This window comes from Anser anser (assembly GCF_964211835.1).
Source record: "Anser anser genome assembly, chromosome: 1".
NCBI classification, from domain to species: Eukaryota; Metazoa; Chordata; class Aves; order Anseriformes; family Anatidae; genus Anser; species Anser anser.
Genome location: NC_139720.1, coordinates 214,630,261 through 214,769,558, shown reverse-complemented (window position 1 = coordinate 214,769,558; position 139,298 = coordinate 214,630,261). Strand labels below are relative to the sequence as shown.

Sequence of the window (139,298 nt, the reverse complement as noted above, 5' to 3'; positions counted from 1 at the left end):
GCGCCTCGTCCGTCCCCCCCCCCGTCCTGCCCACGGCCTGTCCCGTGCCTGGCCCCGCTGCATGCGTTTCCCCCCCGCCCCGGGGTGCATGAGCCTGGCTCGGACCCTCGGATGCTGCCCGGGGCTGAGCCTGGCGCAGGGCTAGGAGCAGTAGGAGCACCCCCCCCCCCGCTCCTACCCCAAATCCTCCTGCAGCATCCAGCCCCGGGGATTTGGCTCTTAACATGCTGATGGAGCCGTGCCGGGGCTGGGGAAGGGACCTGCAGCCCCCGTGGGTCGGTGCCCTCGGCTTCCCCCCTGGGCTTCCACCAGGGATGCTTTGCCCCAACCCCGTCCCCAAATCGATGCTTCTCCCCCCTCTCTGTGCCTGCATGGGCTAAAGCACCTCTTCGGGGCTGGGGGGGGGGCGGAGAAGGGGAGCACAGCATTCGCTGCCCTAACCCGTGTTTCACCAGATGCTTGTGCCTCCCGGGTTGGGGGGTGCCGGTCCCGGGACCCCCCCCCCCCCCCCCCCCCCTTACCCCCTTGCAGGACCCTATTGGGTCCCCAGGACGGATTGTGCCCGGGGACCCGGCCCGTGCCATGGTCCCCCCAACCCATGCTGGGGGCTCGGGTCTCCCGCAGTGCCCGCGAGACCCTCACCACCGTTTGTCGTGCCGTTGCGGTCGGCGTTGTCATCGGAGAGCTCCGTCCCCCTGCCCGGGGAGGGGGGGGCGGGGGGGGGGGGGGGCGGCGCAGAGCCAAGCCCCCTTGTTTTTGGGTAGAGCTGGCGGGCAGCGTGGTACTTCTTTTTGTAAAGTGGTTTCTTTGTACTGTTCATGGATACCTGCTTCTTTGGTTTCTCCACCGTTATCTGTGATGTTTCTGTGTTCTGTCAAATAAATTATTCTAGTTTATTAAACTCAGAAAAAAAAAAACAACAAAAAAAAACAAAAACAAAAACGAAACCTGAAAAAACGCAGTCCCAGCGCCTGGACACTTCTGTTGGCTCAGGGCAGGGGACCCGGCCCAGCCCTGGGGCACCCGCTGGTGGTGCTGGGGGGGGTGGGATGGGGGGGTTCCCTGCGTGCGCCCTGCCCCGTCCCACCCCAGCAGTGATTCTCCGTGCGTTAACGCAGACGTAAACCTCCACCCTCCCACAGTCAGCCCCGGAGTTTCCAGCTCCCTGCCTGTACGCCGGCGCTGCGACGCGCTGCCTGGCCCCCGGCACTCGGCGTCTGCCTCGGCTGCCCCCCCCCCCCCCAGCCCCTCATTTTTTGGCTGTGGGGCACGTTGGCCATCACCTCCCCAGCGTGCCCTGGCTTCCAAGCCCTCGCAGACGCCGCGGGTAAATACGGGCTTGGCGCCTGCCCTCGGCTTCCACCAGCTGTCCACGTGCGTGCGCCCAGCGCAGCGCTTGGGGCTGCAGCAGGAGCCGCAGATCGATGCCACCGCGCCCAAGGACGCACGCCCGGCCGCCGCTCACGCAGGGGAGCCCTGGCACAGCTCCTGGTGGCCCCCCCCCTCCCGCCCCAGCAGCCTCGCTGCTCTCGGCTAACGCTGAATTTTCGGTTGCTTGGGTGAGAAACGGTGAAAAGGACGGCGGCTCGCCCTGCCCGGGCTCCCTGCCCGCGCAGACGAGGCATCGAACCCGTGCGCGTCGCCAGCAGCGGGCTGCGCCCTGCTGCACGAAGGCTCGCGGCTCTCTCCGGCGGCTGGGACACGTCCAACACGACCAGCACGGAGGGACACGGCCCCCAGCCATCCCCGTGGGTGCTGCTCCAGCCCCTCTATGCCTTCACGCCCCCACGGCACCGCCCACGACCTTCCCACAGGCGTGGAAGCACGGGGATGCTTCGGCAGGGCCTGCGCCAAAGGGCCGGAGGTTTGGGAGCCAGCAGCAGGGACCAGAACGAAGTTTGGAAGCAAAGTGCGAGGCCAGGCGGTGCCTTTGGAGCGCGGTGGGCTGACGGGCTGCTGGTTAAACAAGCCGTGTCCGGCCTGCACCCTGCTGACGGTCCTCGGGGCTGCTGGTTTAAGAGGCTGCATCCTAAAGCTGGTGCCGCAGGGCTCGATAAAGGAGCTGGTGCCCGTGGGCTTGCTCCAGAGCCGCTGCTGCTGCACGTTTGTACCCTGGGTAACACGTGAGGAGCAACGCCCAGGGATGCTGGGCACAGATCTGTGTGGCGGCGGGCTAGGAGTAGTGACCTGGATCACCTGTGGCGCAGGAGGAGCTGTCCCGGCATCTCCAGGAGCAGGAGGTGAGGAAGGAGCTGTCCCAGCATCTCCCGGAGCAGGGGACGTTTCCCAGTCACGCCACAACCTCCAGCTGCTGGGGGGAGCAGGAAAACCCAAGCCCCGGCTGTCAAACCCAGCCGAGGACAGCCCCCTGCCCGTCTTTTCCCCGCAAACACAGCCCGGCAGCGTTAGGGAGCAGCGCAGAGACCCTCAAACCGCCGAGCAAGCGCTCCCTAAAACCGCCCAGGCGCCCTCCGAAAGCACTGCCAGCAGCAGTGCTGCAAGCGTCAGCGTTTCAGCCGCGGGAACAGCCCCGGCGTTGCACAAGACCGCATCCGCACGTCCCGGCACGTGGCAAGCCCGTGCGTGGCGCTTGGCAGGCGTCCTGATGGGGGGCAGGAGGAACCAGGACGGGGAGAGAAGCCCGGTAACCCCCCCGGTTCTGGGCTTGAGCTGGGGGACAGCCCCCAGGGGAAGGGCTGGGGGTCGTCCCCTACTCACATCTGTTCCCCCAGGGTGACACCAAAGGAAGGGGCAGGGACCCCGAGCGCGGCTTGCTCTGGTCAGCACCCACAGCACCGTTCCGGATCCACCTCCAGCCCTGCGTGCAGGGACGGCTTGCCCAGGGAGGTGGTGGCGTCCCCGTCCCCGGGGGTGTTCAAGGCGAGGTTGGACGTGGTGCTTGGGGACATGGTTTGGTGGGTGACAGTGGTGGTGGTGGGACCAGCTGATCCTAGAGGCCTTTTCCAACCCTAATTAATTCTATGCCAGCCGCTGACCGTCCCCAGCTGCAGTAACGCGCCTGGGGTTAGGTGCAGAGGGTCCTGGAGGACCTTCCCGTGGCCACATGTTGCACGTGAGCCGCCCTTTGCCACGTTGGTGACGTGGGGAAGAGGTGGGGGGGGACTGCCCTCGAGCTGTGCCATCTCAGGGGGCTCTGCAGCAGGCACCCCAGACGTCGGGCATTGCCGGAAGGGCTGCGTGGCGTGGTTACGTGAGAAATGCCCTCAGCAGCCCCGTGTGAGTTGTCCAGCACCGTGTCCACGGGGAGAACCCTCCCCTGCACAACCCCAGCTGTTAGTACTTAACATTTTGGACATCTCCAGGCCTCTGTCAGATCTGGTTCAAGCTGGACATGAAGGCTTCAGTTATTTTGGGGTGAAAAAAATAAAAAAAAAAGGAGAGGAAGTTTAGATGACTAAACCGTGCTCTTGCTTAAGCACCGTTTCCCTAGAAAGCCAAGCAAATTTGCTTCCCTCTCTCCGCGCTACCAAGCAGCACCGTGACGCGAAGCAGGCTCGGCTCTGCCGCTCGCCGGCTCCTCCGCCACGTCCCTGCGGAGGAGCCGGGGAGGAAGAGGAGGCCGGGGACGGCGGCGCTCCCCTGGGGCTCAGCACCCACCCGTGGGGTGATCCCCCTCCGACGGCTGCCTGCTGCAGGGGAGCTGGGGGGAACCGCAGCGGCTGAGCTGCGTAACCCGGGGTTGCCAAACCTCCCGCTCCCAAGGGTGCTTGAGAAAGATCCCCTGGGCCGCGGGATGCCGCCGCCGCTCCGCGCCCCAAGCCCCTCAGCCGGGGCACGCGAGCCTGCGGGGGCTCGGGGCAGGGGAAGGGCACAGCGCGCTGCCCCACAGCGGGAAGGACAAGCGGATGGAGAGGGACTGGAAAGCCAAGAGCCCACTCCCAGCCGCCCCTCACGGGGGCAGAAATGCGCCTGAGCACCCGCCCGGACCCTCCTCACACCGCTCTGATGTCCGCGTGGCTGGCCCGGTTCCCTTCGGGACCCTCCAGGGGTGGAAAGGAGGACCAGGAATTCCCGCAGGAGCGCTCAGCTCCACCTGGGCCCTGCTGCTGGTGATGACACGGCCTTGGAGCTTGAGCAGATAACAAGGCATCCACCCCTCGCGGCCTCAGGCGGGGCGCGCTGCCTCTCCCACGCGCTGCCACGTAAGCGGGGGCTATTTCGGGTGTCACCTGCCGGGAAGAAGACCTGGAGCCTCTCCGTTTTATCACGTTAACACAGGAACGGGTTTCGAGCGTTAGCACCCGCAGGCGAACAGCTGTTGCCATGGCACAGCACAGGTCAGGGAACATCGCATTCCCGACACTTCCTACGCCCCTCGAAGCGCCGCACGGCCCGAGCGCAACCTTGGCCCCAGCTCGCCCCGCTGTCCCCACCTGCCTCGCCTGTCCTCAACCTTCCTCTTGCCGCTGCGTGAACGCGGCGAAGCAGGGAGCGGAGCAGCAGTTCCCGGAGAAGTAACCGTGCGGGGGTGCTTACAGGCAAGAGGGGACAGCCATCGCCGGATGCTGCCATCAGGAGCAGAGGCAGACCCGGTGCGTGCATTTGCGCTGCGAGATCCACGCTGCCCGCTCCGTCGTGAGCATCCCACAGCGCTGGGGTCTCCGTTTTCCAGGCGAGCACCCCCAGCCCGCTCAGGCTGTGTCACAGCGCCTGCCTCCCTCCTCAGCGAAACATCCTGCCCTTCGGGTTGGGGACAAGGGGCAGCCAGCTCCCACCTGCCCCCAGGCACTGCCTTGTAACACGGGGGGCCCTTAGGAGTCACCGCCCAGCCTCCTCAGGCCCAAAAAAGCCACACGAGCTAATCCAAATTTAAACTTTTCGTTGAAAGGAAAAGGCCCGCAAGATACCAAGGCCTTTTCTTAGGCCGGGCGCTCTCCAGTCACACAGGGGCAGGGCAGAGCTCGCAGCAGGCCGGGGCGGAAAGGCCGTTCCTGCGCCGGCTGCGCCGCTGTCACCAGCGGGCTGCCTCCGCGCTGCGGCTTCCTGTAGCGGAGGCCACCGCTCCCGACAGGCGCACGTGATGAAATGCCAACACCCCGCGGGGTGTGCAGCCATCCGAGTGGTGCCTGGGGACGGAAACCGGGAGGTTAACTGTGCCACAGAGCAGCCTATTTCCTCAGATTGTACTCCTGCTTTTTTTTTTTTTTAGCCTTTTTCGTCTGAAGGGCACGGCGCAAACACGACACGGGCGGGTGACCAAACGACAGCAGGATGTTCTCTGCTAGCGGACGTGGCGAGAACTGCAAGGCTACCGTGCAGCCGCTGCTGGATTTGGAGGCTGGTAAACATGACAATAAGTAACACAAGCAGAATTCTTGCTATATTAAAAAAAAAAACAGTTCTTTATAGTCGCGTCTGTTAGCTACAGCTGTCTCAAAACAGTAACTTCAAGCAAACGGATAACCTCACGGCCCACGCAAGCCAGGGCGCGGGCAGGAAGCAACAGCACCTCTCACCGAAAGCGCGACCTACCCACAGCTCCCACAAGGCTGAACCCAGTCCCAAATGTGCAGGGAGCCGTCGCTGGCTGCTGACAGCAAAGCTCGGGGTTTCTGCGGGTGCCACGTGTGCGCCGTGACCAGGGGAGGGCCCGCGCTGCCGCCCGGCCCGCCGAACGCGTGGCCTTTGTGGACGAAGAGCGGCTCCGCTTCCCTGCCGGAGCGGTCCCAGCCCTGCGTGTCGTACACCTGCACGGTCCCGTCAAAGCCTGGAATAAAAACGAGAGACTGAGGGAGTTACCAATTCCCACCGGGCTCATGGCTGCCTCCCTGCAGGGCTGCGAGAGCCCAGAGCGACGACAGAGCACCCAAGAGCCCAGGAGTTTGCCCGAAGCTAGGAGCTGCCAGGGAAAACACGAGCTAGATCCACGAAGCCTGCACCACATTCCCGAGCCCGGATTTGGCCGGGAGGCAGCCTTGCTGCCCAAGCGGCCTGACGGACGCGCACCCCCGTGGCTTTGTTTAGAGAAGGGAAGCTGCGAGCCCCCCCGAGACCTTCTCTAGGCTTCAGGCTCCTGCAGGAGCTAAAGGTGAGCTGCGGGGGATGACCAGCTCGCCTCTCCGACGTCTCTGAACAACCGCTCCCTAACTGGGGTGTTAAAGGAAAGCTGGTCTTGATGCAAAGACCAAAACAGCTTCCAGAAAAGGATGTCTCGTCCCAGAGCACCTACCTGAAACAGCAAGGCAGCCTTCCAGGGCGGGAGCCCAGGAGACGCACAGGAACTCCGCCCCTGAGCCGGGAGAGGGAACTCTGCACTTGGCCGCGGCCAAGGGCTCGGAGGTTTTCCTCACGTCTGCGAGGACGAGGCGCCCTCCGCTCGAGAGGCAAGCTACGGGCCGGGAGCTTAAATCGGAGCCCGGAGGTGCGGGCCCGACCCCCATGCACCACCGCTCGCCACGCGGCGCCGAGAGGACGGCCGCAGCCTCCACGGGGCTCTGGGGCTGCCGGACGTCGGCCAGCCCCAGGCGCCCCTTGGCGCAGCACAGGAGGAAGGTGTTGCAGTCCAGGAACGCCACGCCGCTGAGCTCCTCGCTGCTTCTGGAAGCTGGAAAAGACGAGAAGATTACAGACGTCGTGAGAGCGTTTGCACGACAGGGCTCTGCTGCCGATTTGCCTGAGAAAGGGGGTTTCTAGCCTCATCCTCCCGCCTTGTGAGCGGATCACGCAGCTGGGACACGGAGCTAGCTCGGAGCCAAACTGCTGCGGCCATCAACCTCCCTCACCTGGGACAGGACACACTGTGGCCTGCTGCTAACCCGATTCTTCGCACTGAAACCACCTACGGAGCTCTCGGGACACGGATCTGAGGCAGAAGCCTGAGAACTCGCTGCCGAGGGCAGCAGTGAGACGCTGGAGACGGACAAGAGCATTTCAACCCGCCCTCAATATTTACGTGAGTATCTTTGCGCCCTTCGGCACCCCACCTAACGAAACGTTCGCCGCTCGAGCAGTTAGCCTCGCCTCACCCAAAGCCCAGCTCCCCAAAGCCAGGCACGCTCAGGCTTCGTTTGGGTACCTGCCACGTAGACGTTTTTCTGGGATTCGACCTCCGTGATCTGGACGCTGTCGACTCTTGAGCCGTGAAGGACCCACGGGGCTTTCGTCGAAATCGTTGCCATTTTAGCCCAAGCCTGCCCAGTGCTATTTTCTGCAGGTATGGCACTTACAGGTTTGATAACATCTGTTTCAAAGAGAGATAAGCAGCTGTGAAACACATCAGGAAGCAGAGTAATCCGCAAGACTGAGTTGCTTCACAGAGACACCTTGCAACCCACTACACCAACGAGAAATCGAATTACAGCTTTGCCTCCAGAATAAAACCGCTTTTTCCGACCCACCCAGCAAGGACCGACAACAAACCCTTGAAAATCTGGGAAAACCCACGTAAGGTTGTGAATCAAGGCGTTTATTTTCAGTAGAAAAGGATAAGAAAACTCCAGTAGCACTCTGTACTTCCTTTCTGGGGGTGTTTCACAAGAGACAAAGCGACGTCAGCCCTCTTCTAGAAGCAGGCAGACGCGGGCCTGCAGAACCGAGGCGGCTCACGGTACCTCCCAAAAGGTGAGGTGTGGAGCAATTTGTTTCTTACCCCCCCTGAGTTATTAAGGGAACCTCGCACTAACCACACGAGTAGGATTTTTGTTCACGTAAGAGCTCACAGATAAGAGAAGGTGGAAAGCCGCAGCGACGGGCCGAAACCTCCTAACTCCCTTACGAGGTTTGGGCTGTGGGGCGAATGCCTTTCCCAGCCACCGTGCCCGGCCCCTGCCACGCAAGGACGCTCGCTCAGCGGGTGGGACTGGGATTTTTCTCCCCATTTCACACCCCAGAAGCAGGGGAAGCAAGGGAGGTGCCTGACGCACGGTCCACGCTGAGAAACTACTCACGGTCAGAAGCGCGTTCCCTTACCCGAGTCCTCTCCTGACACCTGCCAGACGTGGAGGGAGGCGTCGGGTGGGCCGCTCGTCACCAGCAAGCTAAGGAAACACAAAAAAAAAACCCCACACAGCTCGTCGGGAGCAGAGAACAGCCTTCCCCCCCTGCCCCGAACAAACTGGTGAGGACGAGCGTGGCTGCGCAGGAGCCGCCAGGGCTGCAGGCCCAGAACTCCTCATGCCAGGGTGCTCTGCATTTCATTAGCACGTTTTCCGAAAGCGCCAGACTAGGAATGGCGCAGAGAGCCCCAGGGCAGCGCCGGGGGCTGGTGCGGGAGGCAAGAGCTGAGCAACCGAAAGGAATCAGCCAGAGGGAAGCGCGTTTGCTACAACCGACGCTGGTTAAAGCCTTCCGAACCCGCGTTCGCAGGTGCTGGGCACCTCCACGCAGCGCCAGATGCGGAAGGGAAGGATGGGAAAAGGCGGTGCAGGGGAGCCACACAGCCCTCCCCTGCTCAGAAGTGAGGTCGGGAGGGATCCCCGGTGAACCGCCACGATGCCAGCAGCCCCCGCTGCCTGCTTCTCGTAACCCAGCTCAAATATTCCAGCAGCCTGTGCCAACGGCTTCGGCTTCCCTGCTACAGGGAGCGCTCTAAAAGCACCCATGAATGAGGAGGTGCAAATATTCCCCCAATATTCCTTCCGGCAGAAGTCACCAGGCTCCTCTCCATCGCTGTTTTTTCTCAGCTAGTCCTCCTGCTACGACCCCGTGGCCGTACCTGGTGTCCGGCACGTGCTTCAGGCCGTACACCGGGCGGTTTGAAAACCCGCCACATTCCACCTTGAAGTCTCTCTCTGGACACAGGCCCTGGAAATCAAAGGAAAAGCCATTTCTTCACATTTAGTGCTGCATAAAGTGGTACGGCCAGTTAACACCCAAAGAGACAGAGGCATGAGGGACATTCTGGCACGGCAGAGCTCTTGCCTGTCCACTAAATGCTTCTCTCGACAGGAGCTATGAGGTTGAAGGACCCTTGATGATAGGGGAAAAAATACAGATAAAGCTTGTGCCAAGCACTCTGCCTGGGTTTGCTGCTGGCTGTGCATGCCTGGCCAAACACCACCTCTTACTTTAGCTCGGACACCACCTACTCAAGAGCCAATATCACTGTTCAGCAGCACGGTTCCCCAGGCTCAGGCATCTCAGCCAGTCCCTTCTTCATTTGCCTGGGTCTCCTCACCTCTCCTATTTCCCCGGGAAACGCTTTCATTCACGCGTCTGGAGACAGAGCTTCCACGGTACACACTGTCCGCAGGGCGGCAGGATTACACGACCGGACTGCCAACCTGCACCACCTCAGCAGGACAGCAGCCGGGCGGCCTACGTGCTTCAGCTTCTGGTCAGAAACCGCTCCGAAGCTGGCCAGGCTGCTGTCAGAACACGCCGGCTCCGGCGTCACCCCAGCCGCAGCACCCACCTGGGTCTCCTTCGCCTGCAGCGTCGGCGGGGGGAGCAGCTGCAGGATCTCGTTCCTGTCGGAGCACCCGTACCCGGCCACACAGACACCTGTGGGGTGAGGAACCGGGGACACAGTGAGCGATCCCCCACCCCGCTCACCTTGGGCCAGACCCCCGCATTGCAGCACGGCCCCAGGCTGAACCCCAGCATGCCCCCAGCCCCTTGGCTCCCCCTCCTTCCCCCCAGGACCCCAGTGCAGCCCTTCTCCCACTTCCCCAGCCTCCCAGCCTGGTGATACAGCCCCCATTCTCCCCTCAGGACCCCAGCACAGCCCGGCCAGGCCTCCCTCAACCCCCAGCCCCCCTGCCCGGCCCCTCACGACCCCGGCCCGGCCCCCCCCAGCCTCCCCTGCCCCCCCCCCCACTCACGGTTCTCCAGGGCCCATTCGATGACGCGGGTGGGAGCCTGGAGCTCGAAGGTGTGGAGAGCCTCGTACCTGCGGGGACAGGGGGGAGGCTGAGAGGGGGGGGGGGGCTGAGGCAGAGAGGGGAGGCTGAGGCGGGGGGGCGGTGGGGGTAGGCCTGGGGGGGGGAAGAGGCTTGCGGGGGAGGAGGCTGAGGGGGCAGGGGAAGGCTGGGGGGAACGGGGAGGCTGGGGAGAGGATGCCGAGGGCCCAGGGCCCGTCTCACAGGCGCAAGGAGCTCAGCAGCCATTCGTCTTCCTCCCACTCCTCCTCCTCCTCCTCCTCCTCCTCGCCCACGGGCCCCGCCGCCTCCATGGCAACGCCCGCCCGTCGCGCCCGTGTGACGTCACGCCGCGGCGCGCGGTGGTGACGTCACCGCCCCGGGGGGCGGGGCGGGGGTGGGAGGTGGGCGCGGTTCCCCCCTCCCTCCCCCGGGACCGGTCGCGGGCGGTTGGCGCCGGCCGGGGATGGGAGGGGCGGCGGCCGACGGGGGCATGGCCGCGCCCATAGCGCTGTGTCCTGTACACAAACACTTCAGTTTCCGCAGCTGTGTGTTCGTTCAGGCGGACTGCAGTGCCCCCTGCTATATGTCTCTTCGCAAACACCTCAGTATTCCCCTTAACAGACGCTGCAGTGCCCACAGCTATATGTTCCTTCACAGTGAAGGAACTTCCTGCAGTGCCCACTGCTATATGTCCCTTCACAAACACCTCAATATTCCCTTCTTACAAACACCACAATGCCCACAGCTATGTGTCCCTTCACACAGAATACCCACAGCTACGTGTCCCTTCACAAACACCGCAGTGCCCACAGCTCTTACGTTCCTTCACAGACACTGCAGTGCCCACCACAATATGTCCCTTCACAAACACCTCAATATTCCCCTCTTACAAACGCCACAATGCCCACAGCTATGTGTCCCTTCACAAACAATACCCACAGCTATGTGTCCCTTCACAAACACCGCAATGCCCACAGCTATGCGTCCCTTCACAGATGCCCCAGTGCCCACAGCTCTATGTCCTGTTCACGGACGCTGCAGTACCCATGGCTATATGTCCCTTCACAAACACCTCAATATCCACAGCTATATGTCTGTCCCCTCTTATAAACACAATACTCACAGCTGTGTCCCTTCACGAACTCCACAATACCCACAGCTTTGTGTCCCTTCACAGACACAATACCCACAGCTATGTGTCCCTTCACAAACACCACAATACCCACAACTACGTTTCCCTTCATAAACACCGCCGTGCCCACAGCTATATGTCCCGTTCACACACACCAAAGTACCCACGGCTATATGTCCCTTCACAAACACCTCAATATCCACAGCTATATTATATGTCTGTCCCCTCTTATAAACACAATACTCCCAGCTGTGTCCCTTCACAAACACCGCAGTGCCCACAGCTGTATGTCCCCTCTTCACAAACACCGCAGTATCCGTAGCTCTATGTCCTCTTCACAAACACCGCAGTGCCCACAGCTGTGTGTCCCTTCACAAACACCATGGTATCCACAGAATCCCCGAATGGCCGAGGTTGGCAGGGACCTCTGAAGATCATCTAGTCCAACCCCACTGCCGAGCAGAATCACCCGGAGCACGTTGTGCAGGATGGCACCCAGGTGGGTTTTGAATATCTCCGGAGAAGGAGACTGCACAGCCTCTCTGGGCAACCTGCTCCAATGCTCTGCCACCCTCCCAGTAAAGAAGTGCCCCCTCATATTCAGCCGGAACCTCCTGTGCTTCAGTTTGTTCCTGTTGCCTCTCGTCCTGTCGCTGGGCACAACTGAAAGGAGACTGGCTCCATCCTCTCAACACCCTCCCTCAGATATTTATACACGTTGATGAGATCTCCTCTCAGTCTTCTCTTTTCCAAGCTAAGTAGGCCCAGCTCTCTCAGCCTGTCCTCATACTGGTGCTCCAATCCTCTCATCACCTAAGTAGCCCTCCTCTGAACTCACTCCAGTAGTTCTGTGCCCCTCTGGTACTGCGGAGCCCAGAACTGGGCACAATACTCCGCGTGTGGCCTCACCAGGGCTGAGTAGAGGGGGACGATCACCTCCCTTGACCTGGTGGCACCACTCTTTGGAATGCACCCCAGGATCCCGTTGGCCTTCTTGGCCACAAAGGCACATGGTCAGCCTGCTGTCCGCCAGAATAATCCCCAGTCCTTTTCTGCAGAGCTGCTTTCCCAGCCTGTACTGGTGCTTGGGGTTATTCCTCCATAGGTGCAGGACCTTACACTTGCCCTTGTTGAACTTCATGAGGTTCCTCTCGTCCCAACCCTCCAGCCTGTTGAGGTCCCTCTGAATGGCAGCACAGCCCTCAGGGGTATCAGCCACTCCTCCCAGCTTTGTGTCGTCAAAGCTATATCCACAGCTAAGTGGCCTCTTTTCACAAACACCTCAGTACCCACAGTTTACGTGTCCCCTCCTCACAAACACCTCAGTAGCCACAGCTATATGTCCTCCACAAATACCTCCACGTCCACACGCAGGTGTGGGGATAATTTCAGAAGCCTGCCAAGTCCTTATGAGTTGCAAACCCAGCCTAACCTCTGCCCTTTACACCAGTTCCTCTGTGTGTAATGTGAGGGTTATGTACTGGTTTCCAGCCAGCACTTCCTTACTGGTGTTGCTTTTTTTGTTTTTGACAAATACGTCAGTCACCGTTAAGTACTTCGCTATTTTCCTGCCAGAAGTGCTGCGTATTACCACAGATTTTGGTGCCCGTGCCAAGAGGATGCTGTCCGAACGGAGACTGCGGAGCTGGGCCTCACTGTGAGCTGGCTGTGTCAGAAGATGGTCGATTTCTCCCCGATAAATTCATTTACTTCAAGCACAAGTTCCGATCAGATGCCGGGGGTTTGGAGCTTGCTTCCAGCTGTGGGCTCACTGTCTGTAACAGCAATGCTTCAGGATCACTCGTGATAGTTTGAAGCTCGAGTATACAGATTATTGTGCTTTTTCTGTCTTCTGGCCAGGGTTTAGCTGGCACGCGTGGTGCTGTGAGGCAAGCAGCGCCTATTTTCTGTAACACTGCAAGGTGGCAGCCTACGGCTTCTGAGGTGGCTGTGGAGTAATCAGAAAAACAACCGCTTCTACACAAATACATCTGAATGTGAATCTTTTAATCTGTACAGTGTCTCCTGTATTATCTGGTGTTCCGTGTCATTTATTTTCCCCTCGCTTTTCAGCACGCCGTCAATGCCAGTCCTGCAGAAGTTGTCAGAGGAATGAGGATGCTTTGGGCAGTTTCCTGGGACCTTGGCGTGCTCGGAGAGGTGGCAGGACACCCCGGGTGACACGATCCCTTCAGGCTGCTGCAGTCCGAGTGAGCTGTGCCGTCGTTAGAGGATTGAGCTGTCAGTAGAGAACTGAGCGAGAAAGAAGCAACGAGAGAGGTAGAAAGGCAGAAAAGCTGTGAAAACAAGGACAGAAAGCCAGACCCCTGCCTTCAGCCGAAAGGCCGTGCTCTGCTCTGCAAGCAGTGACTGGATCTGCTCGACACTTCTCACCTGTGGTTACATTCCTGACATCTCCACTTTGTCACTTTGAGATATGCTGGTGTTATAACTGTTTGGAGAAAGAGTGGCAAGAATTCTCGTGTACAGAGGAAAAGGTTTTTCATTCACATTATTTTTGTAAAATAGCTAAACAGTCTCAAATTCCCTAAGAACTTTGTCTTACCTAATCTTTCTACGTGCTATAATTCAAGAATAAAGTTTTGATGTAGCATCCTGTGAAGAATCTGAAACAGAGTGCTCTGATTTTTTGTTAATTTTATTTTTTTATATGAACCTGTTTAGGTTAAATTTCAATTAAAGCTGTAATACTATCAGCTGCATTTGAGAATACAAGAGATGTGGCAGTCAGTGGGTTCAGAGCTCATCCCTTCATCACCTTGTCCCATCAACTCTCTTCTCGTCTGTGCGTATTAGCTGCAGGACAGGAGCTTAGCCTGAGATGGACAACTGCCCAAGTCGGCGCACGGTGCTCTTCCAGCAGGACGTGAGAGCAGAGAGGAGGAGAAATGGCAAAGGAATGGGTGAGGGAGAGCAGAGAGCCCGGCAAAGTGAGGGAGACTCAGAGTACACAACAGCCTCAGCTGCTTCTCCCTGCCCACAGACTTAGCGCTGTTTCAGGGTTTGGGCAGCCTCGGAGACACGTAGGTTGGGGAAGAAAGCTGTGAAAGACCCAGGAATGGAAATACTGAGTGTGAGACCTGACATACTCTTTAAATAAGACGAGATGGTGTTTGCCTACTGGATGTCGAAGCCGTCTTCAGTCTGAATGTTACACAGTAGTTATTCACAAGGATAAAAATACTATTTCCAGTTGCTATTCCGATAGATAAGCCACCCTCGGAAGCCCGAAAAGAGGCACAGAACATTATTTGGACTTAATTCCCTGTAGCTTTTCTACGCAAACTGGAATCTTTCCCCACATGGAGTGCACACGTGTGTGTGCAGCCCCACACAGACTGCTGCTGTTGCTGTACCCCAGAAGTTGCTTAAATTGGAAGGAATTGTGAAGGAACAGCTCTGCAGGGTGAGTTACCTTTTTTGTTAATGAAGTGTTGCCCGCTTGTGTTCCAGTTTTGGCGCTGCCGAAGCAAGGACCCGGTGGATCGGAAGAGGCTGGCAGTGCCACCCGAAGAGTTCGAGTCTGCTGTGCAGATCCACCTATCGGCCCTTCCTCAGAAGTGGAACAGCACGGGGTGAAATCTTCAGCTTTCACGGCCAGGAAGAAACACTAACAAAGCAAAACGAGCAGCTCTTGAGGTCTGGGTATTTATGGGAAAACTCTTCCAGAGCTCGAGAGAGCCTGAGTCTGCAGGCACTGTGTGTGGCTGTGGGATTATCTGACGTGAGCATTGCCCCAGACGGCGATGCAGAAAACGATACGCCTTTGCATATGTGGAAAAAACCCTCCCCTCAGTTAAACAAGGCTTTCCTGAGAATCGGTACTGTCATGCACAAGTGATATCTGTGGGCAGATACTCGTTTTTATCACACTTCGAGTGCGGGGGGAAGAAGTTTGGCAATCTGTGATCCACGTGCAGGACGCCAGCTGCCCTCGAGGGCCAAGGTGCAGCAGCTCCGCTGCTGGGGGCTGAGCCTGGCTGCTGAGCCCCACAAAAAAGCTCAGCGAACCCCTCCTGACGAGGCAAGTCCTTGGTTTTGTGAAATCTGGAGCCGCTGCTTTCAGCTCTGTTCTCTGAACTCGCGAGAGAAACAACCTCCTCTCTGATCCTTAATCTTCACGTGGGGAGGCGTGAGATCTGGCAGAGCCCTTTGGCTGCTGTGACAGCTTCTCTTCAGTTAATTGAGGTATGGGCACGCTGCAGTCCTCGGGGGAGAGCGACTATCCCTGCCGAAAGCTTGCTGAAAACCGGGAGCTGATGAAAGGCTGGAGGAAAGGCTTGGTATTCATCAAAGAGATTTCACTAGGTGGGTTTTCGGAGACTTGTTGTGTGAAGGGTGTGCTTATCCGTGAAAACGTACTGCTCAGCCTTGAAGTCTGAGGATGAAGTTAGTGAAGGCTGAGGTTATCGTTCCTGATTTATGGCTGAAGCCACCCATCTGTTCAGTCAGCCCGCAGCGTGGAAGCAATCCGTTCGCTCTGCATAAAGATGGCATTTGTGCTGCTCCAGACACAGAACTGGGTCTGGTTTATTCTGTTCTGATTTGTCACCCCAGACTCCCTGCAGGCAGGTGGAGAAGGAGAATGGGAGCTGAGAAGGCTTTGGGACACCCTGGGGTGCCTCACCGAGGTTGTTTCTAAGACAAAATCCTCCGAGAAGCTGCTACTGATGCTTCTGGGATGGGATGTGTGTGACTCCTCTGAAGGTACACAGGGGTACCTACTATTTGCGTTTTTGAAGGCACTGTTGCTGCTGTTTTACTTGCTCCAACGTTCTTCTAGTAGGCGAGAACTGATTTTTGTATGCTTTTTTTTGTATTTATCCAACAGTTAAAGATTTTTTTTTTCCTGTTTAGTACCCCAGGGATCTTAAGAACATCCATTATTTCATGAAGAAGTTCCTCAATGCGCTGTTGTCTTGGGGACAGTAGATGTGATGGCCAGAGCTGCTTCTCTGAGGGGTACGATGAGGTACCTGCTGAAGCGAGCTGTTCCTCAAGCTGCAGGTACTCAGCACCCTTCTTCCCATGGGCTGCACACCAAGAGCCATCACCCCTCCTAGTCTTTAAGCAGCCTTCGAAGACGCGTAGAGGAATTCCTGGGAAGTTTGGTAGGCCTGCCTTCTTGCAGGCTGGTTTTGGAACGAGGGTTTAGGAGTGAGGGCTCCTTCCTCGAAAAGGAACGGTACCTGAAGGATTCGGGAGAAAAAAAAAAAAAAAGGCTGGAAATATAAAGAATGAGTATGTGCGTGTTTGTACGCTTTGCTCAGGAACACGGCCTGCAGGGTGGCTGCCTTTATGGCCAGGCAAGCTCATCGGGCTGCAGGACTGCAGTTTGTCAGATCTCCCATTGCCTTTGGGAGACGATCGGCTGGAAGTCGGAACAGGAATTGCTGCCACCAGTTTGTGTCAGATCGCTCGTGGCAAACCCGCTGCCCGTGTGGGTGAAGTGCAGACACAATATTGTTTCCAGTTCTTTGTCCTCGTTCAGCTTTTGAACGCAGGAGACCTCGCGGACATTTCTATGGCCACAGCCCGCTGCAAGGCAGACCCACGCAAGGCAGCTGCGTGGCTCCGTGTGTTCAGGGATGAGCATTTCAAAGAGAAACGCAGCATTTTTTGTCTTCTTTTTATGTCTATGGGGTCAAATAAATGGTGTGGCTGTTGTTCCTTTCACCTTCTCCAGGTCACTGCTGACTACATCTGCAAGCAGGGAGCAGGGAGGTGGCCTCTCCATCAGGCAGCCCACCAGGAGAGGATGAGGAGTCCCCAGGAGCCCCGGATCCATCTCTCCTGGCCGTCCGTGCTTCCTTCCAGGCACGCACGGCCACGGGCAGGGGGAGGTCTGCATCATCAGGGCCGTGTGTCTGCAGCCAGCTGCTCTGGGCTGACAAATCTCAACACAGCCTATAAAATTCAAAACCGCTGCGACGCAGCCTGCCGCGTGCCTGCCTGCAGTCTGCAGGGCCCGTAAAGCGACGACCGGACCGCTGCCCCAGCAGACACGCGCTGCGTAGGAAGCAGAGATGGAAACCTCTGAGGTGCCTGGAGCCCAGCCTCCTAGCAGATGAGGGATTTACCATAAACAGAAATAGGAAGAAAAACTGTTTATTTCAGTGAAGGTAATGTTATTTAAAGCGGAACAAAACCAAAACTAATGTGACAGGTTTGGGAAGCACAGCCAGTTCCCACAAAGCCAGCGGGACGTGGGGCTGCTTTCAGAGCCCCGTGCAGGCTGTTTCCATCCTTCGGGGTCTTGTGTCCTGCAAAGAGCCACTGCCCTGGCTTAATCTGTAGGACTTTCGTCTGCCTCTGCTAGACTCCCCTGAAAAATAAAATGTGAATGTCAGTGCAAGTTATTCTACTTATTTGGGGGTTATTTTGTTAGCAAGCTGATGATACAGAGGCCAGTGCTTACAGTTTTAAGAAATATATAATGGAACGGTTGTATTGTTTGGAAAGATGCACTTCAGAGAGCGAGTGAAGACCTTTTTTTTGTGAATTTCACAGCCCTGGGATCCACGGGAGGAGGAGCAGGTTCAGAGTGGACACATTTATGGAGGGTGGATCCAAAAAGACCTCTAAATGCAGCGGTCTGGATGCAAGCGGTGGCCATCGGCAGAGCTTCTTGGGACAAGGACGGCAATGTGTCCTGGCAGCGAGGCTTTCCCCAGGCTGTTACTGCATGCTGGAGAGAAGGTGCTGCTTTGATGGGCCTCGATCTGAGCCAGTTCGTTGCTGTGCTGGGTGTATAACTCTTTACACGAGAGGACATTTCTTGGGATATTGCGTTCCTCAGAATATTACCTGCCAGGCACCTCCTGTCTTTGCTTCTGTTCCCTGGGCTGCAGTTTCCAACCTCTTCCCTGGCATCTCAGTGTTTCCCTGGTATTCTCCTGTGTTTAATGGCTTTTCTTATTCATAGAGTGTGCAAAACTGTAGCGCAATTCTTAAGCTGCATGTCCTCAACAGAATTTATATACATGCATTTTATCAAATCTGTCACTTCTAGGTTCCTGTGACATGTTTAGAGTCCACCTGTGATGGATTAGCAACAAAGACGGCAGGCAGCATACCTTCCCTAGCCTCCCTTTTCTGCTCTCCTCTTGTCTGTTTTGTAGGTCATGCTCATACTCTGCTAAAATGTTGGGTAATCATGTTTTCTATCCAGTCTCCTTTGCATTATGTTCAGTGCTGGATTTCGTCAGCATCTCGAGATTATGACTGCCATACTTTAATTAACTATCGACAGGAAAAAGTAATGTTTCCCATCTATGTGTCAAAGTTTGCTTGTTCTATAAGATGTAGTAGATTCTTCAGTGCAATTTAAAAAGAAATTCAGCATTTTTTCACCTTTTCCTACCCGAAATCTCACGTGGCAGTTTAGTCATTATCACTTCTTGTTCTGCCCACAATAAACCTGGTCTGAATTGTGGTTGCCTTGGATGTACGTGGGGGTTATTACCCAATATAACCCCCCTCAGTCACCTCTTCACATGATAGAACCAGCATCTTCCAGTTTTTTCCTGAAGACCACGAGTTTCTGACCCCAGGGCTCTTCTCAGCCTCCTGCGCACGTGGCTTGAGTCGAGGCCATCATTTTTTTTTCCTTCTTCCTTCCGTTTTCTCTTCTCCGGCTCCTTCCATTTTCCTTCTGCATTCGTAACAAGGCGAGGCAGGGTTTATTCATTTATTTAGCCAGGGCGCTTTCCCTTGGAAAAGCTGATCTGATGAAGCTGCAGCAGCTTTGACTTGGTTCAGACGAGCCGCGTCGCTGCACAGCAGCCTCGCCGAGCAGCCGTGGGCGCTGCGGGAAAACCCCACGGGCACAACCAGAGCAGAGGTTTGCACCTGGCTCTCCTGCCTGGCAGCTCCTTGCCCGCCCACTGCGATGTCTTATTTTTGTCGTTTCGGCAGAGATCTTGCATTTGTTCCGAGGTAGACATAATTCTTGTTTTCCGACAAGTCCTAGTATTTTGTTTGGGCTTTCTGCAGCTGCGTTGTGATGCTGATGTCAGCTCTTGAAGCAATCGGCCTGAATACGTTCCTATTTGTAGGAACTTGGTATTTTTACATTAAACTGCCTTTTGACCTAAACCAAAACAATTTTCTGCAGTTACACGGCTGAGTATTTGTACTCTTTTTTTGTCCTCCCTGGCACCTTTCAGCTTGCACTGAGAGAAGAGGGGGAGCAACACTTATTGAGAAAGGAGAAAGATGTGAGGAGAGTACGGAGAAGTTGCAGTGCTCCAAACCCCTTCACGAGTGTTGTTTTTAACTGGGGACGGGAGGCCCACTTACCTCTTTTGAAGGAGGAGGAGTGGTATCACATTTTTTTTCCTGTCTTCTGAGTTGCCACCTATAAGGGAAAGTCAAAGTTCTCAGTGAACATGAGCTTTGGGCAGGGATTTCATGCAGAAGAAGGTGCAGGTGCCTTACGAGAAACGCTGTTTATCTGAAATCACGTTCTGTGGCATGGATACGCAAAACGACAAGAGAGCAGAACTGTGAAGTTAAATCCCGTCTCCTACCTGAGATCCAGAGACACCACAGATCACCGGGGCAAGGGGGAAGAATTTCTTATAGCTGCTCTGGGGACTCCAGCATGGGGTGGAGATACCCAAACTGGTTGCACAGGAGGTGGCTTGGTGCTAGGCAGTCCCGCTGCCAAGAGCAGAACGAACTTCTGCTCATCCCGCTTCTTGGCGCAATAAATTAGCCCAGCAAATCTGAAGCATGTGGATGTGCAGAGACCATCGAGGGGAACGCCAGCTTTCATTTTCTGGTGTGGGATTTGGAACGTTCTCCCTGCCTGTAGTCATATTCCCATATTCTTTCAGTTAAGCTTATAAAGCCATTTGGCCTGGGAAAAATGTGCAAAACAGTAAGAGGATAAGACAGCATTTATCCTCTGCACACTATTTTAAAATCTTTCTCTTTTTCAACTTTTGTTTGCCTTTTTTTTTTTTTCCCCCAAACCTCAAAGGAAAAAGTAAATGAATTGAACTATAAATTTCAAAAGAGAAAAAGGGAAGAGACACTTAGAAAAAAAAACCACAGAACTATATGAAAAATTACCCTGAAGGTAGACAACAATTTTCATTTCAAAATTTCTATGGAAACCTTTTAGAGAATGCCAGAATGGATTAAAAAGTGTTAAGCTCTTGCTGCCATTTCTGGACACGAGGCAGCTGTGACAAGGCTTTGTTCCCAGCTCGGAGCACTCCTGCTTGCATTCCTCTGCGCGTTGTCTTTGAACCAAAAGAAACCTGGTTCGCAAGAGAGGTGGCCCGTATTGTGCAGTGAACAAAGAAACGCTGAGAACCTCGGTTAGAAGTTGTTAGTTGTTGGAGTGTCACCTACCTTTGGATGTACTTGGCAATTTCAGCCCTCTTGTACACCAAAATGCCCAAAACCAAGAAGATTAAAACCAGCGTCCCAACCGCTTTTCCCATATTCTTTACAGCTCCCCCTGATTGGAAAGGAAGACAGAAAGAGAGAACGTTACACTCTGCGCACACCAGATGTTTCTGGCACCAAAAGTGAAGAAATGAAGAAGAAATGGCAGCTTGTCAGATATGCACAGGAATTCCTGGGTGCACGCACTCGGCTCCAGACGACCTGGTGCTCTCGTGCATAATCCATCCCTGCTGCTCGCGTCTCCGAGGCACCTCCACCACTGCCTGCTTGGGAGCCACCAACGTTAGCATCGTTATCAGAAACAATCAAAAGCCTTGAGGTGCTCAGCACAGCGGGTAAAGTAACGCTACATAGGCCTGGAAGCAGGGATTCTCTTCGGGACGGCAAGGTAAGGAGCTCGAGGACAACCAGTGAGGTTGGAAAAAAACAGGAAAGCTTCCTAGGTTGTTCCCTGATAAGGGCACACAGATGAAGAAATACCCAGATATAGCAGATAAGCAATTCGAGCTGAACATCTGCTAATGGCTGCGGCTCCAGCGTGTAGTTAGTGGCTGGATAAGAATGGGAGGTTGTTCTTAGGGGAAGTAGAAAAGGGTTCGCTCCTCCCAGCACACCTGGGCAGCCCCCAGGAAGACGAGCAAAATCCTAGAACTTGGTGTTTGCCTTTCTCCAAGAATTGGGAGGAGCACAACATTGCCGCTTGGGTATCTTCACCGCCACGCCAGCAGGTGAAATATCGCGATGGGTTGATATTTCAGGAACAGCTGATTCAGCATACAAGATGTTAACTGCCCAGAAGAGCTTGATTTCTCTAGTGCCATTGGGCCTATTACCGCTCGAGCAACTTGCCATTTGCCTGGTCAAATAAGCAGCAGAAAGATCTCATCATTCTTCATCAGCAGCAGAACTGATGAGAAAAGGGGGTCAGGGAAGAGCCTGAAAGCTGCCAGCAGTCGGGTGCTGGTGGGTTTGGGAGTGCTGCTGAGTGACCGTGGCGTTCTGCTCATCAGCAAGTTATTGCACGTAATATATAGGAAAGCAGAAGTGCATCTCTCAGGGGTACGTGCCAGGAAAATATTTATTTATGCCCTGTTCTCCTAGGAGTGAAACTCTGCTGGAGATCTCTGTTAAGAGGAAAGGAAGATTCTCCTAAGAGGGTTTTGATGAGCTCAAAAGACACTCCTCATCAGCTGTCTTAATGAACCGTGTGCTGGCTCGTTGGCCCCGGTGCTTAATGGAATCGATCTGCAGTTCCTCTGGGTGCCCTGAGAGTAGTCAGAGAGAGGCAGGCAAGGCAAGCACAACTGGAGGGGTAAAAAGAAGTGAGATAAGAGAAAAAAATAGAATAAATTAGAATAGAACAAATTAGAACAGAACAGAACAGAACAGTTCAGTTGGAAGGGACCTACAAAGACCAGCAAGCCCGAATCTGATGTATTTAAATAGGAAGGGAGAAAGAGATGCCACTGAACCAAGTCCGAAATGATTTGGAAGTACAGGAGGGGAACTGCTGAGCTTGTTCACGAGAAAATAATGCTGAGAGAGGCCGTGCGACGCGCAGAGTGGTCCCACCCCACCGCGCTTACAGTAGTACGAAGGAGGTGGGCCGCTGTCAACGCTGCCTCCAAATCCTTCCAGCTTGCAGTCTGGAGGGGCCCACCCAAAATTGCAGTGGCAGTTTTTCTTGTTGTTGCACACCTAAAAGAAAATAAGTAAATATTTTATGGCGTGAAAGGTACAGAAGCCACGTGGCGGCACTGCGTTTTCCCAGGGAGTCAGCCGCTAGCGCAGCGTCTCGGCAGGACCAGCAGCGAAGGGCAGGATGAGATCCACAGCCTGGGATAAATTTGCTCCTCTCCTTTAGCTGCCAGCATGGAAACGCTCAGCCTGCTTTGTGTGCAGCTGACAGACAGGCGCTCCTGGCCACGGGCTGTCAGGGGCTTCGTGGCTTGTACCTATCGTTAGGTGCCTGCTGCATCGGCGACGTGGGGGCAGTGGGAGCCCCCGACCCATCACCGCGGCAATGGTCCTGCTGAGACAGGCCGCAGGCACAGCAGGGAGGAGATGACAGCACGCAGAAGGTGAAAGATGGTTACGTTTGCCTTTTTGCCAGCTTGGTGGGAGTGCTTTTTGCATTGCTCAAGCTGTTTTCATTGCAGAATTGGAAAGCACTTCTGTAGTCCTTATTGACTGCAGATTTACCCTGCTCTTGCGTACATTGTCCCTATTTCTGTGATGACAACAGGAAATGTCACAAACACGGCCAAAATGAATTTGTCACCTTCACGTGACTCAAAAATCATGGCTTTTGCTACCACATAGGGCCCCGACTCCGTTGGCTACACATTCATGTTGTGCAGGCTGGACTGGAACCTCACCCTGATGCTGGGTCGTGCTGCAGGGCCAGCCGGTGCGAGGTGAGCTGTTTTACCTCTCTTTAGTTGCTAGCTGGCTGATTTTGTATGGTTTGTTGTTAGCCCGGGGTCGTGATACTGCTTGGCAGTACGGACCCAGAGCTCTGCTGCCCCACGTCCCAGATTTGCTCGCTTTCCCAGGTAAAGGCACAAACACAGCGGCTGGGCTTCGAGTGACGTTTCTCTCCCCTTCCCTGGGGCGGCAGGGTGGAGGCTTGCTGTCTTCACTTTGCCTGAGCCATACAGAGCAATAATTATTACATTTCAAGGATGCTTAGTTTGGAGAACTGATTCCCAAGGAAATGTGTGTTTTGGGGTCATAACCCTTCTCTCTCCGGAGACAGCAAAAAGACGTGGTTATTCCAACTGCATTGTTACCAAGAACATAACTGCGGGTGGACCCAGCTAGCTGCAGCTGGTGGCGGAGCAGAAGAAAAGGGGACAGCAGATCCCTCCAGCTGCGGGTTGCCAAGTTTCCAGTGTGACTTTTCTTACAGATTCCCACTGATATTACAGCCAAAGGCCCCGCAACAGCAAATCTTCCCCGGACTCTCCCTTAGCACCCACAGTAACGCCCAGTCACATCTCCTGCTCACCTATAAATGTCTATCTGGAAAGAGGGACGGGTACCCTGAAAGTGACATCATAGAAAAACTGACGTGTGAGATTGTTCTGCCAGTATTAGTGTCTGAAAAATAGGTTTTATATAAGATCCAGTGCAGCCCATGTCATACAAAATCTGCCATTTCTGTGCTGCTTGCGAGGAAAACAGCATTATATAACTGAGCATGCATCTTTTAGAAGCTCTCTCCAACCCCAGCTAATTTAAATTCAGTAGCACTGACAGGTGCAATGAAGGATGAAGCGTTACGATGTAGAAGTCAGCTTTTACAATAGCTGAGTGAACAGAGACGACAAACGGTAGAAGTAACCGATGAGCACTGCTATGAAGAGCTGTGGACTGTCAGAGCACAATCTGGGAGGAAACCATGGGTGAAAACCGAAATATTTTTTGTGCTGCTGAGCTGGAAACCATTATGGACTTCTACCGTTGTTTTTGAGAGACAAATTCACATTTCGTATATGCTACTCTTCAAAGGATACTTAGAGGTTTTCTACCTACCCCTTTGCCATTGCACCGTTTCTCCGTACAGTCGCTGTTGAGAAAAGCTGCACTGACACACGTCCTGTTTATACATATCTGCAGAACGAGACAGACCCGCATTGGTGAAAAGGTACGATGACAGATGCCAGGAAAGGGCATTGACTGCCGAATTGGGATAAAATTACTGAGAAACAGCCTGGCAAGTCTTCTCACTCATTTCATTTCATCCGAGGCTTTTCATCCCCTCTCTCCAAACAAGCATCAGGGGAACATAAAATGAAGGTCTTTGGTTCCAGGGTCAAGACAAACCAAAGAGATGGAACAAAAGACAAAGAAAAGGGAGATGGAACAAACCCACTGAGGGCTACAAAATGCACAGAAACCACTTCTACCTCAGGAGTAATTCAGGACTGAAAAAAAAATGAGAGTTATGCCAGTCATAGTAGGAAGTACCCCATGTGCCTGCTCTGTTCATACCCGTCCTTTGGTACCTGCCCGAGGCTGGAGGGGGATCCTGGGCTGGACGGGCTTTGGGACTGACCCCGTGCAACCATCCGGATCTTCGCACACACACACAACCCTATTTTCTCAGCGTGCTCTGCAGAGCCCAGCAGTTGGTGGCTTGGGAAATCCTGTCTCAGCCTGTCCAGTCCATATAACATGAACAAGGCCTTGGAACTACAGAAGGTGTTTTGTTTGCTCCGTGAGTAACCTGGAGCATCCTCATATCCCCAGGAGGCACACAAGTATCTCCTCGGGGCAGGAGGAGACTGGAGGAGTTACACTTTCGGCGTTTTGCCTTGCAAATTAGTTAGTTTTGGAAAGACTATTTGCATTTGGTGGGTGGTATGAGACCCATCTCTCCTGAAAGGGGAACTCTACTGAAGCCAGCACCGATGGGCTCCTTCCCTTTTGGTGGAACTCAGCACCTGCGCTTTTCTTAGAGGTATTTTTGCTGCCACATGGTAGCAGGAAACCGATCCTTTAGTCTGCCACCAGCTTGACAGGACTTCAGCTCTCTGTGTGGGTCAAAGGGAAGGAGTGAGCCCTGTTCTTGGAAGAACATTTGAAATTCTTTTTTATGTGCAACAGATAAGCTTTGACTTCGGTTAGTAGCTTCAAAAGAAGAGGAGAGTCTTTTATGCCTGAGAGGAAGAAGAAAAAAGCCAACAACAAAAGCCAAAGTGATGCGCTGCGATTTTTCCGCCTCTAAAGGAGGCTTTAACACTTCGGGGCTTATCGTGGAGGTCATGAACATTTTCTTCAGGAACAAAATCCTTCCACTTAGCCTCCATCCTATTCTATCCCTGTATCTCCCTGGCCCTCCACGGGTACCTTGTTCCTTCCGCACGACGTGCCGTCTTTCACCGATCCGTGGTCAGGCGTGTCCAGGGGCAGGTGGAATTCGAGCCCCCAGCAGAGCTCGTTGTTCACGGTGGTCTGAACCACGGTCTCGCCGTCTTGCCGGGCTGGCACTTTTTTGATGTTAGCACACTGCACTCTTCCGCAGAGGATGTTCCTGCGACAGGCAGACGGACAGACTGCTGCAAGGTTTGTAGGGACGTCGGAGGATGTGCTGACCCGTGGCGCTGGTGGACAACTGCGCTGCCGACTGTTTGAACGCCCTGCTATGAATTTCGCCTCTCCCAGCTCACACCCTTGGAGCAACCCGGGCACGGTCAGAGGTTACGGCCGTCCAGGGCCGATCCCTGCAGGCAGTTCCCATCCAACCAGCCCTTTTTGGAGGTGTTTGACTAGCACTGACACATTTGACTATGCTGCCAGGTGGCATCGGTGCCATGGGACATATAGGCACAGCCCTTGGCTGTATCTCTCCAGAAGCAGCAGAGACACATCTGTTTGTCTTTTTGACCCTCAAATTTCATGTTTTGCCATTTTTTTTTTTTAATACTGTATGAGAAATACTGATATTTATGCCAGGAAGAATTAGGTAGAGTTCTTCAGAAGCTCGTCTCTGTGCTCAGAGACGGCAACAGTGAAGCTCAAGTTCTGCCTGTGCAATGTTCAGCGGGAAAATAGGAAATAAGCTCAAATTCTGAATTTGCACTCTAGCGTCTGCTCTGGTGACAGCAATGCCCCAGTCCTTGGTGAACTGCCAAGTGCAAGCATAAGGAAAGGTCAGGTACTAGTGCCTGCGTATTTTTGAGTGACTATTAATGTGCACATGGACAGCAAATCTCCAAGGTGACCAAAACTCCATCCTTTTGGACCATTATCCATACCCACATTCAAATCCTAGAAAAAGGATTTGCAGAAAGACGGGGCTTTGGAAAAGATGTGCTGACTGATGGCCGCTGCACATGGCAGCAACATGACAAGAATTAATGCTAAAGGAAAAAAAAAAAAGGGGTTAGAGACCCAGTTATCAACCGGAACAGGAAAACCCAGCCCCGACCCGCTGCTGGGATGACCCCTTAGAGAGGGGAAGCTGGGAACGCATTGTGCCTAAACCCAACGCCGTTGAAATCAGGCTGAAGATTTCTTGGAAAGGGTGCTGGGGCTGCACGCCCCTTACGCAGGGCAATGTCCCGCTCCCGCTGAGCAGCCAGGTGCTGGTGGCACTCACTCTTCCCGGCACTTGGTGTAGTAGGTCCCGTTCCAGCCGCAGTTCCCGCAGCGGTCGCCTCGGACGTTCACTTCCCTGAAGCAGCTCAGTGGGGCGCGGTGGGCAGCTGCAGGGGGAGAGAAGGAAGGAGGTGTTCGTGGCGAGGTGCATACCTGCACCCTCTCGCCCCTCCTGCTGCTCCGTGTGATCGCCCTGAAAGGGCCTGCCGTGTTCTGTGGATTTTTTAATTTATTTTTTTCCCAGTTCTTTTTTGAACCAGAACGATCAAGGTGAGAATGAAGAGGCTACATGAAGAGATCTGCCACCGAGAGATCAACCAACGGTCAGGGAACGGACCGTGGTCATTTATCCAGAACAACCTGGAGCAGAAGATGAGAATACAGACTGCAAATCTTTCCCAAGCCTATTTTTTTCCCCCTTTAATTCTAACTTGCTGTATAACACAGGTCTTGCATTCATCCTAAAACCAGAATCACCACCGTTACGTTCAGTACCAGCAGCACTGACCCCGTCAGACACCAGACACAGCTCACAGCACGGTGTTCCAGCAAGGCAGAGCCGTTTCTAACCCAGGGAACTCGCGATGTTTTCAGAATATCTTCGTATTTACCAGTGTTGTATACAGGTGACAGAGCACTAAGGGGGAAGACGGAGAGCCTGCGGTCAATGCAGGGCTCCCACCAGGCTTTCTTAAAATTTTGAAGGATCCAGAACCTTCTCAGTGTAAAACCAAGTGCTGAACTTCCCAGTGGTCCTGCAGAGATGGCCGAGGTTGCTCTGGTGGCCATATCAGCCCTTCACGTGACAGTTCCCTCAGTGTCCCATGCCAAGATGATGACAGAAACATTCTGCCTCATTGATATCCTTGCCTTCTCCAGCAGTGCCCTTCACGAGAAGCGCTACCACCTTCATGTGCAAGGGTTACGGCTTCCCAGAGACTCCAAACTTCTCAGAAACGTGGCAGAACACAGAGGAACCTGGCTTTGTTTACAGAGGACCTGCACACGTTCATCACGAGATCTACAGCTCACAGCCTGACGACTGCTGTTGTTGCCGATGGGGAAGTGCAGAACGTGCTCACCCTGCCACAGCCCAGGGCACGCTCTGGGGAAGTTGGGCACTTCCTACAGAACTGAAATAATCTCGGAGAGGATGTGGGCAAGTATTCAAAAATCGCTTGTAGGCTTCAAGTTTGAACCGGGGGAAGTTTGGATGCACAAACTGGGGGTGCTGTTGCTTTCAACAGCATAAGGGTGGTCTCACCGACTCTTGCCAGCACACTTCTGGGTCTCTCTACGGGCAAATGTCAGCCATTCCCATGGCACGCAGAGCATGGAGTGGTCCTAAACAGCACTGCAACCACTACTGCCTGAGAAAACCTCTTTTCTGATACCCCAACTATTGAAAAAGGATATATTATACTATATTTATATACATATTGTTTCATCTATACAGTTATGATGCAAAATCATGGGGTATTTCAAAAGTATTCTGTAATATTTCCCCTGCCAGGGGAGGTTTAGGTTGGATATTAGGAAGAACTTCTTTACCGAAAGGGTTGTCAGGCATTGGGATGGGCTGTCCAGGGAAGTGGTTGAGTCACCATCCCTGGGGGTCTTTAAAGGACGTTCAGATGTAGAGCTCAGTGATATGGTTTAGTGGAGGACTTGTTAGTGTTAGGGCAGAGGTTGGACTGGGTGATCTTGGAGGTCTCTTCCAGCCTAGATGATTCTGTGTGATTCTGTGATTTTTCTATGCAAGTGCTTACATTCTTAGGTAACTCCTCCAGATACCTGCGCCTGCCTGCCTTACAAAGGGCAGACGATGAATTTTCAGGGACCGCGGAAAAAAAAATGGACTTTTTCAAAGCAGAGGGCAGGGAGAAGGGAGGATGCAGGAGTTACAAGGCAGGAGCTAATTCTGGGCCGGGCGATGTGCTGCCATCACAAACGTGGCTCACCTTTGCCGAACAAAGCCTTGCACTGTGCCTCGTGGCTGTGGCACTGCCCCTCGTAGCAGCGGTCGTTGTCGCCGCAGGGCGTCCCGTCCTGCTTGAACACGTCCACGGGGCAGGTGGCCGAGGAGCCGTTGCAGTACTCCGGCAGGTCACACGTGCTCCTATGTTCTCTGCAGACTTTTCCCGCGGGCTGAAACTATTAAAAAAAAAAAAATAGAAAAAAAAGCACACGAAACAAGTTTGGAATGGAATTTTTTTTTCCAGAATGGCTGGTCCAAATTATTCAAATCGACGTGGCAAAATCTTAGGGAATGCCCCGAAAGTGTAAGATGAAGAATAACTTAAATTTGCAAAACTTAAATTTTGCAAAATCAGGCAGAGCAAGGAGTGGAGGAGGGCATGAGGGGCTCAGGTCCTTGCTGTCCTGCTGGGAGAGTGCAAGGGGCGATTGTTGGCATCCCAGCAGAGAAACGTGTTTTTTTATTCATGCCTTTCAGGCTGAACAAGTCAGAAATGCCTCTAGAGGTACCCTGCTGCTAGATCTTCCCTGAAAGCTTTCCTTTTGGCCACACTTGTGGCTGTGGGATGTCTGGTCCAGGACTGCCAATGCCTGTGGCTGGCTGGTGGGTGCGGTGCTGTCCCTGCACCCTCGTTTGCTGCTCCTGCTGGTGGTTTTCCCCTGACATAATTTCACTGTTTCAGAGCTATTTGTTCTCTGTGGAAGCACGAGCAGATTCCAACCCTGTTTATGCATATTTTCAGACCAAATATACTGAGAAATACAGGAAATAGACATGATAGCACCAAACGAACAGCTCTGACAAACAGCTCAGGCATTAGTTACCCTATTTTTCAAGTAGCAGCAGGTCCTGCTGTAACGCACCTGACACTTGTGACAGCATTCGCCTCTGTAACAAGAAGCCCCCGGTGCGAGCAAGCAGCTGGAGGAGAAGCAGCATCCCGACTCGAGGCATGCCTGGGAGTGAAACAGCAGAACATCCCGCTGTTACAGACAGGTTCTCACTCAGGTGATCCTCTCTAGCTTAAGAGACGTGAAATTGCAGGGAATTCAGGGGGAAGCTCTGCTCTTTTCTGCTGCTCCTCAGTTGTGGAGCTGTGTGTCACAGGGAACTCTGCTTTTGAAACCGTGCCCGTTGTTCTCTCGGGACCAAAGCTTCCGTCTCATCCCCTCTGCTCATCAGCCAACCTGCCTGCTTCACAGGGTTGCTCCAAGAACAGGCTCGTTAATGTTTCCAGAGTGCTTGGAAACCTCTCTGAGTCCAACAAGAGAGATTGTTCTCCTTTTCTGTCATTTTTCCCCTTCTTTTGTACTTTCCTTCCCTTTTTCAGCGCTCCTAGCAATAATCTACCAATTCCTTAAAAGTTCAAATTCCCTGCCCCAAACCAGTCAAGGTGCAGACGGACTCTGAACTTTGTCCCATAAACAAAATAAATTACTGAGATTTCATGGGTACCTGGAATGTAGGGGTATCTGCTTTGTAAGAAGAGCTGATCAATAGCTTTTTAGCATAATAACAATGAAAGGAAACAGGAGCAGCAATGAATTATCACACCGGTACACAAACCCTAAGGAAGAGGAGATAACCGACAGAAAACAAGATTTTCTTTGGGCCTCCTGGAGAGACCAGACTTGTAAAGTGGTATTTGAGAGGGAAGGGAGGACGTTGTAAAACTTATTGTGGGGTGTTTTAAGGGGATTGTGAGGATGTGCACAATGGGATGGCTGGGAGAAGGACCAGAGTGGGGGGAAAGGGAGAGCCTAAGGTGGACTGGGGAGGAACAAATGTGGGAAATGGAGAGGTGAGAGGTTAAAGGGGGTGACAAGAGGGGCTTCTGCTCAGCGCACTTGTATGGCTTAACCAGGCTGCAGAAGCTCTGTACAAAGAACAACTTCACACGTTGCAAACGAGAGTTCTTGCTGGAAAACATAACCTTCCTGGCGAGCCACGACTGCACGTCCCAACGTTACAGCAGCGGAGATACCAACATGCAAGCGCTCTTAAAAGCACTTTTAGAAAACTCTTCCACTGACCTCAGGGTAAATTTATTAGAATAAAGAAGAGAAAAACTCTGGTTTTATAGACAAGAAGAGGGCAAGTGGCAATAATTTGCCTATAGAGCTTCTTGGAGGCAAGGACATGCCCCTTCTGTGGACTTTGAATTCTGACTCGGTTTTCCTGTCTGCAGACCCCTCATTTCTAGGAATATCAGCGCAGCCAGAAGGCAAAAACCTTTCCAAGTGGACAAGGTGTGGAGCCATCTCATCTCCCTCCCAGCAGCTCCTGGCCAGCCCCTCGCAGCCAGAGCCCCGCTGCAGCACGAACTCGCCCTTAGCTCTGCACTGTCTGCTGAGAAAGGTCCCTCCACAGCTAGGGAACAACAGTTAAGCTATCTCTAAATTTTACACAAATCGTGTGTATTCTGCACACAAATAAAGCCATGTTTGGGTAAAACCCCACTTGACGGATGCCCATGGAAGTGGAAGCCAACGGGCTCGTTTGGACGTGTAACCCTTCAGTGTTACTCCTTCCCAGGAACTGGTGAGCATTTATAGTTGCAAAAAACTCTACAGTTTTATTAACACCATTCTATCCTGTAGATTGCAGTGAAATATTTAATTGCTAACCTCGTCAGTGCCGCAGTCGCATTCTTCGCCTTTTTCCAAGACACCATTGCCACAGAGTTCAAAAAGAAATGGTTTTAAAGATGGTATGTTGAACAGACAAGGCTTATTTTTTCTTATTACTTCATCATAGTATTCTCTCATAGTACAGTTACTGAATGCCAAGCAAGATCTGCAAGAAAAATATTGATTTTATATATATATATATAAAACCATACCATATACATAAAGTAATTGGTGGAGTCAAAGAATAACAGATAGATTAACTAACAAAGAGGAATATGGGAAATTTTAGGGGAAACAAGGCTTTTTTTTTCTTTTTTTTTTAAATTTTCTTTTTTTAAAAAAAAATTTCTTTTTTTTTTCTCTCCTTTTTTCTTGTATAAAGACAGGGGAGACAGCAATAGCTGACTGGAAGGAGAAAGGAAGAGGCCACAAAGTGGCTTTGAAAGTGCTTTGGCCTTGGAAAGGTGGAGGTGGAGGGCAGGAGGCACGAGATGCAGTGTGATTTGTTACAAACTGCAGTGTGCAAAGCAGATCGCGGGGGTGAAAGGGATCTGCTTGCTTTCCTGTGACCGCTACAAACCAGCCTGGAACATGCAAAGTAACCAGGGTAGAAATAGGGTGACTTCATGCCTGGCTGCTCGAGTAAATGACATCTACTGGTGAGCAATGCAGGAGTGTGGGCGTGAGGCTTTCCAAAAGTGAAGCTAAGTCATCTCGTGCAGAGGATTTTACAGAGAAGTTAAATAGAGTTTGTAATTATATGAATTAGGAGGAAAGCTGAAGTAAGGTGGCAAGGTTGTGAGCATGATGCCAGTATCAAAGAAAATGTTGATGTGGCCCGAAACAAAATGAGAGCTTGCGGTAAGTGTGATATCAGGCAGCACTGCTGGGACATCGGAGCGACTTGAGCAAGGAGCAAGGCTCTGCAGCCATCCCCTAAGTGCTTGCATGCCTTTAGGGTGACAGATGGCTGGACGGGACTGGTGAGGAGCAGCGGGTGACACCATGGCACAGCTCAGCAGCACAGCGGATGGCAGGTCGAATGAGTCAGAGAGAGAAGTGCTGGTGATGTGCACATGGAAACGTGAGTATGGGCATGGGAATCGCTGCAGGAGTTCTGGAAGAACTATTGCCTAAAGTCAGAGGTTGGAGACAAATAAGTTTAATTGGTCCCTCGGGATAACGAGGTTATTATCCAAGAGCTGACAGCAGAAGCTGAAGGAGCAGGGAGCCACGAGATGCAGTGCTCTGACTTGCCGAGGTTTTTCACCCCAGCCCTTGTGTGCTGGGTCCTCGATCCCCTTTGGGTGGCTCCCAGGTGGAGCGGAGGAGAGGCACCGCCACGGGCAGAAGCAGGACCGCTGCTCACCCACCAAAGTGCCTGCTTCCATGCTGATCTTACTGAAAGCACAGACACGTCTGGTAGGAGACTGTTTTCTCAAACCCTTAATGTCTTTAGGGAGGCTCGGTGGGTCTTTGTAATGAGAGGGTCTGATATTGTTCGTCAGCATTAAGCCAGGAGCCTGTGTCCTTCTGGTCGATGCAGCTTGTGCATTTAAGAAAGTGAATCAGAGATTTCTTCACCCTGAGAACAGGATCTTGGGATTTGGAAGCAGAAGAATCTGCAACGAAGCAGCCTTCCCTGCCTGCTGATGTTCACTGTACGTTGGGAGGGCCTCCAGAGCGAAGAGGAACGAGGCATTTTAACAGCAGTGTTATTGGAGTGCTGGGAGCTGACCACAGGGATGCTCTTGGAATATGGTATGGTTTCTTTGATGCTGAAAGAACGGGGGCTGACACCTGCCAAATATCCTTCACAGGTTTCAGCAAATATTAGTTAATTAGTGCAATTATTTTTTCTTCATTGTGGTTATATAATGAGGGAGCAGGTATGAGGAGCAGCTCCTGCCCCACGCAAGGCAACGTTTCTGGAAGATTTATTTTCAAAGGTAGCAACCCTACACAGGCAGTGCAAGAGGAGGGGTGCAGTAACCCCTAGGTCTGCAGGAGGCATTCAACCCAGCCGTGAAGAAGCCAACAGCAAGCAGCACTTGGAGAAAGCAGATGGAAAATGAATAAAAAATTATTCTGTCACCAGTGGGACCAAGGAAGCCGAGTTTGCTGTGAATTTGTGTCTCAAGGAGAGCTGGAGTCTCTTGTCTTATCTAAAAACCTACTCTCACAACCTTGTTAAGAACTTGATAAAGAATGGCAGAGCAATTTAAACTGGAAGGGACTTAAATTGGCAGTCCCTGGTTCTACCACCAGGGCCACCTTAGATGCCAAGTAGCTGCTGGAACAGAGGAATTAAAAGATGTTGTGGAGGAACGGGCAGACGCACGCCCCTACAGCGACCCAGCAGCTGCTCAGAGCGGGGCAGCAGGAGGCAATGACCCGATTTTCACCCAAAATGACGTTGGGAGAACCGAGCTTTACTCACCCCGGGGATGACCGCATGATGCATCCTCTGTCGGTGCAGTTGCAGTTGCAGAATTGGTCGTGGAATTGTTTCGCGTCGTCGTGGTCGAAGCCCAGGCTGTGGCCGATCTCGTGCGCCAGGGTCATCACATCGCTGATGGTGTCCTGGCCAGGGAACTGCAGCCGGGGAGAAAAAACACAGGTCCACGCTTTCCTAAGCAGGGGATGTTGATGTGGGCAAGTTCAGGTCCAGAATTCCTGCATTTTGCTCAGCAATCATACAATTTGTGCTAGCTGGGGACTTGCACAGCAAACAACCAGTTAGGGAAACCAAAACCCCTGAAGAGAATTGTACCGGGGAAGCACTGGGGAATTGTTCCTTCACCACCTCTTCTTCAAGCAACAACAAAAACAAGACCAACATCACCTCCTTTAGATGCCCAGTTTAGATGTTATCTTCTGAAAAACCTGAACCCAGGAGTTACACGGAATTAAATCACAGGGTTCACCGTGAATATGACAAGTTTATTTTTTATGATTTTTTTTTTTTCTGGAACTGTGTCTTTCTGTAATAACACTGAGCAGTGATCGCCTTTGCTGTGTAAGTTATCTTGAGCCTTACACTGCATTTGTGTACACTGATAGACATTAAAACAACCCAGGAAAATCCATGTCCCAGCAGCTGGCTGGAAGTCGCCGAGCACCTTGAATGCCTGAACGTCTTCTTTGCATCTTAGGAGAGGTGTCTGCAATCTGCCCAGGTGTCCAGAGAGATCTACTTCCTCTGCTACAGCAAAATCTGGGCATAACTCAGGTTAATGCTGATTTCAAGAGGAAATTTGTGAATGGAAGGTGCTCTCCTTTGGCCAAGCAGCTGGAGGCTGCGAACACCGCTCGGTGTTGGGCTCAGGCTGCAGGATCCCGAGCTGGGGGATGGCATCCAAAGCACCCTGGCATCTGCCGTCACTCACATCTCCAAAAGCTGCCGGGACGTGGTGCTGGGCCCCTGCTCTGGGTGTCCCTGCTGGAGCAGGGCTGGCACCGGATGGACCCAGAGGTGCCTCCAACCTCAGCCCTTCTGGGATTCTGGGGTTCTGTGGCATTACAGGTGTGATGGGGGAGGATGAGTTATGGGGGCAACGTTACAGCCTGCGAGGTCTCCCCTTACCGAGACGACGCCGACCGAGTTGGGCTGGCACATCATCCCCTTCCAGGCAAAGCCCCGCTCCGCGTAGTGCTGGCCGCTGCAGCAGAGAGGTTTGGGTGTTAAAGGAAAGCGACAACTTCATCATAATAACAGGATACCCTGCAGGAATTACAGCTGGAAAATAATGGCTTCAGGCAGCAAGGAACTCCTTCCTTGAAGATCTGTATCAGTGGGGATCTCCTTCCTTGAAGGAATCAATGGGGATCCCTTCGGCTTCCCTCTGAGCTCTGGGGCTGATTGCAGGCACTGCTCAGCAAGCTTTCCCTGTGTGCAGTGACTGTCTTATAGAGTAAATGCATATTTATACACACACATCATAGATTTTAGTGTGCAGAGGATTTGTTTCTTGTCAAAGGAAAGTAAAAGGAGCAGTCAAAACAGAAGCAATGTACTAGGTGTTAAAAAGCGAATGAATGAATGGAGCACTTAAGTGAGTGCATCAACAGTGTGAGATCTAACTTCCCCCTCCTAGCAAAACAATTTAATTCAAATATTGTGCTGTAAACCACACGCCAATGAGTTAAGACATCTAAAAATGAATGGTTAATCTATATAAAATGGTTAACATTAAAAATGAGATTATAGAAATTCAGTTACAGACAACGGTATGAGAACTGGAAATATGATATACACTCTGCGTGTGTGGGAAAATACAAAAGAGGACAAGGAAAGGGAAGGGCAACGTACTTAAAATCCTCCTTGTACCAATTTACATGACAAATGGGCGCTGATTAGTACGCGGACTGATTAAGCCGAAACATTTTCTTCCGTGAGATGTCCCCAGGACAGAAAGCGCATCAGCGTATGAGCGCAAGAAGTGGAAGGGGAAGGGGATGGAGGTGCCCCCGCTCCTGCTCATCCCTCTCGCGGGCTCTTACAGCAGCAGCTCCACGTGGTCGTACTCGAAGCGCCCCGCGGCATCCCTCTGGCACCAGGCGGTGAAGAACTGCAGCGTCTGGGCCAGGCTGTGGGTGGCCGTCACCTGGTCCCCCCTGGTCCACATCTCCACCGCGCTGACGACGACTTGCAGCTTCATGCGCCTGTACACCTGGGGGTGGCGAGCCGTGGGATGCGAGGAGGTGGCCTCGAGTGGCAGCAGGGGAGGTTTGGATTGGGGATGAGGGAGAATTTCTGCCTGGAGAGGGTGGCCAGGCACGGGGCGGGCTGCCCAGGGAGGCGGTGGGGGTCCCTGTCCCTGGGGGTGTTTGGGAGACGTGTGGATGTGGCACTGAGGGACGTGGTTTGGTGATGGGACTCGGTAGGTGGCTTGGTGACCCTGAAGGTCTTTTTCCACCTAAATTACTCTATGATCTATGACCCCGGGCTCCGCACTTCTTTTTATGTGATTTGTGCAAGATCCAGGTTCTCGCTCACACTGGAACAGCTGAGCATTTTCTTTATTTCCATGAGATATATTAATTTAGTAGGTCTTTCTGCGCAGCTCATTTTGGAGTGGCTGAGCTTGGGCTGATGCCCCAGCACCCTGTCTGTGTATCCACACAGAGGAATCAGCAGAGGAACGCCCAGTGCTCCTTCCTAGCTCTCAGAGCAGGGCGATGATGAAGTGGAGATCGTAATGAGATACCAGGAAGCACTCAGCACCAATAATGCATATTCCATCAGACAGCTTAAAGGGATAATTTCGTAATAATTTTTACACCGGCTTCACTCACACGTGAAGGGACTTTTTTAAGGGTGGGAGTTACATCACTCGGGAGCCCATCACTTCCCCAAGAATGGCTGCAGTCAGAGGATGAGCGCCCGTCCCTTCCCAGGACAACCACCATCGTCACGACCGCGTGCGTGCTCACCGTGTTCAGGAGGTTGCTAATGGAAATGAAGAGGTGCAGCATGAGGGTTTCGTTGTAGCTGTTAGCTTTGAACTGAAAGGGGAGAGGGGATGCGTCACAGCCTCGCGATGCCAGCGTGGGGAGCAGCGGTCGCTCCCCTTGCACCTTACACAGCCCAGCCGTGTGTCTGCACCAGCCCTTCCCCAGCTGAAATCCTAATTAACCACATCAGATGGACCCGCGGTGGGATTTCTCACCCCACTGGGGCTCTGCTATTCCGAGAGGATGGCTCTTGGCACCGACAGGAGCCCCCTGTCCCTGCTCATTCAATAGGATGATGCAGGGAGAGGCGTGCTCGTTATCTGCTCCCATTAAACAAAAGCCCGGTCCCACAGAGCAGAGCTGGTGCGCTGGGGTGGTGGGGAGGCTGAATCACCACCTCTCGCGGGGTTGGAGAGGGGGGCACGGCTCCGGGGCTTTGCTGCCTTCCCAGGACGTGTGTTCCCATGGGACCATTCCGCACCATTTCGTTCTGTTCAAATAAATACCGGAGTAGTTTTCAAAATGCTCCAATTATCCTGGAAACTGCTGCTTAGGTCTGTCCCTGAGCGTGTTACAGCAGTCAGACCTCATCACTTGTTTTAAAACCATTTTTTCTCTCAGCATCAACTCACAGCAGTGCCCACACACGGGCTGAGCACCAGCGGCCCCTTCCCGTGGCGAGAGGCACGCTGCCCAGCAACGTGCTGTGATTCCCTCGGGTGCCGAGAACCAGTGGCGGGTGCCCCCCTTCTCCTCTCAGCACGGGCATTAGAGCCCCCTGATTGCATAAATGGGGCTCGGAGCAAAGAAGAGCCTCCAGTACAGTGCAGCAGCTGTAGCAAAGCACCACGGCGCTGAGTTCTGGCACTTACCAGCTCCAGGTTGGCGACAAGAGCCAATTCCAGGTACCTGGTGGGCACGGGCAGGCTGTGGAGCCCGGGGACCTCCTGCAAGTGAGCAAATGGCACAGGTCACACACTGCGGGGTGCTGTTTTTTCACCACATTGCAAAAAAATGAGGTGCTGTTACTCAACATGGTCCAGAATTTCCCTGGTACAAGAACATGGCAAGTATCTTGGAGCAGGAAAAGCGTTAATGAGTGCCGCAGGTAATCAGGGACAGAGCAGAGAGATTCAGAGACAGGACACGGCTATAGGCTGGGGCTTCCTGGTAGCAGGGGTTAACCTGGCATTGCTCACATTAAATTGCCTATACGCTGCAAATTTTGCACGATTGTCCTGTGGCTCGGACCATTTTTAACCATAATTTTTGGTGCCACACAAACACTGCTCTGCATCACAGGGAGGATAGAGTGGGGCCAGCGCTGTTCCAGCATCCAGCATGAATGGCAAGAAAAGGGACATCAGCAGCTGGGCTTTGCTGGGGCAAAGTGGTCCTGGACCGAAGTTGCTCAAGCCACAGGAAAGCCACATAAATAACTCTTGCTTGGCTTGGTTTCATTTTCCCCAGCACACCGACGTAACGCAGCTCAGGGAGCCCAAGCAGTGAAAGCCCCACGTGCGGTGCCTGGGCTCCAGCAGGTTCTGGAAATGTGGTTGTGGGCATTTCTTGCCTCTGCCTCTACGTTTTGTACACTCAGCAAGGTAACTGGTGGTTTCAGTCAGTTGCGTCAGTATAGAGTCATGGAATCACAATCATCCGGGTCTGGAAGGACCTTCAGGGTCATCGGCAGCCTTAGTGGCAGCACTGTCCCATGTTTTATAGTATCAGCATGCAGCCGGATTTCACTGCAGCGTGGGGACTTCCCAACCCCAGAACGCCGTCTCTGGGTTCAAAGTTTTGTTTTTAAGAGATGGAATTTACTCGTTGGCGTGCCAGAATGCTGCAGCGTAGTCCGCAGAGCTGGGCTGCAAGCCAGTGGCAAGCAAAAGCCTCTCTCACTGCACTGGGCTCTGGGGACAATTCCTGGCATTAGTAATTCCCTGAGAGCAAGGGCAGCCCTTCTCACCTGGGAGAGGAGGAGAAGCAGGAGGAGGAGGAAGAAGAGGAGGAGGAGATCTTTGCTCTCAGAAACACAACAACCGTCTTGGCTGCTGCAGAGCTATGCATGGCTACAAAACTGCTCTTGCTTAAGACCCATTTAAGCGTGGGGACTCGTCTCTCTTCTCTGATGAACAGATACCACTTTATTATTATTATAAATTATCCCCTCTCTGGCAGATTCTCAGTAAATTCAGTGAAATTGTAGCAATTTAAAAAACTATATTTCCGCCATGGGAGCTGATAAGTAATTCTTTCATCTGAGTGTTTTGTATTACTATCAGAAGGCAGCATCTCTGAATGTCACTCTTTATTTCTTTCACCGAATGCAATCACAGCACGCTGGCATCGGCCAGGCTGTGGCTATAAATAATCCACACTTGTAGGTACAGAAATAACACTTTATCTCGGCTCTTTTGACAGCAGGGACAGCAATGACAGAAGTCCCCACAAGCTCTGGAAGCGTTGGCAAATCAAATAATTTTTTTTGACCAAGGTGTTTCCGAAAATGAGCACATCAGCAAGGTCCCGTAACAAATGAAGCCAGAACAAACTCATTTCCTCTGATAACATGGAAACAGTGTTCCTGAACAGAAGAGGAGCAGCAGATGTGTGTGTTTTGACATCATTAAAGCTTTTCCCACGTAATTTAAGCCAAGCAGGTCGGTACAGCCCAGCTGTGCTTGTTGTGAGGTGAAAACTGGGGACACGGAGAGCTGCTGCTGTGCATTGCCCGGATGCAAAGGTGCATTAAATGCAGTGCCAAGGGAGTCAGACCCGGATCAGAAACTTCAATGTCGACTTGAGCAAAAATTCCTGCTGGGTGGGAGGCACCTGGCTTGTAGGCATGATGCCGAAATCCTCTCTTTCCAGACCTGTGGTCGCATCACGCCCAGCGTTTGCCCTGCCCCACACCTTTACAACACCCTAAACCAGCGGACGGGGGGCCCTTACCTCGATAACCAGGATTTTCCTGCTCCCGTTTGTGATTTCTCCCTCTGCGGGCAGGTGGTCCTGGCGCTCCCTGGGCACCTGGCAGAGCGGGGGCGAGCCTCCTGCCGGCGCCTTTCGGAAAATGAGGTGCTGAAAGGTCGAGGAGTTCTCCACCGGCTGGATCTCGTACCTCAGGTCTCCGATTTGCAGGACTCCGCTGAGGATGTTCCAGCAGAGAGGGAGGTAAGAGGCACGAAGGAGATGGCTTCTTAAATTATTTAGGAAGTGCAAAAAGACCCAAAGTGCTGGAGGTGCGGGGCAGCCCTCAGGAGCTTGTGCCGTCAGCTGGGAGCCCCAGGAGCATCTTCGGGGGTTCAGGGCTCTTGGGACGAGCCAGCATTTTATGTGGTTTTGGAAATAGGGGATAGGAAAGGTTCATTTTAGCTCTTTCATACCACTGGTCCTGTGGGCAGGGATGCAGTGAGATGACACAGGGAGCTCACCTAAAACACCTTCTGTAGGAAAAAGTGTCGTGCCCAAGGTTTAGTGTACATAAGACAGCCTTGAAAGAGCAACCAAACGCCCCTACAGAGGCGGCTTTCTGTACGTTTGGAGCTGGCACTGTCAGACACGAAAATATCCCAGAAAATACCCCAGACATGGGGTGCACCTGCAGAGGAAGGTGTCCCCAGCAGCGCTTGCTCACTATGAGCTTTTTGAGTGCAAGTCTCCGAAGCGTTTTGGCATGCAAAACCTGCTACCTGCCTACAGCCTGCCGGAGGTATGTAAAACTCATTTCTTGGCCAAATGTTTCATTAAAGTCTGATTTTCTATCAGTTTTTTTTACCTCTGCGCCTAATTTTCATTTACCTATGCACCATTTAGATCCCTATGGTAAAAATTGCTCCCGTATTTTCTCAGCTGTGTCGGAGGATTTGGGTGCCAGCCACAGGATGGAGCAGAAAGCAGGCAGAAGGGGGATCACCTGCTCTGCAGAGGGACACAAAACCCTGGCACAGCGAACGTGGCACCAAAACCCCACAGCACCCTACCTGATCCCAAAGCACGTGCTGACGGAGGCGACAGAGCCCGGGGAGCCCTCCACGAACCCCTGGTAGAAGCAGTCGTCCTGCAAGGGGCAAGCAGGGCCTCAGCCTCGGGAAAAGCTCCTGCACCAGGGCTCAGAAAATGCATCCGTAAAGGGAATCACGAGAAAACAGCCCGCAAAAAAATCTGTCCTTCCATTTGGGGCAGGAGCTTCGTGTGTGAAAATAAAAGGTGGGGGAGGTAAGCAGGGAAAAAGCAGGAGGATGAGTGGGATGGAGGAGGCTGCAGCAGGCTGAGGGAGTGTGGCAGGGTCAGTGCTACCTCCAGTGCTAATAGAAAAGGGAATATTTGGATAATAATGAATTTTGGGGGGATATTTTTCAGATTCCTCAGTTTTTCTTTTGATGGAGTTAAATTGTTTAAAAAAAAACATTAAAAGTTGGAAAGGGAAACCGAGTGTTCTGATCAATCTCAATTTGTTTTCCCAGGTTTTAGCAAGCCTTTGTACAATTTGCTTCCTTTTGTAAACAAATAGTATAAAAAAAAAAAAAAAAAGATGTTTTCAAAAACAGCATCCCCTTGCTGTTTTTGATGCATTTGAGTGGCCCTGTGAAGGGGGGGGCACCTGCTTCTGTCCCCCGGGGCACCCCAGGCAGACCCCAGCCCTCACCTGAATGTACGGAAACTCGGTTATCAGCTCCCCCTCTGCACCGTAAGTGAAAACCGGGAGGTCCTTGGCTACCAGATTTCTGGAAGGCAAAGCAGAATTTCTCAGGGCGGGCTGAGCTCCGCCACGGGCCTGTGCAGGAGGAGGGAGAACTGAAGAGCCTTACTTTGCCTGCGTCAGGTGGACGACGTGGTAATTTCCTTCTGCCTTGATTAAATAAGCCTTGTCCTCCTGTAACGCAATGCATGTTAATATTCGGGGTATTTATTTATTTTCCATGGTCCCTGCCTTCCCTGCAGAAGCCTTGTCTGCAGGCTGGTTTAGGGGGCCGGAGCCGCCCCCCTCCCATCTCCCCGTCCCCCCTGCAGCATCTCCCTGGGCAGAGACAGGGTTGGGTCTGGCATCTGGGGGCTAAAAAGTGTTTCCAAAATCATTTCCAAACCAGCGCCTGACCTCTGTGGCAGCCCCGTGCCTTGGCTCCAGCTGCCTCGGCACCGTCACTTCGGAGTAGACGATGCTCGATGCTTCAGTAAACCCTGGAAAGGTTCTGAGGTTAGGGAGCAGGGACGTGGCTCACACCAGGCTGGGAGGATTTCCCACCTCCGCAGTGCAGAGGGAGGGTTTTAAGTGGGAAATTTTAAAAATCTGGCATATGTAAAACTGCAGATTCTTCAAGGATATAAAAGGCATAAAAGGGGATTGAGCAGTTCTCTTCACTGCTAATACCAACTTCTAATGAAGTTTAGGTACAAGAAACTCCGGAGAACTTTTGAAAAGGGGAGAAATTAGATGATTTCCAGAATTTCAAGATGCTGAGCCTAGCGCACATTCTCCTGCTCATGCCCCCAGCCCATGCCCCCCAGCCTATGTCCCCTCATCCCCGTTGCCCATCCCCATTGCCCATTCCCAACCTTACCCCCATCCCATCCCCATCCCATCCCATCCCCATCCCATCCCATCCCATCCCATCCCATCCCATCCCATCCCATCCCATCCCATCCCATCCCATCCCATCCCCATCCCCATCCCATCCCATCCCATCCCATCCCATCCCCATCCCCATCCCCATCCCCATCCCCATCCCCATCCCCATCCCCATCCCATCCCCATCCCCATCCCCATCCCATCCCATCCCCATCCCCATCCCCATCCCCATCCCCATCTCATCCCATCCCATCCCCATCCCATCCCACCCCATCCCCATCCCCATCCCCATCCCATCCCCATCCCCATCCCCATCCCCATCCCCATCCCCATCCCCATCCCCATCCCCATCCCCATCCCATCCCATCCCATCCCATCCCATCCCATCCCATCCCCATCCCATCCCCATCCCCATCCCCATCCCATCCCATCCCCATCCCCATCCCCATCCCCATCCCCATCCCCATCCCACCCCATCCCCATCCCCATCCCATCCCCATCCCCATCCCCATCCCCATCCCATCCCATCCCATCCCATCCCATCCCCATCCCATCCCACCCCATCCCATCCCCATCCCCATCCCATCCCCATCCCCATCCCCATCCCCATCCCATCCCCATCCCATCCCCATCCCATCCCATCCCATCCCCATCCCCATCCCCATCCCATCCCATCCCATCCCATCCCATCCCCATCCCATCCCATCCCCATCCCCATCCCATCCCATCCCCATCCCATCCCCATCCCATCCCATCCCATCCCCATCCCCATCCGCATCCCCATCCCATCCCACCCCATCCCCATCCCATCCCCATCCCCATCCCCATCCCCATCCCCATCCCCATCCCATCCCATCCCATCCCATCCCATCCCATCCCCATCCCATCCCCATCCCCATCCCATCCCATCCCATCCCCATCCCCATCCCCATCCCCATCCCCATCCCCATCCCCATCCCCATCCCCATCCCATCCCATCCCATCCCATCCCCATCCCATCCCCATCCCCATCCCCATCCCTATCCCCATCCCCATCCCCATCCCCATCCCCATCCCCATCCCCATCCCATCCCCATCCCCATCCCCATCCCCATCCCCATCCCCATCCCCATCCCATCCCATCCCATCCCCATCCCCATCCCCATCCCATCCCATCCCATCCCCATCTCATCCCATCCCATCCCCATCCCCATCCCCATCCCATCCCATCCCATCCCATCCCCATCCCATCCCATCCCCATCCCCATCCCCATCCCATCCCATCCCATCCCCATCCCATCCCATCCCATCCCCATCCCCATCCCCATCCCATCCCACCCCATCCCCATCCCATCCCCATCCCCATCCCCATCCCCATCCCATCCCATCCCATCCCATCCCATCCCCATCCCATCCCATCCCCATCCCCATCCCCATCCCCATCCCCATCCCCATCCCATCCCATCCCATTCCCATCCCCATCCCATCCCCATCCCCATCCCCATCCCCATCCCCATCCCCATCCCATCCCATCCCATCCCATCCCCATCCCATCCCCATCCCCATCCCCATCCCCATCCCCATCCCCATCCCCATCCCATCCCATCCCATCCCATCCCCATCCCATCCCATCCCCATCCCCATCCCCATCCCCATCCCATCCCACCCCATCCCACCCCATCCCATCCCATCCCATCCCCATCCCACCCCTCTCCCTGCCCCATCCCCCTGCCCCTGCCCCCCGTCTCCCTACCCCTCACCTGGGCAGAGGAGCAGGATCAGTCCCGTGACCCCCGTGCCCCTCAGGGGTGGGCACAGCCCCATCCCCATCCCCGTGCCCCTCGTGGCCTGCAGGGACACAGTGTCAGCCAGGCCCCCTCCCCAGCTCCCCCAGCCCCTTGCTGGGCTCCCCCAGTTGCCACCAGAGCCCCAAGCCCCCCAGCTGCCCCCAAGGCCCCGTTCCCAGCCTCTCCCACCACCAGCCCTCAGTGGGGCCTCTCCATGTCCCACCCCACAGGGACCCGTCCTGCCCCCACCCCGCTGCCACCCAGCCCTGCCTCCAACTGCCGCCTGGGCTCCAGCTGCCACCTCCCACTACCTGGAGCCCCTCCACCTGCCACCCCATCACGTCTCATCCCACCTTATACCATCCCATCCCTATCCTTATCCCATCCCATCCCATATTGTCCCATCCCCCTCATCGCCACGGCCATGCCTTCTCCAACTGCCACCTGGGCCTGTTCCGCCACCTCCCACCACTCTGCTCTCACCTCCAACTGTCACTATCCCTCCTCCACCTGCCACCTATCCGCATCCCATCCCATTCCCCCCCATCCCGTCCTCTCCTCTTTCCCCTGCCCCTCCCCATTCCCCTCTCCTTCCCCCCATCTCTTCCCCTTCCCTCCTCCTGCTTCTCCCCATCCCATTCCCTCTCATCCCATCCCAACCCATCCCCTTCCCCCCTCTCCAACTCCCCATCCCATTCCCCTCCATCCCCATCCCCATCCGATCCCATCCCATCCCCTCTACTCCCCTCACATCCCCATCCCCATCCCCATCCCATCCCCATCCCATCCCATCCCATCCCATCCCATCCCCATCCCATTAATGGCCATTTGGCCATTAATACCCAAACTGTGATTGTTTGAACAGAAACTTTGCAATGCACGTGTCCACCCCCCTGCTCTCATCCCTCCATCCTCCCAGGGGCACAGCAGAGGGCTGGAGGGCCCTGGCCAGGTTTGGCACAGCCCATGGCAAGGATGTATTTTCAGCAAATTTCCCCTTTTTATCATCTTCAGTGTGAGAAATGAGCAGATTCACCCTGAAAACCCATGAGCGGCCCCCGGACAGCAGCTGCCAGAGCACGACTCGTGGCTGGCACCAGCGAGCTGCCATCCATGCCTGGTGCTGATCCGAGAGCAGACTTGGAGCCGCCTCTGAGCTGCTTGCACCTTCCGGGCTGTTTCTGCTGACTCCTTTCCTTTCTGCAGCCCCAATTCAGAGCCTCTGCGCCAGCACTTGCCCCATCGAACTGTGCCAAGGAAGAGGAGGCGTACAGAGAGTAATTGCAGCTGTGTGCAGAACACTGAAATGCAAGGAGATGTTTGCAAACAGAGCCGAGAAAGCTTTGTCAGCAGTGGGAGAAGATGCTTAAATCCCCCCAGCACGTCCTCTTTGCTCTGCTGCCTCATTCCCCAGGCAGCAATCCCTGCTTGCTGCCTGTATTGCAGGCACCATCAGGAGCTGCGCTGCTGGTCCCAAGCCCCAGAAATGTCCCAAGCCCCACAAACGCCCAACCTCGTCGTCCTTTCCCTGCAATGTGAGTTCCCCCAGGTCCCAGCCCATCCACGACGCTCCTCGCTGGGTCTGGTAGCTCCTTATCGAAGTACTGCGGAGCCCAGCAAGGTGCTGGGCCAACGAGGTTCTCAGTTTCCCTGTGCTTGGTGCAGAATGTGGCCAACTGGGGATGATTTAGGCATGCTACCTGAATGCCCAGCTATGGACTCAGGGTTTGCACTGCATCCTGCTCAGAGCAGCATCTCCCTGTGCTCCCTCCAGCTGCCCCTTCCCTTGCTTTGTGCCCTTTCTCGGGTGATAACACCTAATTTTGACCTCGTTAGTGCATGTCCTTGGTTTGGCTGTTCACCAGCGCGGACGTGCAAGGGCTGCCCCATTGCATGGGGATGCAGGATCGGGGCATTTGCAAATTATGTGGGACTCAAGGGCAATGCCTGGCTCTCTTCCCTCTGATTTCCATCCCTGATTTATAGGAGAAAATTTCTTGTAATCCATGCTAGCTTTGTTATATATATATATATTATTTTTTGGGGGGATTTGGGGGATATTAAAAGACAGAGAGCAATGACTGTTCAAGCATGAAGAAGGAGGAACAATACGCAGAGACCGCTGGCAGACATCTGTTGGTCTGTGAAGTAGAAACACTGGCTGACTTGCAAACAGCCAAAGGAAGGTAAGCTTAAAATAAGCAAAACCAAGATGTCAGGGGAAGAACCAAAGGATACGGCTGATGCGAGAAGCTGCAGCAGCAGGGAGGTCACACTAGTGTAGAAAGCCAGAAGGTGAGAAATAGGCTGAAAGTTAGGCCTCATCCACCAGTGGAAGGGTGATTCGGGTATGATAATCACACAGGTTTCTAGATGTGATGAGGAAAGGAAGCGTCTGTGCCCCAAGGCACTGAGCTCATGCCGAGCTTCCCAGGTGTGGGCAGAAACCCTCGGCTTTCCTACAAGATAAAGCCTTGTGCAAGGGGCTGCTCATCAACGAGTGTTCCTTAACATCTGAAAAGTTAAAAAACAGCCAGAAATCAGGAAAAACGTGCAGCCACGTGCTGCTCCTGCCTTGCTCCAGCTGTGCAGCGGGACTGCAAGAGGAAGGAGGGTCCGGTTCCTGCATTGCTCACGCTGCCAAAAACACAGTGAGGTTTGCTCACTGCTTTTCTTCATCCCTCCAGCTGCACAGACCAGGAGGACAGGGCTGGATGAGAAGGGAAGGGGAAGGGCTGGAGGGCCAGGAGAAGGGATGGGGAGCAGGAGAAGGGAAGGGGAAGGAGAAGGGCTGGAGGGCCAGGAGAAGGGATGGGGTGCAGGAGAAGGGATGGGGAGGTGGCAAGGATGGGAGAAGCTGCTTGTAGGGCTAGTGCCTAGGCTCAGTTCCTTGAATGCCTCCCAGGTACAAACGTCCATGGATTTCTATTTGAGCTGGAAGATGGATGCATGCACCGTGGAGTTTCCTTAGCTTGTCCCGGTGTTCAAAATGAACCACAGTTCCCAGTTTGTTCAAAACGAACCACAGTCAGCAAGTCTGACGTTTGCATGCTGAGGACTCCTGCGCTTTTCCTAGGTCTTGTTTTAAATTCACCTTCATCCTCCTGCCTTAGCAATGAATTTGATAAACGCTAGCTGGTATAATTTTCACCCGACTGAGACAGTTACTCCTAGAGCCTCAAACGACGCTATGAATAAGAAACCTGCGTCACCAACAAACGTGTCTCTGCATTTCCATCCCTCCGGCCTGTGGCTGAAGGGAACATCGCATTTTAATTGCAAAGCCAAGCCAGCACAAGCACATCTATCAAGCAGAGGGCTGACACTACCAACACATCTTAAATACACCCAAACACAAAGTGCCGCAGACACTTAACCTGGTTACAGATTGAGGCTTGACCAGAAAACCCTTCCTGCAATTACCTGCAAAATGCGCTCACCCGCTGGGAAGAACAAAAGCTTCCCGGGGGAGAAGAGATGCAGTGGACCATCGGGGACAATAAACCTGAGGGCTGAGAAGCGGCACAAAGACAGGGTGAGCTCATCTTGCTCACAAAGCTCGGAAGCCCCAAGAAATTGGGATCTGGGTGGGTTTGCAGAGCAGTAATCCCCTGGGATGGACACCGTGCCGCAGGATTGCACCAAGCGACTCACAGAGCAGCTACAGAAGGATGCTGCTACATTTTTTTTGTCTTGATGGTTTGTTTCAAGATGCCCCAAGCCCCATCCTTTCCAATAGCAGACGTCAGAGGATCTGGTTCGTGATGAGACTCCTTCCTTGGCAGGAACAAGGAGCAAGCCCTGGGCACGGGGCGTCCCTGCTCCCACCAGCCTGGAAGGAATAATTTGCCAAGGCAAAGTGAAAACTATGAAAACTAAACTATGAAAAACAGCTTTAAACCATCAAGGAGATGAGTTCATTCTTGCTTACAGTGCTCATGTTTCTTTGGAGGCTTTTGGGTGTCCCGGGGGAAGGAGGAGTTGGTGGCCACCCTTGGGTGCCTTCTCCATGGAGCACCATGGTGAGCATGGAGAGGTTTCACTTGGTGCCATGTAAAAATAAATAAGCCAAAACAAATGTACAAAAACAAATCTGTTTTGAAGTTTTTGTGTTCGATGACGAGTATAAAGGAAATGGTGAGAAACCATGGAAAAAAGACATCTACTTGTATAGGAACTTTAAGTAGAAGAATTCTGATTCTCAGATAGATTACATAAACTCTTATGTCCTTTGCAGTTATTACTTGAAACAACCTGGCCTTTGCTTTGCTTCCATGTGTGCAGAATTTCCATGAGAGACAAGCTTTTGGCTTGGGAGGACACCTTGGGCAGGAGGAGGCAGCAGGTGAAGGGGGAGAGGGCTCTCACGAGGGAGAGGAGACCAGGAAATAAAAAGTGGGCTCTGGTAAGTTCCTTGGGGTGCCTATATTTTTTATGGATGCAAAACCTGGGATATTTTGATTGATTTGGTTCCACTTCCTGTCTATTTTCTGGTTTTCTTTCATTTTGAAATGAAAAAATGAAAATGAAAATGAAAATGAAAATGAAAATGAAAATGAAAATGAAAATGAAAATGAAAATGAAAATGAAAAGAAATAAAGTAAAATAAATAAAAAATAAAAATAAAATAAAATAAAATAAAATAAAATAAAATAAAATAAAATAAAATAAAACAAAACAAAACAAAACAAAACAAAACAAAATAATGGTTTTCCTGCAAGTCTGTAGTAGAGGAAGGAGAGCAATCCAACCCCTGGAGGGGCTGCAGAAGGGGGCTGCCCTCCCCACGGCGAGGTGGGGAGACCTGGAGCCGTTTAATGGCAGTAACGGGCACTGGGTAAGAGAAGCTGGATGAGGAGTGAAGTGCTGTGCAGTGCTGCTCTGGCTGACACACAAATTGGGCGCATGGTCTGGGGAGGATTTGGGGTACATTTTCATTTGCGGATCTATTCCCATGGCTCAGCAATACTTAGCTCCTCCTGGAAAAGCGATGCCCAGAGCCTGCGGTTTTTTATGCTCGACGTAATTCTTATTTATTTTTTGTTTCTTAAAAAAACAGTGGAAGGTTTGGAGCAGAAAATGTATTATGTGAATACAATGTCTTGTAAAAGGCAGCTGCATAGCCCTCTAGATACTATTATAATGCTATTGCTGCAGATAACAAATAATATTAGCTGGAAATGGTTTCTAGCTGTTAGGCAAAATGATTATATTGTCAAATGTGATGAACGAGGGAAGTGCAGAAGGCTTTAGCATCCTATCTTTGCAGTTATTTTCCATAATGATATTCCGAACGCTGCTTGCAAGCCTCTCTGCCCTGCCTGCTGCAATCCTTCCCCTGAATGCAGGTGCCCGGGTGACTGCAAGGAGCCTTTGGAGCTGACCCAGGTCTCTGCTTCCCCTTGAGCATCCTCCGGCACTGGGCACTGCTCAGGAAAAACCTTTCTGGGTTCCACAAAGTGCTGGCTGCTCAGCGATAGCCCTTTGAGGATGAGCCCCAGCAGCTCTGCAGCGTGCAGGGGGGGGACCGAAGGCCAGGCAATGCCTTTATCTTGGCTATTTCCCCAGCTAAAGGCATGCGCTGGGTGCAGCTCCTGCAGATGGACCCTGAGAAGGACACAAGGGGGACACATGGGAGGTTTATTCTGATAAAACAAACTTCTGAGAAGTGAGAGGTGGTATTTATTTTATTTTATTTTATTTTATTTTATTTTATTTTATTTTATTTTATTTTATTTTATTTTATTTTATTTTAATTTTATTTTATTTTATTTTATTTTATTATTTTATTTTATTTTACTTTACTTTTATTTTATTTTATTTTATTCTATTCTATTCTATTCTATTTTATTTTAATTTTATTTTATTTTATTTTATTTTTTCACCCCAGTTGTGGTCTCAGAGGAGGAGCGGTGCTGCTGGTGGGTCTCAGCGGCTCACCCCTCCAGCTGTAGTGTTTTTTTTTCTCCAGCACCAGGCCGGTTTCCCACTGTGCTTTGTGACAATGAGCCATCACCCAAGACCCCCACAGAATTATTATGGCAGCTGGCAGCATCCTACCCAGTGGCAATGGGGGAAACCAAGTGCACCGTTTCTCCAGGGCTTAATTTTTCTTTTCCCATTGACCAGCCAAGGAGAGAGCGCAGCACTCCCCATTACCTCGCAGACCGTGCTCGGTCATCCTTTGGATTTCAATGGGTTTTGGACCCTTTTCTAGCACCCCAATCCCCAGCAGCACCTGACAGAAGGTGCCGGGAGGTTGTGGGAGATGTGGGACTGGCTTCTGGGTATATCGGCAGGGGAATGCTGGCAGCATTACGCAGAGATAAGCTCTGTGTCTGATGACGGAGCAGCCAATACGGGGTGATTATATCAATTTTTTAATGATCATCCTTGAAGAATTTTAAAACACGGAGAGCGGGCTGGGAGAAGAGTCGTGGGAATGGTTACAAGTTTGGAAAATATAGATTACAGGGAGAGCCTCCAGGCACTTATTTCACAAGGAAGAGTTTGATCATCTCGTACGTGAATTTACGTGGCCAACAGGGAGCTGGTGCCAGACAAAAAAAAAAAAAAAAAAAAAAAAAAAGAAATATATCTTATGACTGGAAATGAGTAACGTCGAAGTAAGGCTTAGGCTTTTAACATTAAGAGTAATGAAAACAAAGAGAGCGTTTAACCGGGTGCTGCGAAGGGTTCCTCGCCGCCGTGCACTTTGTTAGGAGGGGATTTCAACAAAACTCTGCTGCAGGCAGGCAGAAGTGATGGAGCTCTGTGCTGCGAGGAAACGTCAGCCATCCCAGCCCTGGGGCCACAGACTGCGCACGCTGGGACCACGGAAAACTTGTTTTTACAATTCATGGAGCCCACGGTAACGCAGTCTAATCCTGGAAGTCTTAAAAATGGATTTGGGACCTCCTGGTCCCAGGAAAGCTCTTCAGGCACCTGAGCTTCTGCTCCACAAGATCCCCGGTGGAGACAAAGAATTCCCCACCTCTTTTTTAATACGTGCACGGATCTCTCCTATCTCATGAGCAGGGCACCAAGGCTCAGCCCCCCCGTTTCCCTCGGGGAACATCCCTGCTCCATCTCCTGCTGCTGCACGTTAGGGACTCAGTTCAGAGGGAACAATAAAAAACACCTTAAAAAAAAAAAACATCTTCTGCCTAACCCAACTGTTGTGCTTAGATGAATTATTTCTTAACTTTCTTCTGATTAAGCCCCAGGCTACGTGTATGTTTTGGTGGTGGGCAGCACCAGCGGCTGAGCTGCTCCGCATGCACCAAACACAGCGGCCGCATCCTGCACCTGGCAGGGTCTTCTCCTCTCCAGCCCTCTTCTCGGGGCAGGGCAGGAGTGTCACGGGGAGAAGACCTTTGAAAAGACCCCTCTAGTCTTGCCTGGGCAACCAAAGCAATGGGTTGAGCCTGGGTCAAATCAGTCTTGAGCTCAACATCTTAATGGAAGAGTGAGTGAGGAGACAGCCCAAGTCTCCCCCAAACCTCTGTTGGAGACCCCAATATATCTGCGAGCTTTGAAAGGGTCTGTTAAACAGACGCCGTAGGAAAGACATGTATTTCAGCGTGTTAATCTTGGAAAAAGTCAGGCATGGCTCGGAAGGTCAGAGGCTCATTTGTACCAGACTGTCTGCCTGCTCTGGAGAAAAAAAAAAAGAAAACATGAACTAAATTCCAGATAAACATACACACTCACTGATACTTAATAACATCTCTGCCTTAAATCTGAGGTCCATCGTGCTATATTGGCTGTTGCTCCACATTAGCTTTCATAGCACAGGAACCTGTGAATCAGGCTGCTTGATAAAAGAGGCAGTCGATAGCGCTGGGCTGCGTGCAGACACCGCTTCCTTGAGCTGTGTTTGAAATTTCTCTTTAACTTTTCCCCCAGTTCTGCAGTCCCGTAATTTTCCAGTTTTCTCACCTAGGAATAACATCCCAGGGTCACCTCTGCCATGTGTTGGGAAAATAACAGCTACCACCTCTGGAACTCGTAAATGGAGGAATTTAATTAATGAATTCTCCACGGTGCAATGCGGAGGGGGAAGTGTAAAGAAATGCGGTGCCACTCCAGTTCAGCTTTATTTAGCGCATCAGTGATTTAGTCACTGAAGGATATAAACCAAACAGAAATTGCAAATATTGCATGCAAGTGTATTAAAAACTTCACATAAATAGGCTGAAATACATTAACATAGGATATACCACAGTTCAGGGGACCCAAACAAACTCTAAAGGCGATGATATATTAATTAACCAGTGGAATGAAACAGAAACTAGCATGAGGCTTCTGCAGAGCTGTAAATTTTATGCAAATAATTTAATTTTTTTTAGACAGGGAAGACGTTTTCGGAAAGATACGCTTTCTAACCGCAGATTTTACTTCCTTGTTCCGCAAAGTGTAGATGATGGGGTTTAGCAAGGGGGTCAAAATGCAGAAGACAACATTGCTCATGACATGGACGTCAACGGGGATGTCTGCCCTGTAGGAGACGTACGCCACGGCGATGGAGGAGTAGTAAGTGCCCACCACGAGCAGGTGGGAGGTGCACGTTGAAAAAGCCTTTGCTCGTCCTTCTTTGGAGCTGATTTTTAGTACGGAGAGGATGATATGGATGTAGGAGAGGGCGACGAGAAACAGAGGGACGACTGACACCGTCATAGCGATGGAGAACCCCAAGAAATTCTGGAAATCAGCCCTGAAGTCGGGGCACGCGGCTTGAACGACTGCCAGGTGGTCACAGAAGCAGTGTTGAACCTTGGCAGCCTCCCTGAAGGCCAGCCGAGAGGTCTGCGCGATGACGGGCACGGGTATCAGCAGCGCGGTTATCCAGGCGCCCGCCGCCAGCGCGGCGTTTGCTCTCCTCGTCATCCTGGCCACGTAGCGCAGCGGGTTGCAGATGGCTTCGTAGCGGTCGTAAGCCATAACGACCAGGATCAGCGCCTCCGTCACCGCCAGCCCATGGAAGCTGTACATCTGCAGAAAGCAGCCCCGAAACGAGATGGTTTTAGCGTTGGCCAGGAACATGGCCAGCATCTTGGGAATGGTGGTGGTTGTGAAGAGCACGTCGAGCACGGAGAGGTTAACCAGGAAAAAGTACATGGGTTTGTGGAGCGTGCGGTCGACCACCACCACGGTGATGATTATGGCATTGCCGACCAGGATCAGCAGGTAGAAGAGCAAGAAGACAAAGAAAAGGGGGGTCTGGAAATCCTGGAGAGCTGGGAAACCCACCAGGAAAAAGTCTTTAGTGGAAGCGTTGCTGCTGCAGCTCTCCATGGCGGGGCTGGTCAAAGCATCTGCAAGGACGAAGAGGATGCAGGGAAACGGGGATTGGTAACGCATCACATTTCTCTGAGGATCTTCGAGAGGTTCTGCAAGGAGAACACACACTGGGGAAATCACACAGAGCTGAGCACGTCGCGGCACACAGCTCAGCCCCTCTGGTCTCTCGCCAGCAATTAAGGTGATTTGAATTATACGTTGATGATGATGATCACGTCCGAGTCAGTAGAAGACATGCTCTCCAGCTCAGGACACGAAGGGCAGGACTCGTCTCACCCAGCTGTGGGTGGTCTCCATCTGCACTGCTCCTCTGGGGTCCCTTTCTGGTCCATGGGGGACGTTTTGGGGACGTGGCTCCTCCGCCCCATTCTGTGCTGAGGAGGAGATGAGCCCCGTTACAAAAAAGCCCATTTTTCTCCCCTAAGGGAATTCAGGGACTTATTTATGGAGCAGTAAAGCATCTGCCTCTCTTTTGCTAGGATGCTACAAGGTTTGCTACTGGAAGTCATCCTCATCACCGCTCTTCATGCCTCTGATACCCCTGGTTGTCTACTTGCAGCTCATCACGTTCCTCACAGTCATTGCAGCACGCAGTTCCTTTCTGCTGCTGTTGCTGAAATTCACATAAAAACGCAGAATTTCTTTTGACTTCCAATTTGTTTTGCTGGGACATAAAAACAAGGGCATTTTCAAAACTTTTTTTTTTTTTTTTGCCTGATCTAGGTCAGCATCATGTCTTTTACTATAGTAAGAAATGCTTTAGAGATTCAATAAGTTCAAAGACACTCGTAAATAACTAGGAACAAGTATCAGTCAGTGCCTTCATCTCAGATAGCCTGGCCCACGCTATGTGACAGCTTTCAGCCCTTACATATCTTTATTTTACATAGTATAGCCCTGCAATTGCGTTATTTAAATAAGCTTGTGACACTTCCTGGGTTTTTCCAGGAAAGGCCAGAAGGTGCGTGCCACAGTTTTCCATTTATTTCACAGGTCTCTCTTGTGGGCTTGTAAGGTTTCTGAGTTACAAGGACATTTTTCCTCTCAACTGAAATACTTCCTTGGTTGCTCATAAAGATTTAATGCAGATTAAAAAGGACTATCCTGCCCTATGAAATATGTTTGTTTGCTGTGGCAAAATAAAACACCATTTTGGAAACTTCTATCATCTTCTGCTCGAGCCACAAAACTGCTCCTTCACTTCATAGGCACAAATTCCTGTAGAATGTATCTATTTTATCTAATACCAGGAAAATCAAACCCAAAATAATGTTCAGAAAAAAAAAAAAACAACCCCCACACATTAAAAAACACCCTTGTTTTCATTAGGTCTATACTAAAAAAAAAAGAAAAAGAAGGACAAATGAAGCTTAATTAAGTTTTTGTGCCTTTTTTTGGTTTCTTTATCCCAATTTAAGAGAAGGAAAATTGGAAATGTTTGTTGCTTAGCCTCAAGTAGTTGAGAGTGATGGCTGGTCTCATGCAATTTCCTAACATTATTAAATCTCTGGTAATTTTCAGATAGTTTTACCTTTCACCCAGAAAGTCATCTCCATAACCATATAGAAGAGATCCATTTAATATTACAAATAAATAGATTTTCTACCCCATTGAGATTTAAATACAATTGATATTTTGCTTACTCTTTCCTCTCATCTAATCTACCCTTCTCCATTTCTCCTTCTCATTATTTTTTTCCAAACTGGTAAGCTCTGAGGATATAATTTGTACAAACAATGCTGTGCTATAAAAAAAAGCTACATAATATATTGCATTGAATTAAAATTGCCAGCATGTAATGTCCTTAAAATTAGCATTGATTTGAAGTTGTTTTCAGACACTGTAGATCAAATTCCCATTCTTCCGAGCCTGTTGACATATATTACAATCATATTTTTCCATCCTGGGCTCCACGAGAAAAAAGTAAATCAACACGAAACACTTCATTAGGCTGAAAAAAAAAATATTATCGCGTTAACAGAATAACATCAGCGATAACTCACTTGCAGTTTGAAGCTATAACAAGGTCTGCCCCTTCCTTAATGTCATCCTCAGTGACAAGTGACAAACCCCACAATAAATCCGCTGGCACCGGGCGCGCTGCCCTGCTCCCAGCCCTCTCCCCAGCGATGCTCTGGGGGCTGTTTTCTTGCCTTTATTCTCCTGGTGGCCTCGATTCTCCACGTTTCTTCTCCTAACAGACCTGGCTCTCCATGCTTATTCTGCTGATAGCCCCCTGAACAGATCTGAATCCCCCTGCTGCTCGCCATGCTTTGCAGCGGTCGGGAATTACGCACGACAGATTGGTGTAATTTGGTGTAATCCGGAGGAACGGCGGATCTGTGCAATTTTGTGTAATCCGGAGCAGCAAGGCAGGAGGTTTTGCCACCCAAAGTTCATGGCGTGGCGAAGGTGGGCTGTTGGGCTGTTGGGCTTGGGGCATGACCCACTGAGGGAAACAGCCTTTCCTGACCAGCTCTGGTTCAGCGCCAGCCCTTTCGATGGCATCTTCATGCTATGGAAGGCATGGAACTGGGACATCTCCCTCTCCCCCCTGCACAACCCCGGTGCCACCACTGCAGGTCGGCCCCTGGTTCCTAATTCCCCTTGGCAGGAGCCCAATTTGTTGCAGATGGGTCTGTTGGCCACCTCCTGGCCTTTTTCTCTGCACTGACCGTGCAGGGAGCCTACAGACACCACCTGCCTACACAAGGGTCCCTAACCATCCCTAAGGGAAAGCTGTTGGGTGGCAATCTGAAAGGGGTAAATCCTTCCCGTCCTGTGTAAATAGGCTCTGAGGCTCTAAGGTGCCTGCAGTGCAGGATTCATCCTTGGGTGACATGCAGAAAAATAAAGATTTGATTTCGTTTTTATCTTGAATAATGCACCCACCTGCACCCCAGGAGCATATCGAGACACTCCACAAAAAAACAAACCATGCCCATCTGCATGCCTCAGGCCCATCTGTTCATCCCAATTGCGGTCATGTCTTTAATACAAAAGAAGAGCTGGAGGGGTCTGCTGGTGGAGGGGTCTGGTGGGGTTTCCTCCAGGCCATTTTGCCCAGGATGCTCCCTGGGAGGAGAAGACAAGCCAGAATGCAGGTTTGGGACCGATTCCTTGGGTCCAGCACCCTGGATCTGATCCCTTGGAGGGGGGCAGATTGGGGCAGCAGAGCATCCCTGGGGGCTTGGCAAGTGCCTGACCCTGCTGGGAGCCTGCTGGCGCAAGGAGGACCCCCAGTTGGGTTTGGTTTGTGCAGCCGAGGTGGGACTGGTGCCAGGCTGAGCCAGCTGGCCTCAAACAGAACCTCTGAAATAAGCTTTTTCTGTAACGGGTGGGTTGCATGCGTCTTTGTATCGTAGGTGTGTTTTCAGGATTATCTCGCCCCGTGCCATTCTCCACTTGTGTCATGGATAGAAACGGGGACGTGCGCACTACAGGTGTCACACCTTCTCCACCCCATTTCTGGTGGTGTCACGCCTTCTCCATCCCATTTCTGGGGCTGTTATCCTGCCGCCCACCTCCTGCTCCAGGGCCCGGCCACATTTCCAAGCAGGCAAACCCACAGAACTGTGGCTGCCTGAGTTTAGACTACGGATAAGAAAAGTCTCCCTTCCATTTAGTCATCTGGGAGTTTAGTCCCAATACTCCTCTAGGAAAACAGGTAACCAGATGCCTCTTGCAGGGCACAGGGAGGAACTCAGTGCTGGTTATAAATCATTCAAGCTGTGATCTTGTCTTGTCAGCTATGATTTAAGTTTTGATTACAAATAGCTTCAGATATACCCACAATATAAGATCCTGGGGCTATCTAAGCTCTGTTCTTTCTCAACAAATCAGTGAAAAAGCGTGTTACAGGACAACGATCCCTTCTCCAGGCTGGCAGTTTTACTGAACTGCCCAATTCTGGGAAGCACCCACGCAGTCAGGGCTAAAAGCTGCTGCAGATTTGGATGCTGTATGGTCTTGAGCATGCCAATATCTGGTGGTATCAGACTTCTGCTCCCAGGACCATGGTGCTGTCACCGCCGTGGAGTGGTTGTCCCAGGTGGGGTTGCCATGGCAGGGGGAGGACAAGGAGCTTGCATCCTCCATCCCAAATGCTTATACCTTCAGCAGAGCTTGATCACACCTGGCCAGCTGTGGGGTGGGCACGCACCCTATGCTGGGGCATCAGGAGCCAACCAGGCTTCCCAAATGAGACCACGGATCCCCTTGAGGGCCAGGTCCTTCCACCTGAGAGCTTCCACCCTTCCTGGCTGGGACCCCGTGCTGGGATGGTGGAAGAGCCAAACCCCACACTGGTTCAGCTCAGTTCATTGCTTACAGCCCTTAAGACTTTTCTTTTCATCGACTTTTCTCCTCCTTCCTTCCCCTTGCCCTCAGAGGTGCCCACGCTACCACCACCCATGGCCATGCTCTGCTCCTCCAGCTCCTGCACTGCTTCTCCTCCAGGCTCTGTGAGTCCCACTGGGTTCCTGTGGGTTCCTGCAAACAGGACAGGTAGCCACTCTGCTCATTTCCACACATTTCCTAAATTACATCTTCTGGAGCAATTTCCCACTTGAATCTCTGATCCCATCTGAACAGATGCGGGGCCTCTGATAGCAGAGCTCCTGAGCGCCCTTGTTAAAAATACTCCCATAAGCATTCAGGGAAAGTTGCACTTCCAAACATGTTTGTTTTGAAGCTCTAATTCTTACGCTTGGGTGGCAATGCCAATGAAAACAGCACAAATTGGTCTCTCGGCGGTAGCAGCTCCTGGGGGCTTTATTGATGTTTTCCATCATAATTAATACCCAGGGCTGGTGTAATCAGGGCTTGCATGACCCGCGCTGGGGTGCACTGAAGCCTCAGGGTACCCAAGCCTCAGACTGCAGGGGGGCTGGTGAGCCACAGGGTGCCTGGGGATGCTCTGGGGGTCACAAGCGGCTTAAAGGCTGAAATTTGGTGGCTTTGCAGCCCTGCCGTGCTAAGAAGCTCGGGGCAACTAGGTCTATGGAGACAGGTTGTACTTTGGGCTACACTTCAAGCGCAGCATGGAGACAAGAGGTCTCAGCTCTGGGTTTGAGCCTAGAGCTGTGGGAACGTGGTTTTTCCATAGGTTGGCTGTCACCCAAACCCACATAATGCACATTTTGGCAAATGGCTGAATTTCACATGCAAAACAACCCACAGGTGTATAGAATCGTCATAGAGTCATGGAATGGCTTGGGTTGGAAGGGGCCTGAAAGACCATTGTAGTGGGTCCAACCACCTAATTCCAACTCCATGCCATGGGCGGGGATGCCACCCACTAGATCAGGTTGGTCAATGCCCCATCCAACCTGGCCTTGAACACCTCCAGGGATGGGGCATCCACAGCTTCTCTGGGCAACCTGTGCCAGGGCCTCACCACCCTCTGAGTGAAGGATTTCCTCCTAATGTCTAGTCTAAATCTATCTTCTTTTAGTTTAAGACCATTTCCCCTTGTTTTATCATTATCTACCCAAGTAAAGAGTCCCTCTCCATTCTTCTTATAAGACCACTTTAAGTACTGAAAGGCCAAGATGAGGTCTCCCCTGAGCCTTCTTTTCTCCAGGTCGAACACCCTCAGCTCTCTCAGTCTTCACAGGAGAGGTGCTCCAGCCCCTTGATCAACCACATGGCCTCCTCTGGACCCACTCTCACAGCCCCACACCCTTCTTGTGCTGGGGGCCTCAGGCCTGGACGCAGGACTCCAAGTGGGGCCTCAGGAGGGCAGAGCAGAGGGGCACAATCCCCTCCCTCCCCTGCTGCCACCCCTCTGGTGATGCAGCCCAGGAAGCAGTTGCCCTTCTGGGCTGCAGGCGCACACTGCCGGCTCACGTCGAGCTTTTTGTCCCCCAGAATCCCCAAGTCCTTCTCTGCAGGGCTGCTCTCAGTGAGTTCTTCGCCCAGTCTGTGCTCGTGTCTGGGATTGCCCTGGCTCAAGTGTAGCACCTTGCACTTGGCCTTGTTGAACCTCATGAGGTTCACGTGGGCCCACTTCTCCAGCCTGTCCAGGTCCCTCTGGATGGCATCCCTTCCTTCTGGTGTATCGACTGCACTGCTCAGCTTGGTGTCATCTGCAAACTTCTGAGGGTGCACTCGATCCCGTCATCTATGTCAACAATAAAGGTATTAAACAGTACCGGTCACAAGACAGACCCCTGAGGTACACCTCTTGTCACTGGCCTCCACCTGGACATGGAGCCATCGACCACCACTCTCTGGGTGAGACCTTCAAGCCAACTCCTTATCCACTGAATGGTCCACCCACCAAATCCAAATCTCTCCAATTTGAAGACCAGGATGTCATGTGGAACCGTGTCAAAGGCCTTACAGAAGTCCAAGTAGATGACATCGGTCAGTCTTCCCTTGTTAACTGATGCAGTCACTCCATCACAGAAGGCCACCATGTCAGTCAGGCATGATTTACCCTGGGTGAAGCCATGCTGGCTGTCCTGGATCATCTGTTTGTCTTGCATGTGCCTTGACATTGCTTCCAGAAGGACCTGTTCCATGACGTTCCCAGGCACAGAGGTGAGGCTCACCAGTCTGTAGTTCCCTGGCTCCTCCTTTCTATCCTTTTTAAAAATGGGAGTGATGTTTCCCTTCTTCCAGTCACTGGGGACTTCACCTGACTGCCAGGACTTTTCAAATATGATGGAGATCAGCTTGGCAACTCCATCAGCCAGTTCCCTCAGGACCCTGGGATGCATGGTGTCAGGCCCCATAGCCCTGTAGTTGTTAATTCGCATCAGGAGGTCCCAAACTTGCTCTTCACTTACAGTGGGAGGGACTCTGCTCCCCCAGCCCTCGCCTAGAGTTTCGGGGACTCAAGAGACATGGGAAGCCTGACCACCAGTGAAGACCAAGGCAAAGAAGTTGTTAAGTACCTCTGCCTTCTCCACATCTATTGTTACCAGTTCTCCATCTTCATTTGTCAGAGGCAATACACTCTCCTTAGTCTTTCTTTTGTGGCCAATGTACCTGGAGAAAACCTTCTTGTTGTTCTTTGCATCCCTCGCCAAGTTTAGCTCTGTCAGTACCTTGGCTTTCCTGATCCCTTCCCTGCACATCAGGGCAGCATTTCTGTACTTTTGCCAGGGCACATGGCCCTGTTTCCACCGTCTGTGCATTTCCTTCTTTTGCCTAAGTTTGACCAGCAGGTCCTTGTTCAGTCGTGCCGGTTTCCTACCTTCCCTGCTTGATTTATTTCACATGGGAATAGAGAGCTCCTGCACTCTGAGAAAAATATCCCTAAAGAGTTGCCAGCTCCGATCAGACCCTCTGTCCCTAAGGACTGTGTCCCATGGGATCGCGTACACTCTTTCTTTGAAGTTGGCTCTTCTGAATTTCAGAGTGCTTGAAATCCCCCAGGAGGATGAGAGCCCGTGAGCACGATGCTTCTTGTAGCTGGAGCAAGAAGGCCTCATCTGCAGGCTCCCTTTTTTGTTGGGTGCCTGTAGTAGACCCCAACCACAAAATGTCCTTTGTTGGTCTTTAATTTTTACCCACAGGCTCTCATCCTGCTCGTGGCTGTTTCTCAGAGGGAATTCTTCACAACCTATCCATTTCTTAATGTAGAGGGCAACATCTCCACCCTTCCCTCCCTGCCTGCCTCTCCTGTAAAGCTTGCAGCCCTCTGTTCCAGTGCTCCGGCTGTGTGATTTGTCCCACCATGTTTCCGTGATAGTCATTAGATCATAGTTTTCTAATTGCTTCCAACTCCTCTTGCTTGTTTCCCATGCTGCGTGCGTCGGTATAGAGGCCTTTCACCTTTTTAGAGGAGTCCTTCCTAATTCCTATGGGACAATTCACAGGTGTTTCCCTGCTGTTTCCTCAAGTATTGGCATTCAGTGGTTCTTTTGAGTCACTTAGAGGCACAACCCCTTCCCCTGCTGCATCTAGTTTAAAGCTCTGCTAATTAGTCCGGCCAGCTTGCTGTCCCAAACCCTCTTGCCCCACTTGTTCATGTGCTTCCCACCCCGTGTCAGCATGCCTGGAGTCTCAAAAGCCTGCCCGAGATCACAGAACCCAAAACCCCGAGCATGGCACCGGCTGCACAACCAGGCATTCACGCATGCCACCTCCTCCTCAGGTCCCAGTCTCCAACTGGGAGGCTTGAGGAGAACACTGGTCGTGCTCCTGATCCCTTCAGCATCTTTCCAGGGGACATACGGTCCCCTTGGTTTTTCCAAGTCTCCTTGTCATGGCCTCAGCTGTCCCTACATGAAAGAGCAGGAACAGGTGATAGTCCTTTGGCTTGACCAAGCTCGGCAGCCTCTTCGAGATGTCACGAGCAGGAGATTTGCACTTCAGCAAAGTGGCCACAGGTGGATGGAAAAGATCAGCTCTGCAGACTTGGGAAGCCATCCCAGAGCCACTTCTTGTTTTCCTGTGTCAGAGAGACTGCTGTGCCCTGCGGGTGCCCCAGGCTAGCACAATGAGTACATTTAATTCTACTTCTGACTTGCTGGAGACACCTTCCTTTTCACATATAGGCCAGGTTTAGAGAGAAGAGATGGGGTTTGAGTGCCAGCTCTGCATCCACCTCGGCTTCATCCCTGCTCAGGCTGGGAGGGATCTTATATGGGAGCGAGCAGTGCTTTTGGAATAACAAACTCAACCTGCCCCATTTTATTAAGAGTCCCCTGACCACACCACAGGCTTCAAACATCAGAATTTCTGGGCAGGGAAAATGCTCGTTTCTCTTTGTGCACATGAAATGTCGGTCAGCTACTCAATTCCCCCCCCAAGCATGCACAATCGATTCCTAATAAAGCAGCTAAATAAGGGGAGATTAATAAAAGGATATGCTGTGAACAAGGTGACTGACACGGCTAATAAGCTGCAGACCTAAACAGTGTTTGGATGCCACCTGAATGTCTTTCCCTAAAGCACATGGATTCTGTGTAAATCTCTCATCTCAAGTTATTACAGGCAGAAGGGCAGAGGGGTGTCAGGGCAGGATGAGGACAAAGCCGTCCTCCCCACTGCAGGGCTGAGGCCAACAGAAAGCCGGGATGTGCCTGGGGCCAGCAGTGGGTCTGTGCCACGAGTGAGGGTGTAGTTCAGGTCCTGGAGCCCCCAGCCAGTGATAATGCTGTGGTTAGGTGGGCTTAAATCAATGAAAAGTGCTATATGACATCTGCATATGGAAGCAGGCTGTTACGGGGGGTGACGTGGGGTGCTCTGAGGGGTCCCACAGATGCTGGGCCCTCTGCTATGCCCGGAGGGGCCCCATGGCCAGCCTGCACGGAGAACAGCCTTCAGCCACCCACCTGCATTGCCACGACACCAAAACCCAGAGCAGAGCCAGCACAGTGCAGCTCTGTAGGCTGCAGACCTACTTGGGACCTTGTTAAACTGGGCGCTTGTGGGGTGGGACACGGTGGGGACCCCGCTCAAGGTGCAGCGCTCACTTGGTGCCAAGCTCTGCCCAGCTGTTGGGTCGCTCTTTTTGCCTAGCTCAGGTTTTCAGGTGAATTCTTTTTTTTTTTTTTTTAATTATTATTATTTCCTTCCTTTGCCCAGGGGTGGGCACAGAGACGAAATTAGTCCGGGGGTGCTCCGGAGAGCTGCGGCCGGAGGATGCTCGGGCTCAGGGCCCTGGGACTTGGCCGGCTGCTCGCAGTGCAAGGAGCTTCCCCCTTCCCTGCTCTAACACTGCCACCTCGCTGCGCAGCCGGACACGGCTCCCAGCGTCCCCAGCACCGCTCCTCTTTGCTCGCAGTGGAGGAGGTTCTCTGTCCATCCATCCTTCCATCCATCTGTCCATCCATCCGTCCTGAGCTGCAGTGGTAGCCCCCAGCTGACTGCTCCATCACCGCTCCTTGCGTTCCCACCGGCTTTCCAGCAGGCGAACAGCCCCCAGCGACTTATTTCTGGGGGGATGCACGGCCCAAGGGACTGGCAAATCCCTCACCTCAGGTGATTTACGTTGGGCTGCGACTCCATTTTATACCCTCTTAATGCTCCCTGGTGCAGTGCTAGGAGACAAGAAAGGACGTGGGAAGGAGCTGGGGACGAAGTCATCACAGCCATGCCTGGGGAATGCACCTGGAGGTGGAAAACTCCACGTGGCTGGGTGAATCCCAGCCCTACCATGAAATGAGGGTAGGTCAGGGCTCTGCAAACCCCATGTTTAATGCCTACGTTCATACCGTGACTCTGGGGACACCCAAAAAGGTGCCAGGAGATGCTGCAAAGCGAAAAGAGGAGGTGGCGCTTCATGTGGCATCCCTTCCCTCCACGAAACTCCCTCCTGTGGGGTGCTGCGAGTGCAGAAAAGCTGGCATACGTTCAAGGAAGGAGAGAAATTCAAGGGAGAGAAATTCTGGAGGGTTTCTAAACATCTGAAGCCGCTCCTAACCCCGGGGAGCACTGAGATGTGTCCTGGGTTGTCCTCCCAGGGCTGCTGTGGGGCCACCTCATGGGCAAGGCAGGCTGCTGGCCCAGCAGCATGGGATGGGGGTGCCCCTTCTTCAATTCCTCCTGAAGCCTTTGAGAAATCCTGTCAAAAAGGTCAAATTCCCTACTTTGAGGCTGTCCCCTGTCTTGCTGCTGAGGCAGGAGCATTCGGGGGACACTCGGCGGCTGGCTGAGCATCGCAGTGACACCATCCCCTCTCATCCCAGTGACACTGCTCCTTCTCAGCTTGCCCTGGCAGGGCTCCCTCCAAAACGAGCCTCAGCCAATTTTACAATATTGAGGTTATCTAGGCACCCCCTAACCTCCTCCTACACCGCTTTAAGGCTCTGCGCACCCCCCTTCATCGCGGGTGTATGCCTTGCTCGCAGCTGCGGCGACCTTTCGCTGAGCAGTGATGTGCACAAACTTTTGTCAGCCCAGGCTGGCAGTGCCACCACGGAGCAGCCGAGATGTCCCTGCTGTGCCTCCGGCCTCCTATGCACCGCTCCAGTGCCCATCCTCACTGGCTGCATCTCCCCCAGGTGCTCACACTGCCCTTCGGTAGCCCCTCTGCTCTGTGTTTCCTTCCTTCCTTGAGACCAAGGAGCCACAGCACCCTCATAGTGCTTCCCTCCCATCCCTTCAGCTGAAAATCCCCTGTTTCTGTAAGCTCCAGCTTCCCATAAAAGCTTCCTCCACCTGGTCCCACACGACAGCATTCATTTTCCTCTCCCGTCTCCTCCAGGCTTGCAGCCAAACTCCCCCCCGTGGTCTGAATCTCCAAACGAACCCACACCCCCGTGGTGGTAGAGAAAGCATCACGCTCCTCTCTCGCTCCAGTCCTTCCCAGAAAAGTTATTCCTTCTTTAAAATTAATATTCTACTTACGCAGGCAGCTGTGTGCCTCTGGTGGGGCTGCGCTCAGGCTTCCGGCTCATCCTATTTCTCAGCACCCTTCTTGCATGATCATGCAGGTGGGCTCAGTGGCCCAGCACCACCTGCAGTCCACTTTTCTACCCCTCTAGGGCTAAACCTGCCCCTGCGTGGCCCTGGGCCCTTGTCTGGTCCCTCCCTGCCTGCTGCCTCTGCTCCTCGCTCGGAGCTGGTGGTGGAAGCCAGCGAGCCTCCCTGCAGGGACCTGCTCCTCACGTCGCCACCAGCCACCTCCCTGCCCACACCTCTGCCAGGACAGAGCACATCCAGGACCATTTTTGTTCTTGTTGGGTTCTGCAGGTGGTGAAATGGTAAAAAAAAAAAGAAAAAAACACCTTTAACCTGCAGCATCCAGCTTTGGGGAAACCCTGCTTGGGGTCCTGGAGAGGCTCCGCCTTCCCGTGTCCTTGCAGCATCGCTCTCCCATTTCAGCCACCTCTGTGGCATCACGGAGAGCAAAATCCCTGAGCTCTTTTTGTCACCTGAGGGTTTTCGTATCTCATTTACTTCTAGGGCTGCTTGGTCGCACAGAGTTTCAGCCGAAATTCTCCCAAATGGACTTTTCTGTTGTAATGTCAAAGTTATTTTTAAATCACCTTGCCCAAGCAGCGCGCCTCTCCTTGCTGGCCCCCACAGCCTCGCTGTCCTTCCCAGTGACTTTTCCTCTACAGAAACCAACCAAAATTATTTCTCACCCCTTTAGGTTTGGCTGCGTCTGGGCTCTGTGGGATTACATTTCAATTGTGAGGTGATAGCAAGCATCTTCAAAAAGAAAATAGGGTGGAAAAGTGTGAGGATAGTGGTGCAAATGGGAAAAATGCAGTGGTTTATCAGAGCCATCATAACATTTGGGTGCACAGCAATTTATTTAGCCTGCTCTAGTAAAGACAAAATGTATTATTATTCAGATAACTCTGAGGGCTGATAAAGGAACAGCCTGGAGGGTTTCTGTATAAATCCCTGTGAAGTCTCACTTCAATAACAGCTGCAAATTACAAACGCTTCCAAGAAGCAGGAAGCCTTTCAATTATTAAGCACCCAGCAGTGCCCACATTGGGCTCGGCTGCGCAGTCTGGCTCGGTGACTAATTACTTTTCAGTAATATCCTCCTTCTTAGGAGAAACTCCCCCCCCTCCGCAAAGTGTTGCTGTTGGCGTTCAGGTCATTAGAAGCAATTAAGACTAATTCTGAGCCCGCAGGGACGGGAAGGGTTTAGGGAATGGCATGCAAGGGCAGGACCTCTCCCCATGAGGTCTGGAGAAAGCTGCCCCTGGCCGGCATGGGCAGGGAGCTGTTCCCATAGATCACTGCCCTGCTCCCACTGCTGCTGGCGAGCATCTCCTTGCAGCCTCCGTGGAAAATCTAGAGCCTGCGTGGACAATGAGGGGGACCTATGGGCATTGCCAAGCACCTTCTGCACCTGGGAGCTATGCTGAAAGGGTGGAGAGCGAAAGTGCTCACCCAGCTGACATCCTCCATGAAGAAAGACCTTGTTTTCCACCACGCTCAGGCTTGCGTGGTGCATTTCGTAAAAGAAAAGAAAATAGAAAAGCAGATGTTTCTCAGCACTCTGTGCGTATTTGGGCTTTAGCTCCTTGCCTCTACATCTTGACCTCAGGTCTCCTAATTAACGCCTCGCACTCAGACGTGGCGAGGGGTGGAAATCTGGACCGGATGGTGGAGCACCATGACTTGCAACCTGTTTTCCTAGCTGAATTACAAGGGTGCTCAGTGCTGTGGCCTCTGCCCATAAATCACAGCCTCTCTGGCGCTGCGTCCCCGAGGAGTGAGACGCATAATAGACTTGAAACTCTTGGAGGAGCAAACCTTGTGCAATTATGCAGCAACACAAATGCTCTCGGCTCAGGCAGCCACTGAGCGCCGCGTTAATCCCCAGCTGGATTATTCCTTCTGTGTTATTCATAAAAACATTCTTGTATTTTGAAAGACTTTCCAAGACCAAAGGCATGTCACACATTGCAGGCAGAGCTGCTCCAAAGCAGTGACAAAGCAGAGGTTACACCCAGTGGATGGTTCTCAAAAACAGCATGGGGGAAAGTTTCACTTTTCCCTTTCTCTTGCTTTCCTCTTTTCCCAGTGCAGGATTTCTCTCTGCCCCTTCACAGCTATTCCTGTGGATGTTGAAACCTCCTCTGTCACAATTTGTTCCCTTGTGTGTCTCTGTAGCACCGATCATTCATGAGAGTCCAAATTTCAGTTGAATATAAGCCTTGAGATTTCCCTCCTCTGCTCCCATGGAAGAATTTCAGGATGAATGCAATCGGCAGGATAATGAGGATATTCCTCCTCGCACTTGCACAGCCCACAAGATTCCTCTTTAGGACAGAAAGGAAAGTCCCTTGGTCGAGGGACAGGAACCACGAGTTCAGCCTCTGTTTTTCCTTTAGGTCCTTGCCTTGCTGAGCTCGGAGGGTGCTGCAGGGGCAGGGCGGGGACGGGGAGCTGCCCTTGGGAGGATGCTGGCCACGCAGGCTGGATCCCAGCCCTGCAAACAGTTCCTGCAGCATTCAAAATAGTTCTTTGGGAGTTTGGCTGGCTCTCTAAGAGATGTCAGCAAAGCCCAGAGGTAAAGTCCCAGCCCTAAAATCCAGATGGTTTTTTCCTAACCCCAAGTGTGGAAAAGGACCAGCCTCCTCCCCACCAGAAGAAATGAATCCCATTGCCAGTGTGGGAAATCTTGCTCCTTTGTATCTTGGGCCCAGAGCAGAGTCAGAGCAACCGGCAGAGCCAGGCAGCTGCAGGCGTACCCTTGTGGCTGCTTCCAGGCTGTGAGCCCTTTGGAAAAGCCCAATTTCTTCATCTGTGGGCATTTGTAATCTCAGAGGCATGACATTTTACAGCCTCTTTGCACAAGATAAGTACTGCTATCGCTTGCTGCTCACCGGTTTAGTTGTTCCAAGGAATCACCCCTCCACCACATCCTCCAGAGAGTTTAACACCATTGAACTGAGCCTAATGAGACCTTTTATTTCCTTTTCTTCAAACATTTCACGTAGCCTATACCGGTCTTATTCGACATGGATTTCCTAGCGCTTGGCTTTCGGGAGGATTTATCCTTTTCGCTTCCATGCCGTGCACTCACGGCCTGCAAAGCGACGTGTGCCCGGCTTTCTGGAGGCAGAAGGCATGAAGCTGAGCGAGCTGCAGGAAGGCTCCCGGTCGGAGAGCGGCAGCAGCGGGCAGGAGATGGCCCCGTGCTGCAGCCGCAGGGCTGGCGCACCTGCAGGGATGCTCCAGCTTCGAGGCGCCCAGGGGCTTTTTTTTTTTTTTCCTGCATCCACCCCCTGCACAGCACCATGTGAATTTGCAGCCCGAGGTGTGAGAAGTGATCTGCAGCCAAGAGCACAGGCTCAGAGGAGCATCTCAGTGAAGCTGCATTTTAATTTGTGATTGCAAAGGTGGGCGTCCTGCAAGCAGGAGCGCGCAGAAGTGTACCATAACCTTACCTCCCCTGTTGCTCGATTCCTCCCCTCCTTTCTCACACAGGGGACCATGCAACATGCAGAGGGGTGCAGGATCAGACCCTGAGGGTTTGCAGCTAGCGGTGTTTATTCCCTTAGAGCCAAAAGCCCCTTTGGCTCCCCAGAGCTCAGCGCTCTGCCGGGGGCTGCTTGCGCCCCGTAAGGGCACCATGCTGGGGACACGATGCGCGTCTCCCGCCGGGGGTGTCCCAGCAAATGGCCATACTCTGGGGCGCAGAGCAAAACTTGCTGAGGCTCACGCCAGCTAAAGCGAGGTGCTGAGCAAGAGGAATCAATAGATGGTGCTCTTCTTTTGTGCAAAGCCGCAGCGCGGGGCTGCAGGCAGGGGTATCCAGCTCCGGGCATGGGGCTGAGACCCCCGTGCTGATTTGGGTGCCTGCCCCTCGCTGCTTCACAGCTGAGCCTCCTCTCCCCTCCCATCCAGGAGCTCCGGCCCCAAATTAACCATATTTTGTGGGTCCTGGGGGGGCTGCCTGTGCCCTCTGCAAAGCTTCTCTGGAAAGATAGGACTTAGGCAGCTGTGAAATATTAATACTTTTTTTTTTTTTTTAAGATCTAATAACTCCTTCCTGAGAGATCGCAGAGCCCATGAGAGCTGATAAAGTTTATTTTCTCTGCAGTGCATTATCTGCCTGATGCAGCCCTGCCTGGGAGGACAGCTCAGGGTCACTTGGGCGAGGAGCATTTCTGAACGCACCAGTTCGGCTGTCTCCTACTGAGCAAAATGTATCTCTGCTGATAGGGCTAATGAGGCGGGCGTTTAATTATTATTTAATGAGCTTGTGCCCGGACAGCAGATAATCTCTGCTTTGGAAACATCAAGTCACTGTGCCCGTTGCACCCCGTTTCCAGTCTGTGAGACCCCAGCAGGAACTGCCAGGGGGAAAATGTGTTTGTGGATCTCCTGGCTGCTGCTAAACCACGGCCCTGGGTAGGGAAAAATCCCCGTTGGAGTTTCCACCTCTTGTCTCTGGGACCTTGCTGAAGGGGCCATGGGCACCCGGCATAGCCAGGGAGGGCAGCTGGTGCAGCATTTTGGGCAAGCAGCAGGAGAAGGGCCGGGCTCAGACATCCAGGGCTGTGAAATCATCTGAAACACAGGTTTTTGGGGGTCTGAGATAACTTGTCTGGTGTAAAGCTCCGCCACCTGTGCAGTGCCTGATGCAGCAATTCAATCTCAAGGTGCACGCAAATGACTTTTATGAGGACTGTAAGGTGAACATGAAAAAGTGCGTGCAGGATTAAGGCGTGCAATCCACTGAGAGCAGAAGCTCGTGGTGTTTTATGGCATTTAATCCTGAAAACATCATCTCTGGAGACCATGGGTTATCAAGCAAAGCAGTACGACACCTTCGAAATTAATAGCCCAGACCCAGCATCTCTCAGCAGCCTTGCTTTGCTTTCTTCACCCCATCTGAAGCTCCAAGAAGCCAAAAGCTGCATCGGGGCTGCCAAACCAGGGCTCCCCTGGACCAACGCATCTCCAATCCTCGGAGGATTTGCCATCGTGTCTCTGCGCCAGGGCCAGCTCCATCCCCAGCCCAGAGCGATGGCCGAGGTGCTGCAGAGGGAGCAAACCCCGCAGTCACACCAAGGAGAGGGGATCCCCAATGCCGCCTCGCAGCCGTCCCCATCCCAGAACCCAAAACATGCAGAGCCACCAGGACAAATCCCCTTTTCCTCTTGGTACATTGAACTAGGGCTGCCTGTGCATTAATTCCTCGGTTCCTTTTCTGAAAATGCAGATTAGTGCAAAAAACAGTGCTGAAAAGTAAATAGCACGGGGTTATACAAACTCCCGATCGCAAACCCCAGGACAGCACCACAGCTTCAAAGGCAGAAACTGGAATAAGAAAATGGACGTAACAAAAAAGCCTGCTAAGGATGGGACCCTTGAGAAAAGGGGAAAAAAATAATAATAAAAAAAAAGCAAACCCAGCTTGTGCCGGGACCATGCACAGAGTCTGCAAAGCCCTGCATCAGCAAACCACATCGGCGGCTCTGTAATCACTCGGATTGCAGCCTATGGGACGAAAGAAAAATAAAATCCTACCGAAAGAGACGATTGCAAAAGTTTGGGTTAAAATGTGCTCCGGCTTTTGACACGGAGCCCAAGCCCCACCTCCGCACACCCATCCCCACCTCCGGGCTGGGAAGTAAAAGCACCGAATGGCCGGGGCAGCTGCTGCCAGAGGAAAACTTTTGCTCCCAGCCCAGCAGGACGGGACGGGGACGGGGACGGGGCGAATCCTACAACTGTGAGTACGGCAGCAGTGGCCGGGCTCTCGCGTCTGCCCCGTGCTTCGCAGGTCGGTGGCGGCGAAGTTCCTCATGCTGCTTTCTTCGCTGCCTTCTTTTGCACGGCTCCTTGAACCTGCTTGGTTCCTGGGCTGGATTTCTCTAGTGGCATAAAAAAAAAAAAAAAAAAGCTAAAGGGAAGAAAAGAAAAAAAAAGAGAGAGAAAAAAGGGAGGAAAAAAAGGAGTGATTGTAAATGTTTTGCACTGCCAGTTCTGCAAGGGCTTTCTGCACGTTTTTGTTGCTGCCTCTCTGCTCCCACTTACTTAAACCCCTTTTTCCAGTGAAGCAGCTCCACTTATTGCTCACTTTGCAGTTTCCTTACCCCTAAGGCTTCCACTTATTTCTCACTTTCCAGCAACTTTCCCTGTCCCCAAGGCTGCCAGGGCTCCTTTCTCTTGCAGCTTTGCTCCGGTGTTTATGGGAACATCTCTTCCAGCTCTGCCAGGTAGCCCCGGATCCCTGGGAGCTGGTGACAGTGGTGGTGGCACCTGGGGACCTTGCCCAGCCTGGAGTTTTTTGGGCTGGGCATTGCCTGGGAGAGGAGCCGCTCTGCACCAGTTCAAGGAGGATGGATCGCTGTCCTGCTTGCAGAAAGCTGATGGGACCTCCAGAGGGAAGGGGTGGCAGGCAGCGGGGAAGGTGCAGGGCAGGTTGGAAGCGTTGGTGCAGCTCTGCAGGGCTGGGTGAAGATGCAGTGCCTGCAGACGGGGCACTGGCTGCATCCTTGCTGCTCGTGACGGGCGTTTGTGGCTCGTGAGAGGTGCCTGGGGGAAGCCCTGTGGGCACTGGGTAGCACGGGCCAGATCCTTGCTGAACTGCTCTGGGGTAAAACACGCTTCTGGGGTGAAACATGCTTCTTTGTGGGCTTGCAAACGGTGGAGGTGGTTTGTGCGGTCCCTTAAATCCCCAGAGCATCCTGGTTTCCAGCTGTAGCACCAGCCCGTCCTCCCTGGAGACCCAAAACGCCGGGAGAAGGCGCGGTGCTTCCTGCGGCCCTGCTGTTTGTGCCTGCGTTTGCTCCTCCTGCCAGCTTTCAGCTGGAATTTTCCCCCTGGGCACAGGGACAATGGGGATGGCTGTGCTGGCTGGAGGGGGAACGTCACCCCCCTGGGGACGAGTCCCCCCCAGACCTGCCCCTTTCCAGGAGCAGATTCTTTCAGCCCTTATCTCTGTCCAGCCATGGAAGCTGTAAAACCTGTTACCCCTCCCGTGCTGAGCTGGTTTCTTTTTGCTCAAGAGGCACGTGATACACCTCGAGGATGAACCCTGGAATCCCTCTGGTGCTTTTGGGGAAGTGCTGCTCTCCAAAAGGGCATACGGCTCCTCTCGTCACACCTGGTGTGTCCGAGGCAGCTCTCACAGCGAGCACCGCTTTGCAGCAGCACCGCGGGCTTTCTCCAGCAAGCAAATCACAAATAAAACCCTGCTTCTCCCCATCTTCTTCACGGTGGAGGAGCTGGAGCAGAACCTGCAGCTAGGAAATGGGTGGTATTTCCGTACCGTGATATTTTCAGGTCCTGCTGCTTCGTGTCCAACCCAGGCAGGCTCCAAACCATGCACTGCTGCTCTTAGTGCTCCAGGTCCACGGTGAGAAGCAAAATGCCAGTCAAGGGCGTTGGAGTAAATCAAAGGACAAGGGCAAATAAGACAAAGAGAGATGCTCAGGGCTGGTTGTGAGCAGCTGGGCAGCACCAAGGCTACCCAGCAATACAAAGAGGCCAGGGCTGAGCTGCTTCAGGAGCTTATCAGAATCCACGTCTATATTTCATCCCACCGGCCGTGTGTGATAACCCCCTGGAGCATCCATCTGAGGCAGCTCGCCCCGTGGTCGCTGGTACAGCTCCAGCGGGCGATGGAGCATCCTTTATCTGAGCTCCCATCAGGATATGATTTCTCACCACTGGTCCAAGCCATATTGATCTGTTCTCAAGGGCTTTTTATCAGCTGTCTGCAGAAATTTCATGACCACGTGTTGTGTTTTTTTTTTTTTTTTTTTCACTCTCTGCCCTGCACTGATCTATGGTGTCCTGTGCTCAGATGGAAGACGTCAGAAAGGTGAAAAGCAGGAGAAGAAACATCTTCCCTTGCTGTGCCCATGTGTCGGGCCTACTTGTGGCATCCTTCTGCTTTGCAATTCCCTGAAACACAGCCATGCTGAAAGGCCGTGCAGCCTTGTTTGCAGAGGCCCCCCCCCGCCCCAAACCGTGCTGTGCTTTGGACAGTTTGCTCCAAAAGCCGGTGAAGGGCTGTAAGGGAAACCGCTGGCACTAAGCTGGTTGTGAGAGCCCTGCTGGTTCCCATCCTCCTGGCTGTATTGGGTGTGATTTAGTTGTTTCGCAACGTGCTCTAATTCCTCTTCAGCTCCCCATTTTCTCCTATTCTTCCATTTTTCTCGCTTTTGGTTCCCTGGCTCTGAAACACCGCGTCCTGGCTCCCCTTAGCACTCCCAACCCAGCCGTGTTGGGATGCGGGGCGTGCTGCCTCTTCTGTGACATCCAGGGATCTCTGGGACCCTGCTTGGGCCAAAACAGGAGCCCAAATTCCCCTCTGCAGCTCCTGGCTCCCGGTTTGGTCCTGGTGCCTCCGTGGTGCTGGTCCATCCGCTCTTGCTGCAGTTTGGCAGCACGTCCTGGCTTCATCCTGCACCTGCTGCATGTGCCACGTCCTGAGCCACCCACGGATCAAATACTTGGTGTCTTGAGCCTTTACCTCACTAAACGTGGACTTGAGGAGTGGCTGGGGAGCCTCATGACTCACCTTGGGACACGTCATTAACCTCCAGGCTTTGGAAAATGCTAATTTTGAAACTGAAATCATAAAATCACAGAACGTTAAGCAGCACCGGTCCCAACACCGACCCCTGAGGAACACGACTCATTGCTGATCTCCACCTGGACATTGAGCTGCTGACCACAGCTTTTCGAGAGCACCCATCCAGCTGATGGAGCCGTGGTGTTACAATGCTGCAGAGCAGCATCAATGCAGGGAATTTCTGGCTTGAATCGTGATTCAAACAATGCAGTCCTACCTGTGATGGTGCTTGGCTCCTGACCAGCCACGAATGACCCACGGAGGAGATGAATTTGAGCTGAAAACCTGTGCCCTGGAGGCAGCCAAGCTGAGACGTGGCCGCATGCTGCTGTCGAGGCTGCTCTGGTGTGATGAGCCCTCTCGGACCCTTTGGGCACATCCAGGCACTCAACCCCAGGCTGAGCTTTTTTTCTCTTGGGCAAATGCTCCCAGCACTTATGGAATCATGGAATCAGGTTCGGAAAGACCTTCAAGGTCACCAAGCCCAACCACCAAGCTGACCTACCGAGTCCCATCACCAAACCGTGCCCCTCAGTGCCACGTCCTCGTGTCTCTGAAATGCCCCCAGGGATGGGGACTCCACCACCTCCCTGGCCCAGTGCTCCACCACCCTCTCCTTGAAGAAGTTCTCCCAAATGCTCAGTCCAAACCTCGCCTGGCACCACCTGGAACCAGAGGAGCTCTGCTTCTTGAGTTTGCCCAAAATATTATTTTTTTTCCCCTTCCCTGGCTGGTTCTAGCACTCAGTTGCTGCACCGGGCTGGGGCTGCCCTCGCCACCAGCCCTGCCTTGCTCCAACCCTTGCTCCTCGTCCCATCATTGCCCCATGATATCACCCACAGCGTTTCCTCCTGGGTATTTATAAGCAGCTCCTCTCAGCCTGTCTTTTGCTGGCTAAGGACATTTCTCACTTCTCCTAAGCTCCACTCTCACTTCCCTGTTCTTGTCGTAGCAGCATTTCCCTGCTGATGAATCCCTCTGGCATGTGGGTGGCCGGTGCCATTCCCCCTAAGCCACTCTTACTGCAATCTCCCCAGAAGCTGGGTTTGCTCTGGTGGTTAATCCATGAGGAATGGGACCAGCTGGAAGGAGAAAGGAGCTTCTCATGAACGGGCTAAGTCAGGGGGTAGGGAGCAAGTGAGCTGGCGTGTAGGTGCTCCTCGTGCAGCTCAGCATTGGGCTTCAAATCCACAACCAGTGATGGACACTTTGGGGTCACTTTTAGGAGTTATAGATAATACACAGCAGACGATATCTGGATTGCTCATAGAAGACTGCTCCAGGGAACCCTTGCTCATGCTCATGCATATATGAGGTGTGAGGTTTTGCAGCATCTCCAGCTTTTTCTTCTGCAATAGCTTCCCCTTTGAAAAGCCGAGTTTTCTCATCGGAACTTGTCTGCATCTGGCAGATCCAGAGCCCCTCTGGATGCTGGCTTTTTCTCGCTTTCACGCATTTCCTCCAGATGCTCCTTGCAAATAGAAATAAATACTCAGCTCTTTAGAAGTAAATACTCAGCAAAACTCCAGCCTTTTTCTCGGTCTTTCCTTCTGCCCAAGCCTCAGAGAAGTCCAGGGCTTCAATCAGAAATATATAAATGGTTTAAAAAACCCAAATTAGGAAAACTCTGGCTTGGGATCACCTTCCTCCAGCCTGCTGTTGGCAGGTGTTTCTCTGCAGACTCGGGCACTGTGTTTGCAGAAGGAAAGGCAGCTCCCTGGTGGGAAAGGCTTTTCACACCTCACTCCTTGTCTTTCCTCCTACCCTTGGGTCTCCAGCTGCTTGGAGGAGGGTGTGTTTCCTTGCTAAGCACACAGGAGGTGGTGTTAAAATAGAAAATCCCCAGCCAGGACACAAGACATCACCGTGCTGTGGCACACACCACATCTGTTTGTCTCCCTGTAAGGGACTGCAAAGCATCTTTGCTGTCTGGCACGATCCAGATGAGAGGATCGATTATTCAACATGCTGCCTAAAACCTTCCAGGGAACAAGTTAAACATGAAAAGCCTTGTGTGGTGGTTGCCTTGCGTGTCCTTGAGCTGATCTGCACTCACCCCGGTAAAACTGCCAGCACAAACAAATGCAGAGTTCACGTGGCTGGCGGTTGCAAGAAGCAAGGGCAGGAGCTGCGGCGAGGCTCAACGAGGCTTCGGTTTTTGCACGGAGCAGGAGAGCTTGGGAAGCAGCAGGAGCGTGGTGGCAGCGGGGGGGCTGCAGGGTCCTGACCCAGATGCTCCAGAGCCCTTGACAATGAAACCCTGCGAGGGGCGGCTCTGATTGCACATGGCCTCGTCGCTGATGTAATTTGCTGAGGTTGGAGATCTCAGCTGCAAGGCCTCCCCTCCCCTGCTGCAGCCTCTGCATTCCCTTCCCTCTGCTCTGCGGTGCCTTCCCCTCTCGCAGGTGATGGTTCCACCTCAGCCCACGCAATGGAAACTCTCTCGGTCCTGAGGTTGTGACGGTGGTGCTCACAACCACAAAAGTCTCGTGGGGACAGTCCCTGCCGTGCACAGAGGTGATGTGCTGCCTCTGGCAAGCTGGGGGAATATCTGCATCCTCTCTGAGAAGCAGCCACCCATAACAGGCAGACCCCCCCCGCAGCTTTTGGGGTGGCATGGAGGGTGCAGTCAGGACTTTTCTCCCTGGAGGTGGTGTGAGCACTCCCGTCTCCGTTTCGGTACGGCCAGGCGAGCTCCAAGCCCTTCCCCACGCCTTGCAGTGCTGGGGCAGGTGAGGAGCCTCCAAAAAGGCTCCAGCATCCCCTTGTCACAAACCTGGGGACCTGGGTGTCACCCTGTTCAGGTCAGAGGGGGATGGGGATGGGTCCTGGAACCCGCCTGGTCCCTCAGCACCCCTGGTCAGGTCTCAGCTTTCAGCACAGATTTTCTGTTTGTTCTTCTAAATTCTGTACTTCTTAGTAACACGTTTCCTTTTATCTTTGATTCTGGGGTGCTCTCTGCCATGTGTCACCCCTGACACATCCCATTACAAGAATCACTGGGCTGGGCTGATCTCATTTTCACTTTCTTTTAGCTCGGTGGTGCAAGATGGATGCAGCTTTGGGGCTCAGCCACACATCCGTTTCCTCCCTCGGTCTTGTTCCAAGGAGGGGATGATGTGTACACAATGCCTTTTCCTCATACTGTGTTATAAAACGTCTTCCCACCCACATTTTCTGAACCAGCTTCCCGTCTAACACAGGCACACTCACAAGCACACTGACACTGTTCCTGTTTTACCACTGCTGAGTGTAAATTGTCTAGAAATTCAGCAGAAAGAAGACAAATAAAGGGATATTTGCTGGCATTTGGTCTCCCCGCTGGGCTTTAATTTGCTGTGTTGCATTCGCCGTTATTTACTGAAGCTCTGCCGAGCCCAGTGCATGCTGTCCCTCGTTCAGCTAACAAGAGCTGTGCCGCTATGAATAAAGGCATTAGGACAGGGTCATGTCCCCAGGAGCAGGACGTGACTGGGGTGTCACTGACCTTGTCCCCTGCTGTCACAGCCAGGATCATTGTGCAACTCCTAGAGAAATCAGTCGTGTTTGGGAGGTTTGGGGGTACATCTGCTGCCCTGGTGTCAAAAAATGGTTGGTTTGGGGATAGAGAGAACATCTTAAGCTGGTGCTGCAGAGTTCTGTGAGATAATCTAAGGAAGCTCAGTACAGGTGGGGCTTAATCCCCAGACCACAGCCCCCTGCATCACAATGCTTGAGGTTGGAGGCACCTCTGGCCCCTTCTGGTCCAATACCCTGCTCGAGGAGGGACACCCAGAGCCACGTTGGCTTTTGAAGATCTCCAAGGGGGAGACCCCAGCACGTCTCTGGGCAGGCTCCACAACCACTCTGCAGGTCTCTGGGGCTGGTGATGAGGTGTTGGGCAAGCAAGGCTGTAATTAATGGCAATTTTGTGGGTTCTGAGGACAAACCCTTCATTCAAAGCTGGAAGACTATCAGCTGATGGATCTGCCCATCAGACCTGCTCACACTTGCACCTCGCTGGGCTCCTGAACCCTGCTGCTGAGCATGGAAAGTCCCTGCATGCTTCATGGAAGGAGCAAATTTTTTGCGAGTCTACTTGCAGGCACATGAGGAAGCAATTTTCTGCTTCGTCAAGGCACAGCGCTGGTTTGAAGGTCTTCGTGTGAGGGCCAGCAACATCATCTGTGGTGATAGATCCTGCCACCTCTGCTGTCACCCTGGGTCCTTGCAGTGGTTTAATCTCCCTGGAAAATGAGTTTCACACTCCCGTGATTTGGGGGAGAAAAGGGGAAATGTGCCACTGAGAGCTCCAACGGAGAAGCCCTTGGTACAATAAATATCTCATGGGGCTGAGATAGCAGCTCTGCAGTGTGCTGGGGGTGCAAACGTGTGCAGGGGCTGTGCATGGGAGCAGCTGCAGGCACAGGCACGGCTCCTTCAGACAGCCTCCAGACAGCATCCCCTGCTCGCAAACAGCATTACGTGACACTCATTAAGCTCACCATATAAACATAGCTTGTTGTGCAAACACAGCCCAGGATAACTAATTGAGATAGGTGGGATGGCTGTGTTTGTAAACGGTGCTGGTGTTCTGCATGCACAGCATCTGCCAGAGCCTCCTCCAGCAGACTCGGGGCTGTTTCTTTCATTGCAATGCTGCGGACATGGCACGGGTGCTTGCAAAAAGGCCTTGCAAAATGCTTTTCTGGAAAGGCTCTTACTCACCCCCAGCAGCTGCAAGAGGCACCGGAGCCGTCCCTGCTCCCATCACCATGAAAACCAAGCACAGTGGCTGCAGGCAGGCTGGGGGCCCAAGGCACTGTATAGAGGGAGGTGGTATCTGTTCCCTGGCTTGTTCTTGGGGAAACTGAGGCTTACAGATTGGAGCAGCTTGCTGGGAGCTGGTCCCGGTCCTGTGCCATGGCTGCTCTGGGAGAGCCTTTGAGTCAGCCCCTGCAAAATCACGGGGTGGCACTCTGGGGTTTGCTATTTCTCACCATTTCCCATCATGTTACCCATGCATGCTCCTGTGCAGAAGCCCATGGTTACATGTGTAGGGCTACCTGGAGCAGGGCTGCAATAACAATTCCTGGCTGTGCATCTTCTTCCTGGCCCCTGGAGGGTGGTCAGGCTGGCTGAAGACCAGATAGAAGCGAGTCCCCACCACCCAAACCCTGCTAGGTTTTGCCCTTTTTGCTTTCCCCTCTCCTCACTCTGACGTGGGTTTGTCTTCCGGTGTTTGCTGTCCCTTCCCTGCTCCCTTCCCTGCCACCCCCACCTGCAGGATCGTAGCATGCTGCTATCAGCAGTTTGGGTTTTTCAGTTGTCTTATCTGCCTTCATCTTTGGACTGGTTGTTGCCCTTTGTAGATAAAAAGGTTTTTTTCTGTTTCATTTTATTCTTAAAGAGTCGTTATTGGTAAACAGTTTCTAAATGCAATAGCTTTCTCTCATTTTGAACTGCTGGAAAACTTTGCAGCATTTCAGGCCTCCTTCCCCTTGGGGGTCTCAGTGGCTCACCGTGTTTAATAGGCAGCACACACTGCAAGGGAATAGGGAAATGCAAGTAGGACACCTTGCTGAAGGTGAGATGAAGGTGTGTATGGTGGGACAGAGTCAGACTTGGCTGTGCATCTGCCAAAATACTTCTACAGACCACAGGATCCCCTCTTTGCACGTAGATCTGAGTGTATCTTTGGTGATGTGGACTTGCAAAGACATTGAGGTAGCCAGGGAAAGAAGGGCATTAAGCCTATGGTGGTTAACAGCTCCATGACTGTGCCCATTGCCGGAAATCTGGGCTCATCTTTGCCACCCTGGCACCCTGTTTCATCCTGCTGTGTCGCCCTTGATCTTTCGGGAGGTTCCAGCAGCAAACTCAGAGGCTGTAAATAATTCATCACGGTGCTGCTCCGTGAGACAGGCAATACCGGACGCCGAGGTCCAGAGACAGGCGGGTGCTTTTGCTCCTGCACTGCTTAATTCTCCAGGGGTTCGGGGGAGCTTTTCACGGATGCTTTAATTTATGATCAGATTTACTTTATTGATCCCATCCTGTATTTCGCTGTAGCAATATCTTGTCTCTTGAGATGGGGCTGAGGGCAGAGATTGCTTTTTGCAGAGGATGCCAAGAAGCTTGTAAGTCAGTGGCATGCAGGTCCCGCTCTTGAATTTACCTCTCCTGTGCAGTGCATTTGAGGGCTGTATAAGCACTACAATTAAGACAGCTTCTTCTTGCTCAAATTTACATCGACCAGTACATTTGTTAATTTGTTTGAGGTTATGATACCTGCTCCTTTGCTTCTCATGTCAGGGAAAATAGAATTATACAAAAGTAATAATGTGAAGCCTTTCACCCCGTTTGCTGCAGAGCTTGCAGATGCCACTCTCACTGAGATGGAAACATCTATTAGGTTGTACTGAACAACAAGCCCAAGCCTAATGGGTTTAACATGCCTGCAAACAATGCAGCTTCCTGAGCAGGAAGTCTGGGTACTAAAAACCCCACAAAGACATCGTCCTGCAGCACATCACTCACTCCAATGAGTGGGGAGGGTGGTGCTGGGTGTAGGAACTGGTCCGAAAGGAGGGAGGTCAGCGGCGTAGGGAGTGGGCGATGGATTCCTATGGATTTGTGTTGCTTTGTGCAGTTAGATTTAGGTGGTTGTGCAGCCAGAAAGCGAGCGTGGGAAGGATGCTTCCAGGTGTGATGCAAAAACACCGGGTGAAAATGAGAGGGAGGAGAGGAGAGGTTTAATCCAACTGAGCCACCATATGGAGGGATGGCCTGCCTGTGCCTCCTGCCTCTAAGCCCATAGGGGGGCCCCCAAACCCACCGTTTTTAGGCAGAAAAACGACTGTCTGTAGCTTGCTGTTGGGAAGGCAGTTCTGCAAAGCAGCGACTCCAAAGCTGCCTGGACTCTCGCACACCCCTCGGTGCACATCACCTGGTGCAGGCAGCCGGAGATGAAACCAGTTTGAGGCCAGGAGGACACCTGGCAGCATATCAGTGCTGTGCTGCAACTGGTGAGCCTGGTCTTGCCTTGCTGCGATAGTCGTGTCCAGGCAGGTCCCTCATGCTTGGCCAAGCTCTGCTCCGGCACCATTCGGGAGCTGAGACAAGGCTCACCCATGTTCTTCCTCTCCTTCCCATCTCTTCAGTGATGTGGGTGGTGTTTTTTTTTTGCTTTACAGCACTGATCTTCAAATACGGTGTCACTGTGTAATGCATATTGCAAACACATCTAGAAAACTGACAGGATCAAGAGCACTACGGAATGAGGAGGAGATGCAATGGAGTTTGTGCAGCTGCACTACCATGGGAAGGAGCATAAGGCTTGGGGGGATTTACACGAGCATGATGGGGACCAGAGCATGCCCCAGGCACTGTATGAAGGCCCTAGGACACTCCTTGTGGCTGGTGTTCACGGTGGGATTGGTGCTCCAGGGGAGGTCTGGAGATTCAGTTACTAATTGGGATCGTTGATCAGAGTGTGTGGGGATGCCAGAAGAAAAGCGAGGATGTCCTGCCGCGTTCAAAGATATGAGGGGGGCAATCAGAGCAAGCAGAGCCCCATTGCTTGGCACAGTAAAATTTTCCCTCCTCCTCTGGAGGAGCCTCCTCCTCCTCTCCGGGCCGAGCAGCCCCAGCTCTCGCAGCCTCTCCTCACGGCAGAGGTGCTCCAGGCCCTCCCGCACCTCGGGGCCCCGCGCTGGGCTCTCGCCACCAGCCCCAGGCCTCTCTGGCCCCGGGAGCACCCCAGGGGCGGCCTCCCCAGCGCGGAGCAGAGGGGCAGGATCCCCTCCCTGCCCCTGCGGGCGCTGCTTTGCCCCGAGCAGCCCAGGCCCCCGCAGCCCTCTGTGCCCGAGGGCCCCCGGCTGGCTCCCGGCAGCTCGGTGCCCACCAGGCCCCCAGGGCCTTTCCTGCCCGGCTGCTGCCCCCCCTGGGTGCCCCCAGCACCGCTTGGGATGGGGATGAGCCCCCCCAGGCTCCTGCAGCCCCTTCCCCAGCCCAGCCACATCCCTCGGGGGGCCAGCACGTCAACAGGCTGTTTCAACTGCTCCCCAAAGCTCCGTGTCACTTGTAAACACGCGGAGGACTTGCTCTGCCCCTTCACCCAGGTCACTGATAATGATGTTAATCAGTACTGGCCTAGATAATGGTTAAACAGCATTGGCCCCAGTTGTCCTCTGGTACCACTGGGATTCAGGAATACCAGGATCCTGGCCCAGCTCTCGTTACTCAAGCTGTTTGTGCTTTGTTGCTTTGAAGTGAAACAATTGATAATTCTGAACCTCCAGTGTGCCCTTGGGATTCGCGTGCTTGTGTTTTGCATGCTGCTTTGCTGCTTTGCAGAAGTGAAGCGCTAAAAGGAATGAAAAACAGGAATAATTAATAACTGCTTCCGATGACCATGTGCCTGTTCTGTGGGTGTTTGCAAAGCACGACAGGATTTTGCTGTGCTGAGCAAGGCGAATTCAGACGGAGCACTTAGCATTGTGCCGCATGATTTATTTTGGCAGGCCGATAAAGCAGACCTGACAGAATGACGAGTACCGCTACAAAGAGCAGCTACCCGGATCGGTCCAGGAAAACACTCTGCAGGAACCCGTTTCTCAGTATCAAGGTAAATACCTCCTGCTTTCTGTAATCCCCTTTGTGTTGCTGGCTGGGAGAAGAGGAGGTTAGGTTCCTGCAGAAGGCATTGAGAGGATTTCCGCTTATAAAACGCCTGTGAAAAGCACTGGGGGGTGCTCCCTGCGGCGGACGTGCTGTTGGAGGAGCAGCCCTCTCTGCCCTAAAGCTCGTGGTGGGACGGCGGTGCTGCGATGCACGTTTAGCTCTGAGGTCCTGCAGTGTTTTTGTCCCAGCAGTGGAACTCCCCCTGCACACTGCAGGCCTTCAGGAGAAACAACTCCCACAGCTACGAGCCTCAGTCTTCATGGAAATAACTTTTTTTTGTGATATCCATGCTAAATGCATACACGCAACAAGGGGCAGCAGAGGTGGAGAGGGAGAATCGGTGCTTGCTCTTGAGGCTCAGCACATAGCAGCCTGCAGAGCTTGGGCTCCCATTAGCTCCCATTGAGGCACCTACAGAAGGGTGAGGAATGGCATCTAGCTGGCTTAAGCCCTGCTGTTGTCTGCATTTATTCCTAAGGAAGGAAGAGATGGCCCAAAGCCAGCTGTGTGGCATTTCCTAAACCCTTTGGAGAAGCTCCAAAATTTAGGTGTCTGGTAGCGAGGTGTCCTCTGTCCCAGAGCACCCAAAGGGCCGAGCCACAGGGAAACCTGGTGGAAGGTGCCTTCCTCTTCCCTTCTCGAAGCTGGTACGAGGTGTGAGGTTGGAGAAGCTGAAATCTTCTGGCAATGGGGCCTGTCCCAGGCTTGCCTCTTGCCTCCTTCCCATGGCTGTGTCAGCACTGCGGGAGCTACTCGGTTCCTATTTGTGAAGTTGCTTGCAGTTGTTTGCACAAGGAGGAGCTGCGATCCATGGCTCATGGAGGTGGTGGGGAATCCTCTGCTTTGTGTAGAGCTAATGGCATGTTTAAAAAATCCCACGTAACGCTGATGGTGTTATCGTACCACTAGTGCAACTGGTGGTATGCTACAAGGCACTGTCAGAGAAGATCCTGTTGGAGAAGACAGTGCAAAGACACTCAAAAGAGAAAAAGGCATAAACGTTTAGAGAAGACAAGCATCTGCAAAGTGGAAGCAATAACCATCACAGACCACTGTGGTGCAGGAAAAAGTGAGTGCTCACCTTGCACCAGTTCATATCTCTATCTCCTTTTCTGCAAAAAGGACATGCTGGAAGTTTTGTGCTCTTTTCTCATGTCAAAAGAGGCAGGCAACTAAAACCAAGATAGCTTTTTGCCCAGCTGGATGGCAATTTCTGTGTTCAGTGGAGTGTATCGTTGGGCTTGTGAAGATCAACTTTCAAGACGCTCTTGTTCAAACAAATGGAGATGACAGGTACAGAGACTTTTGCTAGGGGAATAGACGGCTGCAAAATGGACGCTTGAGACACAGAGGCCTGGGGGAGCTGAAGTTGGTGCAGCATGGCAGCAGATGGAAATTTGTCTGCTGCAGGAATAAACTGAGAACAAAATGGAAGATGCTGTTAATCCCACAGGTTTTGGGATTTTCTTTGACACATGCTGTACGTACATATATCATTTAACATGAGCTTTTCTTAGCAAGTCATTGCAAGCATGTGCAGGAATCAGTGGTTTCACTGAAAGAAGTCGGTAGTGACTTGGTCAGGTGGGATACCAAATTTGCACTGTTTTCTTATTTAATTTTAATGAAAATAAGAGCCAGCTTTGCTTCTTTGAAGCCTTCTGGAAACGAAATGTTGTGCTGGACTCAGTGCCTCCTCAGGTCCTCATGCTGAGGACCTCTTTGCAGAACCATGGTCTGCACCCTGGTGAGATGCCAAGTGTAACTCTCTCTGGACTCAGCACCTGCTTCACGCTCCTCTGGCTGAATAATTGCACCTTATAGTGATGGTGTTATTGCCAAATTAAGGCTACACACAGTGTAGCTGGAAGTCAATTACCATTAGAATCTCATCAGGCTGTAGAGCAAAAGGCAGCAGCCAGTGTTAAAGGCTTAAGATCTCTCTGTCATTTTTGTGGGGAAGATTTGTTTAGTTTTGTGGGTTTCTTTTTTTTTTTTCTTTTTTTAAATAAATGTGGGTGAATTTAACCCCCCTCCTCCCTTGTGGCAGAGGCAAAATGAGCTCAGAGTCCCCAAGGTAGTGGGTTACCAGAAATGCATGGGCTGGAGGCACGGAAGAGGGGAGCGCTGCTTGCTCGGTGCCACACAGTCCTGAGGTTTCTCCCCCATCCTCTTTTGACTCCCTGCAGTTTTATTTCTTGTATGCCAGCAAGAACATCTTTAAAAATAAAATCACATTGATTTTTTTCCCTGCGAAGATATTTTAAAGTGGTTAGAAACGGCAAAGATTAAAGGCACTGAGGTGCAATGTCAGCACGGGTCTATGAGCAGTGTCCACATCTATTTTGCTGAGTGAGACGTCTGTGAAGGCAGATGGACAGGAGGCTTTTGGCGGGGATCACTGCAAGTTAAACCTGGGCAGTTCTCAAACTGGCAATGTTTGCTAAAATATTCCTGAAGGGTGCCTGGAGCCCACCCGGAGAAGGGCAGAAAGTGAGGGATTTGGGTGGAAATGGGTGGAGAAGACTACTTCTGCTCCTCATGGGCACCGTTCAGCTGGTTTTCTGCTTGGAAAGCTCGGCAGGGAAACCCTGACGGACCCCTCAGGTATGAGCAGCACCTCAGAAGGCTGCAGGGACAAACACAGCCGCAATCACTGCAACAACCTCGACAAAACCACAGCCAGGCACTGCCCTGTCTGCAGCCCATGGCCAAGGGTAGCAAAGCCTCTTCCACTTTTATGCTCTGCACTGAACTGCTGAAGGACTTCTAGCCCCTCTGGCAGAGCTGACCTGACCACGCATGTCACCAAGTACACAATTGTACTTAGCACAGGATGTTTTCCTCAGATCTCTCTCTGTATTTTTTTTTTTTTGGCTTTCAAGAAGTTAGGTCACCCTGTCCGGTTTCTAAATGAATAGATGACTTCCTTAGAACAGATAACTTCAAGACCAGGGTTTGAATGGTTCTTGCAGAAACACAAAACAATTGCGCAATGTGGTTTATGCATTTGAAGTGGCTGAGGAATGCCTTTTCTACATGTATATAGATACCGGGGCATGAAAACTAATTGCCATGTGTCAAAATGCAACTGAGAGGCATTAACTCAAACTGTCCTCCTGGGGAATGCGCTCTGGGCTGATGAGCTACGAGCCTTTAAAGCTATCTGACACTAATTCCTGCAGTCCGTCAGAACAAATAACGTCAGGTCTGCTGCTGCTTCCATCGAAGTCCAACATCTTGCCTTGGCTCCGAGCAGCGTTTTGCACCTAATGCCAAATGCTCGAGTCTGGGAAGAGCCACTCGGCCGAAAAGCTGCTTCCCTGCAGGGCAGCACAAAACGTAGAGAAGCACGCTGGGATCCTCTGAAAGGCTTTTTGGAAAGGCTGCTGGGACATTTGAAAGGCTACTCGGACAACTGAAAGGCTACTTGGACGTTTGGAGGCTGGGGCTGTTGATGCGGTCCCTGCTCGATGGTTTCACCCCGCCCAGGAGGTGCACGTGTCCGCAGGCATTGTGCCCGTGGTGGTGCCGAGGAAACCCCAGGGAAGGTGAGCAGCCCCTCAGGGACGACACGGTCCCACAGCCACGTGTTTTCCCACCACCACACCTTGCTCGTGGCCATCCTGCACCATGAGGATGTGCCCAGGGACCTTCACGTCCCAGAGGTGGCCTCCGGGCTCATTTGCGGACACAGCTGCCGATCCAACAAACCTCCTCGGGGGACGGCGTGCACGTGCCCACCTCCTGCAGCTATCAAGAACCTTCCTGAGGACACTCTCCCTCGGTAGGAGCCGCACCATCCCAGCTACCAGCCCACCAGCTGGCTCCTTGCCCACCTGGCAATGACCTGCCATGCACCAGTCCTCAGGGAGTGCCTGTCCTTCAGTCGTGCAGCTGACCCTGGCTTCAGCCCTTGGTGTCTTCTGCTCTGTGCCTTAGTTTAAAAGCAAGCCAGAGCTGCTCCTGCCCCGTGTTACAAGTCGTTCTCTGCAGTAGCGGAGCCTTACACCCAGTTACATGCCACTGGTTGTGATTAAACTGGAATGAGCCGATTCCTCCCAGACCCGTTTCCTCCTCTCTGCAAGCGCAGCCCCGCGCATGGGATTTTATCACGTGCTAAGGCACAAAAACTATGCTTAAAATACCAGCAAAAGGCTCCCAAAGAAATGGAAGCAGCATGACAGGGACTTCCCTGCGACATCTGGGGAAGACCTTGCGTGTGGCTCTCAGAGACTTTACATGGAGGATTTGCTGTCAAACGGCGTGATCAACACTAAAAACACAATAGAAGCCTTCTAAGAAGATTTTTGCAGACCGTCGAAAGGGAAGATGCTGGTGCTCGATCCCCAGTTCTACAATTTACACAAGCATTCGTTTGGATTCTCCAAATTGTTTTCATGCAGCCAATTTAAGGGAGAGGTTGGATGGGAGCGGGGCTTGGCCCTTAATGGAAGAGTTGCCAAACAGCTGGCTTTGGGGTTGCTTCTGGGAGCGTAGATCTCTGGGGCTGCCCCTGCCTTTCTGTGGCTCTGTCCTGCTGACATGGTGCCTGCAGCTCAATTTCTGATGGTCTGCAGCTCCCCGACACTGCTGTGGCTGGGGCAGACGCTCAGTGCAGGAGGAGCTGTGGTTAGGGCCACTTCTGAGGATGGCTTTAAGCAGCAGGAGTGTCATCTCGGCTGAGTTTCATATAAATCGAAATAACGGGGCTTCCTGAGCTCCTGAAATAATAAATCTAGAGAAATCAAAGTCCTGCTGCCCATCTGACCCATGTCAGATTATCCCACCAGTTCCCCATGGAGGGACCCAAGCCTCGAAGAAGTCCTTGAGAAAAGTAACTAGATGGCACAGAAGGATGGTGCGGAGAAAAGCTGAGAAAGCTGTAGGGTGTTATCAGGGTCCTCACTTGTCCAACCCTGATGGGCTTTTGCACCAAAAAACATGAGAGATCCCAGAGGAGTGGGCAGCACAGCCCACCAGCATCACCACAGCTGCAAGGGAGCAAACCGGGAATCAGACACTGGCAATTACCAGCTCTGTTTATCATTCACTAAAATTTTCCCCAGCCTAGAAGTGCCCCACGGTCAGGGTGGGTGCCCACAAAGACTCCCTGAGGAGCAAGAAGGAGACTTGGCTTTGCGGAGCTTTATTTGCACGACCTCCCACTTTGCTACCAAAGAAAAGTAAATCCCCATGGCGGAGAAACGGGAAACACAGAAATTCTTGCTGATTATGCAAAAAGCCAAGTTTTTCTGGAGCTTTTTTTCTTTTCTTTTTTCTTTTTTTTTCCCCAGAACAATTTGACTTAAAACTGCTGCAAAAGTTGGAGAAATTGCAGGCCATGGTCCTCACATTCCTGCTTGATTTTTCCTTTTCAACCATTTCCGCCTTGATTTTGACTTTCTGAATGTTTTGGGCAGCATCTAGAGCAGTTACAGTCGGGTATCCAGGTTTGCGTAAACCTCTTTACTTCAGCACACAGGAGCAGTGCGGAAATGTTAGACGTGAGCACCTCTCATGTCTTTGTTAGCAATCATGTTAAAATAGGCAGGCGTTGAAGAAAAGAGGTTGAAATGTTTAATTAAAGACCAAAGGAGCCCTTCTGCTATCGATTCCTCCATCTCAGGAAGCTCTGCCAGGCAGCCTGCAGGGATTTCCTTCCCTTGGCTTCATCCTGCTGGCTCATGCTGGGGGGGGGGGGGGTCATCTTCATAGCTCTTCTATGGCTCCTGCTCCCTCCGAAGGGCCTGGGGCTTGCTTTGGCCTTTCCAGCAGCTCCCACTGGGTCCCTTAAGCTGCTGCAATCCCCTCAGGATGTTCATACCCTTGCACGGAGCCAGGACCTGCAGTACTGCATTTCTCTTGCAGAAAACGTAAGGAGAAGCCTAGAAAAATGCTCCGTGGATTGCAGGGAGGGAGCTCTGTGCACTCCAAATCTGGCTCTTTGTCCCCCTCGGAGCATGTCCCCAAGCCTGAGCAGACCACGGGGACACACGTAGGTTTGGTCTGTGGGCTGCAGAAAGAGCAGGATCCTTCTTCCAGCTCTGAGTTTTGGCCTGGATGAGCGGAGCTGCAAGCAGCAGCAAAACACTGCTGTTTGAATGATGCTCTCAAGTGCCACAAGCCCACGTGCTAACTGAAAGCTGGTGTTTTCCCATTCTAAAGGCTGCCTTCATTCTCAGATGCTACCACGAATATATGTGTCTCTCTGTCAGTAAGAAGCCCCAATATCTCCAAATATGAACCTTGATTATATTGCATCTACTGTTTATGATGATTTGCACACTCCAGGACCAAAAGGAAGATAGAAATGCAAACACCACGGTGGTGTCGAACTCCAAGAGCTCTGAAAACCCCTGGCCGGGGGCACAGCCTGGTATGCTGCCCCTGCTCCTCAGGTTAGCTCCTGCAAGAGGATGTTTTGCACCCTGAGACCCCGGGCAGTATCAGGGCACCTCCTTGGCACATGTCCTCTGGATTGCTTGTCCCAGGGCCAGCTGCTGCTTTCCAAAAATGGGAAGCTGAGGATTGGGGGCCATTCCCATCAAGAGTTTTGGACGAAACCACCTTTTCTGTAGGCTTAGGTTGTTTGGAAGGACGGATGCAGGTTATTCTGCTTGCAATGATGTTGGCAGCAGAGAATGGCCCCCAGCCTGTTTTGTTTGCAAGTACAGACTTCGCCTTTGGGACGGAACCAAACCCAAGCCTGCAGCCGTGAGCTGGATTGGAGGAGACACAAGGGCTGGGCGTCACACCCCTCATTCCAGCCTGTGTTAGGCTGGTAATGAGTTCAGGAATCACACCTGTGTTCTGAGAGGTGTGAAGGGATGGGCTAGGATGGGCTGTTTGTTTTCTGGGAGCTGGTAAACAGGAAAAGTTTAATTTAATGCCGTTGTCTTCCTTCGTAAGAGCACTGCTGCCTGCAGCTTCTTGCTGCTTCTGCTGGGAGTATGAAGACTCAGGCTCTGCTGGCAGGGGAGGATTTAGTTGCAAGCAGGCTTTGTCTGCAGGGTTATCCCTGCTGAGATCTCCTGTGACAGGAGAAGTGCATGTCAGCGTGCCTGTGCAGATGGCCCCTGGAAACTGGAGCTGCTGCAGGCATTGATGCTCTGGCCCTGGAGCTGAGCTGATGCTCTGCAGCTGGTAGTGCTCGGGGACATCTCTCCCTTACAAGGGTTATGCTGCAGTCTCCTTCCAGGCGTGAAGAGCATCTTTCCAGACCATACAATTTGGAGAGCCAGATGTCTTCATCAGATACAGAAATGTAAACAAGTGGCTATTGCTGCAGGACACAACGCAACGCCGTGCATGCAGCTGAATAGCAGGGACGTGTCCCTCCAGCAGATCTGATGTCCACGAGGCCATTCCTTGTCATTCTGGCAGTTCACCAGCTGTGCTGTGATCTGGTGGCTAACAGCAAATGGCCCCAGGGCCAGAAGCACTGGGGTCCGTGCCCAGTGCTGTCACCAAACCACTGCGAGTCCTGTGCAGGTCTCTTTTTTTTTTTTCCCCTCTTTTCCATGCTTTACTCTGCCCATCTTCAGATAGGGAATAATAAAATACCAGGTTCCCAGCCACTTTGCCCTCCTGGATTGAAGATGTGGGGCAGTGCTGGGGGGCTGCTGAGCAGGGAGCTGATGTCAGCCGTGCTGTGAAGATCCTGGATTCGGACACCCCGCTGGGCTGTGCGCTGGAAACAAAGAATTTGGCCTCAACATTCTCAGCTGAGCTCATGAATGCAGAAAACAGTGCCTGGACATAGCCAGCAAGATTTGTAGGAGTTTTAGTGAAGCTGTCTCTGGGAAGGTTTTCCTTTGGCTGGGTGACATCTTCTGAGCCCCAGCACGGTGCGCCCCTTGGTGAGTTTGGAAGGGGGAGGTCGTGGTTTGCACCCTGCTTGCAGGATGCAAACATTGCTGAAGGTGGTGGTACACATACCCTGCTGCTCTGGTTCCCAGGGAGCCAACGGGGCCGGACCATCCTCCTTTTCCCTTTTTGCACTGCAGATGTTCCCTTGGTTCACAGAGCAGTCCAAATTGGCAGAGGCCTCGCTTCAGCCCTGGATCGGATCGAGACACAGCAGAAGCCCAGGCCAGGCTGAGCAGCTCCTCTGGTGAAAATCCTGCCTGGTGGGAGCTGGCTGCACAGCCAGCAGAGCCAGAGCAATGCACAACAACTGGGAAAACGTTTGCCAAAAGCAGTACCCTGTGGCATTGCAGAGTGTCCAAGGCCAGGGCAGCAGGTCTGTAAGGATCAGGGACACTCAGGCTGTCCTGCAGGGGGGTGAGCAATCCGTCTCCTTAGGGCATTGCGACAATTTGGGTTGGTGAGCTTATTTTAACTCGTTTGGAGGATGGGGAAGGATGCCTGTGGTGAGCCATGTGGCAGCGGGGAAGGAGAATGCTTGTCATCTCCCTTCCCTTGCTGAGAACTTTGCAGAGATGTGGATGAAGGGCAAGGGGTCTCCATACCTCCTGGGCCAGCTCATTCAGTGCTTGAGAAATGCTTCTGCACGAGGAGCAGGATGATGGATGATGCCCTCAGGCTGTGTGGCTCGAGCCACACGTTAACTTAAGCGTGCACAAATATGTCGCTAACAATGGAGGAGATAAGGTCAGTTTTTTTTTGTTTTTGTTTTTGTTTTTTTTTTCTGGGAGCTGACAGTCTTTGATAAGTTTTCCTTCTGGAAGTGAAGAACTCTCACATTTTCCAGTACAAGATAACATCTTTGCTTCCAGATCTTTGCAAGAGCTAAAGTAAAAAAAAAAAAAAAAAAAGGAAACAGAAATCAGAATTTTCCTCCCTGACCTTCTCCTAACTTTCTCTAGAGGTGCTGTTTGTTGCTGTGTTTGGAAGGGCTTGTTCCTGTCCCAGCAGATCTGCCAATACAGGGCGGCTGCCGAGGTCGGGCTGGACGGGAGCGGGGAGGTTGTGCAACCTTCCACTGCTGCTGCTGGATCTCAGATCAAGGTCAACACAAACTAGCAGCAGCCTAAGTGAAATGATTTGTTTATCCAAAGCCGTTTTCTGCTGAAGAAACTACACTCTCCTTACAAGCACTAACCCTGATGTCACTTTTGGCAGAAAGCTACTTAATGGTGTGACCTAATTTCAGATGACCACCACTGGCAGGAGCGCGGCTAGTATTCAAAAAGTTTGTATTCCATAACCATGCTTTTGTGTAAGCGATCATAGAATCACAGAATCATTAGGGCTGGAAAAGCCCTCCAGGATCACCTGGTCCAACCACCCCCCTACCACCACTGTCCCCCACCAAACCATGTCCCCAAGCACCACGTCCAGCCTTGCCTTGAACACCCCCAGGGACGGTGACCCCACCACCTCCCTGGGCAACCCGTCCCAACGCCTGACCGCTCTTGCTGAGAAAAAATGTCTCCTCATTTCCAACCCGAACCTCCCCTGGCACAACTTGAGGCCGTTCCCTCTGGTCCTATCACTGGTTACCTGTGAGCAGAGGCCGACCCCCAGCTCCCCACCCCTTCCTCTCAGGCAGTTGCAGAGAGCAATAAGGCCTGCCCTGAGCCTCCTCTTCTCCAGCCCAAACCCCCCCAGGTCCCTCAGCCGCTCCTCACAGGACTTGTGTCCCAGGCCCTTCCCCAGCTTCGGAGCCCTTCTCTGGACACGCTCCAGGGCCTCGATGTCCTTCTGGTAGCGAGGGGCCCAAAGCTGAACCCGGCACTCGAGGTGCGGCCTCACCAGAGCAGAGCCCAGGGGGACGAGCACCTCCCTGCTCGCTGCATTACTCCTGACACAAGCCAGGACACCGCTGACCTTCTTGAATGGAAATGTATTTGTGAGGGTGTTGCAGCTTGCAGTAATTGTGCTGGGTGCTCTCTTTTTGTCTTGGCAGTTCTTTGTTTTCTGCCATGGGCTCCTGCAGCTCTCCCAGCTCCTGGTCTCCGGCTACCTGAAGAGCTCCATCTCCACCATCGAGAGACGATACGGCCTCTCCAGCCAGACATCAGGGCTGCTCGCTTCCTTCAACGAGGTGAAAACCAGCTTGTTTCCCCTGTCCACCCAGCAGACGCTCTCCCTGCCCTCCTGTCATTCCCTCGCCCAGCATTTCTGAGGTCTGTGTCCCTCAAACCAGAAATGTTCTGAGCATTTCTGACTTGTGTCCCGCTGCAGGTTGGGAACACGCTGCTGATCGTCTTCATCAGTTACTTCGGGAGCCGAGTGCACAGGCCTCGCTTCATCGGCTGCGGCGCCATCCTGGTCTCCTTGGCCGGGTTCCTCATGTCGCTCCCTCACTTCATCACAGGGCCCTACGAGTACGACCAGTCCATTGCCAGTAGGTACTCTAGGAACTTATTTTATGCCTTTTGGGACAGATAATGGAAATTATCTTCTCTTGAGGTGTCAGGAGCTGCCAGCTGCAGGTTTAATGTCAAGGAGTTTTAATTTTCCAAGAATTAAACAGGCCTCTGGTTCCCCTTGTCTTTTACACCTCCGTGCTGCAGGCAAGCTCCGGGTAGCAGGACGGTTTTCCCAAGACTTCAGGGCTTTCATCTCCCACGAGCTGTGCCAAGCTGACCTCACTCACGTCAGCTTCTTCTTTATTTTCATTTCCATGACCTCAGTAAGGTGTGGTGAACGTTATCATCCGAAGCCTTTTGCAGGAAGGATTCAGAAGAGTTGTGCAAGGAGCCCAACTTGACCCAGAGGGGCAGCGGAGGGGTGAAGGGCCACTGTCTTCAGCGGGGAGCAGCAATCCCACAGCCACCCCCTCCTGCTTTGGGGCATCTCCCCTGGCTGCCCTGTGCACCTGAGATCTTCTTGAGCTTTAAAGTTTTAGACCCCCTCCAAAAATCAGCCTCTCATGGGAGACACACAGGTAGATGTTGCTCATGGAGAACAGGGGCAGGGTGGATTTGGGATGTTATTCCTGAAAGGTGAAGAGATAAGAAGGAGAGAAAGAAGGGAGGGAGGGAGGGAGGGAGGGAGGGAGGGAGGGAGGGAGGGAGGGAGGGAGGGAGGGAGGAAACATCTCTCATGTTACTCCCCAAATCCTGCCATGCAGCTCCAGCAAATCCTTTAGAAGCCTCCAATAAATGGCTTTTCTCTGGCTCGTCAGAGAGAGAGCAGCTGCTTTGCTCAGCTATGGCCAAGAAAGGAAGATTTAATAGGTGAATAATTCTCAGATGCCAATGGGGTCAGATGCTAACGACAGTTTGGAAACAATTAGCCATGTATTCTAGGAGTAGCTCGTGCAGGTGGCCCTGTGTCAAGCACTCAGAGTTACAAGTGATTTGGGGTATAACCATGGAAATCCTGCTATAAACACTTCCCCTCGTGTATTTAAGGGAGATAGGGATGCTACAGGATTCCTAATCAGTTCTATCACTCAGGCAGTTTTGTAATCCATTTCTGGGTAAAATGAGTTCTCATTTCCTGAGCAGTGAGTCACAAAACCTGCAGTTTTCCTAACTTTATTGTGATAGCCATCAGAGAACCTGGAAGCGATCTCTGCTCTGCTTTTTCAGTGGAGGTAGCTTTCCATGGCACGCACATCTGTCTCGCTGCGAACATCTGCGGAGTAACCTTTGCATTGGTGCCCTTTCATCATGACCCTACCCAGTTCCCTGTCCATAGGTGTCTATTTGGTTTGGGATTTCCTTCCACCGACGTTTCCCACCCGACATCTGTTGCGTGCACATCCACGTGCTTGCTGCTGTCTCCAGAAAACCTGCTCTCTCCTGACAGAGCCTCTTAAACCTGCTCCCCTTGTCCCCGCAGGCATGTTCAGCAACACCACCGACCTGTGTCAGCCTGAGGGGCCGGAGTCCCAGGGGAACCTCAGCGACACTGGCTGTGCCCCCCACACCGCCAGGGAGAACCACGAGGTTCTCCTCGTCATGTTCATCGCCCAGGCGCTGCTGGGCATCGGCGGCGTCCCCATCCAGCCCTTTGGGATCTCCTACATCGATGACTTCGCCAGCGAGCAGAACTCCCCCCTCTATTTGGGTAAGGCGGGGGACATTGGAGAAAGAGGGGAAACCAGAATTATCCCTCTGTAGCAAGGCCAGATAGCACTCATTTGCACTAATGAGAGCTTGCTCTAGCCCTTCTGCTCTATCCAGCATCGGGAAGGTTTCTCCAAATTAGTGGATTTGCTCCAAGCTTGGACAGACTGCAGACACCAGTGCTGGGAAATGTGATTTAGGGGAGAGTTTGGGATTACTGGGATTTTTGGCCTGCGAGTGAAAGCCAGAGAGAGACACAACAACCGTGTCCAATGAAAAGGCTTCAATAAGGAGAAATGAAATAATCTCCTCCCTGTGTTCACAGAAGGCAGCTGTAGGCTTAAGATGCAGAAATTAAAACTTTGTTTAGGGATGGGGTAAATGGTAGGAAGCTAAAGCAGGAGGATCGACCATCTGGGAGGTGGGCAAGCATCCTTCAGCGTATGGGGTGCTGGAGAACAGCTTGGGCAGCCTGCGAGGGATTTTCCAGAGCAGCGGGATGGATGAGATGGCCCTTGCAGGTCCTTCGAGCTCTTTTCCAGCTGCTATCTGTGACAGCCTTTTGAACTGGACGGACCAGCAAGGGTGGCTCAAAAGCATGTCATTACCATCAAGAAAGTGGAAGTACCACATCAAATTTTGCTCCAGTACGCGCTGGAGACCTTTTCAGCATATTTAAACAGATCATCTGTCAGATAGGAGTGGAATCCTCAACGTGTTTGATATCTTCATCAGTAATTCACACAGGAGAGTTTGCTGATAACTTTTATCTCCGTTCCCCTGTAATGAAGAGTCAGTAAACTGTGATACTGAAGAAAGTGATTCAGACAGCATGATGAGTTCCTTGAGCAACTTTGTGTTTCCCAGATTTGATTATGTCAAGGGGCACATTTTGTTTCTGGGTGTATTTCAGCTTTTCTAAGAGGCTGGAGAAAAGTAGCAGGAAAAACCTGAGTTTTGCAAAACCTTTCCTGCAAAGGGAGCCCAGGAAGCACGGGGTTGTTATTGCCATAGATAGGATAGATCCCCACAGGAGACAGATCAGAAAGCTGCTGGGGAAACAGCCCGCACTGGAGGCAGGTGTTGTGGACCCTGGTCCTGCCTTGAGCCACCTCGTGTCCCCCGTGGTCCCTTCATGTGTGGCTGAGCCCCTCTCTGCTCCGATCTCTACAGGCATCTTGTTCTCCGTGACTGTCATCGGGCCGGGGGTGGCCTTCATGCTGGGCTCTGCCATGCTGCGTTTTTACGTCGACATCGACAAAGTCACCGAAGGTGAGTGTAGGCACCTCTGGAGAGCCGTCCATCACCCTCCGTGCTGCGTGAACCAGCAGCAGTCCAGCCCCTCGCTGGGCATCCTGACCCCCAAGGGTTGAGGATGCAACCCATAGAGCATATTCTGGCTCTCTTTGCTTGTTGTCTCGCCTGGTAAATCGCTTCCAGCACCCAGGGATGCTCTGGAACAGGTCTCATCAAATCTGGGGTGGATGCCCCAGATGTGTGTGTCCTTCCCATCCAACCTGGGTTGCTGGAATCCTGTATTTAATCATTGCTTTCTCCTCCTTCAGACCTGAGGGTCATAGAGTCATAGAATCATGGAATATCCCGAGTTGGAAGGGACCCAAAAGGATTTCTCAGCCCTGGGTTGCTGCCAGGTCTGGTTAGGGGGATGCTCATTTTCACTGTGCTTTTAGAGCAGACCTCATTTCCACTCTTCTACAATTCTTATGCCATATGCCAGAAAGAACAGTGGGAGCATCTTGCCTCCAACCAGCACTGGGGAGGAGGGGGGATGTGGAGGACAAGAAAAAAACAGAGAGAAATATGAAAGAGAAAGATGAAGGGGAGAAATAAGAGGCAAGGAGTGGAGAATGGGTACCAAGACTCAGATGGGAAAAAGCAGAGGGAAAGGTAGGATGGGAGGAAGGTGATAAAAAGTAAAAGAGAAAAGCCAGGTAGTTCAGGAGAGGAGCATGAAAGGGATTTCCTTTACAAGCTTTCTCTCTCCCTGAACCATGTTACCAAGACGTTTTGTAGTCATCTCCTTTTTTGGCTGCTCTTGAAAGCTGGTCTGGAGCACAAGTGGATCTTTCCCAGCTATTATCAGAGCAGACACACATTATACAGCATATCCTCACGTGAGGAAAAGAACAACTGACAGGCTTCTTTGGGTGGTGACCACCACCAGCGCAGGGGGTGGATGAGCAGTGGGTGCTGGTGCTGCAGGTGAAGCTTTGGCTCCTTCTTGGAGCCTCAAGCTCATTCCTGCTCATGGATTTCACCAGAGGTTTTTTCACCTGGACTTTGTCACTGTATATTTTTATGATCTTATATTTTTATGATGTTTACAAAGTAAGAACGTGGTTTACAATGCCTCCTCCTATCAGAAAACCTCCAAGCTTATTACTGCAGTAATACATCCTCCTCACTGGCTGGTGAACCTCAGAGAGGTCTCTGGAGTCCAGACAAGTGAAGACTCCTGGCCATGAACCCCAGATGCACTAAGGAGATCTGTGCTAGGGAAAGCAAACTTACTATAAGGCATGATCTTTCACTTACCCCTTGCCACCCTTACAAAGTTGACTGGGACCGTGCCATGTTTTTTCACTGCAAGCCCACCACCACAGCTGTATGCCGTATCTCTGCAGAGATGATGGACGAGCTCTCCCCAGGCCACATGCAGCAGCAGGGAGGGGGATTCCTTCTCCTGTTGAGCTGAGAGCAGGAAGCCAGGATGGACTTCATCTAGATCCTCTAGAATCATATATATCAGCCTCTGAAGGGTGAAGAAGTGGGAAGCTCTACAACATCCTTGTCCCAGTTACTCCCATCCAAAGGGCTGAGTGAGGTTTTAGACACCCTGGTGACACCGAAAAATGAACCGAGATTTAACAGCATGCCATGACCCAGGTGCAAATGCTGCTCAGGCCCCAAAACTGATGATTCTCAGGTTGGGAGCCACTGCTATGGAGCGCAAGGATGTCTTGCATGTCTGGGGCCACCCAGCACCATCCCTTTGGGGTCCCTCTGGTCATCCTTGACTAAATGCTGTTCTGTCCATTTGTGTTGCAGACGAGGTCCAGCTCACGAACAGGGACCCGCGGTGGGTCGGCGCCTGGTGGCTTGGCTTCCTGGTGGCAGCCAGTCTTGTGGCCGTGTCTGCAGTGCCCTACTTCTTCTTCCCACGGGAAATGCCAAAAGAGGTAGGAGAGGTGCTGCGGGTTGCCCTTGTGGCGTTGCACTCAAATACGGCGTTCCTCAAAGTCAGCTGTGAGCTGTGCTTTGGTCTCACCTCTGGGATGTGATAATTGCATGGTGGCACACCAAAATAGCACAGAAGCGTAGGAATGTTCAGCACCAGGCAAACCCAATGCAGATGGACGTCCTGCCTTCTCCTGGCCCACATGGAGATGGGACTCCCCACTTCCCTGGGGAAGCAATGGTCCTGCTCCTTCTGCCTTGTCTCGTTTGGGAGCTGGTGGCAGCTGCTGCACTGCTGGCCCTTGTTTCCCTTCAGGAGGATCACATGTGCCTGAGGAGGATATCAGTCCCATTTCATAGGAAATATGAATGGTGCATCACCAGCCTTTCCTTAGAAGTGGGTTGTGCCTGGGGGTGTTTGAAATACTGAGGCTGGTGGGTAGTTTGTTTCATTTCTACTGCAAAAAACAAAACAAAACAAAACAAACCACAACCCTTTTCAACACTCACTTGTCCATGGGGCTCCACCATCCAGCTTTGCACATCACCTCTGTGTTTTCTACCAGGGTCTTGATCTCTTTGGAGCCCTGCTGAGTGTGTTAGGGCTTGCGCCAGCACGTGAAATGGCTCGTGAGCTTCCCAAGCACTTTGCTGGCTGCGGGTCCTGGCTTTCTGGCAAATGGCATGTTGTGGAGAATAATTCAAAACAAATAGTTTCTTCTAGAGAAGAAGCCTTCCCTTTGCGGGGAGGCTTTGAATGCTGTTGGTTATTGGAGTGCCTTGGATGCGCTTAGCTGGTGCAACTGTGTTCCTCTCGATGTCTTGGCCATGCTCCAGCCTGTTTAATTGCCTTTCACATATCTTTTGTTTTGGAACACTGTCAGACTTCCTTGTCTAAACAAGTACATGCTCTGCCTGGTGCACAATAATTCCTCATTTCTCTGAAATTTCTGTGGTGATGAGCGATTCTTATAAAGATTTAAGGTTCACCTACTTTGTACAATGCAACCTGTTGTACCGTTTGCACTTCTGGGGAATACGGCGATCCACCCCTGGGTTTTACACGCGGTCAGGTTCCTCTAACAGCCGCAGTCCTGCGAGGTAACGGGGTGGAAAATCATCCTTTGCAGGATGAGGGTGACACTGAATGCAACGGGCCTGATTTATCCTTGCGAAGCTTGGTTCACTTTAAAATCATTACGGATGATCTATATTAGCAGAACCTGCTCAGTGTGCAATATGGGTGCACTCCTTATTGGCAGAAAGGTTATTTATTAGGGCTGCTGAGAATATTAATTTCATGGATGGCTCTTGAGGGAAAATAACGTGCTTCATACTAAACCAACTGTACTTTTACAAGTGCTGCACTCTGATCAGTGTGATCAGTTTTTCAGAGTTTTCCAGAGATTGTCTGGATAGTGATATAAAAAAACAAACAAACAACAAACAAAAAGAACAACAAAACCAGCAGGACATCCTCTCACTCTACTGGCTGCTAACTGTAAGGGATGCTCCCACATGGCTGAGCATCCATTTATCTCTTTGCAGCCCAGGTTTTACTTGAATTTCTCCTCATTTTACCATTTCACCCAGAAAGCCTTTGGAAACTGCTTAGAGTTTAAAAATATAAAGAAATACTCTAAGTGATGGCAAAGTTCTGCCTCCCCCTTGCAGGGTGGGAGATGCCAGGACCTGGTGAACCCAGCAGCTGGGCTTGTGCCCATCCCATCGGGGTCTCAGCACTGCCAGCAGCAGCAAAGGGTTCTGCTTTAAAAAAATGCCTTTTTAGAAACTTTCCCAGAAGCTGTTGTGGGTAAAACCTCTATCTGCTGTGGAAGCATTCAGAGCTCTGTAGGAATTCTGCATTTGCATGGGAGATTTTCTGGAGTTATTGCAGAAAAAAGTAATAATATTGTTTTCACTTGCTTGCCCCTGCAGTAAATCAATGTTCAGCTAAAGGTAAAACACGACCACTTTTTTGTCACAAAGGGCAGCCACCTTTCCTCTCCAGTGAGCTGGAGGCAGCAGCATTTCTAAGGCCACCCAATTACTACACTCATCATTGAGCTCATTAGAGAGACACTTCCCCTACAACAGAGCATCAGCCGGGGATGTGCTGCAGGAAGGATGGGCAGAGATGGGAAGAAATTTGTCACGGGAAGGAAACGTGTGTCTCCAGGCAAAGCTTGATGCTAATAAAGCATTGACCCCAGGTTTGCCTTTTCCCCAACTGGAACAGCTTTGCCAGTTGTGTGGGACTTGCAAGCATTTGAAGGCATCAGCTTGGACTTTTCCCCATGTTTGCAAAGCCCCGGCACAATATCTCACCCACACCCAATGCATCCAGGCACGGCAGCCATGATAAAACACGGGAAAAGCGCAGCTCTGCTCTGCCAAAGGTGAAGCCCAAGGGTTTCTGCACCACCTGCTGTGGGCTTCATTTCTCAGAGGCCAGAAAGGAACCTCAAACCCCCCGGCCAGGCTGTCCTTGCACCGCTTGCTGCCTGCAGACTGTGCACGTCGCTGTAGATGATGGAACTGCCTGGGAACAAGCTGCTGGTACCTTTCCCCATGGCAGAGCCCACCAAGCAAGATCACCGTAGCAAAGGCTGGCCCATGGCTCTGTCCTTCTCGCTGCTGAAAGTGCTAATTCTCTTCTTTGATTCCCACCCCACCTTCGTTTTCCTTTCTGTCTCCTGGCTCACTCGTTGTATCTCAGCTCAGCTCTTGGTGGTCTCTGCAAACCAAGGTCTCTGTCCTCCTCAGTGGGCATCATCCAGCAAACTGGATAACTCTGTCTTTTTGGAGGTTTATTTGTCTCTTCCCATCAGCCAAGAAAGATCTATATTATTTATTCTACAACCACATTTCAGCTTTGGCTTTACTTTACAGCTTCTTTCTTTGAAGTTCCTGCAATGACTTTTGCACTTCACATGAACACGTTTTGCACTTAATGTGAACAGAGTTCAGTCTTTTGATCTTTTCTCTCATAAATCAACCACTCTATACCCCTCTCTTGATCTTTTCTCATAAATCAATCACTCCGGACCACTCTTTTGACCTTTTCTCACAAATCAATCACTCCAGACTCCGAACATTTTTGTTCCTCTGCTTTGAAACTCGTCAGCAAGTTTCTAGCACCAAAACATCCTGAATAACACGACTTGAGGACAATCACAGCAAAGCTATAAAGTTGTCAGGATCTCGGGTGGAGGATGAGAGGAACTTTTATTGGACAAACTGCTTCCAGTCAAAACCAGTTTTTTCCTAATAATTCCAGTTTAATGCTGTCTCCATGATCCTGAACCATTTCTCAGGGTTTTGTCCTGGACTGTGGGGAACTACAGCCTTTGAGTATTTTCCTGTGTGGCCAGTTTGCTCACTGCTCTATCATCTATACCTGGGTTCGATGAGGGAAAAGCGCTATATGGAGCACCCCGAACAAAAGCAGAGGCATTACCCTTGTTCAGTACATCTGGCGTGCAAGACCTGTCTTGCACACTCCATTATCTGCCTGTTTGGGTTTTGTTTTGTGGCTCCAAAGCCATCATGCAAAGCCAACCATCTCCCAGGCACCGTGAGAAGGGGGTGGCTGGCGCTGCCCGGCCGCCCTGGCAAAGCCTCCCCTGCAATGCCAGCACACATTAAATGCAAATGGCTTCGTGGATGATTTTATGGGAAGCAGGTCAACACATCCCTGTTGTGTCCAAGCCCTGGCAGTTCTGGTTTACTGTCACTAAGTCCCCATCAGATAATGGCCCATTACACCAGTGCTCACCCCCAGACCTCCGAGAACACAGTTCCAGGAACTTGCATCCTTGTGTGTTCCATGGCTGCACCATACGTTCCTGTGGAGATGGACCTGAGCTATTTGTTGTTGTCCTCATTTCCAGACGTGCAGCTGAAATTCCTATTTTTCAGCCCTAAAGTACATGGCTATGCTCTTTGCACAGAGTTAGGTTTGGTTTCTGTTATTGCAGCCCTCTAGTTGCCTAGGTTTTCCTGCTTGGTATACCAGCCCCTTCCGTATGCACAATTCCCATCTGCCTTCTCCTTTAAAGATGAAGTATGACAAGTCTTCTTACTGTGCTAAGGGGATTGCTGAAAATAGCTGGGGATTCTGCACTGAACCACTAAGGAAGCCACTGGCACCTCACAGCAGCTCAGTCCATCCCTCTGGGATGCTCTGTTCTCTTCTCCTATTTAGCAATGTTGTGTTTAGTCTCCAAGTTTTCGCGTTTTCCAGTTTAACTCTTGTTTTCCCATATGGTGCTGCACAGAGAGACTAGACCTAGTGGGTTCCCTTTATTTATTTAAACACTGGTGCTGTTGAAGAGGGAGAACAGGCTGCTGAGATCCATCCACCCTAACCCAAGGTTGCCCATCCAGCTGGGGACATGGGGATGCAAACCAGAAGAGATGAATGGGTTGACATCTCTTTCGTGTTGGGTCCTTCTTCATCAAGGCTTCACGTGTGGTGCTTTGGCTTGGAGAAGTGCAAAAACAAGGCTGAAAGGAAGCACAAACATGGAAAGAACCACGCCTCTACGTCACAGGAAAGCCACCAAAGGGAACCTCACGGTACAGCTGAAGACCACTCAGTGTACATCCGTGCAAACTCCATCTAACTCAGCAAATCCAGTGCATTTATGTTTATGAGCTGCTCAGCTCCACAGACAGCTTCACTGTGCTCCGTGGTTTCTGCTCAGGACCCACCACTTGTGTTCTCCTGCTAGAGGTGGGTGGAGGCACCGTCCTGCTGCCAGCAGGTCCATCTCCTGTAAGACAGGTTGGAGAGGATGGAAATGGCCAATGGATTCAGTCCTTTGCAGAATGGAGAAGCAGATTTTGGGGGACATTTCATTGTGGGGCTGAAGGGATGTGAAATGTAGGAGTGCTCAGGGCATGCAGCAACACAATGGCTCTGTGGTGGCCCCCAAAGTGCATCTCCTGGGATTTTGACTCTGTCTCTAGGGCAGATGAGTCCCCTGTTGATCATCTCTCCAGGTTTTGCTTTGAATTACCCCCAGATATTTTGAGGAGATGCTTGGGGACAGAAGGGAGCACCAAGATGGACCTGCAGCCACAATCTGGAGACCTCTGTGGCGGAGCAGAGGGTTAGGAAGTCACCCCCGTCTCCCATGGATAAACCCATCCATCTAGGCAGCACCTCACGCCACGGGGAATGGAGCTGGCAGATCCAGGACAGCAGCCTGCAGACTGCATCAACTTGTTTCATCCCAAAAAGCACCTGCTGCATGGTGGCAGCAGCAGGGAGTGCATGGAGAAACCTTGAAAATGTGTCCTGGCTACATATACCTGCAAGAGCTTGGGATGACATTGCTTGTTGAGGTTTGGGAATGTCTGCCCTCAAGTCCTGAAGCAGAAGGTCCGTGATGAGCAGACGCTCCCACAGGTAGAACACAGCCAGCACCGCCCCGAAGATGCCCTGTGGGCACTGGTGCTGCTCTGGGCCACGCCAGGGGATTGTACAGGTGAGCCCAGACCTGCAAGGAGCTGACAGCCTCCTGTCCTGCTGGCTGGGAGCTCCCCAGCCCGCCGAGGGTACCTGCAGGGTGCAGATAGCCGACAGCTCTGCCTGGTGGTGGCCTCGGACTCCGTGTGAACTTCCCAGGTCCCACGTGTTGGGGTGGCAGTGACTCGCCCCTTCTGTGCAGCAGGGACGTTGTGCAACAGTTCTGGGGAGAGGAAGTGAAAATAACCTTCAGTTTCTGTCTTGGGACAAATTGTCCTCGTTTATTCGAACCCTCCCACATTGATCCAGCAGTGACCTGGCGCGCTCCCAGGGCACACGGAAAGCCAGAAAGGAAAATATCCCACAGGGAACTCTTAGAAGTTTGCTCCTCTTTGTGTTACTGCCTGTTGGAGAATGGTTAAAGAGCTGGGGTGGGGAAATCAAAGGGTTTGTCAGAAAGCTTTGTCCTCAGTGCCACGGGGCTTTGGTGCTCTGAGGCTTCCCTGTTAAAGCCCCCAGAGCACCAGCAAAAGCAGCTTGGAAAGACAATCTGGGGAGCATCTGGAGGCCAAGTAGCACTGGCATGCAGGTGCCTGCCTTACTGGAACAGATTGGTCTCAATGGTCGGATTTTCCCCAGGGAGCTTTAAAGACAGGCACAAACGGCAGCTTAAAAATAGCCAGTTTTGCCTGAGCGAGGCTGTGGGCTGGCTATTTTAACACGCTAGGAAACAGGGGCCCTGGTGGGACCCACATGCGCTGGAAGAGGCATAAAGGAACGTTTGTAGGGAGCACGACCTTGTCAGGAGGGAAATTAGTCCTTTTTCGGTCTATGAGGTTTAGCATTTTGTTTGTTTAATACAAAAATGGGTTCACTGACCTTGTTTTTCACTGAGCCTGGAGCACAAGGTTCTGCACAGCCAGAGGGGAACTCTGCAGAATCCCCAAATTAAGCAAAGAAAACTTCTCTGTCACAGAGCAGGTCACTTATCCCTTCTTCCTGTGGTGTACATGAATTAAACCGGGCTGCCCTTGTTGCAGGTGCAATAGCCAGGATCCTGGCTCGCAGGCGAGCCACCTTCATCCGCCTTTTCTGCAAAGCAGGTCCTGCTCCTCCCCTGGCTCCCAGCCCTGCTCCATTGTAGCTGATTTATTCATGTCTGTGCTTGGAAGTGGAGGATTTCCCCCACTCAAGGTCAGGCTGGGGATGCTCTTCCTAATGCAAAGCCCGGTGCTTGAGGAGCTGCAGGAAGGGATCTGCTCGGGGAGGCTCTGCTCGAGCGCGGGTTGGACCAGACGATCTCCAGAGGTGCCTCCAATGTCAAACGTGATCCAAATGTGATCACAGCCCCACAGCCTGGCACCTCGGGGCCCTGCGCTGGGCTCTCGCCACCAGCCCCAGGCCTCTCTGGCCCCGGGAGCACCCCAGGGGCGGCCTCCCCAGCGCGGAGCAGAGGGGCAGGATCCCCTCCCTGCCCCTGCGGGCGCTGCTTTGCCCCGTGCAGCCCAGGATCCCTGCAGCCCTCTGTGCCCGAGGGCCCCCAGCTGGCTCCCAGCAGCTCGGTGCCCACCAGGCCCTCAGGACACACATCTTGGGGGGACTTTGCAGGCTGGGAGCCTCCCAAACATCTGCTTTGGCTGGTGCTTCCTCGGGGTTTCAGCTAAGGTCTCCCCAAAACCAGCGTGCCTCCTCCACCCCCCGAACGTATCCAGAGAGCGTTAGATAAAAAAGGATTGCAAAAACCAGGAATGCGGTGCGGGCCCCTTCATTGAACCCTCCAAGGAACAATGTTGAAAAATCCAAGCTCGGGGGCGTTTTGCAAGGCGCTTCCCACGCTCATTTGTTTTCGTTTGACAAGAACGCCGCCGCAGACGGCCGGGAAGCGACGCACAACCGAGTGGTGCTATTTCACCTGCCAACTCCGGTGTGCCAAACCACCAGCGCAGAGTAATGCTAAAATCCCCAGCTGCAGGAGCGCAGCATGCCGGTGCCCAGCGAGTGGGCAGGATTTACCCCCTTCCCTCCGCTGCTTGCTTTCCCAGCATCCAAACATGCCTGCTTCACCCTGCAGGAATGCGTTTCCCGATCCATTCAGGCAGCAGAAATGTATCGCGGGGCCACGCCGCTGCGGGGAGAGGAGTTTGCCTTCTCCTCGAGGGCTTTGCTTTGCGCGCAGAGAGCAGCTGCTGCTCGGCGCTGAGGCAGCAGATGCGCACAGAGATGTCCTGCTCATGCTGAGACATCCCGAGCTGGGGGGGTTTTGTCCTGGGGATGTGGGTTGTGTCCTGCACGTGCCAGCAGAGCCCAGCAGGCTGTTACCCCTCCGAAATGCCAGCAGCTGGCATCTGAGGAAGCCGCAGTCAGTAACAGCTTGAATGCGTTTTTGGAAAGGACTGCAGTTTTAGCACCTGCGTTTCTGGTCCTATGAGACGCCCTAATGGAAAAAACGAAAGGAAGCTGGATTTTGTCTTTGCATTTGAAAAATTAAAAAAAAAAAAAAAAAGAATCTCCAAGCTCTACCAATGACAACCAGGAAAGGAGTTATAAAAATCCCACTGCTGCCTTGCAGAGGCTCTTGAGAAGAGATCGTGGTATTCACAGCACGGGACATTTTGACCTCTGCAGTGTTTAATAATCATTCTTGTTTTCAGAGAAATGGAGCTCATTTTAGCTGATGAACTGTCCAGTTCTTTGGAGGAATTAACATCTAGTTTCTATTGAATTAACTCATTCATCTGACTCACGTTAAGTTTGTGTCAGGAGCTGCAGCAGTGCGGTGGCTGAGCTGATGTGGGATGTCAGACAGGGCTCTGCTGGCTCAGGGCTGCTGGCTAAAATTGCACTGTGGGTTTTCTTTCTTTCTTTTTTTTTTTTTACCCATGAAAACTTCACTACCCTTGAGCACTCTATGCAATCATAGTTGTGTAGTATCACTTGTCATCTAGTTAGTGCCCTCCACCCAGTGAGTCCCCTAAAAGCCTGCAGAACAGGGGATCTGACATGCATCCAAAAAAACTCCCCTCGTGGCCTCCCACTTGCTGGTGCTGGAAGGTTGGATGCTCCCCTTGGACAAGCACTCACCTCCTAAGGAGGCTGGGATGAGCTCAGGTGATTCAGGATCCCCATCTTCCACCTCTCCTCTTTCTCCAGCGCCTCTCTGCTTTGGAGAGGTGGCAGCAGGACAGCTGGGGTGCACCTGGATTGATGCCCTACAGAGCTGTAACCTTCGGCAGAGGCTAAATGAGAGGTGTAAGCACAGAGACTTGGACCCGTCTGGCCCCCGGCTGCCAAACATCAATCCCCTGAGAAGGAAGAAGGGAGGCTGCAGGATTTGGCCTCTTCCAGGAGGTCCCTTCCATGCTGCTGCTTTTCAAGGGAAAGTTGTGGCTAAAAACCACCAAAAGCATTGAAGAGAGCAGAGGTGCTAGAATTCAGCTGGGATTCTCAGGATCTAAAAGTGTGGAAAAGGGCTGGGAGAGGCGAAGGGTCTGGAATCCCCTGGCACTGCCCCTTGCCCTGAGCACGTCCCTGCTCTGGTGCCTCTGTGTCAGCGTCTCCATCCCAGACCCCCTCCTTGCCTGCACCTTTTTTTCCTTGTAATTGCAGCCTGCTCTCCTTGCTGATACCAGGGGCAAAGGCATTTGCACAGCTCGGTAAGCACTGAGACTCGGGGGAAATGCTCATCCTCCATCCAAAACCGCAGTGTCCTTCACCTGCTTTAGGTGGACCTTCTCCTGCGGTCCAGGTGCACCTCTCCTTGAGTTTCTGTGTCCTTGGGTATTTACGAAATGTGATTCGGTGCTGTGTGGAAAGGGGAGAAAGTTGGCTCTTACCCCTGTAACCCAGGCGTCTGTGTGGATGCTCTCATCCTGATGGCAGGACGCAGCAGCCGTGTATCACGGGAGGTAGGGCGTCTGCCTGGCTTCTCCCAGCTCCCACAGATGCTGCTGGCAGAGCCCAGGACATTGCAAGCTCCGTCTGCAAGCAGCGTGGGCTGCTGTCTGTCCCTCTCCCTTCAGCAGAGAGCCAGGCCATGGTTCAGGAGGGGGATTTTCCCTTCTTTCAGCAACGCAGCTGCGGAAGAAGCGAGTTCAGTGGGAAGGCTGGCAGTGACAAACTCTCGTCTGTCCCCAGGTGACGAGTGGGAAGGAGAGTGGCAGCAAGAAGAGCGAGGATCTGCTCAGCCAGCTCAGGTCAAGGTCTGAACAAGTGCAAAACCTCTCTCTAACCAAGTTCATCAAACGTAAGTCTGTGCATCCCCCTGCTTCGCTGAGATTTTGTTTAACATTTTGGTAATGATCTGGGTGAGGGAAATGAGCGCACCCTCAGTAAGTAAGGTCAAGCACTGGGACGAGCTGCCTGGGGAAGAGGTGGAGTCCCCATCCCTGGAGGTATCTAAGAGATGTCTGGATGTGGCACTGAGGGACGTGGTTTAGTGGTGGGACTCGGTAGGTCAGGTTGTTTGATGGTCTTGATGATCTCTAAGGCCTTTTCCAACCTAAATTATTCTACGATTTTTCTGCTTGCACACCCATCCATCCTGGCAACGGGCAGGTTGCAATGTTAGTCTCCTCCTATATAAGCCCTCGGGACACAGTTTGGGAATAGTGCTGGGTTACATTCAACCTACAGTTCTCTCCCTGATCTGCACACAGCCCAGACTGCACCCTGTGCTGATCCTTCGAGGGGAGCTCAGCACCGTCGCCCCACCTGGGAGTGGTAGCGCTCAGCATTGCGTGGCTTTATGGCTCACGCGGGCAGTGGGAAAAGGGAACAAAACGTCACCAGAACCCAAAGCCAGGCAGGAAAGTGGGGGCCAAGCAGAGACCCATGAGAAGGGAAAGAATCTCTGATAGAATCACGGAGTGATTCATGTTGGAAGGGACCCTAAAGCCCCCCCAGCCCCCCTGACATGGTCAGGATGCCCTGCCTCCAGCCCAGGCTGCCCCCAGCCCCATCCAGCCTGGCCTTGGGCACTGCCAGGGCTGGGGCACCCCCAGCTCCTTGGGGTAGCCTGGGACAGTGATGATCCTGTTCCAGATACACAGCTAGAGCAGGGTTTGCAGCTTGGGTACAACCATCTGCTATTGCTCGGCTTCCAGGCAATCACAATCCCACCCCAGCAGCCCTGGTAGCTCTTAATCCCCCAAAAAAGTCTCCCCAGGTCCTGTCCTTCAAGGCTGGTGACAATATGACAGCCTGGCTGCCCTGCCTGTCCTGCTGAGGATGGCCAGTGCTGCCTGGAGCCAGGGTCGGAGCAACTAAAATCAGCTGCATCTTTGTGTAGAGTGGTGTTAACCCAGTGCAATGAGCTTGTCTGGAAATCAGGGGGCTCAGGGAGTCTCTTAGAGCTGAAAGGAATCAACTGGGCTTTGGTCCGTGTCAAAGGGTCAGATTTGTTTGAAAGAAATACTTGGATCTTTGGCAATTACTTAAGAAAAGTAGCCCTACAAAGCCAATCCATGTCAGCTTCCTCCATATTTCTTTTCATTTATCGGGAACTCTCTGTTTTGGTAAGGTCAGTGGAGGGCAGGCACGGCCAGACGAGCGTGGGCAGGTTTCTATTCTGCTGTTTGCACCATTTGCTCATCACAGCCTGATGCTGAGTTAAAGGAGCAAGCCAGGAGGCTGTTCCCCCACCGACCTTGCACCATCATTTAGCAAACCAGCGTGCCGAGCTGCACGCCGAGCACACCGGTGCTGGAAGCTATTGCGTGGGAACAGATTTATAGTGTTCAGATGGGATGTTCATACCAACACTCTGCTCTCTGCCACTGAAAAAAAAAAAAAAAAAAGAATAAAAATGAGCTCCCTGCGCCTGGGTGCAGCGAAGGAAATACCTGTGCTTAGGGTTTGCATCAGGGCTGTGCTAATAAATTCATTATTTCTGAGAATTTATCCCCAAAGTCCCAGTCCAGAAAATGATGACGTGGCTGTAATTTTGGCCAGGAGAGCAACCTTGCTGAAATCCCTGGGGTTTTCTAATAGCAGCAGTGATAAAGCTCAGGGCTGGAACTCACTGAGACATGGGGAAAGGCATAAAGGAGCGAGTGTTTGTCCCAGAGCTCTTGAGGGCTGCTAGCATTTGTCATGGCAGGACTCGGACTTTGTGCCCATCAGAGTGGACTGCAGAAAGGTGCTTTTTGACCCAGGATTTTTTCACGAGCTCCTGGCTCTGACACTCCCTTCGCAGGCTGAGATAACTGATGGAGCTCAGCAGATTTGCAGGCCCTTTCGGCCGCGGCGCCCTCCAATCTGCATCTCGTGTCTTCCCCTGGATATTTCAGTCCTGTTCCTCCCTCGTACGGAGTCCTCCCTCCGCTTGTTTTCTGAACGCCACAAGCAGGTTGTAAAATACCCCTGCTGAAAATGCAGCTCCCTCTGCAAACCTGGCCCAAGGCTAAGGAAGCTCCAGGTGAGGCAGACACTGCCTGTTCAGGCTGTGATTCAGCAGAGCACTTGAAGCTCCTCCTCGAGCAGTGAAAGGATGAGGAATGCCTTTAAGAGTTCATCACTTTCTTAAGGCTTGGCAGAGGCAAGCACTGAGTTACTAAGCTGACCTGGAGGAGAAAGATGTTCAGAAATGCTGTTTAGTCACTTAGTTCAGCTTAAGTGATGCAAAATGGAGCATGATTATGGAGAAGGAAATGCATTTTGTCATTTGCTCTGTTGCTTCAGTGCACATGGAGATAACAGAGCAAAATAAGGCTTCAAGGAATTTTTGCCACTTATATTATTGGGAACGAAGCGAGGATGGGTTAGAGCCCATCCCAGGAGGTGCTTCGTGTTCTCCATTTCTCTGCAAGCCACTGGGCTTTAAATCTTTCTGGGACAAGGTGTGATGAGCAGCGAGAGCACTTTGCAAAGCCCTGGGAACTGCGCTTCAAGGACAGGAAGAGCTTTTACCTCCACAACCAGCAATAACAGGATGGAGCTGTGTACTGGATAAATACTCAGGCAAAGCACTGGGGACCTTTCCAAACAATGAGGTCGATTACCTGAGAAGTGAGCAGGCTCCGCTTGCTGGAGTTATTCAAAACTAGGAAAGTCAAAGCACTGTGGGGAATGGGCTTGGCTCTTGCACAGATGCGCCGGGGTGACATTGGGTTGCACCCTGCTCCTCGTTCTCGCAACGTGCTCCTTCTGCAGCCCTGCTCACAGCAATCAGGAAAGTGGGATTTAGCTAGCTAGAAGTCATTTCCATTGCTAATTTTTAGGCTTCTGTTGAAAACACCTGGGAGGATGTTCAGCTTCTGTTGCGCACACTGGGAATTAATCCATTAAAGGTGATCTTCGAAGCAATTAAAACCCGGGGCTTGTGACTTGTTTGTTTCTATAAGATGCCTGAAGAAGGTTTCAAGGATTTTTTATTTTTTATTTTAAAGTTTTTAGAACTTTTTTTTTCCACTTGCTTTTAGTATCTGGCCAGCTTCCTCTCCAGAGCTATAAGACAGACTGAATTTGTAACAAGAGGGTGATGGCAAAGGACAGCAACCTTGCTGCCCCCCACCGTGCCATGGGAGACCTGCTGGCTGTCCTAGCGTTACAGCTCTGCTCTGGTGACAACAGGGTAAAGACTGGAAAACTCTAGGTAAAAATAAATCTTTTTTTAGATGATTCTTCCACAAAGAAAGCTGAATTAGCTCTTGGAGATCTTTCAGCAAGCAAGTGGAGGTCTCATACTTGCAATACATCTAAGATTTTCCAGTATGCATACTAGGCAGAAATATGCTTCAAAAAACAAAGACTTCGTTGATACTTCGGAGTAAAATCACCTCCCTTTGTTGAGGTCCGCATCGGTCCAGCACTGGGATATTGTCACAGCCCCTTCCCTCCCTGGCTGACAGCAGAGCCCCCAGCTCTCCAGCATCTTGGTGTTTCAGAGTCCTTGGCTCTTGGACCTTGCACCCTTGGACCCTCCCTAGAGCCCTCAGTTTGTTGCTCCCCAATGCCTTGAGCTGTTTGCCTAACCCTGAGCACAGAGAGCCGAGCTGGGGACACGATGCCCCTACAAACATGAGCTTTGCCTTTGCCTGCGGGTCACTCCCTTGCAGCCACCAATGGGTCTCTGCTCTACGTGTGACTTTTTGGGACTAAAAGAGCTAAAACAAACACACAGCTTGGGGCAGTTCCCAGGCGAGCACCAGATGGTTCTCCCTGCCGCAGCCTCTGCTGGAGCAGATAGAAAGATTGTCCCAGTTGTTTGTGAGCTGCGGAGAATTAACACCATTAATTTACGGCAGGCCCTCGCATTAATCCTCCCCGTTAATTCCTTATCTCTGCTCCAGCATATTGGCTTCCAGAGCCCTCATCTGGGAAGCTCATCCGCTGTTTGTCTGGAAGTTGCCTTTATGCTTGCCCTTTGCTTGCGTGCTGCAAAGCCGGACGAAGAGCACGGAGGAGGCACAGAATGAGGGGGAGCAGAGGCACGAGCAGAAAGGGGGCTCAGGCTCTGCACGAAGGAGAAATTTCTCCAGGCTGGAGAGCTGCAGCTGGAGGGTGTCAGCGCTCAGCAGCCCTCATCCCGCGGGGTGGATGCCTTTGAGGAGCAGGCTGAAGAGGTCTTTGCTTAAGCAGTGAGGGTTCAGCCACAGGGGAATCTGCTGGTGTTTGTCTTGCCTGTAATCAAAAAAATGCATCTTTGCGACTGAAACCGAAAGGACATTAAAACTGCAACCACAGCAAACAAATAAATTAACTCCTAATGACCTCCCAGCTCCTTTTCCTACGTTTTTTTTTTTTTTTTTTTTACAAGAAGCCATGCCAGAAAGTTTCAGGGAAAGGAGCTGAGGCCGTGTTTACTTGGGCCATGTGTGCAGCCACTCGACGCCGCAGCCCTCAGGACTTGCCCATGGGCAGTGGGGGACAGATATCCAGATTTCAGCTTGCTCAGGACAGCCCATCCTTTAGAGGCAGGAGACACAGGCACAGAGGTTCAGCTGAGGCTGAAAAGCTACCCCGGAGCCACTTGGTTTCCTCCTAAGGCATCCCAGGTCCCTGGCAGCTCTCAATTAGAGCCTGGCAGGAGGTATTGCTACGGATTTGTCCTCTGCATTAGCAGATGCTCAGGGTAGCTCGAGCACATCGCCCAAGCGTCGAGGCCAGATATCAGTTTTCTTGGGTCAAGATGCTTCACTCAGAGCTTGCTGACGCCTCCAGCCCTTGCCCACAAGACACGTCTTGTTAGACGGCTGCTGTTAGCTGAGAGGGAAGCTGCTTTATTTGCAGCAAACTCTTTTCTGGGGGCTGACTGGATTTCCTGGTCCCTGTCCTACGTGTAACAAATGACCCCACTGCGTCTGCTTGTCTGCGTCTCTGCCTTCAGCCGAAGCTGTGCTTTTGCTATGGCTGCTATTGGATTACTAGAAGCAGCCAAAAATGCTCTGATGGGAAGAGTTCTCCCTTAGAAATGGCTCATTTGTTTACTCCAAAATGCCGTGCAGGACAGGATTGATTTTATCAACATTTTCAGCCGGAGAATTTCCACATTTTTTGTTTTGCAGTGCTTGGGCATTCAGTTTCTGTAGTGTCCTGATGCTTTATCCTGACTTCTTCATATCCACTTTGTCACACGAGCCCTGGAATGACAAACCCTGAAAGCGCACATTCTGACCTTTTATGAATGAAATCTTTGGAAGAGCTCACTCCTCCTAAATAGTTAATTCTGCACAAAAATTTCAGGGAAATTCAAAGCCTTGCTATGTTCCACAGGGTAATATTTTGCCATTCACCTCTCCTGGATGCAGCAGATTTCCCCTTTTCCTTGCAGACTTTCCTATGGTCCTGCTGAGGAACCTCCGCCACCCCGTCTTCCTGCTGGTGGTGCTGGCTCAGGTCAACCTCTCAGCCATGGTCGCTGGTTTAGCAACGTTCATGGGGAAGTTCCTGGAGAGACAGTTCTCCCTCACGGCCTCCTTTGCCAACATGATCATCGGTAAGTGTTGCTGTCATGCTCAGGGGCTTGCCAGCATCTGAGCTCATCTTAGAAAATCATCTGGAGATGATTGAAGGAGCACCTCTCCCTCCGGAGCTGCCAGTCTCCTTCCATCACCTCCAGAGAGACACAGCACGAGGCCCCTGCCTGTCTCACTTCTCAGGCACTAGCTACCTTCCTTCCTTTACCTCCCACCTGGCCTTGCTCAAATAAAACCTGTTAAGACCTGGGAAATGTTTATCTATAGTTCACTGTGTTCAAGGAGAGGAGACGAATTCATTGCATTAAAGGAGCAAAGAAACATCGTGTTTGAGTTGTGCATATTTCTGCGGAGGGGATTACTTTACATCGATCATTAGCTAAGGTTCTTTTAACAAGTAGAGAGCAAATAAAATGAAAAACAGCAAAAATACACGCATGCATTCTGGAGACACTTTGCAGCAAGAGACCAGCCCGGCTGGTGTGCTAATCTGCTCTAAGCTCTTCAAAATGTTTACTATCGTTAGACTAATTGCTCATAAAAGTTGGGCTAATTTCTTGCTGTTGGCATTGTTACGAAGGAAAGGGAGAAGTTGTAAGCAGGATACGCTCTCCTGAGACCAGACTGCTTTAACTTGCATTGCAATACCCAGAATGAACGGCCCTGGGCTTGGACCTGCCTGTGCAAGCTTGTCATGGTAACACAAATATGAAGCTTGCGATCCGCTGGAGCATTCCGAGGTCTAGACAACAGACAAAGAAGTATTTTAAATGTATTTTTAAACAAACAGTATGCATCCTCAGAGTATGTATCTTCTAAAGCCTCTAACAAATAAATCCGAAGAATGTAAGCAGATCGGAAGATTAAATGCTGAAGCAGTGGTTCCCTGGCTTGATTTACCCTTTAAAGGGTGTTACTTGTTAAAGATGTGCACTGTATTTCTCATATGGATCTATCCAGTAGCTCTCCCAGCTACTGCTTCATCATTCTCTGTTATACAAAAAGCTTTCTGTAGTTGGAAATCCTTTCCTTCTGTGGGTATTTATGGGCTGCAGGCAACCTCCTTGTTGATCTTGTGATGAATTAAACACATTGCACCTCTTTAGTATCCCAATATTAAGTGGGTTTTTCAAAACTCCAAGTCCGTCATGGAAACATTCACAGTCTTGTAATGATGACAACAGAAGCAGGCACATTATTATATCAATGGTTTCATTATGCAGAAATTAAATATCCTCTCTGGGTTTACTTGTTATTTCCTCCTGTCTGAAAAAAATCACATTTGCTGGATTAACTACAGCTTTACACTAGCTCCTCCATCTCCTCCATGCACCAATACAGAGCCTGTTTTCTGCGGGAGCCGACTGTCCTTGCGAAGCTGCTTTCTGACCTTAGCATTATTCCAGCAGTCTCTCTGCAAAACCCTTGGTCCCCTCCAGATCAGTGGTGCTGAAAAATAGAAACCCCAAAATAAATCCTCCGGGGCTGAGAAGGCTTGGAGGACGGACACCAATGTGTAGGACCTGTCTTTTCCCAGGTGCCGTGAACATCCCTGGGGCGATGGTGGGCATCGTGGTGGGTGGTGCCATCCTGAAGAGGTTCCAGGTGTCCCTGAGGCAGTGCAGCGCCATGTGCGTCCTGGGCATGCTGCTCTGCCTGCTCGTGGCCTTCCCCCTTCTCTTCCTCGGCTGCCCCACGCAGAAGGTCGCCGGTGTCACCTACAGCGAGAGGTACTGACAGCGCCAGCGAGGCTGGGACGGGTCACTGCTGGTGGCAGGGGCACCACTGTTGGCCCCCCCCAGCTGCACGCTTGGGGGCTGAGATGGGAGTTAGGGGGTTATATATACCCAGGGCTGGGGTTATTCCCTCTGCAAAACGCTTAACAGCGATAGAACAAGGCTAGGAATTAACGTTTTTGTGAATAAAGCCTGAATCTGCTGTGTCCTTACATGTTCTAGCTTCATTGACTGGTTGTGAAACCCGAGTAAATGCTTTCTTTGGCACGAATAATGCAGGCTACAAATTTCATCTTGGAAAGCCTGGTGTGCTACTCATGAGGCCAGCAACGTGGCCAGAGACCAGCCCTAGGAGCATACCCTCAGAGCCAGGGCTGCTTCCCTGAGCTGCCTGCCTTCTCCAAAGGCTTGATCCGTGTTTCTGTGAGCTGATCCGTGCACATCCCATGGTCGCAGTGGGAGCTGGCTCCAGCCCTCCACTCTCCACCTCCCACAGCGAGGCATCACTGCCCTACACCCCGCATTTAGGGCTGGGAATGCAGAATGAAGGAAGTGGGCGACTCCGATGACTATTGGTGGTCAGGATGTTTTTCCTGGGCATTGAGCAAAGGCTCTATGGTTTATAATGGAATTTCTATGTGTCGTTTTTTATGGGGGAAGCATTAAACAATCGATGTTTCTTTACTAATCCCCATGTAAGTGCATATATATCCCATATAAGATGCATGTTAATGATGCTCAGTACCACGCATTAATGTGTTCTTTCTGTTGCAGCTCTGAAATTGGACTCCACACTTTGGAGTGCAGCCACCACTGTAAATGCCCCGAGAAAGCCTACAACCCCATCTGCGGCTCTGACGCTATCGAGTACATCTCGCCCTGCCACGCTGGCTGCGAGGTCGTGAATATCGACGACAATTCAGTCCTGGTGAGTCATTCCCAGCGAGCCAGTGTCCTGGCTTGGGACGGCTGATGGGCGACGAGCAGTGCAGCACCCAGGTCCGTCAGGTTCTCTGATGTTCGTTAGCATTGCACCGGGTTTGTGTCACCCAGTGGGATGAGCAGGGGAAGGTTGAGAATGTCCCAGGAAAACCCCTTGCAGACAGTGTCTCTTAGCACTTTCCTGTCTAGCACAACCCATGATGATACCAGCAGGCAGAGAGCTTCCAGATACCCAGCCTCTGAGGACATCGAGGTGTCCTTGCTCATCCACTGCTTCACCCCAGCTCGGGTTCTGCACCAGGGACCCCGCTGCAACATCTCCCTTGTTATCCAGGAGTGTGAGTGGACTTCTTGCACAGATGACACAAGGACCTTCTGCTTTCCCTTCACCCTAAGCTGTGACCAACAAGGTCACCTCCTTTAGCTCTGTGTCCTACGGAGACACAGGATGATGTGCACTAAGGGAAGGGCTAATCACTTTGATCGCCCAGTGTGACACCTCTCATATTCAAGGGACGCTTTCTCCATGGGGTCAGCTGGCCCACCTCCACCAGGCTCCTGCTGTGAATTGGCTCATCTGTGTTCCTTGAATAGGGACCTATGGAAACCAGGCTCCTAATTCAGGCATCAGGTTCTCTGAAACAGGTTGAGGTCTGAGTGTTTCCATTTTTGCAAGGTGTGAAGGCAAAATATCAACGCAGGTGGCACAATTTCATGTAGCTCTGCTTTCCTGCAGCAGGTATCACCCAGACTCACCCAATACTGTTTTCTTTGGCTTGACACAAAATGGTGCTCAAAGATTAGAGTGAATGAGCTTTCAAATAATCTGTCTAGCTCTGTTTCTTCTCCTCATGCTGTCAGCAACTGTGCAGCCCACCCATGTTAACCGTGCTTGGACTGACCCAGGCCATTTTGGCTTTGGAGTTTATGCAGCAAAATGCAAAACTGCTCTCAGCTCAGACTGCCCCCCTCAAGTGTAAGGGTGAAATATTAGCCCAAAACACACAGCTGAAGCCTACAGTGGGAAAAATAGCCTGGGTGTTTCCATCATATAACTTCTTTTAGTGGTGCTGCAAGCCACACCGTACATCAGGCACCTGTAGATCGTGTATAGGGATGAAGAGAGAGGAGGTAAATCTTACTTTTGGGGACTCAGGTAGCAATTCTGTAGGCTCTGGGCAGGCCAAATCCAGAGGGACCATTGCTCCAGCTCACATAGCTTTGACATTTAGTATGGTTTCTCTCCCAGTTTCAGGCCAGGAAAACTTGTCTTTTATTTATCCTTTTCATATCACAGCTAAATGTGGTGTTGGGGACCAGCAACGCTGAATTAGCAATGGCATTGAAACAGAAATGAAGTGGTGAGTTCAAGCATGGTGATAGACAAGTGGTTAGGTTTAGACCTTCAGTGAACACTCCGGGAGGGCCTCCTGAGGGCAACATTATTCCACCTTTCTGCTTGCAGATTGCAGGTTAAGATGCTGTGATCCCCTTGCAGCATGCATCCTATCCATCAGTACCAGCGGTCGAGTCAGGTGCACGAGGTTCAGCAGAGAAGTGTGCTCTGCTCTTGGCTCCCCTCGGGCTGCAGCCCTGGCCAGGTTGTTCCTCTGCCCTGTGCCCCCCTCTCCTGCCTGCTGCCATAACCCCCCCAGGGCTGGGCTTCCACTGAGCCTGTTGCCTGTTGGGTCTCCGGGCAATACGGTTCAGCCAATACATAATAAAGAAATCTTTGCCAGTTCAAAAACCTAGCTGAAAAACGTTAGCAACGCATATATGGTAAATGGTTTTCCGCCGTGTTCTTGGCACAGGATATATTAGCAGCGTGGGACCGGCTGGGCACTTTTTAGCTGCATTTTGTTAATTAACAACACTTCATTTTAATAACATTTACATTTTCTGCCAGAGCTTAGTCCCAAGTGTGCTTTTATGCACGCCTGTGCCTGCCTTTTGTACAGCAGATCCTTTTCAACTGCTTCTTCCTTGGGAAAGATGCCTTCAGCCCTTTGACATCCCCTGCTCCTGAACATCGCCCAGTCCTGTAGTCATTTTAGGTATTATTGCATATAGCCACGTGCTACAACAATATAAGGGCTCCCTTTACGGTGCCATGCAAACGCTTTTTTGGAAAGCCAGCGATATTCCTTCCTTCAGCACTTAGATCATTTGCCAGACCTTCTTTCCAAGTATTGATGAGCCTTGACCCAATTGTGAGAGCTTCCTCCGCAGAGCGACTGCACCCCGGCGTGGGTTACACACGCCAAGCCCTGAGCCAGCACGGAGAATCCGGACCGTGCTACATTTCCCTGGGGTGCAGTGACGTGGCTGCAGATGCTGGGCTCTGCTCCTTTACCGTGCTGGACTTGGAGCCGAGCTCAGGCATCTGCAGAGCCAACCTCAGTCCTGAGCACCTGCAGACTCCCGCAGGGCGCATCCTGCCCCGCCATCCAGGTCGTTCATGAATGATACCCAGGACTGAGGGTATCTCTGTGCCATGGGGTTTGTCTCTCATACAGCCCTTCTGAGCCCCACTCTGCTCCCATCACGCGTGGCCATGGGTGGCAGCAGGGACATCCCTCCGCTGCCGGCTGGTCAGTGGACGTCCCAAAATGTGAATGGCCGCAGGGCCTGAGCAGGGGATAAAGAAAAGCGAAGAGAGAAGCACACACAGTTGGATGGGAGCCGCTCTGTCTCTTAAGAAAACAATTTCCCGGTGATTTTTTGGGCACACCGCTCTGACAAACCCGGGGCTGGCCGCCTGCCACCCAGCAGCCCCTTTCTGCCCAGATTCACAGCCCTGCTGCGGGGATGTTCTTGGTTTTCCTCCTCATCCCACTGCTCCGGTGGTTGTCCCAGCAGACAAAGCAGCCTTGTGGCACCACGTCCCAGACTATGACTCTCACGGGGACGGGCCACCCGTGGCTTTGTGGCTTCTCCCCACTGCTTGGAGGGTTTTGCAGCTGGGCTCATGCTCCCTGCTCTGAAATCCTTCGAGGGTTCAGATGAGAGAGGCAAAGCATGGCTTTGGGGCTCCACTCCAGGCATCTACAGCCCTTTTTCTCCTTTTATATTTATGCAAGTGCCCTAAATGTTGTGACTGATTCTCTGGAAAAGGTGGTGATCACACAGATCAAGAGAGCTTTAATTTATCTAATTGCATTTTTTTTAAACGGCTTTGGCCCAAACTCATCTCTCCTATCATGGGCACTTATCTGTGGAGGGGATGGATCGTCCTCTTGAGACCCACATCTCCCTCGATGACTGCAGAAGGAGCCTGGTTTGGTTTAGCTCGCTTCCGATGTCTGGAGGAGATAAATCCCAGTCTTAATTTGAAATATTAAATCCTCTTTACTGGAGGTGGGAGGAGGAGCTGTGTCCCCTTTCATCCCAAATCTTCCCCCTGCTCTCAGCAGGGAGCAGATCCTTGCGGATCCCTTGTACAGGAATTGGTCATGCTGCATGGCAGCGATGGGGAGCGGGGAAGTCTGTCCCCCTAAGGGAACTCCAACATCATGCCCTCTTTATTTAAAGGTCTCTTCCAAATAACGAGATTTTTCTGGGAAAATAAACAAGTAAATAAATAAAAAAGAACGAGAATTGTAACTAAAAGCTGGAGAAATAGAAGAAAATCTTATGCCTTGCCCGGGGCATCCTCCCTTTGCAAACGGAGTGCTGCTTATTTATGACCCTCTCTCAAAGGTGAGGTTTTGCATTTTCTCCCAGGAGGTGTTTCCTGGTTTAACACTGTGCTGAGCCTGGGTGTAAAGCTCCTGGGAGCTGCGGGGGGGCTGCTCCTCTGCCCGCTTCGGCTGCCAGCCCTGCCCAGCACCGCCCTGGGTGCAGGCTCTCGCAGCCAGACCCCCCTGCAGGACACAAACTGGGGATGCAGGATGGTGCCCGGCTGCCCCCCTGGAGCTTTCTGCCCAAAAAAATATAACGCAAGCCAGTGAGCTCATGTCAGGTTCGAGTGTTTTATCAGCTGCTGGTGAGACTGTTCCGTGCCAAGAATCCAGATTTACTCACCATGCCGAAGCATTCAGCTGACAAATGATGGCATTAAATAAACCTGTGCCTAAGCATCCTCAGTGCACAGCAGCCGTGGATCAAAGGACTGGGAGCAGGAGCCCAGAAGGATCACTGCAGGGGTAGGGAGGCATTGCTGGGGCTCATGTGGACAAGACAAGGATGCGTCTGGGCTGGGAGCACATCCAGTTGCCTCTGGAAGCACAGACATGGACCAAAGCCCCACTGTGGGCCCAGCTCTGCTTCCCCATCAGCCAAATGAGCTCACGCCTGCGACGTCCTAGTGATGCCCATGGGGCCTGGTGGGACCGGCACCTCCTTCCAGAGGAGGCAGCGTGTTGGGAGCTGGATGTGGGGATGGAAAAACACGTTTCCTCATCCGCTCGGTCTGCTGTCCTCTGTCAGATTCATTATTTCTTTTTCTTTCCCTGCTCCCAGTAGTGTTGAGTGCTAATTACCGCTAATTATTTACAGACAAAACCCAAACACCCGCCCTCCCTTTGACAGCTGGCAGCTATCCCTGGCATCCCCACTGCCTTGATCAAATGAGCAGCCTCCGGCTTTCCTCTCTTTTTTGCAGAACTACACCCAATGCAGCTGCATCTCCAGAAACGGGCCGGGGGGCTTCGCCAAGCCCGGGACCTGCGGCACCGGCTGCTCCCACCTGCTCCTGCCCTTCGTGGTGCTCTCCTGCGTGGCGGGGATCCTCGCCAGCACGTCCCACACGCCGTCCTTCATGCTCATCCTCAGGTGGGGACGCCAGGGTGGCCTGGGGCTGGGTGAAACCTCTGGGTGCTCCTCTGGGGACAGGGAGAAATTGGGGAAACCGAGGAGCGGGGAGGAAGGGTCTCTCTGGGGGACTGGATGGTCGAATCACCCCCGTACTGTGCCTCGTGCCCTGCTTCCCCGAGAGCACAGGGTGAGCAGTTCCTCCTGCTGTTTTTATGGGGTTTTAGCACGTGTTGGTGGGGCTAAGGGAGAGCAGGGCTTCCCTGCTCCTCTCATTTGGCCATGCACATGGCAGTCCATCTCTTCCCCCTTTGGTCCCACAGCCTTCCTGCTCCTTCTCCCCACCCACGGCTGATACCTCAGTAATGAGCTACGCCATTAATTAATCACTTTTTAATGCTGCTCTGTGTTAAGCTAGGAGGTTTAATTGCATATCATATATAAATGATACCTTCAAGCCCATTTCCATGGTTAATGCACTCAGAACAGTTGCTTTTTAGGGAGGAGCTGTGGTTAAAGCCTATTTTTACCTCGACCCCCAGGCAATATTAAATCACTATTTATGCCATGAGTGACCTCCGCATATGCCAGAGAGAGAGGAAAAGGTGTGCTGCTGCCCGGGGTCCTCTCGGTGTGACCCCAGCAGGAACCACATCCCAAAATGGGCTGAAAAAAACTGGGGTGCCACCAAAATATACCCTGGGACAACACATCACAAAGAAAGTCACATCCTCAATGGGAAAATCACTTGTTCAGTTACAGAAAGCCCTCCTTGTTCTGCTTGTTCTGCAGAGACAGTGGCTATAATGTTTGGGTTTTACTCATACAGACTCTTTAAATTAAAAGCAAAAATACTTGGCAGAGCTCTTCCCTGTTTCCTGTGGGGCTGGGTAGGTTTTCCAGGCCAAGAAAAGACTGTGGTGAGCTTCCAGCCCTAATGAATGAACGAACGTCCTTTCTGCTGACCTCAGTGGGAACTGCCCCGGGTTCCTGGTGGTTGAGCTGGAGGGTGACTTTCTGGGTGGGGGTGCTGTGCTTGGTGCGATGCCAGGGAGAGAATTATCCATGCATAAGTGCAGGAGAGCAAGCTTTCAATTTTATTTATTTTAATATTTTTTTTTCAGGAGCATCCAGCCTGAAGACAAATCGTTTGCAGTTGGGATACAGTTCATGCTGCTGAGAATTTTAGGTAAATTTAAATCCGTTGAAATGCCACCCTGGAAAATCATGGCAGCTCTTTGGAATTGATGTGGGTTTCATCCCTGAGCCGCCCCAGGGCTGCAGAAATGCTCTCAGTTCAGAGTTTCACACTGTTCTAAGCCTCGCAAGCTGTGCGTGGTGGGGAGGAGAAGAGGAATCTCCATCGGGGTGCATCTATGTGGCTAAGTGAAAGAGGGCAGGGAATGAGTTTGGGTCCAGGAGGACAGCCTCTGGCCGTGTGTCAATACTCTGATATTTGCCCCTGCGTATCAGGGTGGCTGCAAATCACGTCCCCTGATCCCAGTGGTTATTTTTCATGTGGTGGGATTGATTTTCACCCAGAGGCCCCCAGAACTGCAGCCAGATGGGGCTGGGTCTGTCCCAAACAGACAGTCCCGTACCATAACAAAGCCCCCTCTGCTTGCAGCGTGGATGCCGGGACCCGTTCTGTACGGCAGCGCCATCGACACCACCTGCATCCTCTGGGAGAAGAAGTGCGACAGGAACGCAGCCTGCAGATACTACGACAACAACCTCTTCAGGCACAGGTAGGGCTGGTGGTGGGGACAAGGGATGGGGGGAACGCGGCCTTTCATGCCATGGGAGTGACCTTAATAAGATGCTCTTATGATCAGCTCTGAAGGGGTCAAGCGGTTGGACTTCATGGTCTTTGTAGGTCACTTGCAGCTGTTCTGTTTTGTTCTTTGGTGATCCGACAGGGGCCTCACATCCCTCTGTCCTCTGCTAATTCCTTGGGCTTGGAGGGAAGTCATTAGCATGAGCCAAAACCACGCCAAGGACCATGCCTGTCCCAACTCCTTCGCCACCACTCAGCACTGCCTGCAAGCTGGTGCGGGGTCCCTGTAGGATACTTTGCACCCTAGGGTCCATCTTCCAACAGAGAGACACACAGAAGACCCCAAAACTGACCTGTGTGCCCTGGAGGGGCTGGAAGGGATCTGTAGGTGTTTTTCCATTCCCACTGCAATTTCATTCCTGTTAAACGAGTCCCTGCCTGGTAGCTGCAGCAAGTCCCACTCACCCTCATCCCCAAGGCATGTTTTTATCTGCCTCCTTTTTACCAGGAGATGTGATCTGTTAACCCAACACCAAAGCGGCTTGATGGCTATTCCTCTTCTTTCTGCCATCCTTCTTAGGAGCCCAGCTTGCAGCTGAGTGGGGCCAGCTCTGCCCGAGCAGCCCGTCCCCATGCTCGGTGTCTTCTGGCTGCCTGGGGATGTCGGGTTTTGGCGCTTGGTGCACACAGCAAAGCCCTTCCTGCCCTGATTGATTGTGTTTCCACACCACAGGTATCTCGGTCTCCAGTTTTTCTTTGAGGTGGGCGCTTTCCTGTGCTTCGTGACTGTGTATATGATCCTCAGGAGGCAGGAGATGGAAGCCAGGAATGTACCAGAGACAAAGACAGACCCGGAGAAGAAGAAACTGGCAGAAAGCACCACAAAGAGCCCAGAATCCAAAGTCTGATGCCAAAAATGTGAATTGTGATCCGTGCCCAGGGAGGCGAAGCCGTGTGAATCACCCCGCACTCGAACTGTGAAGGGCGGATGCTTGGAGCGACGGACGATGGGGCTGCTTCCCACCTTCCTCTGTAGCGCCTCGGGAGCCCGTCCACGCGCTGTCCTGCACCCGTCTCCACGTGAGTGGTGCAGGTGGCACCTTCACGTGGGGTAGTCCACGCACATCAACCTTTGGACACTGCAGTCTTCTGGATTTGTGTCCTCCAAAGTGTTTGTTCCTGCTGACAGTCTCAATGACGCCAGCACTGACAAAAAGCCTGAGACCTAAGAGTTGTTGGCTTTTTTTTTTTTTTAAATAAATGGTTTTTACAAAAAGTGTTTTGTAGTGAGCCCTTGAATGATGGTCTGTCCTTGCTCCCCCGAATGCTAATTATTCTTGTTCCTTCTGCTCTTGTAAGATGTTCTCTATCCGTGAAGGTTTCACCCAGCTCCAGATGATGCTGATGGGGGTTTTGCCTAGGCTACGTACCAATGCAAGGACCAGCTGCCGTGCCTCACCAGGGAGATGCTTTGCTGGCAGGAGTGGATGGGTGATAAGGGGCAGGGATGAGGGTGCTGAGGAGAGGTGGGCACTAGCAGGAACCTCAGATCCAGCCCAGGAGAGACAATCAACAGCTGCAGTCTTGTAGCACCTTGGCAGCGTAGCCACATTTTGCAGTAATAATAATAATCTCTTATTTTTGCATTATCTATGCTTGCCACAGTACCTTATTGAAGTACATAAGCGTTAAGTTTCCTTCCCATCTTCTGGTTTGGGAAAGGCAGAACTTTTCCCAGGGGTGCAGGACCAGAAGGGGAGCCCAGGCCTTTTGCAGACTGGGCAGAGCTTGTGGTTAATGTGTTTGCCCACAGAGCAGGCAGCCTGGCTGTGCTCCTTGAAGGGGTTACTGTCAGAGGCAGCCGTAATTACGGGGCAAGGGTCGAGCCTGGTATTATTTTGGTGCAGCTTCCCCTATTTTCTGCATTCTTTCTGTCTCAGGGCTCCTTTCCACCCGAGCGCAGATTGTGTTGGTGGCCTGATCCCATCAGCGTGCCATCACAGGCCATTGGTACCTTGTAATTTTTGGCTCCAGAGTAGAATTCAGTAGCAAAACCAAAACTTCTGAGTTCAGCCCAAATATGCAGAGGGAAAAAGAAATACGCTGTGGAGAAAATCCATTAACTCCTCACAGCCTGGCAGCTGGTCCTACACTAAAGTTTGGGGTGTGCTGGGGGCAGGGGGCCTGATCATGGCAGGAGGGGACTGGGTGGGCTTTAAGGTCTCTTCCAACCCAAACCCTTCTGTGATTCTATCAGAGATTCTCGCTCTTTCCCTTCCCATGGCCCTGCTCCAGGCTCTCAGCTTAGCCCCCACTTTCCTGCCTGGCTTTGGGCTCTGGTGAGGTTTTATTCACCTTTCCCACCGCCCACGTGAACCGCTCCATGACCCTGTGACTCTGACCACAAGCATCAAAAAGCAAAATTTGGGGGGGGGGTGTCTGCACTATTCTCAGTTTTCAGGTCATGACTAGGTAAAACAAGCTTCCAAACCAAAGTTGTCAGCAGGTGTGGAATAGGAATGAGTTTTTTTGGACAGGAGGAGGGAAGAGGCAGACCACGATGTTCGGAGTGGTTTCTCCGGCTCCTGGCAGCCCGCGAGTTTGTGGCACCCTCCCTGCACCCAGCGGAGGAGAAGGGTCTTTCCTGGCTAAGTGCAAGTCCTCGGCTTGCAGGCGGTTTCCTGCCTTGTTCAGCCCAACCTCAGGGTGCTCCAGGGTACTTTCCAAACCAGAGCAAGCTAACAACAACACCATTTGTTTCATAGAGCGTGAAAAGCTGAGGGCTGCATCGTGCTGAGCCAGGAGTACCCCTGGGCTGGGGGGGAGAACAATTTGGGCAGGGGCTGGAGCCCAAAAGGCTGCACCTCCCACCCACCTGTGGACCGTGCTCGGGAGCACCAGAGGCCGCCGCACAGGTCCAGGAGTCCTGGTCCACCAGCACGGTCCTTCTGCAACATCTCTGCCATCCTTTTGCTCACTTCTTCAGCTGCATCCCACGCTGCAAGGATCAGTCCATCCCTCGGCCCCAGCGGTGGCCAGGCTTCCTGGGCTCCTGGGGCAGGCAGAAGGCACTCACACGATGGCCAGGCCGTCATATCGATATTTTCACATCCTACAGAGATTTTTCTCAAGCCATGCACAGTCCAGTAGAGAGCAAATTCTCACTTTCTTCATAACCCCCTCCATCAGAGGAGAGCTCTCTGTGGGTGAGCAGCCAAGGCACTTGCAAACAGCAGCTCTTAGCTTTGTGATCAGCTGTAGGCCTAATACTAGTTTTATTTTTTATTTATTTTTTTTCTGCTGTAATTTCCATTAATTTGGGCTGGAGGTTCTATAAAGAGAAATAAAAACACTTCTCCACTTCTTTTCTTCTGAGCTCTTTAAGAAATGTCTTGGAAGTGGCTGAGTTGCAAGGGAAGATAAAGGGAAGGCTGCTTGGAAAGGTGTGCTCCTGCTGCTAGCGGGGAGGGAGACAGAAGCCAGGAAACCCGGCAAGGTGCTCAAGGTGAGGAGGAGGAGGAAGAGAAGGAGAAGGAGGAGGAACATCAAATGCAGGGCAAGCAGCAGGTGGAGGCTTGCAGCAAAGTGAGGTGCAGCATCTGGGGCTTGTGCTGCTGTGCTCTGCCAGCTCCTCCCCAGAGTTTTCCCCCTGGAGCTGGCTTAAAACAGATTTCACAAGCCACTTAAGGATCTACCTTAGGCAGCAGCCAAAAAATGCATAGGAGAGGATAAGACAAGTCAATCCAGCTGTGCCATAGCTCCGCTGACTTCAGGTCTTGCTCCTTTGTGCTCCACGGAGGCTGGAGGTGATCAGTTACAGCAAGGCAGGTATAGCAAAGCCATCCAGACCTGGAGCTAGATTCACTGGGTGTTTTGTAGCACTACGGGCTGCAGACCTGAAGGTAAAACGATGCTTCCTGGGCCAGCGAGAATTGCACAGGGACAAGAGGATGATTTAAAGCAGGAGGGAAGACAATTTCCCCAACTAGGAAGAAAGCTTTGCCAAGTAGGAGGAAGCTGTCAGGGGACACAGGCTCCAGCAAAGGCAGCAAAGCAGTGAGCAGAGACAGGTAGCTCTGCAGGAGAACATCGCCAGGGCTGGGACCTGCTTTTCCGTCGAGTCACCACCACTAAATCACCCTGTTTATGTCAATCCCTTGCATATTCGTCTGTGGTCTACAGACAGCATCTTTTCATCGTATGGTGACACTCTTTTTACATATGTTTTTAATGCAGTGGCTGGCGTCCAGTGCAATGCAGTTTCCAGTTTTAATAACTGCCAACTAGAGCATCGTAGGAGCCCATCGAGTGCTCAGCTGAGGACCAGGAATCAGAGAGCTGTTGTAAGAGACCTGGCTGGCAGGACCAGCACCAGCACTGGATGAGGGCTGCACCCCCTTTCTAGTGAAAAGGGCCCATCCTGAACCTCCCAGACCCCCCTTGTGGCTGTTTTCCCCTGCCATGCCCCCTGCTGAGGCTGAGAAAAGTTCAGTTCCACCTCTGTCACTGCCCTTCAGGCAGCCACAGGTGGCTTTGGATCTCCCTCAGCATCCTTTTGGGCACCCTACAGCGACCCAGCTCCTCAACCCCTTCTCACCAACCGTGTGCCCCAGGTCCTCCCCAGACCCTCTCCAGATTTTCCCCATCCCTCTTGAACTGGGGGCCCCCAAAACTTCCACCACATCCCTGGTGTGGTCTCACTGGGCCAGTACGGGGGACAAACCATCCCTCGTGAGGTTTGCCTTTCCCATTACGAGTGCTCTGCTGGCCCGGATTCAACCTGGCATGCACTGTAATCCTTTTTGGGGGGTTCCCTCTCACCCAGGCAGTTCCCAGCTCATACCCCTGAGTGGTTTTATTTTAGGTCGGGAAATGAACTTTCCACAGGTTTCTGGCTTGATTGCATACTTGTCCGTGAGATGAGGCTGACCAGCCTGCTCAAATCTCTGTTGCAAAATTAGCACACTTCCTCCTGCCCTTCCTTGGGGGACACAGGGGAAAACCTGGTTGTTCTCCTCTTGACAACAACTTTATTTTTATTTATCTATCACCCTTTGGCTTCCCCTGTTTTTGGAGTCAGCCAACCCAACAGATCCGACCTCTCGCTCAGGCTTATGTTTCCTAAACCTAATAAATCCATCACTGCCACCTCCGGGCTCCCTCTGGTTCCTTCATGTGCAGCACCCAGCCGGGCACAGCTTCGCCTCCAAGCCCCCATCCGCCTGCGGACCCGGTGGCACCGTGCCCATGGCACTGCTCGACTACAGGGGAGGGATGAGAGAGGCTGTGGGGAGCAGCACAATGCAGCAGCAAACTCAGTAATCGCTCCAATTTCAACCAATTTCCCTGTGATTAAAGCCCTTGCTTGCAGCAGGGGAACCCACACCCCAAACCTCCACCTCCGTGAGGGTTTCCAACAAGTTGCATGCTGTGGACAGCAGCGCTGGTGCCATCCGTGGCATTTTAACCCCTTCCCACTAAATAGCTTGTCCACCAGGCTGTCGTCTTTAGCCCACGAAGAATCACTGTTGGCTCCAGTCCCTGCGGGCTGGAGGAGGGAAGCATCAGGAGGAGAAAACCATCAGGAGGAGAAAACCATCAGGAGGAGAAAACCATCAGCAGAGTCTGCCAAAGATTCCGTGAACCTGGTTCTTCGCTGGCTGTCTGAGCTGATCCAAGGCACTCACGGAGCTGAGAGCTACTTATAGCTAAGCACGATGCTCATTCTTCTGGAAAAGAGCAAAGCTGGAGCTTTTCAATAACCCAGCACGCCCTCGGTCTATTTACCCCTGCTGGTTCTCTCCCCGCGCTGCTCCTGGCCACCTCCCCACGGCAATCAGAGCCCAGGGGATTTCTCCTGCTCGCCTGTTGCTGTTAGAGGAGCGGGTTTTCCATCGCGAGGGTTACGGATGGTCCCATGTGGGCTTGGTCACTGCTCACAAAATACCAAAAAAAATAATATAATCCTGTATCAACCCCCTGAGTGTTTCCATTAGCATTTAGTCAAACTGCCTCTGGCAACCTGAAATGTGCTCCTGGAAAATGCTCATCAGAAAGAGACGGTTTGTAGCAGGAACACGGAGAATCCCAGCACCTGGGCATTGCTTGGTACTGGGGCAAGCAGCCAGAGAAAACCCTGTCCCAGATCAGGGGAGGAGGAAGGCAGAGGATATAAACATGTGTCTGAAAGGGAGGAACACCCAGTTTAGGAGGTTCTCGTAACTTCCCACTAGGATACTGCGAAGACCAGCGAAGCAAATGCTGAGCCTCTATCAATTAACCCCACATTTCACAGAGGTTAGGGTTCCTGAAGGATCTTAGAAAGGGAGAACTGGGAAATGAGGAAGATGCAGATCCCCCGTCTTAACCCTGACCACCAGAAATACAATGAAGGAGTAACTAATCAGCATGCAAGCACTTGGAGAATAATGCCATGGATTGCCACAGAGAGATCGCATCAAACATTTAATTTCTCGCCTGGGCATGCAGCTGACCCACCTGGGGAAGTATCTCGACTGCAGTAAGGACTTTGACCCTACCCCAAAATATTCTCATATAATTATCAGCCATAAGAAATTACCAGGCAGAGAGGAGGAAAAGAGCAGGCATAATTGCGAAGCTTCCCTTCCAGGGGTTACGGGTAGTTTCCTGCCTACCCAAAGGGATTTATCTAGCAGAATCTCACAAGGGTCTGTCCTGTCTCTGGCACCGATCAATAGTTTAATTAACGACTCGGATAATGAGACAAAGAGGAGCTAATAAAACTTCTGCCTGAGGTCACCGGTGCTGCAGATGGCAGGATTAGCATTCAAATCATTCGCGGCAAATTGGAGAAAAGTCCCGAAATCGATGGGCTGGGATTCAACGCGGAGAGCAAAGGGGGAAGCGGGGCATGGGTGCAGAAGTTGTCAGCAGGGGAGAAGAGGCAGGCGGAGGAGTGGGAAAAAAAATTAAACGCAATGAGGTGTGGGAGCAGACTCCAAAGCCCTGGGTCCCCGTCGGTGGAAGGTTTTAGGAACAGGAGATGCCTGTACCAGAGACGCAGGATCCCAGAATGGGGGGGGGGGTTGGAAGGGGCCTCTGGAGGTCGTCTGGGCCAACCCCTGCTCACGCAGGGCGTCCCACCAGCCTAACCCAAAGCCACAACCAGGGGGCTGCCGGTAGGGCACCGTCTTTCCTTAGGCTGTGATAGAGATGAGCCCGTGGAGCCCTTCTAACCAAGCAGTTCCAGGCTCTGCACAAGGCAGTGACAGAAGTGGAGAGGAGCAGAGGAACAGAGGGAAGGTCTGTTCCCAAGCTAATAAATCCCAATAATGACCCAAGACTTTATTTGAGTGTTAAAAGGATGCAAGATCCACATAAACGTTATGTTCCCAATTGCATCAGGTATGGTTGCAAATGCAAAAGGAGAGAAAAGCTCATCCGATGAAGCATCGGACAGGTGGGGAGCAGGAAAACCTGCTTTTGGGGTTTCTGCTGTGGCAATGTCTCGGGCAGGTTACCCGCTTTGTGGGTTTCCATCACACCTCCGGGTCCGGGGAGAGCAGCCTGGGAGCTGCAAGCAGATGGGCCCCAGATTTCATCCAGGCCTCCAACCCCAGCACCAGGGAGGTGCGGGAGCTGATTTCAGGCTCTGACACTCCGTCAGCACAGCCCCCGTGGTGTCTCAGTTAACACAGACCATCCCTGAACACGTCCATGGGAGGGTTACAGACCCTGTGGTCCTGCAGCAGGTAGAGGATCAATGAATCGCACCTATTTGTATGATCTGGTGCTGCTTCCCGGGTCTTAGGTTGAGGTCTGATGCAGAAATATTGTGAAGAACGGGTCACCTGCCTTTTCTGTCATCCCGAATGAGAGGAGAAGAGAGGGCCAAGAGATTCGTGGCTTCGGGTAGGGTCTGAGCTGCTCCTGCTGGACCCAGCTGAAGACGTGACAGAGACACCTCTCCACTGCATAACAGCTACCAACCCCAAATTTGTACTTTCTAGAGTCTCTAAAGAGTCCCACCTTCCCAAGCAAACTGCAGTCGTACAACAGCTGTCACTGAGTGGTGACACCGAGCATCACAGAGGGCCTGCCGTGTGCAAGCCTTTCTGCGTCTCCAAACACTTTTGGAAAAAAAAAAAAAGAATTAACGAGCTGTGGAAGGAGCACCCCACGCCTGGCGTGACCTCCTTGTCCCTTGGCTGGAGCACGCAAGGACATGGGGAGACGGCAGCTGCCTGAATGCACCAGAGTAAATCTGAAGGTTGGGGTCTTCTTTACAGGGGTTTTAAGCTCCCATCAATTAATTTAATGTCAATTAAATTAAATTGACATTCACCAGAATTCACTTGCTGTGCTCTGCGGAGAAGAAACAATCCCTTGCACCTTGAGACAGAAAACTTTGTCCCACTATTGCCAAACTGAGTACATTTCCCTACTTATTTCTGAGTTCCCTCCCTTCTTTTTTTCCAGCTTTGCTTACTTGAAGGTCCAAGACAAACAGAGCGGAATAAATCAGGAAGCCTCTTCTGTGTTTGGAGACGGGTTGAGTAATGATTACTCTTGAAATATGAAATTCATCTTTTGGGGCTTAACGCACTCATAACAAACTCGTGCGGGAGCTTGTTGTCGAAGGCTTTGAAATCACTGCGGCGGGAGAACAACATCCCTTATCCCCCGATCTGATAAGGGCTGACACTGCGTCATTGAGAATATTCCCAGCTTCTTCCTAATCTGTTGCTTTCAGGGCGCTGAAGGACACGAGTGCTTTCAGACAGCGCCGATAAAGGCTGTCATAACATTTTAATCCCTCTCACCTCGCTTTTCTAGTTAAAATGTCATTTGCTAAGGAGACCAGAACCTGAGATGGTTCCAAGCTCTGCACACCGTTATAATTTTCCAAGCAAACCTCAGGGGAAAAAAAAAATATAAAATAAAACAAAAATCAACTTGACTTTGAAATCTTCTGGCTGTTATACGAGCTGTTAAATAAAGGTTTCCCTCCTCTCCATCCCCATCTCCTGCTTCTCCCAGCACCACGACCTCGCTGCACGTTGGTGACCTGCCCTATCCAAACGGCACCCACATGGAGAGAAACCTGCAAAGATTTGCCGAGACTTTCTACCGGGCAACCATGGAGAAAACGTGGAGATGTGGATAAAGTGGTGTCCTGGGGCTCAGAGGCTACCAGGGTGGACAAGGACACCCGTGAAGGACCCTGAAGGCACAGAGGCTGCATCTGCAATGCCAGGGGTGGCACGGAGAGCAGGACGAGCACGGCAGAGTTTGTAGGAACAAGGGGGTGGAGGACGGGTGGCAGAGAGGAACGGGTCCCCATAGCCAGGCACAACGCTCCTTGCAGCTGATGTCTCTTGCTGCTTTCAGACAGCCTCCAGAGAAGCAGGGCACAGAGGAAGGTCTCCTCTCTTTGTCTCCTCTAAGTGCTTCCAGCATGGGCACCGGCTGTGCACCCTTGGGTGCGCCCTTGTGCCCCCGCGGGGGTCTGTGATGGGGATGCTGGGGTTGGGAGGCTGAGGAAGGGGCACACCAGCAGGAAATGAACTGGGAGCACTGGGGAAAGCCCTGCTCCCACCTGGGTGTGGGTCCTGCTCACACTGCTCACACCGCTCACACTTCTCACACTGCTCACGCCTCTCACACTGCTCACACCACTGCCCCTGATGCGGGCCAGCAATGGCAGCAGGAGGCTGGCATGGAGGTGGCAGCACATCCCATCCCCTCGGGGACACAATGGAGCTGTGCTGAACACAGGCAGGAAGCTTTGCAGGAGCTTAGATTCACAGAAGCCAAATCAGGCAAGATTTTGAGGCAAAAAAATACCCCTTACACACCTCTTCCCAAAAAACAGCCTCTCATTGCCAGTCCGGAGGTATCTGAGAGAGATGGGGGGGACTGGATATTTTGCTGTCTTGATCCTTTGTGCTGCACATCAGTGGTCCTGAGCAGACCTTGGTGCTAGCAGGTATGTGCGCAGCAGAGACGGAGTGGGTGAAATCTGGGAGCGAACGGCTGAGATCCGTCTGGGTTAGAGGAACATCGCCGAGGCACTCGATGATCCTTATGGGTCCCTTCCAACTCGGGATATCCTATGATTCTACGATTCTCGGTCTTGCACCGAGCCCTGTTGGATCGTTTTCCTGCACCCGGAGCAGGCAGAGGCAGAGTCCTCATGTCGGTCATCTCCGGCAGTGAAGCAACACAGCCTGGAGTCCACGCTGGGGTTCGTCCTTAAGCAACGCTGAAGGCATCTTGGCACACGAGGCAAAGTGTTGCTCTGGGACCGTGGTGGTAATGACAGGCAGGCTCAGAGGAAATTACAGCTTTACTGTTTCCAGGAAGCTGGAGAAAAGCTGCAATTAATGGCCCAGCGTGCCAACGCCATTCCCTGAAATCCCGGCTGCAAAGTGTCCAGGATTCCCCGTACCTCTGGGGAGCGATTGCAGATGTTCTGGGAACAGAGGGCCCAGAGGTGAGGAGCAGCTCAGAAAGCAGCAGTCAGCAGCGATTCGAGCTCGGTGCTGGCTGCAGACAGCGTGCAGCCAGGCCATAATTTGTCCCCACGGCACCTGGTTCCTCTGCGGTCCCCACCGTCCCATTCCCAGCCCCATCAGTTTCAAGCCGCGAGCATCTTTCCTCTATAGTGAAGCCGGGAGGTGATTTAGCTTATCCAATAAATCCCCTATAGAGATGTCCACAAGAAGTCTTCCAGTGGGAGGTGTCCCTGCCCATGGGTTGGAGCTGGATGACCTTTAAGCCCCCTTCCAACCGTTCCATGCTTCCATGCCTCCGTGTGCTCTATTTCTGTTCCCTTTAAAGTCAGTTTTGCTGTACGAATGTCGATGTGCAGTGTCACTTAAGACACTAGGGTCCTAAACGTTTAAATTTGTTCCTGTATGCCCCATCCAGCAAGGGCATCCCATGGGGACTGACACGAGCTGGAGCTGCAGCAGGGCCACCAAGGAGCTCAGGTGAAGACACCAAAGGAGCTGCGATGGACCAGGAAGGTTTCTGTCCACGCATCCCTATGGGAGAGGGAAAAGGGAGGAGGATGCACAAGGGTTAATGTGGAGCTGCCCTGCCTCCTTCCACCAAGAAATTTCATGTTTATTTTTCTCCAGAAACGCATAATAATAATAAAGATTGTCTGGGTACCTGGAGGGAAGCTGCTCCTTCCGCTTGTTTATGGGCTGGGCAGTGAGAAAATTGCGCAGGCGATGGGAAACGCAGGGGAAGGGGATGTTCTCCAGCACATCCCTTTCCGACCAGGAACATGTCCCACTGCAGGGTGCCCCGCATCCATAAATTGGAAATATTTCATTATTCTTCTGCGTGTCTCCTCCAGGAAGAACAGCCAGCACGCGGTCCCCTCCGGGGCTCGCCTTGCCACCGCTTGTAAATACTCCGAGGAGCACAATGGCTCCGCAGGCAGTGGGATTAAACCCTTCCAAAGACAACAGTGGTGCTGTGACTGTTCAGCACTGCTTGTGAACTTAGCAGCCAAGTCCTGAAGAGCGTGGTTTGGTAAAACACGTCAGATCCTGAGCGCCCTCAGATCCCATCGCGCTGGGGGTGACGGAGAGCAGTTTTGGGGCTGATCCCAGCCCTGGATGGCAATGGGGGGCTTTCAAGCTCAGCTCTGATCCCTTCTGGTCCATGCACAGCTGCAGGTTTAATTTAAAAACACTTAATTTAAAAAAAAATAAAAATAAAAACTTTTAAACCAGTGCCCCTCCCATTGCCTGGGTGCACTTAAATAATAGAAAAGGGGGAAGAAATTAAGCAGAAAATGTATACGCTAATAAATAGGAAGGGAGAAGGAATTGAACGAAAGCAAAGTCAGGAGTGAAAGGACCAGATGGAAGGTGAAGGGAAAGGGACCCAGCTAGCTGTGGAGGAGAAGGCTCCGGCACCTCCTTGCCTCCGTCTGTTGGGCTCTTCACAAGCAGGAAGGTCGCTGGCCCCGTTTGGGGCACTTTATCCCATGGGGACCCCTTGCACGGGTCAGAGCAACCTGGGGAAGAGGAGCTGGGAAAGCCTCGCCCCGCTTTTTAACTCCATTCATTAATAACCTCCACGTGCTGCTGGCCAGCCGAGCGCGCCCACCCCTGCAAGGCGGAGATCTCTGCCTTACACAGCCGGGCAGAAATTAAGTTATCAGAGCCCCGGTGTGGCTCTGATGGATTTCTGATGGAATTTCATGGAATCTCTGATTCCATGACTGGGGCTCTCTGAATTAAAAAATAAATAAATAAATAAACCACAATGCTTTAGTGGGGTAGCAGAGTTACTGATAACGTGATAACCCCCATCGCAGGATGCCCTGGGGGTATGAAAAAGCCTGGCCAAGGACATCAGCACTGTACAGAGTGAAGGGATTTGGCTTGGACAGGTTGGAGAGGAAGAGGCTGGGAAGAGAAACATGGATGGCTGGGCCTCCATGAGGCATCGTGCCTCGTTCCCTGGGAGGGGAATTGGGGATCTGATGATGTTGTGCCCAGAGCACAACAGCAAAGTCACCGCCAGGACGCAAAGCACACACAGACACCCACCCCCACACTTCTGGGTGAGTGGTGATTATGTCATTCTCATTAATTTTGGAAAGAAAAGGAAAAAAGAACCCACACGACCACTGACCTGTGCCGCGGGAGGAGCCCCCGCTCAGCTTCCCCATCCACCGACGTTCATTACCTGGAATGGCAACCCATGGCCAGGGTGCTCACGTTGCTCATGTTTCCACACTGTTTTCAATGTTCCCGTGATCGCAGCGGAGTAATTGCAGTTCTGCTTTGCTTTTTGTGCGAGCACACTCCAGAGAAGACTGGCGAGGTCAGTGGGGAAAGAAATGAACACAGCATGCACGCCACGAGGCTGTCGTAGCAAGGATGGATGGAGCAAGTACCATTTATCTGGTGCAGCTGTATAAGTCCAGACAAGGAGAAATGGGAACTTTCAGGGAAATCCCAGGCACGGAGGTGGGATTAGGAGCACAACGTGGCACCACTGTATCATGGAGCCCTGCGTTCAGTGGCAGCTGAGACGGACGGGTGGGATCTGCAGGTAAAAAAGAGCGAGCCCGTGGTGTTGCACAAGGACCCAAGGAGCACAACGGGATTGTGTGTCCGTGTGCATGTGCTTGCACATGCCAAAGGCACCCTCCTGCCCCCCAGACCCTGATCAGTGGTCTTCAAAACCACTCCGGAGCTGGAGGAAGGCAGCGTGGGAGGCTGAGAAGGATGCCAAGAGGAGGAGGGGTGCTGCGGAGCCCTCTCTGTGTTCTTCAGCCAAGCTGAGCTTTGCCTTTCCTCGGGCCCCAGCAAATGCTCTCCGTGTGCTCCTGAGCTGCCTGGTCGCTGTATTGTCTCCGAGCCAGCCCTCCGAGGTAGCCACAAGGATTTAGGGTCCCTTGGGCAGGCGCAAAGTGGGAATCCTCGAGCTGCTCTGGAACAGAAGCAGCTCAGGCACAAGCTTCGAGCCAGCTGATGGGCTGAGCACTGCAAAGGCTCGCCAGGCTTACCTCGCCCTCCAGACCGAGGGAAATGAACCCCTGCATCAGCAGAGGGGAACAACAGGCCAGCTCAGCACTCCAAGCAAAATGCTCCACCTTACAGTGGACCTCGGCCCCGTGAGCCAAAGCATCTTTGCAGATCCCACTGGTTGGGTGGAAGGATTTTTCATTTCAAGCTAGCCAGCATCTCCCTCAGCATTTCTGGAGAGCCCAGGAGCTTTCAGAGGAAGGATGCAACAAGCCTGGAGCTCCAGAGAGATGCTGGGAGGCTGACGAGTGCCCACAACTCCCAGCGAAGTTCAGTGGCCAACAGCTGAGGTCCTTGGCCAGATGCTGTAGAAAGGAAATGCTTTGAAGACAAAGATCAGCCTGACTTTCCTGTGCTGTGCAAGGCTTCAGCTATGTTAAACACTCAATAAAGATCTCAGGATTCAGCTTGGAGCTTCCCAGAAGCCTCTGAGCATGGCTAAGGGCCTTGTAAGCTCCTGTTTGCAGGGGATGCTCTGCACTTTGCTTCCTGACTTGCTATGAGCAGCAGTTTCTTGAAACCAGCGTGCCACAGGCAGCCTGAATCCGTCTGCCTTGCTGTTTACATGGCCAGTCACAGCCTTTGAGGCCAAGCCAAAAAAGTCTCTTTACTTACTGCAATAATTATATTCAGACTTCTTAATGAGCAAATTCTCAGGGAAGTGTTGGCAATGGCTCTGCAACCATGGTATAGGTCAGGGCAGAGGCTTTGCAGGGCTGGAGGCACTCACGGGCGAGGGGTGGGACAGGGACTGTCCCCAGCTCCATCACCGTCACCTTGTGCTTGGGTAAGTCCCTTCTGCCCTGATGTTCCAGATCCTCCCAAGTAAATATGGAGATAACTGATCTCCTCTTCTAGGAGTCCAGTTTTCTTGCTCCTGTTGCACTCTGGTGCAATGGGTATGAGCAGACAGGGCTCAGACATCCATCCATCCATCCACCCATCCATCCATCCACCCATCCATCCACCCATCCATCCATCCATCCATCCGTCCATCCATCCACCCCCCACCTTGGCTGGGGCAGCCCATGCCCCACGGGCTGTCGTTCTGCCGTGAGATTGTTTCCTCTCCTCTGCTGGCATTTCTTAATGGTCATTTTGTGCTTTCTTCCTGAGGAACAAAATGCAATCAGAAATGACAGCGTGCTGAGTCCAGCCCCTGAGAAAGGGCAGATCTGTGAGGAATGTATAAAAGTGCGTGTGAATCCCATGAGAGGGGAACTAGCATTTTCCATCACGCAGCACAGCAGCTTGCAATTTCCTCCCTTCACCAAATTTCAGCTGTAGCCAACCCTAGCCCTAAGTGCAGGGAATTTCTGAAGTGCTGCGGCTGCACAGACCTCAGTGCTGTGGTTTATGCACGTGTGTGCATGAAGAGCTTGGTGTAAATGCTGACCAGCCCGCTCCAGGGGTGAATACTCTGGCCAGAGGTGACAGCATCATTGCAGTTAGCCCAGCCTGGCTCCTGGGGCATGGAGCGATCCTCCTCCCTGGGAAATCCATCCTGAGAGAGCAATTTTTTTTTTTCCTGCAACCCCCTTTTGAAGTAGGAGCTGTGCCGGGACAGGGACACATGCACTGTGAGTCTGATGCTCCTGGGCATTAAGGATGGAGAGAGAATATGAAGTTTCATTTGCACGCGCACTCGAGTGCATAAGCTTTCCTGCTGGAAAACTTCCAGCCTGCTAACACTGAAAGCTGTGAGCAGACCCGAAGCAAACTTCATGTCAACTAAAATCCATGGTGAAGACCTTCTGCGTGGTTTTCCTGCCCTCTTTCAGACATTGCCCTCCGCCTGGCACAGCGGCAGAGCCTTGTGTAGCTCCCGCAGGGATGCCGGAGGCTGCACCCAGGCGCCTTACTCCAGCACTCGGCTCCACCGCCTCTCAGCCAGAGATTTACAGTCTCTCTGCAGCTCATTTTCACTGCAACACACTTCGCTGCTCGGGAACATCTGAACTAAATTGCACAGCGAAGCGTTTAATCTGCAGCAAAACCCCAGTGTGACTGCACTGACTTGCTGCTGGAGGCTGTGTCTCCGTCAGTAAATAGCGGGGGCGAGAGGCACAGCCTGGTCCAGGTAGCAAGGGTGAAGCTCTGGCCCCTGCTGTCCTCCCAGCCACACACATGGTCTAGAAAAAAAAACGCAGAAGCACCGAGGTAATAATTTATATCACTGGCAAAGACCAGAGCTTGTGGCTCAGCCCTGGCTAGTTGTTAGGGCAGGGAGAGCTGCGAGGCTTTAGCTCTGGGAAGGCATATTTCACTTCCACATTTGCCTTCCGTAAAGGGGAAGAAGCTTATATTCAGAAAAAATATATGTTTCTTTTGTACCACGGAAGTACTGTGTATCTTCTCGTCTTCTGGGATGCCAGGTCTGTTCCTCGGGGAATCACCTCCTCCCCCTAAGTAAGCTCCAGTCTCCCTCCAAATCAAGCAAAACCAGGTCCTTGGCCAAAACCAAATCTTCAGGACTCTCAGCTGAGGGCTCACCTCCGGACAGCCCTTGTTCCCCTCAACAAGGCTGAAAAGTTGACCCGCTGTCCTCGAGCAGCTTCCCAGCAGGCAGGACATGAGCGTGGCCCCCTCTGGGCACTGTTCCCACATCCGTCCCCGTCGGATATTCAGGAATTCAGAGAAGGCAAAGTTTCTTGGCGCGTCTCTCCGTGGCCCATCAAGCAGCCTGGGGAGGAGGAGGAGGGTTGGAGTGCACACAGAGGGAAGAAGCGATGCTGAAGGCAGCCTGACTGCCAAGGCAGCTTTGGGATGGCTGCCTCAGCTGGTTTCCAGCCCTGTAGGAAACTACCTCTTCTCTTTAGGGCTGCTATTATCGTTTTTTATTCTTTTATTGTTATTTTTTCTCTCTGCTGAAATGGGGACATGAAAACCCCCAGGAAAGACATCCTCTTTCTCGCTCAGATTCTCCTCATTTATCCTAGGGAGCGCAGGGAAGGCTTCCCAGCAAGCTGCTAGCTCTGCGGTGCTTGTCAGCTTGCAAAAGCACTAAAATATAATATAAAATATAATAATATAATCTGGGATAAAGCTCTCAGCTGGTGCATCCACGGCGATAACACTTTGGGGCTTCTGGAGAAGGGGATGCCACTCATTGGGGTGCTTTCTCTCTGTGCTCCAATCCTCCTTGCATAATTCCTCTCAGATTTCCTCAGGCACTGAAATAATAGGTGAATTCACGATCCTGAAGCCAGGAGTAAACCGTGACATGGGGTGACATCTGTAACTGAGAGTTTTTTAATAGCTGTGCTTGATTAAAGAGAGCTGTTGGTTTTATACATAAAAGTTAGGAAGTCCAGAAACCCGGGGGAGGAAGAAAAGAGGATAAGTTGATGGGACCAGAAAAAAAAAAAAAAAGAAAGAAAAGAAAAAAAAGGATAAGAAAAAAAAATCACAAGATCAAGGAGGAAAAAGACACAAGAGAAATCTTGTTTAAGCACTAGAGATAAGAGGGAGACAGAAAAAGAATGAGTGCTTTCGCTTGTGACTCCCTCTGCCCCTTTGGGGCACAAATACAGGGATTTGTGCTCTCCTGGAGTGAAACACGGCGGCTATTTAACACCACAAAGCACCAAAAATGAAGACAGCATATCAAGAGGAATTAAAACTGACTGGGAAATCGCTTTTCTATTGGGATAAAGACTCTCAGGAAAACCTTTTGCTAGAACTTGCATGGCTGTGTTGTCAGGCAAGGCTTCTTGCTTAAAATCCAGGGGGAAAAACATCCCTTAGGGTGCCCCGTGTGAGTCCCACGGGTGTCCCCTGGCCCCACAGCTCCATCCTGAAGGACTCCATCGGTGGCCGAGGGACCCCCCATGTGCCACCAGTTGTGGTGCTGGGGCCCTGCTGGGATGGAGCTGGATCTCCTGCCCTGGGACATCTCCCAGGGACACTGCTAACAGCCCAGGGGGTGTGGGGAGAGGCAAACCAGCCTGTCCCGGGATGGTGGTAAGGGCTGAGAATAAAAAAGAGCAGGAGCAATGGGGGAAAAAAAATCCCATTTTGCAGGAGGTGGAAGAAATCTGTGTCCTTCCCTTGTGTGTTATCCACCCATGTCAAAGCACGATGCTCTCTGCCAGCACACAGCTGCTGGCCAACCTCTGGGTGCGGGGCAAAGCGAGGAGC

At 52.1% G+C, this 139,298-nt stretch overlaps 5 protein-coding genes and 1 long non-coding RNA gene across 8 annotated transcripts in view; 2 read left to right on the top strand and 4 right to left on the bottom strand.

The window, feature by feature from the left end:
- ARRB1 (arrestin beta 1) overlaps window positions 1-942 on the top strand; it is a 17,121-nt gene extending 16,179 nt beyond the window's left edge. The window contains exon 16 of the mRNA XM_083823628.1: window positions 1-942. This exon is cut by the window's left edge and continues 585 nt beyond it. The gene's annotated coding sequence lies outside the window, so the exon portion shown is untranslated.
- Window positions 943-5,322: 4,380 nt separating this feature from the next.
- WDR73 (WD repeat domain 73) lies at window positions 5,323-10,195 on the bottom strand. Its single transcript, XM_083823518.1, has 8 exons — window positions 10,044-10,195; window positions 9,783-9,850; window positions 9,374-9,462; window positions 8,675-8,763; window positions 7,930-7,997; window positions 7,037-7,201; window positions 6,191-6,565; window positions 5,323-5,728 (listed from the first exon to the last, which is right to left on the bottom strand). The coding sequence occupies exons 1-8, from the start codon at window positions 10,130-10,132 to the stop codon at window positions 5,490-5,492; spliced, it is 1,182 nt and encodes a 393-aa protein (XP_083679644.1). The 5' UTR covers window positions 10,133-10,195; the 3' UTR covers window positions 5,323-5,489.
- Window positions 10,196-20,345: 10,150 nt separating this feature from the next.
- On the bottom strand, window positions 20,346-43,945 carry LOC310892473 (disintegrin and metalloproteinase domain-containing protein 9-like; the record flags this gene model as incomplete). Its single annotated transcript, XM_083820268.1, has 18 exons — window positions 20,346-22,092; window positions 23,932-24,009; window positions 25,249-25,432; window positions 26,501-26,606; window positions 28,461-28,653; window positions 29,341-29,433; window positions 31,105-31,273; window positions 33,548-33,702; window positions 34,694-34,769; window positions 35,611-35,780; window positions 36,544-36,615; window positions 37,437-37,511; window positions 39,520-39,715; window positions 40,551-40,627; window positions 41,216-41,294; window positions 41,379-41,443; window positions 41,666-41,748; window positions 43,876-43,945. The coding sequence occupies 18 exons, from the start codon at window positions 43,943-43,945 to the stop codon at window positions 21,760-21,762; spliced, it is 2,274 nt and encodes a 757-aa protein (XP_083676394.1). The 3' UTR covers window positions 20,346-21,759.
- A 7,577-nt stretch (window positions 43,946-51,522) lies between these two features.
- On the bottom strand, window positions 51,523-68,596 carry OR2AT4 (olfactory receptor family 2 subfamily AT member 4). 2 transcript variants are annotated; one of them, XM_083819517.1, is made up of 2 exons: window positions 64,513-68,596; window positions 51,523-55,156 (listed from the first exon to the last, which is right to left on the bottom strand). In XM_083819517.1, the coding sequence occupies exon 2, from the start codon at window positions 53,263-53,265 to the stop codon at window positions 52,240-52,242; it is 1,026 nt and encodes a 341-aa protein (XP_083675643.1). In that variant the 5' UTR covers window positions 53,266-55,156; window positions 64,513-68,596; the 3' UTR covers window positions 51,523-52,239. The 2 variants fall into 2 exon arrangements, with proteins under 2 accessions (XP_083675643.1, XP_083675644.1); XM_083819518.1 differs by having other exon boundaries at window positions 51,523-53,818.
- A 1,535-nt stretch (window positions 68,597-70,131) lies between these two features.
- Window positions 70,132-122,893, top strand: SLCO2B1 (solute carrier organic anion transporter family member 2B1). 2 transcript variants are annotated; one of them, XM_083828983.1, is made up of 15 exons: window positions 70,132-70,318; window positions 81,676-81,779; window positions 91,710-91,847; window positions 91,988-92,150; window positions 93,596-93,823; window positions 94,996-95,094; window positions 96,892-97,022; window positions 106,631-106,739; window positions 112,266-112,430; window positions 113,948-114,140; window positions 114,921-115,074; window positions 119,692-119,861; window positions 120,965-121,029; window positions 121,468-121,588; window positions 122,351-122,893. In XM_083828983.1, exons 2-15 carry the CDS (start codon window positions 81,699-81,701, stop codon window positions 122,523-122,525), a joined length of 1,992 nt encoding a protein of 663 aa, XP_083685109.1. In that variant the 5' UTR covers window positions 70,132-70,318; window positions 81,676-81,698; the 3' UTR covers window positions 122,526-122,893. The 2 variants fall into 2 exon arrangements, with proteins under 2 accessions (XP_083685109.1, XP_083685110.1); XM_083828984.1 differs by having other exon boundaries at window positions 70,216-70,369.
- A 4,887-nt stretch (window positions 122,894-127,780) lies between these two features.
- Window positions 127,781-136,269, bottom strand: LOC310892207. Its single transcript, XR_014577946.1, has 4 exons — window positions 136,170-136,269; window positions 134,260-134,676; window positions 132,778-133,286; window positions 127,781-132,647 (listed from the first exon to the last, which is right to left on the bottom strand). It is a non-coding gene; the product is annotated as an uncharacterized lncRNA (long non-coding RNA).
- Between the last annotated feature and the right edge of the window lie 3,029 nt (window positions 136,270-139,298).

What these genes read in the sequence shown, in the direction of transcription:
- WDR73 (XM_083823518.1), bottom strand. Translation starts at nt 10,132, where the DNA reads ATGGAGGCGGCGGGGCCCGTGGGCGAGGAGGAGGAGGAGGAGGAGGAG. An exon ending in GAAAAACGTCTACGTGGCAG is followed by an intron (nt 6,566 to 7,036) that starts GTACCCAAACGA and finishes CGTCTTTTCCAG; the next exon opens with CTTCCAGAAGCAGCGAGGAG. An exon ending in AGGCTGCCTTGCTGTTTCAG is followed by an intron (nt 5,729 to 6,190) that starts GTAGGTGCTCTG and finishes TTTTTATTCCAG; the next exon opens with GCTTTGACGGGACCGTGCAG.
- OR2AT4 (XM_083819517.1), bottom strand. Translation starts at nt 53,265, where the DNA reads ATGCGTTACCAATCCCCGTTTCCCTGCATCCTCTTCGTCCTTGCAGAT.
- SLCO2B1 (XM_083828983.1), top strand. Translation starts at nt 81,699, where the DNA reads ATGACGAGTACCGCTACAAAGAGCAGCTACCCGGATCGGTCCAGGAAA. An exon ending in TCGACGACAATTCAGTCCTG is followed by an intron (nt 115,075 to 119,691) that starts GTGAGTCATTCC and finishes TCTTTTTTGCAG; the next exon opens with AACTACACCCAATGCAGCTG. An exon ending in CATGCTGCTGAGAATTTTAG is followed by an intron (nt 121,030 to 121,467) that starts GTAAATTTAAAT and finishes CTCTGCTTGCAG; the next exon opens with CGTGGATGCCGGGACCCGTT.